This window comes from Pollachius pollachius (assembly GCF_949987615.1).
Source record: "Pollachius pollachius genome assembly, chromosome: 6".
In the NCBI taxonomy this organism is placed as follows: Eukaryota; Metazoa; Chordata; class Actinopteri; order Gadiformes; family Gadidae; genus Pollachius; species Pollachius pollachius.
Window position 1 is genome coordinate 9,745,266 of NC_136939.1, and position 141,022 is coordinate 9,886,287.

General features: G+C 44.7%; 12 protein-coding genes across 14 annotated transcripts in view; 4 read left to right on the forward strand and 8 right to left on the reverse strand.

Moving 5' to 3' along the window:
* Positions 1-2,471: 2,471 nt before the first annotated feature.
* On the reverse strand, positions 2,472-11,344 carry wnt11 (wingless-type MMTV integration site family, member 11). The gene is made up of 6 exons (XM_079738744.1): positions 11,162-11,344; positions 9,703-9,976; positions 7,559-7,803; positions 5,587-5,864; positions 5,090-5,382; positions 2,472-2,691 (listed from the first exon to the last, which is right to left on the reverse strand). Exons 2-6 carry the CDS (start codon positions 9,783-9,785, stop codon positions 2,517-2,519), a joined length of 1,074 nt encoding a protein of 357 aa, XP_079594870.1. The 5' UTR covers positions 9,786-9,976; positions 11,162-11,344; the 3' UTR covers positions 2,472-2,516.
* A 6,120-nt stretch (positions 11,345-17,464) lies between these two features.
* On the reverse strand, positions 17,465-30,311 carry LOC307076825 (uncharacterized protein). Its single transcript, XM_079737999.1, has 11 exons — positions 29,978-30,311; positions 28,786-28,906; positions 27,245-27,352; positions 27,108-27,144; positions 25,190-27,015; positions 25,080-25,110; positions 23,074-24,848; positions 22,786-22,834; positions 20,572-22,364; positions 19,961-19,997; positions 17,465-19,735 (listed from the first exon to the last, which is right to left on the reverse strand). Exons 1-11 carry the CDS (start codon positions 30,082-30,084, stop codon positions 18,180-18,182), a joined length of 7,440 nt encoding a protein of 2,479 aa, XP_079594125.1. The 5' UTR covers positions 30,085-30,311; the 3' UTR covers positions 17,465-18,179.
* A 990-nt stretch (positions 30,312-31,301) lies between these two features.
* thap12a (THAP domain containing 12a) lies at positions 31,302-34,680 on the reverse strand. The gene is made up of 5 exons (XM_079737804.1): positions 34,514-34,680; positions 34,272-34,398; positions 33,886-33,984; positions 33,748-33,784; positions 31,302-33,579 (listed from the first exon to the last, which is right to left on the reverse strand). Exons 1-5 carry the CDS (start codon positions 34,597-34,599, stop codon positions 31,721-31,723), a joined length of 2,208 nt encoding a protein of 735 aa, XP_079593930.1. The 5' UTR covers positions 34,600-34,680; the 3' UTR covers positions 31,302-31,720.
* A 1,362-nt stretch (positions 34,681-36,042) lies between these two features.
* Positions 36,043-39,662, forward strand: LOC307076666 (uncharacterized protein). The gene is made up of 7 exons (XM_079737747.1): positions 36,043-36,112; positions 36,279-36,330; positions 36,423-37,189; positions 37,286-37,586; positions 37,702-37,753; positions 37,914-38,211; positions 38,489-39,662. The coding sequence occupies exons 1-7, from the start codon at positions 36,093-36,095 to the stop codon at positions 38,787-38,789; spliced, it is 1,791 nt and encodes a 596-aa protein (XP_079593873.1). The 5' UTR covers positions 36,043-36,092; the 3' UTR covers positions 38,790-39,662.
* Positions 39,663-40,238: 576 nt separating this feature from the next.
* On the reverse strand, positions 40,239-48,489 carry stt3a (STT3 oligosaccharyltransferase complex catalytic subunit A). The gene is made up of 18 exons (XM_079738559.1): positions 48,451-48,489; positions 47,574-47,695; positions 47,409-47,469; positions 47,176-47,297; positions 46,930-47,075; positions 46,678-46,768; positions 46,458-46,564; positions 46,115-46,279; positions 45,637-45,817; positions 45,108-45,263; positions 44,567-44,658; positions 43,893-44,048; positions 42,936-43,124; positions 42,190-42,306; positions 41,990-42,092; positions 41,126-41,314; positions 40,732-40,847; positions 40,239-40,611 (listed from the first exon to the last, which is right to left on the reverse strand). Exons 2-18 carry the CDS (start codon positions 47,659-47,661, stop codon positions 40,573-40,575), a joined length of 2,118 nt encoding a protein of 705 aa, XP_079594685.1. The 5' UTR covers positions 47,662-47,695; positions 48,451-48,489; the 3' UTR covers positions 40,239-40,572.
* Positions 48,490-48,986: 497 nt separating this feature from the next.
* ei24 (EI24 autophagy associated transmembrane protein) lies at positions 48,987-54,927 on the reverse strand. The gene is made up of 11 exons (XM_079738679.1): positions 54,808-54,927; positions 53,536-53,672; positions 52,896-53,041; positions 52,699-52,759; positions 52,381-52,447; positions 52,043-52,167; positions 51,596-51,715; positions 51,019-51,130; positions 50,815-50,926; positions 50,594-50,668; positions 48,987-50,421 (listed from the first exon to the last, which is right to left on the reverse strand). The coding sequence occupies exons 2-11, from the start codon at positions 53,575-53,577 to the stop codon at positions 50,256-50,258; spliced, it is 1,026 nt and encodes a 341-aa protein (XP_079594805.1). The 5' UTR covers positions 53,578-53,672; positions 54,808-54,927; the 3' UTR covers positions 48,987-50,255.
* A 590-nt stretch (positions 54,928-55,517) lies between these two features.
* LOC307076604 (beta-galactosidase-1-like protein 2) lies at positions 55,518-61,677 on the forward strand (the record flags this gene model as incomplete). The annotated part of the gene is made up of 19 exons (XM_079737656.1): positions 55,518-55,609; positions 56,024-56,209; positions 56,358-56,426; positions 57,181-57,276; positions 57,624-57,732; positions 57,819-57,911; positions 57,988-58,069; positions 58,742-58,806; positions 58,906-58,990; positions 59,227-59,364; positions 59,548-59,628; positions 59,790-59,899; positions 60,193-60,339; positions 60,532-60,603; positions 60,735-60,813; positions 60,918-61,005; positions 61,110-61,221; positions 61,349-61,465; positions 61,591-61,677. The coding sequence occupies 19 exons, from the start codon at positions 55,518-55,520 to the stop codon at positions 61,675-61,677; spliced, it is 1,908 nt and encodes a 635-aa protein (XP_079593782.1).
* A 2,484-nt stretch (positions 61,678-64,161) lies between these two features.
* b3gat1b (beta-1,3-glucuronyltransferase 1 (glucuronosyltransferase P) b) lies at positions 64,162-66,892 on the reverse strand (the record flags this gene model as incomplete). Its single annotated transcript, XM_079738111.1, has 4 exons — positions 64,162-64,248; positions 64,660-64,956; positions 65,342-65,853; positions 66,778-66,892. 4 exons carry the CDS (start codon positions 66,890-66,892, stop codon positions 64,162-64,164), a joined length of 1,011 nt encoding a protein of 336 aa, XP_079594237.1.
* A 13,693-nt stretch (positions 66,893-80,585) lies between these two features.
* Positions 80,586-88,017, forward strand: slc37a4b (solute carrier family 37 member 4b). The gene is made up of 10 exons (XM_079737911.1): positions 80,586-80,640; positions 81,330-81,593; positions 81,796-82,028; positions 84,767-85,013; positions 85,287-85,439; positions 85,784-85,869; positions 86,312-86,425; positions 86,520-86,585; positions 86,703-86,841; positions 87,092-88,017. Exons 2-10 carry the CDS (start codon positions 81,446-81,448, stop codon positions 87,256-87,258), a joined length of 1,353 nt encoding a protein of 450 aa, XP_079594037.1. The 5' UTR covers positions 80,586-80,640; positions 81,330-81,445; the 3' UTR covers positions 87,259-88,017.
* A 143-nt stretch (positions 88,018-88,160) lies between these two features.
* Positions 88,161-91,122, reverse strand: hmgn1b (high mobility group nucleosome binding domain 1b). The gene is made up of 6 exons (XM_079737912.1): positions 90,928-91,122; positions 89,755-89,781; positions 89,597-89,626; positions 89,458-89,508; positions 89,235-89,333; positions 88,161-89,061 (listed from the first exon to the last, which is right to left on the reverse strand). Exons 1-6 carry the CDS (start codon positions 90,946-90,948, stop codon positions 89,017-89,019), a joined length of 273 nt encoding a protein of 90 aa, XP_079594038.1. The 5' UTR covers positions 90,949-91,122; the 3' UTR covers positions 88,161-89,016.
* A 5,319-nt stretch (positions 91,123-96,441) lies between these two features.
* Positions 96,442-104,441, forward strand: igsf5a (immunoglobulin superfamily, member 5a). Of its 2 annotated transcripts, none has more exons than XM_079738603.1 (9): positions 96,442-96,478; positions 97,493-97,573; positions 99,065-99,379; positions 101,090-101,374; positions 102,277-102,396; positions 102,667-102,679; positions 102,769-102,887; positions 103,115-103,173; positions 103,702-104,441. In XM_079738603.1, the coding sequence occupies exons 2-9, from the start codon at positions 97,519-97,521 to the stop codon at positions 103,801-103,803; spliced, it is 1,068 nt and encodes a 355-aa protein (XP_079594729.1). In that variant the 5' UTR covers positions 96,442-96,478; positions 97,493-97,518; the 3' UTR covers positions 103,804-104,441. The 2 variants fall into 2 exon arrangements, with proteins under 2 accessions (XP_079594729.1, XP_079594730.1); XM_079738604.1 differs by having other exon boundaries at positions 102,769-102,854.
* Positions 104,442-124,586: 20,145 nt separating this feature from the next.
* dscama (Down syndrome cell adhesion molecule a) overlaps positions 124,587-141,022 on the reverse strand; it is a gene marked incomplete at its 3' end in the record, with an annotated part of 85,955 nt that continues 69,519 nt past the window's right edge. The window contains exons 12-33 of one of the 2 annotated variants that reach the window (XM_079738616.1): positions 140,394-140,590; positions 139,636-139,732; positions 139,210-139,338; positions 138,454-138,621; positions 137,235-137,305; positions 136,556-136,799; positions 135,634-135,780; positions 134,362-134,517; positions 133,709-133,842; positions 132,987-133,140; positions 131,598-131,715; positions 131,205-131,368; positions 131,003-131,101; positions 130,586-130,774; positions 129,871-130,161; positions 129,335-129,511; positions 129,000-129,030; positions 128,729-128,844; positions 127,559-127,708; positions 126,673-126,870; positions 125,789-126,091; positions 124,587-124,978 (exon numbers count right to left, since the gene is read on the reverse strand). In XM_079738616.1, coding sequence (XP_079594742.1) covers positions 124,587-124,978; positions 125,789-126,091; positions 126,673-126,870; positions 127,559-127,708; positions 128,729-128,844; positions 129,000-129,030; positions 129,335-129,511; positions 129,871-130,161; positions 130,586-130,774; positions 131,003-131,101; positions 131,205-131,368; positions 131,598-131,715; positions 132,987-133,140; positions 133,709-133,842; positions 134,362-134,517; positions 135,634-135,780; positions 136,556-136,799; positions 137,235-137,305; positions 138,454-138,621; positions 139,210-139,338; positions 139,636-139,732; positions 140,394-140,590 — 3,725 coding nt within the window. Of the gene's footprint in view, positions 124,979-125,788; positions 126,092-126,672; positions 126,871-127,549; positions 127,709-128,728; positions 128,845-128,999; positions 129,031-129,334; positions 129,512-129,870; positions 130,162-130,585; positions 130,775-131,002; positions 131,102-131,204; positions 131,369-131,597; positions 131,716-132,986; positions 133,141-133,708; positions 133,843-134,361; positions 134,518-135,633; positions 135,781-136,555; positions 136,800-137,234; positions 137,306-138,453; positions 138,622-139,209; positions 139,339-139,635; positions 139,733-140,393; positions 140,591-141,022 lie in introns of both variants that reach the window. The other variant, XM_079738615.1, reaches the window with a different exon arrangement.

The following is a 141,022-nucleotide window of genomic DNA, read 5'->3' on the forward strand; positions in this document are numbered from 1 at the left end:
AGTGGCCGACGGTTCTTGAGCTTGTCGACGGACAGATGACTGTGTGGAGACACTGCTGCCACCCACCCTACCAACACACACACATTCACACACACACACACACACACACACACACACACACACACATACCCTACCAACACACACACACACACACATACACAGACACATAAACACCCTACCAACACAAACACACACATGCACACACAACCTTCTATTCACACCAGCTCTTCCCAACCTTTATTTACCCACAAACGAAAAAAGGAAAGACAATAGCGTTCTCTCAACGGCGGTAGAAGCTTCCCCATCCTGGGCCACTGGCAGACAGAAGATACACAAGAGCTTCTTTGATACGAGTCCTATATAAAGACTCATCCTCTTCTATCTCCGCTACGCGGACTGATTTCATTATGGCAACAGGTCATCGGCTCTGCTCGGAAATGTTGTTTCGTTGACTTAACAAAGAGTTATTTATATTTTGGAATCACATTGTTGTCGGAGGATATATCTATTCCGGTTGACTTAATGCTTTTTCAGTTGTATTTCAATTTCTTTTTTGAATGAGTAGGGTTAAACACACTGGGCCGTAGAAAGCATGGTAAACCAAACAGGTTGTCGGCGTCGGATACTGCTGGAGAGGACCGTGTTGTGTTGGCAGTGTCCCCGCGGCTCGCAGACTGCGGTCAATGGGTGCTGCTGGCCAAGAGCAGACAGCATTGGCCACGGCTGCAATGTGTCATGTGAACGTGTGAAGTGTGTGAGCCATGCTTTAACTTAGGCTATTTCTGTTCATGAAGAATCATGAGAAGCCCTTGAGCCCAGCACGAGGTGTAGGTCAGGTATGGGGCTGGGGGGGCCGCTATATGTCTGCCTGTTAACCCTGCCTGTTAGGTTGATTCCCTCCAATAGGTGTCTGGCTGTGTGTGTGTGTGTGTGTGTGTGCGTGTGTGTGTGTGTGTGTGTGTGTGTGTGTGTGTGTGTGTGTGTGATCCCGATCCCGCTGAATTTTCTCCAGAGCTTTCTTTGAGACTTGATGTATGGCCAGTGGAGGTCTCTGGCCGCTAACTTGAGACGAGTGTTTGAGTGTGTTTAAAGCCACGAAAAGAACTGATGAAAAGCCATTTACAATGGCTTTTGTGAGAAGGAGGAATGTCCAAACAAACCCTTTCCCAGGGTTGGAGGATCTGAAGCTCTCTTGGCTCTGCCCTACAACTCATTACCAAGCGGGTTGCTTTGATTTATCATTACCAGTGTGCTACAGCCTATGGTAAATAGGTATTTTATAACAATCAGAGTGTTATATTACACTTAACTTTGGTTTAGGTCAGCAACACTTAGCCTCTGGGTTTATGGATTAGTCCGTGCCGTTCTGGGCTGTGTTGGCTATTATCCAATGGGGATATAATGTAAGTACCGGAAAAAGAAAAAAAAGTCTGCATCCATCCGATTGAGCTTGGAGAAGATTATTTAATTAGCTTATAAATATTTCTTTCTTTATTTCAGTATACAAAAAGACAGTATGTACATCCACACGACAGTGGTATCAAAATGGCATCGAACGTGAACCCAGAGCAGAGTTTCACATCCCCAGAAGAGAATAGACGATTTTGTGGGTTTCTGACAATACATCAAATAATGCCGTATCTCAATATGATTTATACTTTTCTTCCTTTCTCGTCTCCCCGGATCCACAGAGGTGCAGACAAAATAATAAAATAAAAAAATAAAAGACCACCGTGGTCGAAATAAGAAGTTAATTGGTAAGAGTCCCAGGTGTCAACCAAGAAGAAAATGGTCCATATTCTTAAAATAGACGTACCGGAGGGTTCCCTTTCATCCATTGTCCCAGGGAGGGGAAAAAAGAGCAGAACGTACCAACTCGTACCAAGAATAGTGAGGGCCGCTTGAGCCTCGACGGTCCATCAGAAGCCTTTATGAATTCCACAGAACTTTGGCATCCTGCACACATCAGTCTCAGCCTGGCGCCCAGACAGCACCTGGAGGGAGATCCCCTCGTCTCCGGAGCTATTTCTTTTAATAACGATATATAATAATAAAAATTGACTTTTGGAATCCTTGCAGAGAGAAAAAAAACAAAACCAAAACACCAGAAGGACGGTGGTTTTTTGACATGAACGAAACCCCCTTCCCGAAAGTTTTTTTTCAGAAATCGGCGGTCTGGAGACGCAGTAAAAATGTAAAACAAATAATGACATGCTGAAGCCTGAGGCCAAACTAAGCCTGGTCGGTATGGTAGTGCTTTGGTTATCTGTAGCCCTCAAGACGCTGGTGGGAGGGGTTGGAGGGAGAGGAGTGAGAGGGTTCTTTCGAGGCTGGACTAGGGCTTTCAAGCTTGGGGTTGGGATAGTGGGGCATAGAGGTGGGGATGTGTAGGTGGTGGTGGTATGGAGATTGGGATACGTAGCTAGTCTAGGGCTTCTGAGCTTGGGGGGGGGGGGGGGGGGGGGGGGGGTCGTAGCTTGGCTCGCAGGGGGTCAGTCGACCCCCGTCCGGAGGGCTTATTTGCAGATGTATCTCTCGACTATCCTTTCGCACTTCTTGCAGGTGACGTAGCAGCACCAGTGGTACTTGCAGTGGCAGCGCTCCACCAATTTCTCGGTGTAGGGGTTGTAGCCTCGCCCACAGCACATCAGCTCACAGCTGTCGCTGCCCATCGACGTCTTGTTGCACTGCCTGGGAGCCACGGAGAGAGAGGGAGATCGGGGTTAGGAACAATGGCCGCGGGGATACTGAAAACACGACTGATGTTATCATGTTATCACTGGTATCATTCGTGTTTTAATAGTTGTTCTAATGCAATAAAGGTAGAAGCAGTAATGCATTTTGTGTACATTTTTCTTCCGTTGAAAACAAGTGTTTTTTTTTTTGGACGATTAGGATCAAGTTGGAAACAAAATTCCTTTCTTATTCCTTGCTCGGGGCAATTTAGCATACATCACATTCCAATAAACAAAGTCTAGCTGCCCTTAACGAAAATCTATGACAGCTTAACATTAGCCTCGTTTAATAGTGCTTGTGCTTTTGTGCTTTTCGTTCACTTTAAACATTTTCCCCGCCGCCTTCTTTTTTTTTTCCTTCCCTCTTCGAGCCGGTGGACTTTGCCTTGCGGGAGTCTTTCATTTGAGATGCCCAGGGCCTTATTTTTTTTTTAGGGAGCTGAGAATGGCCCCCGCCATAAATCACATTGAATACACAGAGGAGCCCTCCCACTGTTTAGCTTGCCCTCTCCACCTAATTGCACTGTTATATAATAGCCCAGTGTTAATGAGCACTGTGCTGAGAGAGGCACTTGGAAGTGGTCCGCTGGTTTAGGAGTACAGGGAGGAGAAGGTGGAGGAGGAGGAGGAGGAGGAGGAGGAGGAGGAGGAGGAGGAGGAGAGGGAGGAGGAGGAGGAGGCGTAGTAAGAGGAGGGGCGCGGGGGGGGGGGTTGGGTAGTAGTCACGAGGGAATAGACATTAAGTACTAGAGTTTGTCGGACATTAGAATCTATCCTGTTTCACAGCTTGATGCTGTAAGCATAATATGCAGGCAGACCAGTGTGTTCTCTGGTGCAAAGCTGTGGGTTTACTGGGGAGGCGGGAAATGGAATTTGATACCAAAAATGCTGTGCAGGAAATTCATTGTTTTACTGTGCTAGCACTTTAAACAAGGTATTAAATGGTCAAAATAGAAATGTTGGTAAGAAGTTGTTTACCTTCGTCTCAATTCAACAATTTGCCAAAATAATTGTAGCTGAAGTGTGATTTTGTTTTTGGCCTCTGTCAACTAACCGTGTTTATAGTTCTCGTCATGGGCACAGGGCTATCAATGTTGATGAGTGAGTCAGATTAGGAGTCAGTCAGGGGCTAAGGCTAGACAGCACCATACTGATGTGGCCATCAATGAGCCGGTCCCAGCTGCTTCTGATGGGCCGCTGGAGGATTGTGGGTAGGCACGAGATGACAGGCATTTTGCTATCAGATGGTGGGTGGGATGTATATATGTGTGTGTCAACACACACACACACACATACACACACATTTAATTTCTGTGACATGCCTAGGCAACATACACAGACATTGGCTCCCTTGTGACCTGACATGAAGGGATAGTTATGCTGTAGAAGAGAAAAATGTGATTGTGTGTTATCTAACTGGGAAACAGACGTTGCATGTTCACATATGGTGAACTTGACCTGAAGCATCTCTTTTTGGTTAGCCTGAGAGGCGCCGAGGGCTGGTAAACTATGGCATGACTCAATCATCAGACGTTGACCTTTAGTCTAGCAGACAACAAATCCAGCAAGCAATTAGATTACCTGATTAGAGGGCTAGTTACAACCCTTTAACTGAAACAACCTGGGACAGAAATAACCTGACAGAAATAACCTGACAGAAAAAACGATTTCTGATGCCTCGGATAATGCATGATTGGATGCATGATTTACTAGAAACATCACACAAAATGTAGGGACAATCTTGACGGTGTAGGTAAAGGTAAGCAGACTTCCATCCTATTTGTATAGACAGTGGTTGCATCAGAGCTCTTTGTGTTTGTGGACCCTCAGACAAAAGGCTCCCTGCTCCCCACAACTCCATCGAGAGCAGCGCGCTACAGGACCAAACAGGTCCCAAATCAAACATGGGCCCTCTGAATGGAGCGACTCTTTCTATTATCTCCAGAAAAAAAAACATTGCCAATTTCCCTCTATGTGTGGTGGTCTCCAAAGGATATGGGCTGAGTGCACTCTGGTCCTAAGAATAACTGCATTAGTCACCGGTTCTGATAGTGGCACAGGGGCCCTAGTCACAATGGCCTCGTCAGTGACACGTGCTTAGACATGCCACAGGCTAGCCAGTCTCAGGGACCTCTGGTCCTTATCAGCCGCTCCACAAACTAAACGGTGCCACCAGGCAGGCCAGCAGTTCAGTTAAGTCAACAAATCCCCAGCACCGCAGTCAAAACGAATAAGCCACTAACAGGCTGATCGGGCTTCTCGACTAAAAAATTTCCATTTCCAGAGAAAGAATTCCAGGAGCGAGAGGCAGAGGAGAGGTTAGACTGTTCCATGTGTCCCGCGGTTCCCCTCACCTGTCCTGTGTGCCGGCGGAGCCCATTTTGTCGTTCTTGGCGCAGAAGTCGGGGGAGCTCTGCAGGTACACCAGCTCGTTCTCCCTGACCGGCCGGATGTCGATGTCTTTGGGCACCAGCTGCTTGCGCGTGCCCATGGGTCGGTGGACCACCTTGGTGGCGGACAGGTACTTGGTCTTCAGGTCCATGGCGATGTCCCTCAGGTCCTGCAGGCCCCTCCAGCAGGTCCTGATGGAGCAGGAGCCCGACACGCCGTGGCACTTGCACTTCATCACCACCGCGTCTCGCAGGGCCTTTAGGAGGGGAAGAGGGAAGGTTAGGTTGGATACGGCGCTTAATACATTGCAACACATTGCGACATATAATTGCACAGGTTATATCAACAAAATCGACGGTAAAGATCTGTATATTTTTTTAAGAATTTTAGGAACAAAACAATATAATTCATAACAACAGGAGGCATTTACGATGTGCGACGAAGACCCCGGCGTTCTCACCTGTCTGCCGACCTCGCTGTTGTGGAGGTGCATCAGTTTATTAGCGTGGGAGCCCGCCTTCTTCATCTTCATGGACGCGTCGGAGAACTTGGAGCCCATGATCAGACCGTAGTGCAGGTTGTCCGCGCAGCCCCCCCAGCGGTAGCCTGGCTCGGGGATCTCCCCGGGAATGGGGCCGCAGGAGCACAGCCGCAGGTCGCCCAAGGTGCACGCCCGCGCGATGGTGTGGCTGATGGCCGCGGCCGACAGGGCGTAGACAAACGCCGACTCCCTCGTTCCTGGTGGTGACAATGGACAGAATGACTCAATGTGATGAGCACTATGGACGTCTACGACTGCACGGCCGATGTTGTCGGCGGGTTTTCCCTTTAACAATTCACAACAGCTCGTTTAGCAGCGGAAGAGTTCAGAACCAAGCATTTACTAGAAAACAGTTTGAAACCAATCGGTTCGCAGCGTAACGGTTTGAAACTGTTCATTTAGTAGCGAAACAGTTTTGAACAACCTTCTTAAGAAGCAAACAACATTATTTTGTAGATAAAATAGTTTCGAAAAACTCGTTTTGGTAGCTAAACTGTTCTAAACTGTACTAAACTCGGTTAGTAGCGAGTGGTTCTAGCTTCACAGTTTAGAACCACTCGTTTATTAGTTAGACAGTGTAGAACCGAGGCGAAGTGGATTTCCAGCGATTGTCACGATGTGTTAAGTCCCTTCAGGGCCTTTAGAGCCCCCTGGAACCTCTCACGCCTGTCCATCTCTGTACTCTGCCATGTCACGACGCAGCCCCCGTGGAGACAAGAAATACTGCCGGGCCAGTCGGCACATACACAAAGCAAAAGGCTCTAACGGAAAACAGTCTGGCCGACCGTACACGAGAAGAGACGGCCTCTCCGGTGCAATTGGTGCAGACGTGCGCACATATGGGGGCACAGATGTTTAGGGCTGAGAAGCGCATGGAGATAAAGAAGAAATCATGTCTGAGCAAAGAGCAGCTAGATCAAAGAGGAACATGAAGAGATAAACTGTCTCCTGTCTTTAGCAGCCTTGGAGGAATCTATTCGCCGAGGGGCAACTACTCTTGTCTTCCTCAGGGCTACATCGTAGAAATAACTTCCCTTTTTTATCAATAGTACTAAATAGTTATTTCCAAGCTTTGGCTCACGACACGGTGGACGTCTCTCTCTCTGTGAAAGACCCGATAATATTTTGTTGATGAAAAACAATTGCAACGGAGACATCATTGCAGCACATTACAAAGTAGAATTGGAAAATAATGAGACAATTACGAAGTTAATTCCACAACATGCACATGTTCAACGGAGAAGTATTCTCCAATTAAAATGTTATCCGAGATGCATATTGCGGGCTCGAAAAAAATACAGTTGATGACTCTTTGTGTTGGTTGGCCTCTCCGAATGTGAAACAGGACACAACGTAGCTAATTAAAAACACAGTCTTTCCCCCAATGGTTTTGCTTTCAAATGCTTGAGTAAAATTGGCTGAGACGAGCAAGCAATAGAAATCATTAAGATGATGCGAGTCATTATTGTAAATAGTGAAACACTGAACTGGAAACATCTGTAGCACGCGGAAGAGAGCAATAACCTTGGCTTGGGGTATTGGTTCAGAGTTATGAACACCAAGGACACCGAAAATAAACCACACAGACGGGCTCTTGAAACAGAGCCATAACTATTGCAATGTGCTCCACATTATTTCCTCCCAAAAACCCGACTTCCATTCTGGACACCGAATCCATTGTTTTAAACTCCTACTAAACAAAGAAACAAAACACTTGCTCACATCTTTACATCCAACCACGTCCAAAGAGTTTTTGAGAACTATTTACCATCTAGCGGGCTCACAGTGAACACAGACAAATCCCAGGACAATTCGCTTGGAATAAGAACCCCCCCAGCCTAACCCTAACCGCTCTGGGCCTACTCTGACCACACTCAGCGGGGCCACGTACCTCGGTCCAGGTCGGGGCTGTACTTGGTCGAGTCGGCGGGGATGTCGATGGAGGAGCAGTTCCAGCGCATGTCGGCGAATGTCTTCTGGCAGGTCTTCTTGACCTCGCGGGCCGCCTGGATGATGGTCTGCATGAGCTCCAGGTTGCTGCGGCACAGCTGGGCCTGTGACGACACCATGCCCGCCAGCTGCTTACAGTGCAGGGTCTGGTTGATGTGCAGCGAGGCTGGAGTGTGGGACAGCGCTCTGATGGAGGAGACACAGTGAGGAAAATGAACGGGGGGGTTGGGAAAAGTCAACTGGCCTGCCTCTACGTCTGCCTGTCTCTCTGGGATAGAGTCTGATCCATTCCGGTTTTTGACCGTTTCGTTCCGGTTGCATGCTGGACTTTTTTTTTTTTTTTTTTTAATCGTTTGACCAACTCTTTTTATCAGCTACTGGCAAACAAAATAAAACAATAAACCGGATACAACTGCCAATGGGGAAGAATGTTGGCCGGCATCACACAGAAAGAAAAAAGCCCATCTTATTCTAGAGCCCATGCCAAAGGAAATTCACTGTGTGGCTTTGATCAGATACAAACCTTCTTGGCTCCAGGATTCTGATGGAGAATCAGGGAGGGGGGGGGGGGGGGGGGGGGGGGGGGGGGGGGGGGGGGGGGGGGGGGTAGTTTCAAACTAAACAACTGCTCCTATACAAGACCCCGGATGACCTATACAGCGCTCTGTGTCCTGAAGTTGACATGGCTCATCTGTGGACGTGGCTCGTCTGTTTACAAGCGTTTATAAGGTGGGGGGTGGGGGGTCACACTCATTTCGGGGGGACATTTCATCTGAAGCCATTTAAAAGCATGGGGGATTTACATTATAGAAACATGACCGGGGGGGGGGGCAGGGGGTGGTGGGCGGGACCGGAGCCCTGATCTCCAGTCTCCATGGCCGGCTCTCTGCTGGGAGCTCATGTGAAGCACACAGCACTGGCCCTGCGTCTTGCCCTGTTTCACATTAGGGGCCTAGCAGGAGAGGGTGGTGTTGGTGGTGGGGTTAGGGGCCGGTGGTGGGGATGGTCAGAGGGTGCCCGATGATAAACTGCCCCCCACCCCCCACCCCCTTGTGTCTGTGGTAACCCAGCACTCACAGGTGTTTACGGCCCCATCTGTTTTGCATCGCAACGCTGCGCTTTATCGAGGATTATAGCTGGAGATCGACCTACGATTTAGTACATGCCAAACACTCAGTCTGTGCTCCACAGACCACATCTGCTCCAATGGCATGGGGTCTGTGGGAGTCTGCAGGCTGATAGGTCAATGTAGTTCTATGTTTACTTTAGTTTACTTTTGAAGAACACAAAAAATACTGGAAACATAAAGTTCTTCACAATCAAAATACCATTGCAATTAAAACCCATCACACACCTTGTTCAACGATAACACAAAAAAAGGCAATCCTTGATCCTTCAACAAAATACTGAGGCTTAAAGATACGCCATTTCAAAAAAAGAAAACTGTAACGGAAGACGATGCATAACAAAACACCTCACAAGGCTAAACAAAATGCATAATGCATAACGTCAGCAGCGAGAACTGGCCAATCATTGATTCCCCCCACCCCTCCATGTATTGTCATACAGTGTCAGAATATAGAGAAATACAGGTCAGTGCTTAGGAATAGTGTTTTTTTACACCGTTTTTTTCTTCTTCTTTTTTTTTATTTCATCCTTAAACAATTAAAGGCTATTCTCCCATTCTTATCCATTCGGATTTGCCAGACACTCCACACTCACATAACATCAACATGTAAATGCGGACTTGTGACACGTTGTGACATTAGTACCCGTCAAAGACTTTAAGAAAGTGTCGTAATCCCCCTTTCAGCGCTTCAAACAGTATATTAAGCCTTCCTGATTGTCCTATCTGGGTTCCCGCTCAACACGGCGCGTTTGCATCACAATGCGTGAAGAAGCTCATGCGACCCCTTTTTGACGACAATTGTCCTTCAGGCCTACTCTACCGGCGCTTGATATTACATGCTCAACAAAGAATCACCAGGTACTAATTAGGCTACGCACATTTTAAAACCCTTATTTTTTAGTTTTTTTGCGAAGTGTATTTATTTTTATTGTAGAGCTGATAATAGGTGTACTTACAGCCATTTGATGCCAGAGCAGACCTGGGAAAGCAGCAACACGGTGAGGACTCCGAGAGGCAGGGTGCGGGAGGTCTTCCTCATGATCACAATGGAGGACCCTGGGAAGATCCAGGGAAGGTGCACGAAGAGTACAGCAGACCGTCTCGCTTCTCTGCTCAGCTTCAGAGGGTTGAACTCAAAAGGCAGCGGCCGTGGTACGCATCTCTTTCTCGCCCTCTCTCTCTGTGTGTCGCTCCCCCTGTGTGTGTCTCTCTTTCTCCGGTGATGAGCACCTATCACGGGTGAAGTCACAGCATTCAGCATGTTATTAGATGCCCTGGTCAGTGAGTAAGAGGCCTATCTCATAACTTATTGGTTTGTCACTACGGTAAAAACTGAATAGAGCAGGCCTATCCGGTTATGTGCGCCGGGGTTAATAGTAAGAAAACGTTATAGCCTACTAAACGAGAAACTATCCGTGGCCTAAAAAATATCCACTTGTTATATTGAGTTTATAGCAGTATTATAGCAGTTAACAATGTGATACGATATATATGCACGTTTCAAGGGTCGAATACATTCTTCGGTTTATGCTTAAAAACATATATATATGACTGCACTTTGATGCATACTTTTTTTTAAGTAACCATAATAAATATAGGAAGGATTAATATCTACTTTGAGGGCTAATTTCCTTTTTTATATACAGTATTTAACTTAAACAACCAAGGAGCGAGATTTGAAGGCTGAACGTGTTCAGCGAGTCGTACCGACACACTACCCTCCAGTGGACAGTAGCAGAGCATCTCAGGTGCAGTATCTGATGGGGCTTTTGTTGTGTGTTGATAAGAGATCTCTTTGAACAGCGTTAAAAATGTGTGCGTTAAAACGCCCCGATCGACAATAACGTGCCCACGGATAGCCCACTTGGCTCTCAGAATGCAGATCTGTTTCCCACCAGAAGATAGTACTGACACACTGACAGCTTATCCGCGATCTCTCGCTGGAGATCTACCGAGTTACTGATTAACATATCACGTAAACTGCGCCTATTTATAACTTTCCCATTCCTAGCGATATGCAATGCCTGGATATGTGAAACTTCTGAAAAGTTGAAGCAAGCGTAACTTTACATTCGTTATTGTTTTTTTTTTGTTTTTTGCAACACGGTCTCCAGTAGCCAATAGAAATCAAATGCATAATTTTGCCAAAATGTTACTTTAATCTTTCTTGAAATAAAACTAAATATTCAGCCTAGGCAATAAAGCCAGAATGTATTTTTCCTTACACATTGGATATAGATTGGCCTTTTATGTCGGAAAATTTTACCGGACAATAGCCTACTAATATCATCTGTACAGAATAAATAAGTCTGTTGCAAATCCGTTAAAATGTACAATTATAATAATAAATGGATTTAATAAGCCACACATTACACCACTATCATTTCATCATTATGCTATAAAACAGGCACTCACCTTTTATAGGAGTGCTCAAACTTTGGGGTGAATAAAAAAAAGACAAGCGAAATATCCTTTTCCTGAGGTATCAGCCAGAGATATATGTAAATCCACAAACGCAACAGAATAACTCCAAGCAGGGAAGCATCATTTAGTTGTCACCAGCAGCGTTGTGTCTCGTAGGTCCTGCAAAGAGCGGAGTGTGTGTGGGACTGTGGGACGGAGGGGCAGCCTCCACTAATATGTACTCCTGCGGGGCTTTGAACTCATTGGTGACGTCAGCTGCGATTAGCATAAGAAAGCGGATAGCGTGGAGACTTGCCAGAGGAACCCGAAATACTAGCAGTACCGTTTCATTAATATTGAGTTCAAGACTTCCCATCTCCGTTCCAATTTTTTCTTTCTTCAAATTTGAGGCTTTCCAGGAACCTCCATTTTTTGGGGGTAAAAGTGACCTACTGCTGGTTACATTAACTTGTGATGCAAGAGCTGAGCCTATCTATACCATTGCACAGCTGAAATAACACAAAAACTGAACGTAAAAATGTCACATTACCACGGCTTCTTGAGTATAAAACCAGTTAAATCATAGAGGCAAAAATATAAATCATTCACAATGATAAGAAATGTGTATGTCTTTTATTCATTCCTTTAAAACAATTACACACTTTTATGAAGTAATAATAATTTCCACAAAATACATGGAACAAGGTCTTTATCCTATTTCCAAATGATACAGTATTTCAAACCACGTCATTTAACAATTGTCATAACCCTATAAAAGCAATGCCATGACTGCTTTTATTGTTATAATGCAGTGTTATGCATAATCAACAAATACACATAAATACTTCACAATATATCTCATATATGCATGACAATATAAAAAATATTATTCTATATTACAATGTGATACTACGGGTACAGCATCCCCTATAACTATTCTATTCCAAATAAATTACATTCACAGACCTTTTACCTGACATGCTGACTAAATGGCACCCATTAAAACATAACATCGGAGCAAGTGTCTCTCTCTGTTGGCTTATCTAGCCCGATGGCAGTGATCCTTGATCCAGGGGGACTCTCCGTGCTGCATGTCGGTCCACTGTGAATGGCACAGTTCTGTGGTGCGTGGGCGTCACTGACAGTGGAGACAACATCTGAGAGCCAGGCTCTCTCCCCTCTCTCCATTCCCCGCTCACCCAGGGCCGACACACGTTTCGAAGACGAAGCCTTGTTTACTCAGACAAGAGATGGTTGCGGTGATTAATGTCCTAGTTCGACTTTTATTTTCTTTCATCAGAACTGTGCTGCAGCAGAATCAGTTGGCCGTGGACCAAGGTTTTCTGTGGAGGAAATCAAAGCAGTCATTATATGGTAACGATTACCTGAAGGCGATCTTCAGAAATGTTTATAGGGAAATGTTAAGATTGGAACTTTTGGAATGTAATTATCCTTCAAAGTTCGCCAGTTGACAATATATAGGTACATGTTATTGAAATCAAATACTTTTTGTTCATAAAATAACAACTGTATTCACCCCCACACAATGACTGGTGTGTGCGGTTACGCCTGCTCTCATTATTTTATTTCATAATATTTGTATAAATCTGTAGTTAATTTATTGCAGATGACACATCGCATACTCATGTGGAAATTGCAACCACAATGAAAACCATAAACCATATAACCGTATTTTGGTAGGTATTACAATCTTTTAAGGGGGCTTGAAATGAATTGAATCTAAGATAAATTCAAATAAATAAGGGATTTTCCACACGTACAATCTGCAGGGGTAAGAGCTTGGTGGCCCGACTCAAAGAGGAGAGTGTGAATGGCAGGCAGTCAGGCTAGGAATTCAGCAGCGATGGTGTGGGGGGAAAGGCCCCTATGGCACACAATGTTTTGCCATTGTCCCTCTATCGGAAGAGGATCAGGGTTATAGCAAGAGTCCAGAGGCCTTACACCGGGAGATAGTGGCGTTCAACTTTCACCCAGGAGATTTGAACCTGAATGGTCTAGAAGCCACAATAGTCCCCCTTGAGATGGAAAATTCTGGAGTATGTTCCCGACACCAAAATGGAGGGCCAGCAGACCGCCACCAGGGCTGGCATGGAGAGTGGGGAAGAACATCGGAGAATTAGAAAACTCAGACATTGAATGAATCCATTTTCTTTTAACTTTTATAAAAATTCTTAAGAAATGAATAAATAAACTTAATTTGTAATAATAGTAAACTCACCAAAAAATCGGAGGATATTTCAATAATATGCTATTCATTAGAATTTTTATATTCCTATATTCAAAAAAATGACTTTAATAAACTATTATTTCAAACTATAGACAGATCATGGATTTTAAATTGGTTTGGACAGGTTTAGGATAACTTTAGTCAGTCCTACACCAAACTTGACAAGTACCTGGGCGATCTTCTCTGAACAAAGAAGAGCGCTCTTCATCCCTTGAGAATACACCCCCAACCCGACAAAGTGCTTTGGAGCAGGGGTGTGTGTGTATGTGTGTGTGTAGGGGGGGGGGGGACCATGTGAAAATTCAATCATGCACTCAGCAGCATTCTCCGGCGGTGCCCCCTCTTCTGAGGAGCTTCCGGGGCTCACAGTGGGGATTTGCTGCAGAAACAACAATCTCTATCCAGCGGGACGAGATTGGACCCAAGTGTCTTTTGTGCACCATTTGTTTACTGCCTTTCTCTCTATTGTGCTTTGAGGACTGCCCTTCTTTCAAGTGACAGATGGGGGGCACTTTTGAACATGTCATGTGGTCTTCCAGACTTCAGAGCGGCCCCGTCCACATGTACCTCCGTAGCCTACCATGTGGGCCTGTTTGTTTACTATCTGTTCACCAGGCCAGCGAGGGATGACGCCACTAAAGACCCCAGTTTATTAATACAGTCAAAACTGAGTAGGATTTCCACTGAGTCAAACACAGTCTCTTGATATTATCATTGTCTCGGGTAATAAATAAGTACGCAAAAAACAGAGGACAGCCTCAAAATGTTGACCTTTAACCTCTACAAAGACCATTCCCCACCCTTGTCTCAGGTATGATCTTCTGCACAACGTTCAACCAAATTATATATATGCTTTTATTTAAACTTAACACATTGTAAAAACGTTAAAAAAATAATATACTTGAACCTCCATGTCTGTAAGCTCCCCAAAAAAACGATGAAAGTAAAGAGAAGGCTACTCCAACTCATCCACCACTTCATTCTGGGCACTAGCGTGGAGGAGCCCCCGCGCCGGACAGGCGTTTAAAAAGAGGAAGAGAGCATACCATTAACACTCAGTCCTTACCGCAGCGACCGGCGTTCAATTCCTGCCCGTGGTCCTTTGCTGCATGTCTTCCCCTCTCTCTCCCACACCTGTCTTGCTCTACAATAAAAAGGATAAAACCTTCAAGAATAAATCTTTAAAAATAGGAAACCCATTCACTTCCACCCATGAAGAACTCCCACCAGTCCTCCCATCATGACACCCGCTGGTGCTGGTGCTGGTGGGGGTTGTGGGGGTGGTGGTCACATCACTGGGCCCATCCTAGGGCCCAGTGATGAGGTGTTGGGGAAAGACGAGCTGGATCTGCAGCCAGGTGATGGGTTGGATGGAGGGTGGGTGGTGGAGGAGATCTGGGTCTTACTGTGTGGCTGATGAATGATGACTTGAGCAGAGACTGGGCTCACGCTTCCCCTTCCCCCACCTACGCTCTACACACGCACGCTCGCACACACACACACCCACACAGACATGCAGACATGTGTGTCTGTATGTCAAAAAACACACACAGACACACAGACATGTGACACACAGACACACACACAGACACACAGACATGTGTTTACAGCGAGGTGCCCTCGCTGTAAACACAACAGATACATAGTTTGTTTTTTTCTTCTTTTTAAGTAGTTAGTTCCTGCCTTTGGGATGTGACAGAAAATCAAACTGCCTCACAGGTTGTGGTAAACAGTTTAGAGGTGTTAATCTTTGAGGTTCAAGATTTTAAAATTTTTATTCAGGAAACGACTCATGGAATCATCAATCAAGAGAATTTAAATTTTAACATATTTTTTATTTTATTATATTTTACTACAGATTAAATACATTTCGCCTGCTCATTTTGTGCTATTCTTTAGAGAAAACGGGTCGGCAAAAGCACTGAAAGCTAACGAACAAATAAAATGGGGAAAAGATTAGCTGCAATTTAATGGTTAAACTCTACTGTGTAAACACATTCTGAGTACATAATATATGCCCTGAATGCCAAGGTGAAAAAAACGAACAAACCAAAAACACACTATCAAACTAAAAATGGTATCTTGTCTATAGTCCAATAAACATAATGGTTTATATGTAGAAAGTTTAGATGAGCAGAACACCAAAAAAATGGTGTTTAGAGTCAAATCAGCAACACCCCAAAACAAACCAAATGGTGTGTTTACAGCAGCCTTTGAAATCTTCCCCTAAATGCCAACGCATTTTTTCTGTTCCTTTTGAAGGGGAACATTGAACTGAACCCCACTTAAAACCTCCTGTCGTCCCCCATGTTGGAGCTAAATCCAGGCTGGCGGATCCATAGCCACAACCTTAGCCCCCCCAAAAAACTTGGACTTCCAGCAGCATTCCAGCACATGCGTCACTGATGAAAATAAAGCTTGTTTTCTGTACAAGCACGATGAATGTGTTTACAGATTGTCTCCACCGTAGCACCGTCTGTGTCATGTATCCCCGGCCAAACCACCCTTCCATCCATCAAGACGTTAAGACCTTCATGACCGCCCCCTCCATTAAATGGAGATCAGAGCACAGCAGCTACTGAGTGGAGAGTCAGTAAGGCCTACTTGTTTTATTAAAAGGTGACGGTGGGTGTTATAAAGTGGAGGATTTTCCTGCGGTAAACCCTGTCGTGGGGCTCAAAGACCGGCCCCATGCAGCCAGCATAGGGACCACGGACTATTGGTGGTCCACAGCAGCTGAGACTGATCCGTTTGAAGAGACAACGAGAGACACAGAGAGGGAGAGAGAGGTGTTGATCTCCATTTCACACTGAGCTAGACACACGCGATCTGGCTTTGTCTGTTGTCACAACTCGCAGGAGGAATACATGTCTGCTCCTAACAAGTAGCTGGGTGAGGGTAATGGTGCCCAACTTGATGTATAGCGCTGGTAAATACAAACACAAGGTAGGCCTACCTGACCACTAAGACCTGGGATGAGGGGGCCTCTACAGAGAGCCCCCACACACATCTCTCTAAGATAGGCAGGTCGAGGGATGCTCACAAGTTAAACTAACCATAATCCCGCTGAGAAACTCATGCCAAGAGAAAACTTGAGTTCATCATTGTGCAATGCTATTTTAATGTTAGGTTATTATTAATAACTAAAAAATTCTAACAGTTTGGATAGGCTGGTGATGTAGTAAAACGAGTAAGGGTGTTATGACTATTATAGCCAAGCCGTCCCTAAAGCATTTCCCGCCCCTCCTATTTTAAACATGAGAATAATGGGAATATTTGACTTCAGACCTCAGGGTTTCTATCAACATGAACTATGATTCTCTGTGAGTTGGAGGTCTGGTGCAAAGGCCCACCATTGTCACTGGCAAATGATTGACAGCTAAGAGACACTGGTGCAGTGGCTAATTTGTCTGGGGGGATTAATTGTTAACCATAATTCTACAATGGCCGGAACAGTCAGTAAAGAATAGAAAAACTCAAAACGACATTAAATCACCAGTTGAGGTTGTTAGACATTTCTGACAGAAACAACTCTGGACTCTGGCTACTAAAGGATGATTTGAGTTGATCCGAGAGCAAACATTTTTTGGAATTATTTAAGAACATTTACATGGATAGTGTTAGTTCCGGAATTTAGGCTCTTAAGTCTAATTAAACAAAGATTGACTTCATTTTTGAAGGATGACTAACTTAAGTGCAAGAAACTGGTTTCGCTTACCTCAATTTAACCATTCAGCAACTGATTAAATCTAACCATGAGCACATATTCAAGATAAACTGGGTTAACAAATTACAATATTAAAAAAAATAATTTCAAATATATATCATATACCTAGTTTGAAGAAGTCTGTCAAGTCTACACATTATTTTATTTACTCTGTAAAATATAAATAAAATAAGCCTTATTTCTTTGGAGATATATATATATATAAAAAGAAGCTCACTTTTGGGACTGAATGCATTGATCGGGAGTAGACTTATAGAGAAGGTCACCTGGCGCCCCCTTGTGGTAACGTAGTCTAACACAGTACAGACTAAAACGAACGTAAAGATGATCTGAGAAGGACATCTTTTAGAAGCATTTTATTACTTTTTTTGACAAATATATATATGAGGGATTTCCTATCATGGAAACATTCTTTCAAAGATACAGTTACAGCAAATAGACCCCTGTATATGGACATGATAGGGGTAATCAAAAAAACATTAAATGATTAATCTAATCTAACCTATGTGTGCCTAAAAAGGAAAACAATGGTGCAATTTAACAATTTGAAATGACTTTGTAACAATTTCATAATGTGATCTTTACAGTCTAGTCATTTTTGGTAATGCTAAAAACAAATGCCTAATGGGATTGTGTCACTTCCTGCATCTGTAGGGTGCAGCCGATGGTTGGGTAGAATTGCATAAAGGCACACAAGCTTCGATAACCCTCCGTTGAGCATTACTCTTTTTTTTGGCAAGACATTGGTCCCAAGGGGCAGTACAACCGTTCAAACTACAGGAGAAAAATAAAATTACAAAGGTCTTCCCTCTGCACACAGGAAAACAAAAGAGTTCAAAAGTATCTTGATTAATATTGTACCCACTCAATTATCTGGTCAAGTTCAAAAGTTAGAGGGGGTTGGGGAGGGGGGATAGGGATGGGGGCGGGGCTAAGGAACATTGAATCAGAGGTGTGGCGCTGTCAACAACCTCTCAAGAGCTTTGCTAGTTTACATGAACTTGGGTTGGGCGGGGCGGAGCTGGGGCGGGGGCGGTTCAACACCTTCAACATTTTCACAGAGGATGAAGCTCAGCCAGCGATCTCTTCTGCTGCTGCATGAACGCCTGCAGGCTCCTCTTGCCCACCCTGAAGGAGCTCTCCTTGCGGGAGAAGGGCAGCACCACCTGCAGTCTGAGCAGCGTCTCGATGTTGCTGAAGCTGCGGATCTGCGACGTCTTCAGCGTGTCCAGGACGGTGGTGGGCAGGTACCCCGCCAAAGGGTCCAGCCACTTCTCCTTCCACGACTTGATCTCCTGAAACAGAGACACTTTGTCCGGCAGGTCCTCGCTGTACAGGCGGAACAGAAGGCCGCCGAGGGTGGGCGTCTCCACCCGGGACATGGCGTAAGGCACTATCTCCAGCGCCCGCAGGGTGTCCAGGACCTTCTCGGCGAAGAGGTCGGCCACCTCGGCGACGGAGTGCTCGATCACCCTGCCGCTGACCGACTCGGCGTAAAAGTCGCTCAGGGGCTCCAGCAGCACGGGGTGCAGCGTGGGCACCTGGAGCCGGGCGGCCAGGGCCACGGCCTCCTGGAACCAGGCCTTGTGGAGGGCGTCCACGTCGCAGCGCAGCTTGCCCAGGGCCTCGGTGAGGTCGGGCAGCGTGTCCACGGCGAGCAGCATGTCCAGGGGCTTGCCCTGCAGCGACGCGCTCAGCTTGCCCGTGGCGGCCAGCACGTGCTTCCCCACCACCGTGGCGAAGAGGAACTCGAAGCGGCGCACGGCGTCGAAGAACTCGCCGGCCTGCCGCCGCTCGGCAGCGCCGCCGCCCTCGTCCTTGAGGTCGTTCAGGCAGAGCATCAGGGGCTCCAGGAGGTCCGCCGTCAGCTCCTGCATGTCGTGGCTCCGCTCCCAGCTCTTCACCAGCTTGTCCCGCAGCTCGTGGCCCCGCGCCTCGTCGCGGGGGAAGGCGCCGAGGATGGCGTCCTCCAGCTTGTTCTGCCGGCGCGCGTCCGCCGTGAACCACGTCAGCAGGCTCTCCGTCAGCGCGGCGGCGTCTGCCGCCTCCGCCGCCGGCGAGGAGCGCGCCAGCCACGCGTTGAGCGACACGGCCGAGCTGACGGCGCGCACCGCCTGCGGGTACTTGGCGGCGAGGGATGCACACACCGCCCGCATCTGGGCGCCCGCCTGGCCCACGCTGAGCAGGGCCAGGCCGCGGCAGTATGCCATGTTGAGCCCCCACTTCTCCGAGAGCGCCGTCTCCACGGCGTCCGCCAGGGCGCCGGCGTCGGCGCGGCAGGGGATGAAGGCCAGCGTCTCCTCGCACTGGATGTCCTCCTTGTTGAGGTAACGCAGGCAGAGCGGCACGTAGAGCTCGCCGTCCACCTCCGCCGCCTGCTCCATGATGATGGTGAAGAACTGCGAGTCCCACAGCTCCTTCAGCATCTCCTCGCGCAGCTGCGGCCCGTAGAAGGACACGGGCCCGCGGGGCCCCGGGAGGGCCTCCTGCGGCAGCACGCCGTTGCCCTCCTGGGGGGCCGCAGCGTCGGCGGGAGGGCCCGCTACGGCGGGAGGGCCCGCTACAGCGGGGCCGCTCGTTTCCTCTTCCATGGATTCAACGACGGCAGCGCCTGATTTTAGAAAGGAAAGGTAAGTCATGATGACTTAAGTCATAAATAATAATAATGCATTATTCCGTTAAAGATAACAAATATTACAGGATTATGGGTTAAATTCCATTATGTATTTTCAGGGCATTCATTTTATTTTACTTTACAAAAAAAGCTTGGAGGGACTAACATATTAACATATATAAGACTCTAGTGTTCTAGTGACTGCTTTTTAAATGTACTTGCCTTTGATCAGCTTTAGTCCTTGAAAGGTTTCCAGGACCTACATTACATTGAGCATAAATACATTTGCATTAAATATAAACATTGTGTCAATACGTTGGTAAATCAATGGCAAGTAATTATAATACATTTAATTTGAAGGCGCCTTTCTCAGCACTCAAGGACACCGTACAAGGATACACAAAAGTCAATAAAAAAGAAACAATAAGGTAAAGAAAAAATAAAACTGGTGGAGAGAAGGCTTTGGTGGCTATTTGAATGGCAGTTGAATAAAATTGGGAGAGGAAATGAGTTTGTAGTTGGAAGGGGTAATCTGAAGTTAAAGTGATGTGTTAATGTTTACATTTCATCCTAGTCGTTATCCCCACCACTGCCATCTTTCTCAGCCCAGCTTCGAGTATAGCCTACCCCCTGGTGGCCCGTGCTGTGTACTACACTACATCGCCTCTAAACAGTAGCCCCGCATCACTTTAATAGAAAGCGGAGGAGCGTCTTTAATGTTACTGGTTTTGAAAGTCGTACCTTGGGGATTTCTCAACACCCTGGTACACTATAATACCTTCATACCACCCAAGCCAGCAGTCTTTAGAAAAAATAAGTAAATAAAAGATTACCTGGGCCAGACACGGCCTGCTCTCGGGATCCACCTCCATGCACCTCTGGATGAGCTCGGGCAGCCTCCGCAGCGTCTGCTGGTGCATGAGCAGCATCACGCGCTCCGTGCAGCTGCCCCTGCACACGGTGGCCTCCAGCAGGTCCCTCACGGCGTCCAGGCTGGCCCTCATCAGGTCGCACTCGATGCTGACGCTGGGCAGCACCGCCACCTGCCGCAGCAGGGAGGTCACGGTGGGGTGGCTCCGGGCCTCCGGGTGGAGCAGCGTCTCTGAGATGGAGGCCGGCGGCGCCGCCTCCTGGTACTTCTCCCGCCAGGCCACGGCCCAGGCGTTGATCTCCATCTCCGCCGTGCCGGGGTCCGTGAGGTCGGTCAGGTACGCACCGAAGGGCTTGTCCGTGGACTCCAGGCTGGACTGGGGGTTGCATGAGGGCAGCAGGGAGAGCACCGAGAGGGCCTGTAGGTGGCTCTCCGAGAAGCTGTGCTTCATCCCCTCGATGAGGCACTCGAGCACGGGGATGCTCAGGGTCTCCCGGTAGTAGACCTCCACCGACTCATAGTTGCTGGCCTCCTCGGGGAAGCACACCTGCTCGGGCCCCACCTTGGAGGCCAGCTGGAAGGCGTGCTCGAACCAGGGCCCGTGCACGGCGCCGATGTTCTCCAGCATCTTGCTCAGCGCCTCGATGATCTGGGGGACCTTCTCCGCCTCGCCGATGATATCCGCAGGGTTGCCACAGCGGAAGACGGTGCTGCAGTTGCGGAGCGGGGCGCAGGCGTTCCTGAGGATCACCAGGGCCACGATGAAGTCCATGCTGCGCACCGCCGTCGCCAGCACCTGGGCGTAGAGCGGCGTGGTGCCGACGGAGGTGGCGGAGCTGACCGCGTCGAGGCAGCTGAGGACACCCTCCAGTGTGTCGGCGAGGGCGTCGAAGAAGTCGTCCCGCCTCTTCCAGCGCGAGCAGCAGGTCTCGGGGCTCTCCTCCAGTGCCTCCATGGGGGCGTTCAGCAGCCCGTCGACCGCCTGCGCCAGCTGCGCCTCCAGCCCCGGGGACCTGTCGAAGAAGCGCAGTAGGTCCTCCGCCACGTCGAGCATCCTGGTCACCGGGGGGCAAGGCACGCATCCGGCCAGCCAGTAGGCCAGGCCGCAGGACTCGCTCGGTGTGACGACCGACAGCGGGTAGCTCTTCAGGAAATCCAGAGACATGATCTTCAGACTCTGGCAGCCGGAGCCCGACTGCATATAGGCCTGCCCGCGGCACTGGGACATCGGCAGCCCCCAGTCCTCGGTCAGAATCTTAGCGAGGGCCTTCGCTTGTCCATCGTCGTCGACGGAGGACTCGTCGAAAGGCAGGAAGCCGAGCAGCTCCACTTTCGGGGCCGATCCGCCGACGTACCGGACGAAAACGGGCAAATGGCTGCCGTCGGCGACTCTGACGGGCCGGTCGGTGATGAGGGAGAAGAAGGGGGACTCCTGTATCTCCTGAAGGATAACGTCGCGGATCCCTTTTGTCAACAGCATGGCTATTTCCGTCTCCCCGATGTTGAGTTTGCCTCGGCCGTCGGCCCCGAGCCAGCGACACAGGCCCAGCTCCTGGACGATGCTCTCCGTTTCGTCTGTGGCGATCTCGGCCAGGGCGCCGTTCTTCTTTGCCAGCAGCGCGGCCAGGCGGAACACCGTCTCCAGACTCTGCTGGTTGTCTCCGGTGTGGCCGTTCTCTTCGGCTGGTTGCTCCTCCGTGGCGTCAACAGGTGGCTGGACCACAACCTCCTCTGCCTCATCTTTTAGATGGTCAACTGAACACAGAAAAGGAAAACCATGCAAAGACAGAAACAAGAGAGGCATAATGAATGGCCTTGCATGCATGATGCAACAGCATTGGTTTTTCCACTGGTGCTATTTTAGGCTAGTGGTTAGTCATACAAAATCGACTACAGAAATTGCAGAGTCATGTCTTCTGTTTATTTTATTTCTTGCTTCATGGAATTTATGTACATATTTGTAGTTCTATACTTTTTGCATGCGTCAACATGCACGTAAATGTCTTTGTATGAGCCCTTTCTTTCACAATCCAAATCAGGCTGACCGTGGCAAATAATTGTTTGTCTTTTCTATCTGATAAAGAACAAGCTACAACAGGCTTTGTGATTACATTTGGTTGGTAATTATATTTTAATTTACAATTTTGTGTTAGTACATCTGATGTGAGTACAATACCTTCCATGTTATTTTCAGAGTTCTTCATTAACGTTTTGGATTCCTTATCCTGCAAAGAAATAATATAATACACAATATTAAACACACATGAAACCTTATCTCCATGAATTTACTGTAATTATGCCATGACAATAGTCCCGGTACGTCTAAATACTAGTGTTGAAGTAGAAAGGCAGGTGACCATTGTGAACACTAGATGTTAGATACATAAGTCATGTTCTCCATTTGTGAAAATGTATGAAAAAAATACAAATAAAAAAAATATATAATTCTACATTCAAAACGTACCAGACAGATGCCCTCTAGAGTCTGAGGGGTGACCTTCAGGCACTGGTTGACCATGCGCTCCAGGTCCCGGTTGAAGTCGGTGCCCACCTGGAGCATGGCCAGACACGGGGTGCGGTCCTTGGGCTCCGTGTTCTTCAGGAACTCCTGGAACAGCTTGTGCCGCATCTTGGCGCCGCAGTCCTCCAGCGCCGTGCTGGGCAGCACCGACATGATCCTCAGCAGGGTGTTGATGTTCCCAAAGTACTGCATGACGGGCAGCCGCAGCGTGTGGAAGATGGTGTCAGGGATGGTGAGGGTCACCTTGGTCTTCCACTTCACCCGCCAGCAGCACAGCTCCGTGAAGAAGTTGTCGGCGTCGGGCAGGTCCGTGCTGTACAGCGGCGGCTTCGACTTCAGGCTCTCGAACATGTAGCTGACGGTGACCGAGCAGGGCACCAGCGACAGGAAGTTGAGCGCCTCCTTGTGGTCCTCTGAGAAGTGGTCCTTCACGGCCGTCATGAGGTTGTCCATGAGGGGCACGCTCAGGGCGTCCTTGAAGTAGCCCAGGGGCTTCCTGGCGGCGTCCCGGGGCTGGCCGGGGCTCTCGGGCTCCTCCACCTGAACCCGGAGGCTCTGGGCCACGGCGCAGGCCTCGTCGAACCAGTTCTGGTGGAACACCTTCATGTTGGTCTTCACCCGGCTCAGGGTGGCCAGGATGCCGCTGATCTGACACAGCTGGGAGGCGGCGCTGAAGTGGTCCTTCTGCAGGCCCGCGCTGAGCTCCTTGGTGAAGGACGATGTGTTCTTCAGGATCACCATGGCGATGATGAAATCAAAGTCCATTATCTTCCGAAGCAGCGACCCCGCTTGTTCGGACAATGATTCCTTCCATCGCTGCGGGTTGTTTTTGATCTTCTCCAGACACTCAACCAGAGGCTCCATTATTTGGACAAAGACTTCATAAGAGTCGTGCTTCTCTTGCCACAGGGAGCAGAACTTCCCTTGCAACTCTTGGACCTTCTCGTAGCTTTCCCTGAGGCCGTAGGCGATGACGTGGTCGACCTGCTTCTCAAGCAGAGAGCTGCTACCGAAAAACATGAGCACCTCCTCAAACACCTCGAGGGCTTTGGTGATGGCCGGCACCGGGATCGTCTTGGACCACCACGTGTTGAAGGAGTAGCAGGAGCTGTGTGTGCTTATCGCCAGCGGGGACTTCTCTTGGACCTTGCACGCAAAGGCCTTCAGCTTGTAGGATATGTCCCCAGAGCCCAGGTAGGCCTGGCCCCGGCAGTACATCAGATCCAGGCGCCACTCCACGGTGAGGATCTCCATCAGGCGCTCGACCATGGCGTCGCACTCGAGGTCGGCCTCGGCGAACCCCATCAGCTCCAAGCGCATGACGTCGAAGCTGTCCACGAACCTCAGGAAGAGCGGGAGGTAGTCCTTCTCCCCGAGCATCACCACGCGGTCGATGAACAGGGAGAAGAAGGAGCTCCCCACCTCCAGCAGGATGCCGTCCCGGACCGTGTTCTCGCAGACGTTCAGGACCTCCTTCATCTCCGACTTGGACACGTACTTGGACACCTCGCTTTCTTGTTCGGCGGAGACTTCTGTGTTTTGCCGGCTCTGGCTGTTGTATGCGGCAGTCACTGCTGCCTGCAGGGCAGACTTGAGCGCCTCTCGGTCGGTCTCGGCACACTTCAGCTCGACCAGTTTTTCACCCTCCATCTCTATGGTCATCGGTTTCGGCTCGTCTTCGTTGTCCTTTTCCACGTGGTTTCCATCGTTTGCAACTGCTAAAATAATTATACAGGTAAGGTCGTTTAATTCATTCAAACAATACAAAATTATTTACATAATGGTATATTTTTTGTGCACATTTAGCATTATTATAATTAATGAGAAAAACAGTGTACTTAATAAGTTGCAGTAACCAAACATAAAATACATTTCAATACTAAAAAACACAATTCTTATTATATTATTGATCAAAAATTACAATGAAATGTAAAAATAGCTTTTCTTACCTTTGGGTTGCTTTGCTTTAACTGCATTTTCCTGTGACAAAGGAACAAACAGAGATCAGACATCTAAAATAAATGAGGCAACTGGCAGGCATCTGAAGAATCACACTTACCGTTTGTAACAACTGCATGATTTCCGGATGGGTTTTCGCATAGGTCTCGACCATCTGCTCCACGTTGAAGTGCACGTCTTGGTTCACAAACACGTATGCCAAATGGCATCGTCTCAGCTCCGGCGGTGTGCCTTTGAGGTAGAAATGACATCTCTCCAGGACCATGTTGTACTGGCCGTAAACGTCGGCCTCTGCGTTCACGCAGGGGACGGTGCCCAAGACCCTCAGCAGACTCTGCACGTTGGGGTAGAAGCCGATGTCTTGGATCTTCAGAGTGGCAAACACGGTGGTGGGCAGGATCCGACGCTTGCTGGCGTGTCTCCACTTGAGCTCCCAGCAGCCCAGCTCCTCGTAGAAGGTGTCCGGCCGGGCGAGGTTGTTCAGGTTGGCGTCCGCCACCTTGTCCCGGCGGATGCTGAAGTTGTGGTCCGCCATGTACGACGGCACCAGAGACAGCCACCGGAGGATGCGCACCATCTCCACGCTGAACACCCGCTTGACCTCCGCCACCAGATACTGCAGGATGGGCCGGCTCAGGTTCTCGCGGAACATGTCCTCCAGCGGGGTGTCGGTGGTGGTCCCGGTATCCGCCGCCAGCGCGGCCAGCGAGGGCTCGGGCACCGTGACCTCCACGCCGAGCTTCTTGGCCCGGCCCATCGCGTCGCCAAACCACTTCCTGTGGAAAATGGCAATCTCCTGCTGGTACTTGGTGACCAGCTTTAAGGCGTTGGAGATGGTGTACTGCAATGTGCTGCTGATGCTGATGATGCCCCTGAGACTTGAATTCAGTATGCTCACACAACAAAGGGTGTTCTTCAGGACCACCAGAGTGACAATGAAGTTGAAGTTCTTCAGCGTGGGCCGGAGCTTGGCCAGCTGCTCGGCGGTGTCCTCGTCCACCTTGGAGATCACTTCGTTGATGACGTTGAGGAACGGCTCCAGGATGTCCAGCATGGTCTGGAAGGCGTCCGTGCGGTACTCCCAGTTCCCCCGGCAGGCCTCCTTGATACCGTCCACCCGGCCCTTCACGTGCCCGTACGTCATCTGGATCTTGCCCTCGAGCCTCTGGCTGAGCTCCGGCGTTGTCCTGATGAGCCCGGCCACCTCCTCGACGGCGTCCGCGACACTCTGGATGAAGGGGACCGGCATGCAGCGGATGATCCAGATGTTGAAGACGTAGGGGTCGCTGGGAGAGAGCACCACCTGTGGGAACTCCTGGAGGATCCTGCAGGTGAGGTCCCTGATCTTCTGGCACATGCCGCCGGTCACCAGGTAGGAGAGTCCGCGGCAATGCTCCATCCTCAGGCCCCACTTGTTCCGCAGCTCCGTGAGAAGAGTGTAAAACAGGTTCTCTGTGTCCAACTCGCAGGGGAGGAAGCCGATGAGGTGCTTCTGGGGGAAGCCCTCGACCGTGACGGAGCGTACGAACACCGGGATCTGCTCCTTGCCCTCCATGTTGGTGGCGTCCTGCAGCAGGATGGAGAAGAAGCGCGCCATTTGCAGGCTGTTCTGGATCTCGTCACGCATGAGGTCCTCGCTGAACTGGAGGATCTCTTTCTGGTCGATTTTCTCCACACAGATGGGATTGAGTTCCGGCCTGCCCCGGGATTCTCCCAGCTGCATCATCGGTTCATCTATATTCGTACCATTGATGCTGAACCCGGTTAGAGCGAGGACTTCCTTAAAATAGACTTTGAGAGACTCTCGGGCTTTGGAGCCCGCCGTGTCCTCTTGCATCGGATCATCTCGTGGTAGGGATACACACGTTGTGCTGTTTTGTCCAGATACCTCAGACTCTTCATGGACCTCATGGGATTCAGTATTTTCTGACAAACAAAAATAATGTTGAAAAAATATTACAAAAATACATATAGATTTTTTTTCATACATTGATATTTAGGTAAACTGGTCGGTCTACCTTTTGATTTCTTGACAGAAGCAGGTTCCTCCTCAAGCTAAGGTCATGATAAGAGGAGATTAGGTTTGTTGACATGCATTTATTGTACAATATTACTAGAATATAAAAATCCTACTGAAGTTCTATGAAACACTTACAGGATCACCAGCTCGTTTTCTATTGGTGGTTGGTGGATTGGTTGATGGTTCTGTGTCTTCAAACACTGTCGGAACTGCATCTTCCTTCAACACAAAATTGGAAGTCCCCTAAAATAGAAAACACAAGAGATTGGTACAAACAACATGACAAAATACATATAGAGAAGTAACTTCAGAGAGAAAGGATAATTAAAAATACAATCCAATCATCAGAGTCACTGTCAGATATCAATGGGACCAGCAATACTAATGTTAGAGGAAAGGTATTATAGATGAAATGTGAAATATTGAGCACCCACAGTAAGTAGGCGGGAGGCTTTAAGGATTCAGAAACCTGAATCACTGTTTTCAGTTACACTTTAGCGCTTGTGCAACTGTTTGAAGCTAACTAACATAGCTTGTGTCGGTAGATTAGATAATTGTAAATAAATCCCGTTATAGGATGTGCTTTTATTATTTAAATCACCATGGATCAGCATTGACTACAGATATATCAAGGTAATTTTCCGCTAAATTCTAGCTGAAATGTGATATATTGCATCAACACAATAAATGCTAATTGAAAGTATTGGCTAGTTAAAGATTTAACTAGATCGGTTACTATCTTTTGCAAAATGAGGTATCACAATGTTGATTGAGCCTATGGCCCACTGATGAAAGCCCTTTAATTTCTAGTAGTACGAATGTTTCAAACTGTGCTAGAGTGCTAGTGGCGACATTCTGGGCATGCATTCAAATCACAAGCTGCAATTTCCATCACCCAGCAGTGGTGGTCCAGAGAGGGCTTGAAGGAGCTAGGGCAACAGCCTTGCTCTTAAACTCCCTTGAGTGTGTAGCGGCGTACCATTTATTTTCCTCATAGGTGCCGCCAAAGACAACGAAACTGAGATCTTCGAGATCACAACTTTAAACTCGCGATGTCCATTTCCACTAGCTTTTGCTTAAAATAATCTGGACATATCTGTAGTCAATAATGATCGATGGTGATTTAATTAATTGTATCAACAAAAATCACATTCTTTAACGGATATATTCTATCAATTAAAAAATGCTGGCCGGCCCTTTACCCGCTTTGTTTATAAGAATCTTACTAACGACACTCCCAAAACCCCTCCGACATATGCCATCCCGAAAGCCAAGCAACGCTACATCGTGTCACACAGCTGCACAGAGAGTTATAGTGGACAGAATGCCGTTATTGAGTCTTTCGAATTCTGAAGGATATATGGCAACTGGGAGGGGCTCAATCTTACACATTGTGACTTTAAAGTCTTTATAGTATAAAAGTCTTTATAGTACAGTTTACCCTTTGGCAGCCAATTAAGTAAGTAATTAACTTAAAATTATTTACAAAACAAATTTATTTAGGTTGATCAATAAAATCAACTATTTAAATGGGGATTCATCAGTTGGCCTGATAAGAAATAACATGGAATTATTGTGTGCTTGTATTGTAGTGTTGTATTAGCATTGGGATTACATTAGATGTATAAATAAAAAAATACCAACCAATTACCAAAATGATCAATTCGGGCTCTTACCTCATGGGAAATTAAGGAGGGCTCAAAGTGTTTGGCACAAAGTTTGTAGAGTTTATGCAACTCTTCAGGACCTTTAGATGCCAAGTCTGGACGATGGCAGTTGTCCAGCCATTGTTTACAGCTGCAAAGAGGAGAATATATAAAAATGTAGTACGGGTCTCCAATTATAGGGTTGTTATTTTAGCATAATGGTAAACTAGCTACAGTAAGCTTATTCTTACATATTGGTAGGACTTTAAACAATTTCACTCAATTGGTAGATTTGAAGAATTTCTCTTCCTGTGCATTAATTTATCAATTAATTTCCTACAATGAAAATATAAATGTATAAAGCTCCAACGTATCAAAAAGGGGTCTACAATAATACATTACGATTATATATGACAGGTATCATCAACTAATAAGGGTAGCCAAATTTGTATGATTTAAAATAGTTAATAATTGTATATGACTAACTAAATGGCTATCAACGCCAGTGCCAGTTCAAAATGATAAATAGTATGCTTGTTGATTTTTCAATTTTATTTTTCTTTTCGTCCATGTATAAGAATATAGGTTGGATAAATGTGGTCTCAAAATAAAAGCAAGCTGATTTGAAAAGCGCAGCTTGTGGAGGCGCCAGATTGCAGATAGTGACTTTTAGTAAATCCTACACTCAGTATTGTGGCCGTGGATAGCCGTATGCACTTGGATTAATATAGTATAGTAGTAATAGTATATCCCCATTCAAATTACTATTATCTGCAATTTACTGAGATGTGATAGCCGTTGTCAGTCCGATTTAATCCTGCTTGCAAATCTATCATTGAATAGGACATTATAGAGTTATTGAGAAATGATCTTTGCTAGCTGACCTAACCTAACACAACCACCCCTGTACACACTCTCTCAAACGGCTATTTACATAACTGAAGTTTACGGGCTGTTTATTTGTCATGGTTAGACAGATCGGCCAAGAGGGCATTGATAGCAGGTCATAGAAATGAGTTTAGATCATAAGTAGTAAAAAAAAAAAAAATAGAACCCATTTTATGTGGGACTTTTCTTTCAACACTAGTCTGCGCCATTTTCAATGGAGTTGGTGTTTCTATTAGCTAACATCATGTTCCGGCTAATGGTGGATGGCTACAGTACTCACTCTCCAGGATTTTATTTTTTAACTCGCATCCAAATTAAATAGGAAAGAACTTACCGGTCGGGGTCTGAAGGAAAACTGAAAAGGGTTATATCTGAATCCGTTTTCCCCTGGTCAGACCCACAGTTCGTCGCAGCACAGCAGTCAGTCATCTTGGACTGCATGTATATGGCTAGCAAGTTAGCTCGCTGGCGGTTGCAAGCTGACAAGCCTACTCTGGAGAAAAGCCTGCAGAGTAGCCTACAAAGTCATGCCTGGTGCGGTATTTGCGACCAACACGTCGAGTTTATTGCAACGCTCACGGGACGTATCTACGCGGAATAGAGAATGGACTTATTCCATTCTTTTAAAAAGTTGATGGTGCGCGGTGTGCCGAGAGCATGTACCTACACATAAACCAGGAACTAAGATGTACAATACATTATTTCGCCACTAGAGCGCGGAATGGAGTCGCGTTCTTCGGCTTTGTACCTTGTGTATTCCTCCAACGGATTCACTGCTGTGATTGGTGTGCTGTGCTGAGTCGTCAATCCGTCCACATGCTTGTATTCCCATATTTAGATTTATTTATTCAACCGTAATTAAACCGTTCATTTTAGAGCCATTTCCAAACACCCACCTTTTATCCAGAATAATGCATAGATGCAAGGCCGTAAGAGAGCACCGTTTCTGCATATGTTGGAACTATAAAGTTGGTGTAAGAACGCGAGTTGCGTTAGTAATTATTAGGTATTGGGTTTACCAAGACCAAAGAAAGCAACATTTGGAATGGGGTGCGTCGAGTGGCTGGTGAAAATAACAAAAATAAAAAAAAATATATAACATGTTATGCCTCCAGGAAACGTTGAGATTAGATCGGTCGGGCAACAGTCTATTAAATGTCAAGTTACAGGGGTTTCCCCAGTCCAAGACAATTAGTAGGCCATCACTGAACAAAGAAAGCCTGATCACTAGTGTTGCCGGAAATTGAATTACACTGAATCTATCAATGAATGAATCTCAGAAGACCGTAGTAATCATATTGATGCAGCAGCTTCAGCATATTATACGTTGGCTGAGGGGGAACCAGATACATGCTGACGCTTGCATAGCGTCAGCTAAGAAAAATAATATATCCATTCATAAGATAAATTAAGTCATTAAACCATAGCCGGTTTGTTCCACCCTGTGGGGTCCAGATTTGTGTGCGGTTGTGTGTTTTACCATACTTTCCATGGGAAGTATGGTCTTGATCTAAACAGTCAAATATAGCCTTGATCTAAACAGTCAAATATATTGTTGAATGTGTATGAGAAGATTATTTTTTTCTGCTTCACTCACTGTGGTAACTCAATCATAACAATAATCAGAAATATTTATTTTTTATTGAACTCGACAGCTTAACAAACAAGTCAAACATCACAGCTGTACACACTACTTTTCAAATAGTCACTGCTATATAAAGGATCTCTGGGAACAATTATTCTGAAACCTTGTATAAAAGCACTACAGCATATTAATCGTAGATCTTCTGAACAATTAGTGGTATTTTTTTTTCAAATGTTAATTTCCAATGGTTATTTGCATAATGTTCAAGTTTGGTGACCTCCTGGTGGGGTATTTGTATTAGGGATGGGTTGGCCTACAAAAGAGTTCGAAGGAATAGCAACTGGTCAGTAGGAACAAAACAAACTACCCTCATTATGTATGACCTCTAGAGTAGGAAAAAATATGTACAGATTTAAAAGCCAGCTTCAATATACTTTTGCACCATTAGAACGGAATCCAGTATCAATATTTAGCAACACCAGACCATCCGGCCTAAAGCTTCTCAGTCTCTGGTTCCGTGCTCTTCTCTGGTTCTTTGTCCTTCTCCTTTTCCGGGTACGCCTTCATGTAAGCCTGGACCATGGCGTCCAAGTCATGATTAACGTCAATGTTGACATTTAGGAGAGCGAGGCTTTTGGACCTGCAGTGGTCCGGTGTGTTCTTGATGTATCTCCGGTAGCGCCTGTAGGCCAGACCGCAGTCTCCCTTGAGAGGGAGTGTGGGCAGTATCCCGAGCAACCTCAGCACGGACAGCACGTTCGGGAAGAACTTCAAGTCGGCCAGGCCCAGCGTCTCCCCGAGACTCTCTGGGAGGGCCTCGCCCTTGCCCCTCGGGCCCTTCCACTTGACCCACCAGCAGTGCAGCTCGGCCGAGAGGGTTCCAGCGTTTGGGATGTCATCCTTGTACATCTGCAGGTTCACCTCTTCGGTTTCCTCCCCGGCCTTCTTGCTGCGAAGGCCGGGGATGAGCGACTGGCTGCCCAGCGCCTTCAGGTGCTCGTCGCCGAAGAGCTCCTTCAGCTCGTCCACAACGTGCCACACCAGAGGGGCCGAGACGTGCTCCTTGTAGTAGTGGTCGGGCAGGACGGTCACGCCGGGCGCCAAACCCTGCCTCTTGGTGAAACAACGCGGCGCCCTGACGTGGACCTCCATGGCGTTGGCCAGGTTGACCGCCTCGTCGTACCAGAACTCGTGGTACACGTCGATGTTGGCGGCCACCTCGAGGACCGACTGCAGCACCGATTCAAAGTTGTCTGCTGCGAAATGAGCTTCCTCCGCCGACCCCTGCAGGTTGGCACCGAAGGCGCGTGTGAGCGAGAGGGTGCTTTTCAGCACCACCAAGCTCATGATGAACTCAAAGTCAGCTAGCGCTTTGGAGATCTCCAGAGCATCCTGGATCACCTGATCGTTCCATCGCATGTCTTCGTTGTCATGCACGCTGTCCACACAGAGTAGGAGAGACTCTATGATGTCGACTGCCACCTCAAATGCCTCACCGCTTGTGGTCCAAGAGGTGTGACAGAGCTCTTTGAGTTCATTGGCTTTCTCTTCCTTGTCCGGATAGAAAATAGCAATGGCGTTCTCCAACTCTAATTGCAGAGCTGTTGAATTGGTGAAAAATGAATGAATTTTCTTGAAGGTAGACATGACAAGCTGAACTCCTGTCAAACCCAAAGTGTTGGCCAGTGAGATGTTTAAGGGGCAGGTTGATCTTGGTGTGATGACTGCCTTTGGGTACTGCTCCTTTAGCTTGGCAACAACATCTTTAACTTGGCTAAAATGAGTAGCGGAACAGGAATGGGCCTGAGCTCTGCATTGTTCCATTTTCACACCCCATTTTTCAGTCAGCTCAGAGAGCAGTTTCCCTGCCACGCTGTCTCCCTCACCCTCAAAATTCAGAAATCCCAAAAAGGTTTCCTGCTGGCTGTTTGTTTTGTCCACATAACGCAGGAAGACGGGCAAGTGCCACTCCTCTGAGATAATCACCACCTCGTCCGTGATTAATGAGAAGAAGCCATTTTGCCCAACTTCTTCCAGAAGCTCACTTCGAACGCATTTCTCACACACGTCGATCAGCTCAGTCAATCTAGAAGGGAGATCACCATCTTTATCCTCTGCCCATCTCTTCTTCAAGGCTTCCTCTCCTGCATTCATGCGGTAGTCGAGCAACTCCACAAAGTTGCTCGAAGTCAGGCTCTCCTCTTTAGTATCTAGAGATCCTCTGACAGGAATGTTTTGCTCCCCCAACAGAACGAGTAATTCAAACAAGGATTTGAGGTACTCTTTGTACTCCTCCTCAGAGGGCTCCGGAGGGTCATCTGTGGTCGTCTCTGTTTGGGACTTTTTGACTTCTGTAGAGGAAATCCACACAAACAAACTCATGATGCATACCTTGTTGTTGATGTAGTTTCCATTATCACACTAACACTGAGATATTCAAGAGTTTAGTAAGTGATTAATTAATTGAATCAAGGCAAAATAACATAAAACGTAGAGAATAAAGATTGAATAATACCCACTTTTCCTCATTTGTATGTCCCTTTCAGCAACTTCAGCCTATACAATAAGAGAATAAAGAGGTCACACGTTAGATTCAAATGTTTATTTACGTACAGTTAAGATGCTTACTTAAAACAATGGCAGTCCGATATATTTACCATTGCTTTATTGCGCTTCAGCTGTGTAGAATTAGGTTGGCTTGGCACATCAAAAATAGATGGTATGGCATCGTCCTTCAGTACTGTACTGAGATACTCCTGAAATAGGAAAAAAAAGAAAAGAATAACACTACATACAAAGGTTAAAGCGCTAGGCAGTAAAGGTTTAGACAAGGACATTTAGATTACTGCTTATCATCTATCAATCAAAGGATCATGCTTCTCATCTCTGCATGATTAATAGACGTAAGTGATCAGAGATTAGGTTAGGGATCTCGGACGGCATCCTTTTGAGAATAGTTCTTCCACATAGGGTATAGGGTATGTGGAATAGTATGACTATACACGCATATTCAAGTGTAATGCAACATGTTCGTGTTACTTACAGTAGCGTTACTCTCATAAGAGGAAGGATCGAAGTGTTTGACACAAAGTCTGTAGTATCTGTACAACTGTTCTGGCGATTTGTCTTTGAGGTTCTCGTGATTGCATTTGTCAACCCACTGTTTGCATCTGAACAGAAAAAAAAGCAAAGCAATCATTATTTTATATTTACATGAAAAGATTTGTTTGTGTTAGCCAATTTTATCTTACAACGTAAACCCACGCGCTATTTTGCTATCCTTACCTTTCAGCGTCCTTTGGAAATCTGAAGAGGGGATGCTGGTTCGATTTCCCGGTCGCACAGTTAGGAGCAGCGCAGAAATACTGCATGATCCCCTGTTACGATTCAAGAAAAGTAATTTAATAACGGACGTGGACGCTCAATCCCATAACTCGATCAAAACACCACAGGCGTGCTACGGAAACTAGGGTGCGCGCCGTGAATGACGCGCGAATCTTTTTTACCCATAATGCTTAGAAATGAATGGACGAATGAATGGATTTCCGCTTTCTTTCAAAACATTATGCGATACTGTTACCTTTTTTTTTGTATTACTAAAATACATTTATTATACCACTATATGAATATATTTTATATCACATCCACAATTTTAATTGATAATGTGTGGAAATTGAACTGCATATAAAATACATCAAAATGTATCCTGGGATTTACAAGCCCTATATGTAAGCCATAATACAATACATCTTCGGCAATATGTAAATTATGAATAATTTGAGAGAAAAATGAAATTATAAAATTGCTAATTCCCCTGCAGTAATCCATACAGTTCTCACTACAGTTCTTCATCACATTACAGGCATGTGATGAATATTTTGCTTATTAAAATCTTTAGACGTAAATAGTGGGTTATTTCATTTGTATTTAGGGCTACAAAACGTATTAGTTATGTTATTGGCTGGCCTGCTTTAAATCACATATTGGCTCTGCTCTCAATGTTGATATTATTGTAACCCTTATTTTTGGTATCCTCTGATAACTTCTTGATCGTGGGAACATTCGAGTTACAATAAATAAGTACATACAGTGGTTCTCTGCGTTTATATCTTCTTTATTTATAACCAACACGGCAAAACAGTACACCTGCATCGGTCACTCTTCAACTGATCCGCCCACTTACCTGTTCCCCCTAAAACAAAAGGTGGGTAGGAACAATTATCTTCAACAAAAGGACGTAACATTATTTATTTAAATGTTACCCGAAAATGTAAATATTAATTAATGATAAATAATTAATGTCAACCGTATAATTTAAATGAAAATGAAATAATGCAAACAATGTGAATTATAAGGTTACATTATTATTAATAAAATAATGCCGTTTAGCCCCAGTAAGGACATGTTTCAACATGTTTGAACATGTTTCTTAACATCTCCCATCGCAGTGAGTCTTTTTTTTCCTTTACCATGTGAGCATAATTACGCTTTGGGCGTTTTGTGTTGCTGTAGACCAGTAACATTGGAATTCTATTTAGTTTCAAACATTCAAAAAGGAGACCACTAAGGACCGCCTCCTCCTGCCTGAAGCACAGTTTGAATTGGTTGGATGTCCATTCTCGCGATATTACATTGACCAATGCCAACGCATAACCGCCAAAGTCAAAAGACAAGTTGTTTTTTTCCTGCAGACAGTCGTACTGTGTGTCCCAGAAAGGTCAGAGGCAGGAGAAGGGTAAGTTAACGATAGATTTTGTTTTGCATGTCTGATATTGATTGTACAAATTCATAATAGTGAGTTTCTATTTTCTAACGCATGTTTACTTCAGTGTATTGGCAGTTCAGTTCGTGACTAGTCTACTGCATGCCACCACCCATGAACGAGTACGTGGCTAGGCTAACGTTTTAATGAACGTTGATTAATATTCGACTATTTCTGATCTTTTTAATGTTACTCATTACATGGGATTAACGTTATGTGTTTTGAAAAGATGTGTTGTGAGGATCCAATCTCATTTGAACGATTTTCTTTTTCGTATTTTCTCTGTAGCTGTTTGACTGCAAACAACATGGATGTGTCACGACGAAATCCAACCAAAAAAGTAAGAAACTTGCTAATTTAATATTTGTTTCGATCTCAATGGCCCTAATTAAAGGAAAATGGATATATGAAAATGTCTCGTTTTTGCATTAGGGAAATAAGGAAAATGCGGAACCAGCGCATGAGACCAAGCCTTCCAAAACAAAAACGGATCCGGTGGCCCCTCAACCCTTCAAAAGGGTTGAAATGCAACCGAACCAAGGTGGTGATTCCACGCAGGTTGACATGCAGTTAATAAAAACTGTCATCAATACCGTGCAGAAAAATGCCAAAGCAATGCCCGCTGGAAACGCCAATAAAAGACAGACTCTCAGTAAGGCTTTTCTCACAGAACAGGCAGTCAAACAGAAGAAAATCATTGAGGCTGCCAAGCCACCTCAGCCCCACACCAAACCAGCCCCGGGACTGTATAAAGGCAGAGTGGTCCAGTCCAAAATTGGATCTATTTGGAAGACAAGTGTTGTAGCCAATGAGGGGGATAAGAAACCTACTGCCAGGCCTTCAACCGCAAAAGTAGAAAGCCGAAGGGTTGACAACTTATCGAAGAGGTTGACCATGTCTGTCGCAGACTTGCCATGCCGAGCTGACCACAAGCCCAAATCTACAAGATCTAAGTCTGTGTCGGACGGGCCACTGCCAGTCCCCAAGCGGCCGGTCACTGGCCGGCCCCCAACTGCATTGCGCACTGCTCCCCCTCCCCACCGTAGCACAAGGCCAGCGCCCCCCAGCTCTGCTAAGACCAGTGTGATGACCAAAGAAACGGAGACTAGGAATGTGAGAGACAAGAAGGTCTACCAGCCTTCGGTTTCTTGCAGCCTCAGTCAGTATAGGGTGCCCATGGAGTCTGCCGCAGAAAGAAGGTTAATAGTTACTTAAAATCTTTCAATTTCATTATTTGGGTTATACATATGGTATTCGCAATAACATGCATTTTCCATTTCACCCCCCCCCAAAAGGGCAAAACTGGCCGACTGGCTTGCGTCCAAGGGCAAGGTTCCGAAGAGACCAGTAATGTCTGCAACATCAACAGCCAAAACACTGCCAGCCAAAACAAGTCATGTCGAGCCTGAACCCAGCCAGGTCCCCACTGCTACTGCTGTGGTTCCTGTTCCCAGTGCTAGCCAGCCTGGAGATGCCGCGAGGGGTGGAGACCCAGCCAGAGATGCATCGTCGCCCCTCACCATGAACACCACCCTGGACCTGCTGGATAACTCTGATTTGGATCTACCCATTTACCCGGAAGCCGGAGTGAATGACGTAAGGGGATAGTTTGAACTGCTATTTTCTAATTAATAATAGTTATTTGTAATTTTAGTTTTTATCCTGATTTGAGAGCTGTCCTTGACTGCCCTTTCTGTTGTGCTCAACGCAGATTGTGGTGAACCTGTGCGAGGCCCTGTCAGCCCTGGCAACAGATGAAGATGGTAAGTGTCTCGGGTTAAATCAGGCATTTGTGAGAATGTGCAGCATGTACGACTCATACTCTCCAGACCTCCCTGGAATATTATAACTATTTATTTACATTGTTAAGGGTAAAATGGGTCACACTTTATAGTCTGATCTAACTTGTGTATTCCTTTTTAGAACTTCAACAGAAGGATCAGTCTGACAATTGTGAAATGGCCGACGGCACGGCAAACCAAGACGAAAAAGAAATGTCTGAGAATGTCACTGATTGCAAGGGGGTGAAGGAGGATGTAGAGACAGAGGTGGAGGTTAAGGAGGATGAAGAGACAGCAAGTGATTCAGAGGAGGAAGATGACTGCAAGGAATATAAAATTGATGAAGAGGAGGGTGAAATGAAGAAGACTGAGGCAACAACGACGATGGAGGATGCATCGTCTGTGAAGTACAACGTTAAAACCACCCCCTACCTGCAAAGGTGAGTTCAGAGGTCCGGAGAAGTTCAATATCGAGGACCATGACACACCCGTCTTCCTAAATTTTGAATGGGTGCAAACATTGTGGGTGACAGTGAGGTGGGAGTGAATTACATTACTTATGAAATTTCCATAAACGCAGACAGAAAGCGGAGTTCAGTGTTTCATCCTTTTTACCAAATCTAAAACCTTGAATGGATCTGAATAACGGGAAGCCATCATGTGTGTGCAATGCATATAATTAATACATTATTGAGACCTTTTTTGTCTGTGCTTTAGTGTGAAGAAGGGCCTGCAGGGCGAGGTCCGCAGCGCGTGCGCCGGCTCCAGGAAGAGGCCGGGCATCAAGGACCTCAAGTTCCTCACCCCGGTGCGTCGCTCCAGCCGCATCCACCACAACTCCTGCCGCCTGCCTCCCCTGGTGCTGGACCACGACCCCTGTGTGACCTCACTGGCTGAGCTTGTCCAGCTGGACGGCGACGACGACTCCAACGCCTACATTTACAGGAAAAACCCTGCCTTGCTCAAGGACTCGCCAGATCCCGAGAAAGAACTTTTAAATGATTCAGAGTACTTTTAAATGAGGTGACTGTATTGGGGTGGGGGGTTTCAGTTACTAGAACTACTCAGCACCTTATGTGGAGTTTTTGAAGCGATGCTTATAACAATGTTATCCACTAAAATAACCAAGCTACAGATAAATTCTTTATGTAAAAATACAAATGACATTAATATTAATAGGGTTAGGTTTGGTTTGCCTTAAAGTGAAATCCAGCGAGAATTGAGCCCTGAGTCTTTTTCGGCATGAAAACCAATAAAATAAGCCCTCCAGACTTTTTTTCGTTTAAAATAGGAGTATAGAGCTTGCCCAGAGTTGCCCGGAGTAATTTGACCGCCCAAATGGCTTCCATGTTATTGGCTAGGGGCACAGCGAACGCTTCAAAATCAGCATTTTTTAACCACTAATCTTGCTCAAAATAGAACCAAACCTCTGCAGTAGCATGACAAAAAACGTGACATGACAAAGTACACATAAAATGAAGCAAGTTTTCCAAGTCTTATAAACTCCCGGTAAGCTAACCAAGTTGTTGATGCTTCGTTTAATGTGTGCTACTGCAGAGGTTTGGTGCTATTTTGAGCAATATTAGTGGTTAAAAAATGCAGATTTGGAAGCGTTCGCTGTGCCCCTAGCCAATAACATGGAAGCCATTTGGGCTGTTACATTGCTCCGGGCAATTTTCGGCAAGCTCTATACCCAATTATCAATGAAAAAAAAAGTGTTTATTAAAAGGGCTTATTTTATGGGTTCATGCCGAAAAAGACCCTGGGTTCAATTCTCGTCTGAATGACATTTTAAAATGTTCAAAGTGATGCATACCACCGAGTTGTGATGTATAAAACAGACCTGTGTAACAGGATACACTACATTCAATAAAACCTCTTTTATATTTAATTATGGTTGCAAGCCTTCTACTTTCACACCATGACTATTTGCATGACCATTGATTAGAAATCCCAGTCCACAATCAGATTTGTTTCAATTCAACAAATTGCCCAGATCCTTCCTTCAGCTGTTCCCAATTTCTAAATCAAAACTAATCAACTTTTCGACCAAGTCTTGAAATGCAAAAGGACGAATCAGTGCAATTTTGGTAAGATTGCTTCTGACCAGTACCGACACTTAGGTCAGTGAAACAACCCTGTACTCTACTTTCGGGAGCAAACTCATTAAAAAAAATTTACCGTACCAGGTTGCTTTCATAGACTAGAGTTGAGTAAGCAGTCAGAGTATGCCATTAAAAAAAATATTGGGCTGAGTGATAATTCAAATTCTTGAATGTTTAACTGAGTTGGTTAGGTCTTTAGCCGGATCATATGTTTAAGTCAAAGCTGTATTTGGACCATAACCTGAATCCAACAAAATCAGAACTAATACAATTTGGGGGGGGGGGGGGGAAACCACCAAAAGGAAGGAACATAAAGAAAGTGTCAAATATGGGCTCCATTTAATGAAAAAAAGGACAAAAGGTCACATTTATTCCAAATTTTAATCCAAAACCCTCTCAAACACTTTATTTTGGCCACATGATGGCAGACTTCACTGCTCCATATTTCTTGAATTGTTTCATACTTTTAAACACAAGCTCTCTCTGAGACCAGATGACATAACAAAATAAACCACCCCCCTCCCAAAAAAAAAAAAGGCTCAACCACAAAACCAAAATCTCTTTACTGCATCTTGCCCTCCCCAACCAAAGTATAAAAAGTTCTTGTTTTCCCCCCTATTCGTCTGGCCACAGGGGAAGGCTGTTCAGTGCTTTTCGCTAGAAGGGGCTGAGTGATTGAGGACGGAACTGAAGGCATTATGTCCTGGAGAGACCTCGGTTGTCCAGGTCTTTCACCTGGCAAAAATAAACAGATAGCATATAGCCATTATATTTTCAAGCAAAAAGTAAAGTAGTGTGCGTGCGTGCATGCAGGTCAACAATAGGGATGACCAGATGGGAAAGCAAAGTGTTTACCTTGTATATCCTAACTAGCCAGTGTTCTGTCGTGTAGGCCTCCTCCAGCACGTCCAGCTCAAAGTCTTTGTTCCCGATCTCTGCGTTCCTCACCCTGTCGTAACCGGGTGGGCGCTCTGCAGATACAAGGCGTTACACTGGGGTCAAACTTAACATCTTAGCATTAGCCAGAATACCCATAAATAGAACAGCGTTCAATTAAGGAGAGACAGTAAATATCGAGGTCATATCGCATACGTTCATAAGCGCATATGTTCCTAGCACTAGCAACGAGAATAGGGAGCGAGAAATACGTCACCCCTGCATCCCAACTACAGCATTTAAACAGAAGGGAGCCGTGAGAGAACGTAAGGGTAGGAGCCTGGATCCTTGAGTTTGGCTTTTTGTGACTCACTGGCTTCGGTGTAGACCTGTCCGAAGCGGTAGTAGCACATCTTGTACATGAGGCAGTTGAGCAGCACGGGGGAGCCCTCGCGGTCCACCCGGAACTCCCCGGTGGGCGTGTAGTAGTCGTGCTCTTTGATGTGCTTTCCCGTGTCCGTGCTGCCTCCAATTCGCACCATCCACAGGAACTTGTTGATGTCTGGAGGGGGGGGCCGACATGGTAAATGGACTGCATTTATATAGCGCTTTTTTGTAACCAGGCCAACCAAAGCGCCTCACAATATTGCCTCACATTCACTCATTCACACACTGTGAATGACGCCACCGTCATGGCTGACGGTGGCGTCAGCCATGCAAGGCGACAGCCAGCTCGTCGGGAGCAGTAAGGGTTAGGTGCCTTGCTCAGGGACACCTCAACACTAAGGGAGGAGGAGCCAGGGATCGAACTAGCAAACTTTAGCGGTTACCAGCCAACCCGCTCTACCTCCTGAGCTACTGCCGCCCTGGTTGGAGAAAAGAGGTTTTACAGAATGATGTATTTACAGGTAATAAAACTGGTCTTTTTTCAGCTCCACTTAAGGAGAGAGGGGCAGAGGAATAGAGAAAGACAAGGCAGCAGTTGGAACAAGGCTGTGTCGTTTTCTAGTCATGTGATAGAAAACAGGTTTTGGCAGGTGTGTAGCTGCCTGCGATGGCATTTTCACTGATGTGAAAACGCCTCATTGACTTGACATGTCAGTAGAATGTGCAAGTGAGACTCCAGACACCAGCTGTGATGTCACATCAAAAACAATTCAAATCCAACCACTCACGCTTAACACCGAAATTCCAACCAGCCAATCAACCAGGCAGTGGCTGCTTCATCCTGACCTACCGTCTGAGGAGTAGCCTGTGAGTCCACCGAAGATGACCAGGACGTAGCTGACGTCCAGCTCCCTCATGATATCATAGGCCTTCTCCTCCGTCGACGCCATGGCCTTAACGTGGACAAGAAGTGGGCAAGGTGAGGCATACTTCCTTGAGAGCGGATGCGGTTAACGGTTTGGGATTGAGACCCAGAGCAGGGCAGCTCACCTGTCCCACGCGGGAGATGTGAGTGTTGTTCCACGTGTTGTTGTCTACTAAAATCGTTCGATTAGCCATGGCCGTAATCTGATAGCCGTAATCCCACCAGGACATGACCTTGGCATCCTGGAGACAGAGGAGGGAACAGCAAAGTTCAGTAAAATATCCTCTTTATCATCAATGTCCAATAAGACTAAATACAACAATATTTGCCCAATTTGTGAAATACATCAATATTCCATTTCATTCCTTAACCATTAGGACACCAGAGAGAGTTGCTGAATGGTAAACTATTCACCTGTCAAGATGCTAGGCCTCTATTGTATTGGATTATTGCTAAAACCCTGGTGCTTGGCTTACTTTTTTCTGAACAAAGGCCCAGACAACACTAGAAGGAACATACAGACGATATTTACCCAGTCCCATTAAAAAGTTATAATAGTATTCTGTTACGCCATCGAGCGATAACCATCAATGGCAACCATTACAACTCTGCCCTTGATAAACGCCAATTCATTCGCTGAACTTGGAACATGTTAGCTGCATAAGCACTCTGCCTGCCCGGGGCTGCCTGCACTCTGCACGGGACTGCCTGCCCGGGGCTGCCTGCACTCTGCACGGGGCTGCCTGCACTCTGCACGGGGCTGCCTGCACGGGGGACTGCCTGCACAGGGGACTGCCTGCACGGGGCTGCCTGCACGGGACTGCCTGCACGGGGGACTGCCTGCAGGGGGACTGCCTGCCCGGGGGCTCACCTCGGGGGTGTTGTGGCGCAGCCAGTAGTAGGCCTCTCTGAAGTCGTCGAAGATGATGCGGCTGCCGTCGCCACCACGGGCCGACAGCACGATGGAGGGGGAGGAGTAGGCCTCGCTGGTCACCCAGGTGGAGTGGAAGGTGTAGGTGATCAGGAAGAAGGCCATGACCAGGATCATCCCACTGGCCACCTAGTGGAGAGGGAGGGAGGGGCGGGGACATGAAGAAGTGGTTAACAAAATGACCTTTAGCGGACGTGATGTGACACCATCTGTTGGAGCAGGGGCACAATATGAAAGATCTCACTTGATGGATTTGTATTCATATTATTTTTTATTTTAACCCTGTAAGTTTAATTGTCCTTTCGTTGAGTTATGGCAATTAAATAAAGTGGGGTTTATTACCAGTTTTTTGTTGTTTTATTATTATTTCAATAACTTATTAGCATTACACTACTACAATAAAATCCTTATTATAATGAGGGTTTTTGATCATTTTCAAAAGAGGGTCCTAAATCATTCCTAAAAACATAAAACGTGTCGTTAAATGTCCACACAGCAGGCATGTAAATGCATGTTAGGTTCCATGAGGATTTCTGCTACCACACCTTCCACATCTACACCCTGCTGGTGGTTCAACTCCGAGCCGCTCAAATATTGACATGTGCTGATAACACGCAATGCGACTATGCACCTAGCGAGAGGTTTGCTACTGTAAGGCTTCTCCCTTAGGCGAACAATGTTGGCAAATTGTTCTCTGACGATATGTCAAGTGAGAATCTGGTAAAGCCGATTAAAACAAACTTTGAATTATTAAAAAAAGCACAATGTGCACAAACTGTGTCAACAACTCTTCGGTTGTGTGCTTTAGGGTCCAGAATTTTATCATTCTGCAAATAAACCAAAAGCCATGCAGAAGTGAACGCTGGTGCCCTCTGGTGGCTGCCGGGCTATGTCTACCTCGTTCTTGATGGGGTAGGTGGCGTCCTGCTGCTTCTTGCTCTTCTTGTCTGGCCGGCTCACGTCCAGGTTCTTCATGTAGGTGGTCAACACCTGCGACACGCCGATGCCCGACAGGATGCACATGACCGGGGCCAGAACCAGCATCAGACGCACCTGGAAAGGATGGCGAACGTGGGGCGTCAAGGACTACAAACATGGCTTCCACCCTTTTTTAGAAGCATGACTGATGTTAGAGGCTGGAATTTTCCCCTGCCTCCACTGCAAAAGGGGAAGAATGGTGGGGTGGCTGGTTCCAAGGCAAGCCATGTTGTCATTTATTCAACAAGCCATAATTATTTAACGGTAGTAAGAGCTATGTGCAAAACGTGCACTGTACTGATATATCATGTGTTATGATCCACTACTCTGAGTATCCCCGAGACAACTTTCTCCAATATTTTTGAATACAGGCTGTAACAATTTTAAACGCTCTGTGTCAATGTTACACATTGTACCTTTAATTATTAATTAATTATTATAAATCTAAATTAATATACATTTGAGTATTTATACAATGCTAAAAATTGACATCAACCTAAAAAGGGGTTATGAGTTGGGATCCAAAACCACTAAGGACTGGAGGTAAGCAGTGTTAGGTTCGAGGAGCGTGAGTATACACGTTAAGGCCTTACCATGACAGCGGAGAAGTACATGCTGGTGACTCCATACATGATGATGAAGATGCGGGCATCAGAAAGGTTGTTGAAGCAGTAGTATAGACCCACTGGAAGTTCAGGGAAATAAGAGAGGGTCATTTATACAGCAATGCAAGTACTTAAGCCTTTAAGATGTTGAACTAGTCAATTCAAAGTCCATTTTGAGGAATCCACATGTACACTACAGTATATCTTACACAATACTAAACTATTATTCTTCATGAATTTGCAAGCACACCTTCTAGGAATGGCCCGACTACAACTTTTAACTATTTAACCATTTAGCAAATTTTGACCCAAGTGACTTGCAGTGAATTCAGATCTACGTCATTGAGGAGCAGGTAGGGGCCCGGGTCGCTTGCTCAAGGATGCGTACAGGTATAACATGGACCTTGGGGATCGAACACAGAGCTGGGGTCAAGCTGCCCTAACCACTCGATTTCCCAGGCCCTTAATAATCGTGGTGATCCACATGTGGGGTGTGTGTGTGTGTGTGCACGCGTGTCTCTCTATGTACCAGGGAACATGAAGACCAGCAGCTGCAGGTCAAAGTAGTAGGAGGACCAGGTGGTGGGCTGGTGCTCAGAGACGGAGGCGATGATGGGGATGTTGTTCTTGGCGTAGGAGGGGTCCAGCAGCGAGTAGAAGCGACCCGTCCAGGGAGAGATCTTACCTGATGACAACAAGCCACACGCATACAGTAAGACACCCGGACCCACAACTCGGATACTCCCCCTTAAAGGCCTCTCATCATGTCAAAGTTTAAAAATGCAAAGCAGGAATTGCATTAAATAAATAATCAATTATGTACCAAGATTAAATAACGACTAGTTGTGGGGAATCTTAACGTTTTGATCATAGGCAATATTAAAACAAGTCAGACACGGAATTATGACGTGGTTTGTGGCGTTTTGCCAGACATTCTAGAATGATATACATCACAGATCCTTAACCTCAGGCAGGCACACACACACACACACACACACACACACACACACACACACACACACACACACACACACACACACACACACACCGCCCCTTACCAGTCAGCATGAGGACGGTTCCGGCGGAGAGCATGACAAAGCCCACCAGGGAGATGACGCTCTTGAAGAGCACCTCAAACTGCTGGGTGTTGAGCTTGCTGCGCAGGTAGTCCACAAAGGCGTGGATCTGGCACAGGCCGAACACGCCGAAGGCCGCCATGTGTTCCGAGGACTGCACGGGCTGGTTTGCACGGACCCGGGGAGAAGTGGGTTAGCAACATGAAGGAAAAGGCTCTGCAGAACATATATCATGCAGCTTGCTGTGACCAATTCTGTAGCCGTAACATGCAATCGTGTGTGCTTAAAAAAACCTAAACATAAGATGGTACGGGAAATTCACACCGCAATTAGACCTGGGTTATTATGATCAGCCCCGTAACAAAATCGGCACATGACATCCAATATATATATGCAGCAATAATTAATTGCAACCTCTCCCAGGTCAAGGAGGGGGAGTGGACGGCGGAAGAAGGGTTACCTGGAAGCCGACGAAGGAGATCTGCATGGAGAGGATGGTGCCCAGGCAGTACACGGTGCAGTAGGCCACGTAGATGCGGTGAGAGAAGCGGCCCGTGAGCATCAAGACCAGCACGTGGAGGGGGATCAGGTTGATAAGGAACACGTAGCCACCCCAGGAGGACACCTGTGTGTAGAGAAAACCCCCAACACACACATCATCTTTAAATCTGCATCTAATAAACAGGTACACTTTTGGATACTCTTAACAAAACCATTGAATGACTAAGAGAGCTGAATGGCACCGCCGTCTCGGGAGCTGGCGAGCGCTGTTTGTTCGCTGGCCGCCTGTAGCTGCCGCTTACCATGTAGAAGTAAGCCAAGGCACAGATGGACGACCAGTACACCGAGCCGGTGTTGACAGCCTTGATCCACATGTAGTAGGTCAACAGCATGCAGAAGATGGCGATGCCTGGGTTGGAGACAGCAGTGGCGTTAGATTCAATTCAATGTGAGCAGAACCTCCCCATATTCCCGGAGGAAGAACCGTGCTTTTTACGGCATATCCCGTCTGAGCAGCCCTACCTTCGTTATCATAGGAGCCGGCTACAGAGCGGGAGATGTAGCCGGGCACGATCGCAATCATGGCTGCAGCCAGAAGCCCAGCACCCGCATCCTGTGGAGGGAGCAAGCATCAGAGAAAAGTGCGGAGAATCATTCACTGTGCTCATTTTTTACTGGGCCATTCGCCTTCACTTTTGTCAATGGTTTAGAATTGGGTTTTGGATCCAAAACGACAGAATGTGTAGGCTTATAGGCATTCATTGGAGTCTGTACCTTGAGCTCCTTGGTGAAGTGGTAGGTGACGATGGTGGTGAAGGAAGAGAAGAGGGGGGCCAGGAAGACGCACACGTTGCGGATGTCAATCGTGATGTGGAAAAAGTGGAGGACATGATACAGGGCTGCAGATGTGACCATCAACCCTTGAGGAAGAAAAGAAGAGACGTTGCCAAATTGAAAATTGAAATTGAAAAGAAGTATTTCGCATCTTACGTTGCACTTTACACTAGTCCCAATTCCTACCTGGGTAAATGGTTCCTCCAATGATTCTGCCCAGGGGATACCATGCCCGGTCATCAAACCAGTTGTGGAACTTGTAGAATCCTTCCTCTGTCAGGAAACGGGTTGTGCGGTAGTTGAAGTACCTTGGGAGGACAAGCAACGGGTATAATGACTGATGGGAGATGAAGTCATGAATGCTGGCATATGACAAAAGTTGAGGAAATATCCAAACAACTAAACAAACAGGGACTTACGGATCAAACTCATGGATGACACTTTCAAACCGCAACACAGAAAACAGTCTGGTAGAAAATGCTGTACAGAAGAAAAGACAAAAAACGTCATAACCACAAACTAGGTATGAAAACTGCAACTGCAAATGTCAATAAATGTGTCGTTTTTAGTTACTTTTTACTTACAAAGAATAGCTGCCATAGACAGAATGAGCAACTTGAGCAGCGTGTCCTGTTTCTCATAAGAGAGGCGCAGGAAGCCCAACTTAGTCATTTTGGATGAGGTTGGGGACAGCTTACCGTATTACCTGGGGAACACAGGTAATGCACATTATATTTAAACCAGGGTTGAAACGCTTATCCCGGTCCAGGAGTGTGAGAATATTATAACGTTTACAGCATAGAAAAGGGTCTAGACGCTCTTTCCAATACACCACTTTTTAAAAGTTTTGATATATTAAATAAATCAATGCGAGCATATTTTTCCCAACGCTTTATGTACAGCCCAACCAGATAAGGCCACGCATAGGTTGATGTGGCGTCTGGAACCAGGAAGCGGCCAAGCTCATATTGACTCTTCTGCAGGAATTCCACATCTGCATCGCACACACAATACGATAATAGAATCCAAAATAGCGAAAGATATTCCCAAAAATATCAGATGAGCTCACTATTTAAAGTTTCGTCTCACTAACCCCTAAAAATATTTCACCATCAAAGAAACCAACAAAGATCCGTTGTATCTGTAGTTACAACATTATATATGTGCACATTACGAGTATTTAGCGTATGCTTATATTTTAGATTAATAGTCTGTGTCTTCTACCAAACCGATGGGTTCATATCAATGATAATTTCAATCAATAAATGAATGCATGCTATAACTATACGACTAGCAAGGCAAGCTAGCTAGCTGATGTGCACTGAAAAGGAAAACGATGCTCTTTTCCGCTTTTAGTGCTATCAAAACAGCAAGTCCGTCTACAGAAATAGGATACCAAGAAATATTTGTAGAATATTGATTCCATTCAATAAGGTGGTTTGAAATTGTATGTTCACTCACCCACTCCTCTCCACTCCAGTATCTCATTCACGTTTCACACACAACCTCTGTGTACAATAATCCCGCCTCCACCAACTACATGAGTGTGTTTATTGGCTGAGGCTCCTTAAAGTGCAAACTCGCACGTCTGTGATTCGTTTATCCGCGGGCCTTCCTGTGCTGTAGAAACGGAACCCGGGCGGAAAACTTGATGCTATAGTCTAGTGACGTGTCCTTAGCATTTTGACTCCAGCCGGTCCTTTTCTTTAAAGCAGTCTTCAGGAGAAGGTTGTTGTCCTCTAGACGGCGAACACGATCACACATTGAATTAGTTCAAGTATCCGATTTTGACCTTTTTGGACTAACTGTAATAATGTAAAAAGGCCACCGCTACTAGATAAAAATAAACCACTCTGAATTGTTAAAGTGGCTATTTTATAGATGTTTTTTTTATTAAAGCATACATTGATCCTCTAAATATTATATTCCAAGAGTTTAAAAAAAAGACGTGGAATAAGGGAAACAGCAAATGTAGAATACTGACCAATTTTATTGAAATTAGACATGTTACTTTTACAAAACCTCACTGACAAATATCAGTCTCCACAAACGCCACCCATCACTTGTATGACACCTCTTCCAAAAGACGGCCACTTCCAAATCCCTTACAAATAAAGTCAGTTATTGTGATTGACTTCTTGTGGAATTCAAGTTACACCTTCATAACACACGGTCATCATCGGCAGCACTACCAAGCAGAGGCCCATGCTCTGCATGGACTAGTAAAGTCTCCTTCTGATCCTTGAATAGAAGCTAACTCCACTACTCCCCCTCAGTTGTTTTGCCAACTTCGATAAATGAAAACAAAATAAACATGAATAAAAAGTTTGGCAGTGTCGTCTGACTCCAGTAGAGTCGTTTAACTTAAACTACCTAGGAAAGACGGAAACATCATTATCATCTCACACAGGTCATATCATCCCTGAATTGCGGTGCCCAGAGGGGAGTGAAATGGTACTTTGGGATGAAGAATGAGATACAAATCAGCACAATCTACTTTATGCAATTAACAAATCAAGATTCCTTTTCCGGGGCATACAATGTTTTTTTTACTGAAATTTTGCCAGCATCCTTGCGGTTTTAAAAGAAATTCAGCTAAAAACAAAGCACTTAATAATAAAAAATACCATAGAAAGGTGCTCCACTGGACCCCAAAGCATTGCTACTCTGAAGGAATCATAGACACTGTTCTCCTGCTACTTTGCATTTGACCTTTGTTGAAGTTCTTCAAATCTCTACTAAAGAAGCTCAACTACAAGTGTGCTTACTTTCTTTTTAGGCAAACATGTCCCTTAAAAGAGTACACAAAGACTCCCTCTGTCAGGGTACATCGCTCCATTTCTTTAACCTGTTCTGAACACCATGGATAAAATCTTGTGCTGTAGGTAATTAAAAGAGGGACATTCAAAATGGCACATAACCGGAAAAAAAGAATAAATAATTCAAATTGGATTTAAGTGAGAGGCACAGGCAAGTCAGTTCGATTATCCAGTCTTGTTAAAAAAAAAAAAATGTGATGGGCATGCCAAATCCACATTAAAAAGGGCCGCAGATTAGTAAAAAAAAAATTACAAAAATGAAATCGTAGACCCATTGTCCTTAATCAAATGTCAGCATTCTCACCACCATCCTCAACCCAAATACAAATCCTTCTCCCAGAATCCTTTTCCTTTCCCTCTTGTCCCCACTCCTCCTCTGCCGAGCCTCGTCTGGGGCCCGTCCTCTGGGGCCCGTCCTCCGGGGCCCATCCTCCGAGTGACCATCCTTCAGTGGCTGGTGGGCGGCAGTTTGTGGCGCACGGGCGATGTGTGGGGCGATGGCAGCCTCTCGGCGGAGGGGGAGGGCGTGAGCGAGGTCTGCAGGTGGACGGTCTTGTGGAAGAGCTTGTTGCTGATCATCACCACCAGGGAGAAGAGGCGCAGCTGGAAGTGGCTGTGGGAGACGCAGGAGGAGACGCGGTCGCGTGGGTTAGTGACGGGACGATGCTGGGCAAGCTACGTGGGCTCTTTTTGAATGATTCATCATCATAGCTGATATACACACACACACACACACACACACACACACACACACACACACACACAATATATATATCTATACTCACTATAGCTTTGTGGGCGTCTGTGCCTCATTGGCGCTGATGATGAACAGAGGGAAGAGGATAGAGAACAGGCAGCCGCTGCAATCCAAAACACGAAAGCCAAGATTTAAAACCCTTTAGAACACTGGAGCGACTGATTGGAGACCATATGGAAATATATGTGTGATTAAAGGACTGCAGATATTGTTCTTCCCAGAGACATCTGGGACAAGAGTGTGGAATACCTGATTATATAGGAAGAGGGCAGAGCGGTCAGAAGAGCCATGGGCAACCCGAAGCCAAAGTAGTAGGGCCAGTTCCTCTCGATGTTGGACAGCCGCTGATGCATCTCAACGCCTGACGACAGTACAAATTACAAACCGTAGAAATGTTAGAAAGAGTAAATCGTTGGTGATGTACGCATGTAGGAATGGACAGGGGTGTCCCACCGTGGTTGAACCAGCGGTACTCGAAGCAGTAGAGGGAGTAGAGCAGGGACATGTGCAGCAGGCTGACCATCTGTCCGATGGCGTCGATGGGGAAGAGGCTGACCACCATACCCTGGTGCGGCACGCCATCAAGCACACAGAGTCACACCGAGTTACACAGAGCACCTTCAATCCCCATTACACTGATGGGGAAACGCTCATGTTAGGTAGCATAGTGCAAGGTTATACCAACGTTGAATGGCCAGAGGTGGTTTTGCCATTTCCACAATTGCATGTGCTACATATGCTGAAGACATACTGTCAACCCAATAAAAACAAATCAGACTTGTCAAGTTTATCAGAAACGTATATTGACTTACTTTTAGTTTAGCTAACAGAAAATACATTGAAGGTTAGCCAACACCAGGAAAGTGTCAAGTCATGATATTTCTTTCAATTTCAACCTTCAGTGTCACATAAACACCAAGTGTCACTAGTTCACTAATTCAGCTTACATATTGCCCATTTAATGCAGTTCCTGGCAAATACATGAGCATCCTTGAAGCGACTTTGACCCTTTAAAAGAGATTTGGTGTACCTGGATGAGGAATAGAGCCTGAAGCAGGAGGTTAAACAGCATGTCTGCGATGATCTTGCTGACGCTTGGAAACGACTGGGCCTTTCTGCCGGACACCTCAAACGCCAGATCAGCTATGTCCTAAAAAACAAAACAGGACAGCGATTGACCAAAATCCCCCTCAAAAGGGTCAAAGAATTGACAGTTGTTTGCACATAAGTCTCTTATTTTGACCACTATGTGATCCAGTAATCCGACACCTAATCAATATCCAAGATACTTTCATGGGTTGTGAACCAGCCAACCTAGCTTTAGACTAAACAGGGATTCTTAAGACTAAGGGAAACCCTACCCAAGCATATACTCGAGGGAGATACTTGAGTAGATCCATCGTCCATACTTCATCGATAAACTACCGAGATGACAACAAGCACTGTGATTTACGGCCTAGTCCTTGTGAGGCCTCACCTGGAACCAGATGGCGTTGACGATCTTGCTGAGCACAAACAGGGGGAGCACCCAGAGGGCACTGAAGACGGAGGTGAGGATAAACTCTAACCAGGACCACACACTGCCGTGGAGGGACGGGTCACCTGAGGGGGACACATGGTCCAATGTAAACATAAGCTCTGGATGTCAGGTAGTAGTTTTAACCACTGGTGTGTAGGAAGATAAAGTCAATGGGATGATTATCAAAAGGTGTGGCGTAAGCCATATGGTAACTCTGTTTGTACATACTGTAGTACAAAACCACACCTAGTCGTGTATAGGCTGTGTTTGGAGTTGCTAGCGTTAGGGGTACATACCGATGATTCGGGCTGTAATCATCTGCAGGAGCGGGATGAACAGCCGATAGAAGAGAAACAGACTGAGCTGAGGAGGATAGGTTTAAAGACTATTAGAATTGTATTGGAGACAAAGACTGCTTAGTATTATTCTTGGAGCTAAAGCAATTGTGTATCATACTTTTTTTTATTTTAAGAACTATGATTATGATTCAATCAAGGGGGATTTGATTGGTTCAGTCAGAAATGTAGATGAGGTCATTATTTTCAAAAATATCTTTTTTTTGCTTAAAGAAAAAAGAGACACGCGATCGGTATTAGGTATACACTCGTAATTACCCAGAATACACCTCCATTCCAGGCACAGCATTGAAAAATCCTACTGGCTAACTTGGGTTCACTGGAAGCAGAGAAGTGGAAAGGGGAATAACAGTTAACAATCCTTCACCATCAGTCAAGACCATCACCTTTTATGGAGGGTCAACCCAAGAGAAGAAGGGTGGGGTGTGTGATTTCACTTGGAGGCTGGGACCTACTTGTCAGGTTTGCGCTCCTCGCTCTGTGCCCGTCTCTGTGCCAGGGCCCCGCTGGCCCTCCTCCTCCTCTGCTCCTCCCTCTTCTGCTGGATGCGAGCGTCCAGCTTTGAGATGGTTCCAATCCCCAAAATGGAGTCTTTGATTCCCTAGGGGAAAAGAAGCGTATGTGTATGCAGGTTATTATACAATTAATGTTGTGCAGATATGGAAATAAAAGCCGTATGAGAATGCATATCATTATTTTATTTCTGAAATGGGATCTTTAGGAAGGGAGACAACAGAAAGGCCTTCTGCAATATATAATGCTGATGTTAAATTGAACAAATTATCATTACCACTAGGGAGAGAAAATATTTGCCAAATGACTTGCAATAATGCAAATAATTATTAATTGATAGATATGTTTGTCTTCACACCATAATGTGGAATATGACAAGATTATTCATATAGTGTTTATAATCTGTCAACTGTTCAAACTGTTAAGGGGAACCGAGTAGTATTTTACTTTAACTTTGGTTGAATTAAGAATGCGTATAAACATTTCACAATAGTTCAGGAGGAACATGTGAAGCGTATGTGTTTAGCATGATGGTAATGATGATGATCGTGATGATGAGGAGGAGTATGTTGACAAGCATACCGTCGCAACATTGCGGAGGAAGGCCCGGGCGCTGTCTGTCATCTCTGGACCAGCTGCAGATCCATCAACTGCTAAAGGAGGGGGGGTTTGCGACCTGGTGGTCAGTTCTCATGGCAGGGAGGAGCTTTCCCAGTAACCTGGGACAACAGAGGAAAATTGGGGCGAGGCCACACATCAAAAGGTTTTAATGTTTAATAGTATCAGTAATCACAAGTTATCATTAAATAGAATTTCCCCTTATTTATGATATGCCTGTCAGCTGTCAATATGGTCTCTGTAGTGTCTGTGAGAGACTGTTTATTTATAATCCTGTTTATAAACCCATATTCAGTGTTTTTGTAGTAGTGGTAGTTTTGTACCATAGCCTATACCAAATACATTTTACTGAACAAAAATATTACTGAATAATTACTAGTATCCCCCCGATAGTCGGATGTAAGACAGAACAATGTAGACTGCCTTCTTCCTGTCTCTGGGAATTCTTTGTGCAAATACATGTCGAGTAAACAGTCCATGTCAAAACAATAATAATTTTACTAACGTTACTATCTGGGTTTGCGTCGTGGACCAGACCTGGCCTATGTTGTTTATTCGCGTTTTATTTTGATGACATAGGGCTATATATTTATAATACGGAATGCTGTAAGAGCTTATGGATCGTTACGTCAGATCACTTTGTGCTGCGTAATGATCCATAACTACACTGTCCAATAGACTAGATTACAGTAAAGCAGAAATACAATCTAACACACAATTTGAGATTTATTTCAGACCACATTTAGCAGACGACCATTTGTTTTACAAAAAGGTGGTTGCATGAAGTCAGACTACATGTTTGACTTAATTAACCACACATGATGTACATAATCAGAAGCATATTCGACCCAGATCTTCTTAGAATCGTCCATACGCGTTAGGCAATGGCTCCTTAAATCTGTAACATTAGCTGGCTGGTGCTTGGTTAGTGAGCTCAACCACATAGCTTAGATGGTAGCTCAAATGTAACGTTAGACGGCTCCTTTCGGCCTACAAAGACGCATAAGCATATTTTGTTGTTGTTTCCTGCACCATAATGCCAGAGATCGTGTTATCTGGGCTCTCACGATGTTAAGACTGCATGACTCCATATGTTTTGTTCACTGTCAGCTACGCCTTACGTTATGTGTGCATTATGCTTCGCGACTGATTTTATGTTTTTTCGTAAAGACAACACTCTTAACACGCGAGTGATGTCAAAGAACACGAGTACGTGTAATGAAGATCTGAACTTACCTCATACGACAAGCTCAACGTATATGAACTTCACCAATTCGTGTTTTTCAACCCAGTAAGTGACAAAAACAAAACCAAACAAACGCTGGGTGCCAGGCCCGTGGGTATTGCGCAAGCTCCGACCTCAAAGGACCATGGGAAGTGTAGTAAATGTAGGTTTTTCAGACCCATATGGATGGACAGTAAATACTATCATATTGAGTTAACATTTAATTGGTTAAGTCGATCTGGTTGGAGTTCATATATAACCTTAGCTACCCCGTTCATTTATTACAAGGAAGCTAAGGTTATGAAATAATATAATATATAAATCATATTTGATTGTATTAATATACAAAAACATTCATCTATAGTTGTATTAATATAACAATATAATACTATAAAAGAAACTATATTGAGGGTATGTTACAATGTTTATGAGGCCCTAAACACATTGAAAAGCCCGCAACATAGATATAGCTCCCTCCCCCCACCCCCACCTCTCTCTCTCTCTCTCTCTCTCTCTCTCTCTCTCTCTCTCTCTCTCTCTCTCTCTCTCTCTCTCTCTTCACAACTTGTACTCTCCTCTCTTTTCCCTCTCTCTCTCTTACCCACACACATACCTCACACAGACAACACAATCTCTCTCCATCTCTGTTCCTGGGTCTGTTGCTTTCCCAACTAAATTTATTTCAGCAGACGTTTATTGGAAAGCATCTTAAAGTTTATCAATGGTTGTTTTGAGAATAAGAAATTCCCACAAAAGGAAATATGCTTTTATCTGTTTGAGCATCTTTGGATTCATCATGTACCGATATTTAGGGTGAGTACATATTACACAAACAATGAGGGTTGTATCTTATTTGCTACATTACTACAACATTATACTGTTAAACTTTTTCATGAGACTTGTTTTGCTGTTTTCTATGGTCATCTCTTTGCATAGGAAAAATTGTAGGCATTCCAAATAAAAAAAGCATAAAGAAAATAAATCAAGTTGATTGTTAAGACTTGAATTTTTTTTTTACACACTAATTAGCATTTCTTGAAATCTTTTTGCATATGCCTTGTCCTTTTAACACGCATAATGCCCATTTACTTGTTTGGACAAGATTCTTGTCCTTTTACTTGTGCCATGCAAATTCCTTTCGCTCATGTCATGAGTGCCCTATTCAAAACACAAAAGCATAATAGGCGGATAACGTAACGAGACACAAATGCCCCAATTCTTCTCCAGGACACCAGTTGGGGGGAGGAGGTTGAGCAGGAAACTGGGCCTGCACGCCAACAACTCTCAGTTCACCCTAGCCGGGGAGCCCTTCCGCATCCTAGGGGGGTCCGTGCACTACTTCCGGGTCCCCAGCGCGTACTGGAGGGACCGTCTGATGAAGGCCAAGGCCTGTGGCATCAACACCATCACCACGTAAGGCAGACATCTGTAAACAACCTCTTTGTGTGGCTGTCATATTCACAGGGGGATCTGGGGTCGCTTGAGGGAATGAGTACTAACATACTAACATAGAGCGGGGGGGGGGTGGGATTCTGGGCTGTGTTGGTTTGAATCCCTGCAGGTATGTGCCGTGGAGTCTGCATCAGCCGGAGAGAGACGTCTTCAACTTTCAGACACAGCTGGACTTAGAGTGAGTGCTGAAATCTGTTCCTTGTTTGTCTGTCTTCCCACACAATCAACCCTCGCACAAGCTCCAAGATGCATGGAATCTGTGAGCCATCCAGCCATCCAACTCACCTCAGACTTACCTCACAGCCAGTAGGGCGTTGAGTTATCAATTGCTCTGGTGTGTTTGGGGAATGCCCCACATTGTGTCTGGTGTCACGTTCATATCATCATCGTCCTCACCATTACCGCCGTAAGCCGCCGGGCCCAGGGGAGACCAGGTAGGGGACGAAGCCACCTGACAACCGCTGCAGTATTTCCACAACAACAGCAACGCGCAGCAAGGCAATTAGCGCTATTGGAGAGTAAGGAGCAGCCAAGGGATGCTGTATCAGCTAGTGTTGTGGCCGCAAACTCAGTGCGTGGCTTTCAGACTTCCAACCAAGGAGATATGCGGCTGTGTGGCCAAAGCCATATATGCATCTTAAAGATGAATATAAAAACTATTATTAGTGCTGATGTAGGTGTTTGTATGGCAAGTGACATCACATGACACAATTTCAGCCAATTAGACAAGGGGTCTTTGGATAACTTGTTTTTGTTCCACCCTAGATGGTCCCAGATGACTGGGATAAAGTGTTTGGTTACTTGTGTTTGGGATGTCACAATCAATACATTTCTGGAGTGGGAATGTGTGCCCTCTCTCTTTCTATCGCTCTCTTTGGTATTGATTGAGTTTGAACTCTTTCTCTGATAGTGTTCTGTGGTCTTGATGGCAGGTCTTACATCAGTCTAGCAGCTGAGCTGGGTCTCTGGGTAATCCTGCGACCAGGGCCTTATATCTCTGCTGAGCTGGATCTGGGCGGGCTTCCAAGGTTAGTCTAATGGTTTCATATACAATCTCTATAGTTTCTATAGCTTCTGTAGCTTCTAATATCTATTGTGATACATGCTGCGCTTCATCTTTCAGCAAGTGTGGTGAAAACATGTGGTGCTATCTAGTCTGTGTACACGATAATCAACTGGTGAACTGTAAAAACTAAATAAATCGGTTAACGAATCAGCAATTTCCTAAAAAATGTTGCCCAAAAAAATATTAATAAAGCTATCAACTTTATAAACTTTAGAAATTTGCACACACAGAAGCCAATTGACCCAGCCGCACAAAGTGCACATTGTTCTGCGTTAGAGATTGATTGCCTTACACTAAATTTGTGTGCAGCTGGCTTCTTCAAGATGAGAACATGCGGCTGAGGACAACATATCCGGGCTTCACGGACGCCGTCAACGTCTTCTTTGATAAGCTCATCCCAAAAATAGTTCCACTTCAGGTCATTGCAGGAGACAAGCGTCACAGAAATATGTGGTTGTTGTGGATTTTCTTTTGCATAATCCCCTGTTACGGTTTTGTTTTCAGTTCAAGAAGGGAGGCCCGATTATTGCAGTACAGTTGGATGACAGCTATGGGTCCTATGCCAAGGACAACCGCTATATGGCTTTCATCAAGGAGGTAGCGTGCCATGTGACCTCACACATAGGTACAGGCAATGCGGGTGTGCTGTTGTGACTGTATTGCTTTCTCAAAGGCCTTGACGTCCAGGGGAGTCGGTGAAATGCTGCTCACATCAGACCTTTCCAATGGACTGAAGGCAGGCGGTGTTAATGGAGGTATACTTCACTGAGACATTCATTATACACATATTACACATGGGTAAAGTTCAAGCAAACGTACACATGCACAGAGTCATGTAGTCACGCAGGCACACATGGAGGCACTAACGCAGGCACACACACACACAAAAAATTACAGCTAATTTTAAGTTACACACTCAAGGACACACAGGCATATACATAGATGCAAGCACACACACACACAGACCCATTCTCTTGCACACATACACATAAATGGTATCATCCACTTTCGCACAAAATGACATTAAACAATTAGATGTAATTTAAATTACACACTCAAGGACACAGGCATACACATCAATTCAAGCAAACACACAAATACACACACACAGACGCATACTCAAGCACACATACACATACATGGAATCATGCACCTTCGCACACAATTACATCAAACAATTACACATAAATAACACAAACAAGCAGACACACACAAACACACAGCAGGATGCACACACATACACACGCACGCACGCACACACACACACACACACACACACACACACACACACACACACACACACACTAGGACGCACAAACACACACACACACACACACACACTCACACATACACACACACTAGGACGCACAAACACACAAACAGACGCACAAACATACAGACTATAATGTATAACACTTCTCTGGCAGCCATCAGAACGATGAAGCTTTGGAAGCTCCGTACGAAGGACATGCAGGAGCTGAACTCTGTCCAGGTATCAGTACTGATTGTCCGACGCCTGGAGTGCTGACATAGTGTGGGGATCCCTGTAGAAGTGATCACTGTATAGCTCCTCCGTTGTGCTGTGTGTTAGCCCAACAGCCCCGCCATGGTAACGGACATCTGGAGCGGCATGGCCGATGCCTGGGGTGATCTTCACCATGTGCTTGCTCCCGAAGGTAAGAAGGACCTTTGTGACAGACATCTTTGAAAGATGCTACTAATTTGATTCAGAAAAGGCAACACTGTTGGGCTAAGGTTATGTTTACTATGAAATGGAATATCATAGTAAACACATTTAAACTGATGTTTTTTTTACATTAATAAAAACATTAACTGCCACCAGCCCTCGCGGCTGTTGGCAGCGAGGGCCAAAGATGAGTTGCATCATAATGTGACCTTTGTTTTGTTATAGACATGGTGTCCACGGTGAGGGAGATTCTGAGAAGAGGCATGTCCATCAATCTCTACATGTTCCACGGAGGCACGAGTTTTGGCTTTATGAGTGGTGCACTTGGAATCCCTTCATACAAAGCAATAGTTCCGAGCTATGGTTGGTTGCTATGTGGTATTTTGCCTTAGCCTTAAACAATTTATATAATGTCTGCTTCTGTCTGTCTTATGTCCAATTAGAAAGCATATTTGCCTTTATTTCAAAGCCGCACTACTCATCGTGTGAACTAGATGGCAGTGCAGGGCAATTGTTTGACCACTACTTTATTTTGGTGTCTTTCAGATTATGACGCTCCCTTGTCTGAGGCAGGGGAGTACACACCGAAGTACCTTCTTCTTAGAGATCTTTTCAGTCGATACAACAGTGAGTCAGAACAAAGCTACAAATATACACTTCATATTCACACAATGGCTCTTATTTTGTGTCTCGTTTCTTTGTCTTATAATTGTTTTACAACCTGATTACTACACAGAAACAGTTGAAGACGTCGTTGCCTGATTACCTGTTTGTATCTTTATTTATGGGTGATGAGTCTGTGCCTGATATGCCTGCACTGCGTTATAGAGAGGCCTATGAGCCAGCTATCATGTATAACCACCTGTCCCTGTGGGATGCTCTGAGCTTCACTGAAGAAGTAAGTGCAAAGTTATTGTGTGTGTGTGTGTGTGTGTGTGTGTGTGTTTGTCAGTGTGTGTGCGTGTGTGTGTGTGTGCGTGTGTGTGTGTGTGTGTGTGTGTGTGTGTGTGTGTGTGTGTGTGTGTGTGTGTGTGTGTGTGTGTGTGTGTGTGAGTGTGTGTGTGTCTGTCTGTGTATGTAGACCTTTGTATTTACGTATGTGTCTGTAGATTTGCTGGCATCTATTTTTTAAGACAAATCATATTTGGAGCAAACTTAAAATCTGACTAAAATATAATTTCCCTATCTTAGCCGTTTAAATCCGCAACACCGGTCAATATGGAGAACCTGCCAGTGAATAATAAAAACGGCCAGTCACAAGGATACACACTGTATGAGACAACCATCACTAGCGGGGGCTTACTGAAGTCTGGGGACAATGTTCGCGACCGTGCCCTGGTGAGTGACCTTTCAACAGCCACCATGGAATGCTATAGTCTGGTTACCATGGAATCCCTTTACAAGACACGTTTTTTATACTCATGCATACACACGCACCATCATACTCACACGCATGTGCACAAACCCTAACACACATGCACATGCACACACTTGTGCACACTCACACACACACCATTTTTTCTTCTTCAGGTCTTTGTGGACAGACGGTATATTGGGTTTTTTAAGCGCAACACTCTAGAGATGGCAGTCCCTGATGGCGAGGTAGGCTATCTATCTATCAACACTCTGCCATTCTTGATTAACATTGCCTGCCTGGATGGGCTGATGTATCGTGACTGGTGAGGTGACTCACTGACATAAAACCAAACAAAAAATCATTTCACCCCCAAAAGGGAAAGCGAACTTTGAGCCTCTTGGTGGAGAACTGTGGCCGGGTACACCGAGGCAAAGACCTTGACAAGCAACGCAAAGGTTGTAGTTCCACTCCACCGCATTTCCTCCAATCAAACCACTCACGCGTTGAACGCGCGTCCGCCGCCTGCACGCTCGTGTTCATTTATTATGCTTTGTTGCAGGCTTGGTGGGAGATGTTTTATTAAACAGAATGCCTCTGCGAGATTTCACCATCTACAGCCTTGATATGAAACCCAGCTTCATCGATAGGTTTGTTGAGATAAGACTTCCTATCTACGAACGGCATAAAATGTGAAAATACTGCGTCAAAGGATTTTTGTGTGCGTAAAACAGTGACGGATGCTTTGTCCCAGTCTTTACCGGGCGCCGTGGAAAGCTCGGCCCGAGGTCCCCCTCTACCCTGCGTTTCTCATGGGAGCGCTGTTTGCCTACGGCTACCCCAGCGACACATTTGTGAAGCTTCCTGTAAGTGAGTGCCAAAGTGATGATACAAAGGCTTCTGTTCATGTTGTTTTCCCCAGAAACGTTGGCAACGTAATTATGTGTTTTGTTGAGTCCATTTTTCATGCCTTTTTCTTTTATGAAACCGCAGGGATGGGGCAGAGGAGTTGTGTTTATTAACGGGCTGAACCTTGGGCGCTACTGGTCCAGTGGGCCCCAGCAGGCCCTCTATCTGCCGGGGCCCTTTCTCAACAGTGGAATGAATCAGGTCTGAAATATAAATCAGTCGCTATCATTTTGTCCACTTGGTCTTGTTTTTGTTTTCTCTCTCTCTCTCTCTCTCTCTCACTCTCTCTCTCTCCCTCTCTGAGGTGTTGTTTACTGTGTTTGTAGATCATCGCATTCGAGGAGCAAGAAGCAGACTACAAGATCCAGCTGGAAGAGACGCATGACCTGGGCATGACTGCCGACATCAAGTGAATGTGTTGCCACATTATTTATTTGTATGTTTGAACGTTTTTGGTTTTCTCCCTGCCTACCATTACTGGACGATGAAATGACCATACAGACTAGGGTATTTGCTTAGACATTCACATATATGGGTAATCAAATGCCCATTTAATATAAAATAAAAGACCCAGACACAGGTTTACATTGAGAGGGATTTTTATAACATGTATAACCATACCTCTTTGTTATGCCAGCCCTTTTAAACATGGACCACAAATAACCAAACAAATACTTCACCATCGGTCTGTGGAATGCCTCCTGGAATGCTAAAACATGATCATCATGAGACACATCCATTGGGTACATTAATAACATATGTTCATTTAATAAACATAAGATAATGCAGTTATAAGAATTAACTAACAATAAAGTAATGGTCTAGTAATCAACTAATGGGGTCATCGTTTACTGATGGTGTCAATTGATACATTATTTAATATGGCTAGGGCTAACCCTAGCCCCCTACCAATAATCACTTGTAAACCCTAACCCCTATGTTAATGCTATTCAATAAGGCGTATTACTGCATTAACAAATGTTAATTAATGGTTAATTAATGTATGTAAAGTGTTACCATCATCATTTGTGAATATACTGCACAGTACTGCACATAACAACTCTGAAGTCTGTAAAAGAAAGGCAAAGTTGGCACATTTCTCTAAAAAAATTATAATACCCTGACTTATGTTGACCCAAGTGCTGTCAGAACAACAGCAGTAGATAGAAAAGTTTGGAATAGTATTTAGTAACCTCAATGACCTTCATGACTGATGGAGGAAACCCTTAGGCAGACGATCAAATAAATAGTGGAAGGAAAAAAAATACAAAACGAATCAGCACCACATCCAAATCCAATCCATACTGGAGACAAAGTCCCATTCATACTTTGGAAGGACACAGCAGGTAAGGTAGGTTTCTTTGTGAGGAACCTTTGAAACACACCTCTCTCTAAACTGTGCTGGAACATGTAAAGACAATAAGAATTGATTTCCCTCTGCTCGCAAGATATTGCAACATGTCAATCAAACCCAATCAACTGTCCAAATATGGATACCTATACTCCATCTCCCGACATTACCAAACCACTATTGTGTGTGTGATTGGATTAGCCTTTATAATCTCCCTTAGGAAGCGTTCAAGAGAACGCAGATGACAAAGCAGCACAAAGTCTGCATATAGACACAATATATCCATCTCCATGTACTATCAAACTACAGTTAACATTCAGTAACACACACAAATCCATTTACCCCATAACATAAAAAACAGGAATATTGCAGAAATGCCCTCCATCATGTCTCTGATTGTCATTTGCTGCTGCCTTGTCACAAGACAAGGGCCCAATTATTTCCCTGCATGGCCGCCCTGTGCCCCAAACAACTAGTTAGGAGCCGCAACAACAAAAAGGGCCCCTATGTTCTGCAGAGCAGGGGCCCGGGCTGGTGCTGTAGGTCGCTGAGAGAGCTCTTTATGGCGTGGCTGAACCCTCTCTTCACGCCGTCCAGACTGATGGTGTGGTGTCCCTTTTTCTCAATGCTTAAAATTAAATAAAATATAACAAATGATGAAAGGTAGTTATCATTAAATAATTATTATTTTTTAAACTTTTCAACGTACGTAAAATCCTTTTACATTAACATTTAGGGCGCTGAGCAGACGCTGTTATCCGAAGCGACTTACTATAAGTACATTTGTCAGAAGAAAGAGAAACAATATATCACTGTCGGTACAGTAAAGATGTTCATAGAACCAAGTGCCAAGCACTTATAATCGCTAGGTTTACCCCATTCACTGTATTCAACAAAGCTAGCTAGGATAAGAATCAGGACAAGAATAAGACTATCATGGGGCATTTCCACTGGAGGGTGCGGTTTGGTTCATTATGCAAAGGTGTGGCATGGTTCGCGTTTCCACGGCCAAAAGTGGGCGTGATCCGGACTGAGCCATCTTGAGCCGTACTTGTCTCGCAGTAATCCTCCGTTGGGGTACTGAGACACCTGAAAGGATGCCGGCAAGTTCAAGCTACACACGCCGTCCGTTGATTAGTCGACAGAATCGTCTCTATTGTGCGGCGGGGATAATAACAAACAAACACAATACCCGCGAGGTATTTCTGGACAACAGCGAAAGCTTCGTTTATTGAAGAAAATGTCGTGCAAAAGTTTGATGTCCTTGTTGCTCTTTGTTCATTGTGTCGCGTTCTTCTTTTTCCTTGGATTTATTAGCAGGCTAAACTGTGTTGGGATGCTATGAGGTCACGATGCTTACGTAGCTGCCGCGGCTATCGACATACGGCTTAATCGCAGGGTACTGTCGGCGGTGGAAACGCGAGCTTTAACTGAGTTGTTCTATACCGCACCTTCACTACTGAGCTGAGGCATACTGGGCCAAAGCGTACCACCTGTGGAAATGCACCATATCAGTGTGGTTACCTGGGTTGCCCGGAACATGTCATCATACTTCAACATTGGGATTTGAGAAACCTCGCTGGCCCTCATTCACCAGTGTGGGCTTCTCTGTCCTGGTATGCCACACCAGCACCTGGTTGTAACACAGGGAGGAGAGCACATGCGATGGATGAAGACAATGAAAAAGAAAATAACCAATTGTCGTTATATATTTTCTTTAAAAGTCTTGAAAGATGTCTCATGCACACACATGGGCTATGCACTCGCACACCCGAGCAGAGAGAGGATGTCTTCACACAATCGATAAACCACGACAATGTTGAAACATGGCCCCATTCAAGAAACATGGGGGCATTTGAAAAGAGTCTAGAAGGCTAAGCCTGCGAGTGACAGACAATTCGACTAAACACACAATTTCAACAGCTTCTAATCTCCGGTGGATGACACCAATTGGTGACGCATAAATCATTGACATTCTTCACTCCAATGTCCTTGTTTCAAACCCAGCCCCCCAGAGAAGGGGGGGACCCTGCCCTGGGCTTACCTTGGTGCAGTTATCCGCCTTGGGCTCCAGGTCACTGAGGGATACCAGCGCACTGAGCAGGTTGGTCTCCTGGTAACCCGACTTGACGTCGCGCAGCTTGAAGACGACTTCAGACTTTCGGATGAGGAGCTTCAGGTTAATGGCGAAGCCAGCCATGTCGATGGCGAACGGCCGATTCGGTGCGAACCCCGTCACCCAGCCGCACACCTTGCCCTGGGCGTTGATCTTTGGCGACTCGTATTTCCGGCCTGCGATGAAGCCCACGGGCCACACGGACACCATCGTGGTGGAGCGCATCTGGGCGGTGTGGGGATAGAGGAAGAACCATCATGTGCCTGGGGTCACCCGTACACGCAATACCAAATTGAGCGGAATGGTAGCAATTAACGATTTTAAAGTCCATGTTTGTTCTACGTGCATTTCAAATACGTTAACCTTAACCGTAGCTATTAAACCAGGGCCATGTTTCCACCCCTATCCATGAAAATCAGACTTTTTGTTGGAACAAAAAGGCAGATTTAGAATAAATTGGAGATAAAAAGAGAATTGATACAGCCTCAGTGTACCATTTCAATTCTCTAGGTTATCGACTCAAAGATCCTTCCCCCCCCCCTGTTCCACACACGTCATCCTATTTGCATCATGCAAACCCCTCGGGGAAAAAAAGCATGACTGTCGTCACCTCCTCAAACAGCTGCAGGCTGTACACGTTGCCATCGTCCGCAAAGTACACCACCCCGGGGGGCGCCTCGCCCATGGTCAGGCGCAGCCAGCGCAGCCCCAAGTTCTTCTGGATGCTCCCCCGCGGGTAGGACCCCGTCATCCTCAAGACCCTGGGCGTCTCCAAGTGGAGGTGGGTGTAGTTGAGGCCTGTGGCCTTCAGCAGGCGGCGCACCAGGGCGGTTTTGTTGCGGGCGTCCTCGATCACGACCCAGTGCAGGTTGGCCACGTGGAGGAAGGTGTTCGCCATCCGCGTCAGCTCCGCCTTCTGCACTGCCCGCCGGAAGGTGGCGGTGATCACGTAGAGGGGCGCCAGCGTGGCAGACCAGGGCGGGGGGCGGCTGTAGACGTACTTGGTGCGCACCGCCTCCACGATGCCGCCGCCCGCCCCCGCCACGGCCCTTCCCAACGGAGCACAGCCCCCCCTGGGGGAGGAGTGGTCCCCCGAGGCAGAGCGGCTGTCGTTCCTTCTGTCTGTGGGGAAGGGGGGGAGGGCATTCAGGACACCGAGGGGGCAGTCATGTTTTGGCCAAAGTGTTATATCTTACCCTACTCTACTCTCCTAAGGCTGCTGATTCACTGTGCCGCATTGGCTATATCCTAAGCCAATCAGAATGCTTTCTACATTCCACAATCACTATCTGCCTAAGTCATCTAGCATTATTTACGCTAAATACAAGATGAACCTTAAAATTTGATTTTGGTAATCATGCTATGAGGCTTTACAAAACCATATTTCCAATGCCAAACAAATGTGTTGAAGGAGCTAAACCTTGTTAGGGTGAAAACGTGCATACCTGATTAATTTGAAGCCTATCTATTGCTTGGCTAGAAGTGCGGGAGTTTTCCTTTCAAATTGCATGCTAGAGCCATTGCATTGTAGATATTAACTATTGATCAATCAAATAAAGCAAGAGAAGTTGAAGCTGCAAGATGCATCATATATTGTGTAACATATAAAATAGAATATAAAGCAATGGACCATCCACCGTTTGGTAGACTATCTTGCAGACTCCGCAAATCAAAAGTAGGGCAGTAGTAGCAGCCAACACTAAATTATGCCGATCTGACTCATATTCGTGTTTTGGTATTTGCTCCAGATACGTTTTTTTAGCTTCAGGCTAAAATTTATAGATTTAGGCTCCATACCAATGTTATGCATTTCTTAGTTATGAAAGAAACTTGCTCATTGGGGATCTGTTTACAACATGCTCCTTTATAACTTGATAACTTTCAAAACTAGAGTCATGGCTAGGGTTGTCCCACTCCCAGCCTCAAGGCACCGGGGTTTCATCCCCCAAGGGCCACAATCGACCTATTCTTTAAAGGGTCTCCGTTTATGGTAAGAAGCTTTGGGTAAAAGCAGCTGGCTCAAGGATAAAGAGGGGTGATATATACCCGGCGTTCCTTTCCAGTAGAGGTCCGTATGGTTGCTGTTGCTTAGGTGCCAGATGAGGAGCGACCAGGGCAGGGCGATCAGCAGCAGAGTCACAAAGTCTCGATTGGTCACCATCTCACGGCTGGCTTAAGAAGGTTGGTTTGGTTTGGACAGTGGTTACTGTTAGAATGGCCAAGAGATAAAGGCTAGAGTCAGTCCTCCACACTCAAAATAGGGGGCAGTATAGTATAGTATCGTTTCTCTCATGGCCAAGGAAGGGAAAGGTCTGGTTCCCTGGTCTAATGGGCCATCACTGAGACACCTTGTGATTTGTATTTTAATGTACCGCAGGCTATAAGCACTCCATTAAGACATCAGCCACAGGTACCTTCAGTCGTGTGTGAGGAACGTAGTTTAGGGCCACTTCAGCTTAATGCACACTATAAATAGGGGCCAGAATATGCTTGATCCTTTCCCTAGTCTCTCATATGAAAAACTTTTTTCTACAGAAAGTCTTATGAAAGGTGTTTGATATTGCAGAATGATTATGGTATTGTTGTGTTCTATCATTATCCTTATTTTGTTTAGTGTTTGTTCTCCCCTTGATTACAAATACCAGCTGCATGAATCAATAATATATGCTATATCGGATCTGAGTTTCCTGAGAAATATTTCAAGTGTCAAATCAATTTTAATGTTGTCTGCATTAACACAATTTAAACAAATGGACTTCGGGGTTCGGGGAACACACATGCATGGAACGCAATCCGATGTTGCCTTGTATTTGACTGATAACACCTTTGGGGGACCATTATGTACGGTGTGCCATCAGGTAAAAGTATTTTTTTGTTTTTGTAGCCATCTTTAATTACTGTGTGTCTTTCATCAACACTTTCACATCAACACTACATAACTGTTGATAACATTGGGCAATCAGTCAGTTTTCACATGTTCAATGTCTCACCTTTTCAATTTCAGGCCAAGTCACAAAACATCACAATTCCACGTTGGTGTGTTATTATGCTCCAAACACTGTTGTATACTTCAGTGCCCTCAGGTTTTTTGTTCAAATAAACAAAACTACCCGAGACCTTGACAACTTGAAGCCTTAGGTGTGGAGTTAAGTTTCCTTCTCGATACTCACTTCCTAAAGGTTATGTCTACCTTTTTAACTGACTCACTTATGTTGGAATTGTAACAATTAAAATACTTCTGAGACCCAATTATTGAGTGCTTCTCTGGCTGAAGGTATTTTGAAGTTGTTTATAGTTAGGGTTAGGGTTAATTTTCTTCCTTGACAGCTGCAGGAATTCCCATGAATTGCATGGAGTGAGAAAAATCATTCAAAAAACATTCAAAACACTCAATATAAGGATGATAAGGATTTGCTGTCCAACGGATGACCTCCAACAAACAACAGAAGCAACACATCCAAGAAGTCATACTCACTGATTCACATATACAAAGATGCACTTTTGCCACTGAGTAGGATCCCAAATGTGGCAAGCCGGGTGGTTCCCCGGTTATCGCTATGCACCTAAAACGGTTGTTTCTTGCCCTCAGATCAGCGCCGGAGCACGCGGGTGACAAACTGTTTGGTCCCAGTGTCTAGCGGCCATATCCGCTAACCAATCCCGTGGGTCGGGTCGCGTCCTCACTGCCGGCCCTGTGGAGAGAGACGCACACAGGAGGTCAACCCCTCGGAAGAATGTGGCTTCTCATTGGCAAAACAAAGGCTGGGATTGTCACAGCTGACGGGGTAAGATGGGAGCGGGACGGAGCACCATAGCTGGGGGATTCCGGACAATTTAATAAATTGCATAATCTTTTTTTTGTTTTGTTAATGTCGCAACACAGACATAACATATTTGCGGAATCCCTTCAAGCGGGTTGTGGTGAAATTGATCGGCCAAAAGATCGGCCAGTGTGGCTGCGTTTCCCTGGCTGTATTCTATTATACACAGAGAGAAATTACCCAATCTAGCAAGAGGGCTGCCCCAGTGGAGCATGGAGGCTGCTCTGCTGAGCGGCCAGCGTGGCACATGGGCCCAGAGCAGGTGGCTGACATGAGGGAGTCTCCTCGACAGGGCCGTGCCACAGGCTCAAGCAAAAGGTAGATCTTCAAACCTCTAATCCGCAAACATGCATGCATGCACACACTCGGTTATGAATAGGACTTGGTTTCATGGGAGCTAAAAGTTTGGACGCAAGGAGGAATTACATTGAACATATGGATGGGGAATTATCTGAAGGGGATTATCACAAGTAAAGTGTGCAGATCATTTTCTGGATTATGCTTTATTCTTGCATACCGATAAAAAGTGACCACATGATGTGCTGGACATGCATCTCAAAGAAAAGCCTCTCATTGTTTTCTCATTTCTCATTCACCATGAGAAAGACTTTATGAATTAGAAAGAGTTTTACGACATGACAATGATAGCAGGATCGAGGATGACATCTGAATTATTTCATACCACTCAATAACAGTCAGCAAACAAGAACAGCATGTTTCTCCTTTGTGGATAGTGTTTGTGAGCCTGGCAACGGTATACAAGCTTAATGCCTACACCTTTCCATTCAGCAAACTCACAGCTACATTGTTTGAGCGATAGTGCGTGTCTTTGTAACTCAACTGCCTCCATAACATACTCATGCAATTGTTCTTCATCATATTTCAAAGTGTGTGTGTGTGTGTGTGTGTGTGCGTGCGTGCGTGTGTGTGCGCATGCGTGTGTGCATTTGCATGTTTTCATGTGTGCATGTGTTTGCATGTGTGTGTTTGTATGCGTGTATGAATGTGTGTGTGTGTGTCTGTGTGTGTGCATGCAAGTTTGCGTCTGTGTTTTTTAAATGATGACATAAATGTTTAATTCGCAGTGGTGTATTGGAGCCTAAACGGAGGCACGTGGAGGTGAATATCAGCCAACCGCTATGCATACTCGCTGTGATGGAACATCCCCTACAGGGACACCTCTCGGGCAGTATAAGTGTTTCCACTGAGCCAAATAGACGCATACAGGAAATTTACGACACGTTTTCTATTGAAAAACATCCTCAAGTAAAGGGGGTGGTAGGTTTGGAGAGGCGTTACAAGGTAGCTACTGTGTTTATGTGTTGCTTGGCAACAGTTCAGTCCCAGTCCAGTTGCGGATCTATTTTTGTTGGCGGAGCCAAATACATCATGAAATTAACAAACAAATCATTATCTGTTGTTGCTTATTACTGTGCTTGTAGAACTTTTTATAAAAGCAATATCCCACTCGAAGTCTTGCTGTTGTACTGAATATCAGCACGGTACACCATGCACTCCCTCTCGTGTGATATTGCTTAATTGTTACACTCATCCAGAGCTATATCTGTCACACAAACTAGCCTAAGTAGGCTTACACAACACTCTCCAGCCTCTTCATTCATTCAGTGACTGCAATCATAGTATTTTAAGAGTAATCTGATTATTTCAATCGTCAACCAATGTGTATGGGTATAATTCAATTACTGATTCTTGATTGCAAGCTACAGATCTTTACTGTCCATATTCTTACCATTCTGTCTTCCCTTTTTCTGACTACATTTATTATCCCTTGTCTAATTAGCGATCACCGACAGCCACATTTAACATGCAATGTCTCCCAAACTTTACATGAAATATGGCCAATATCCTTATTGTGGTCAATTGTGTTCATTCATGTACATTTTTATTTAATGCATAGTCCTCCAATTTTTTTCTTTTCTTTCAACTTTATTTATATTTTACATGTTTTGTTTCATTGTCTTTCTATTCCCACTTTTGCTTCCTCTACTGACTTCAAAAGAGAGTTGTCAGTAGAGGAAGGTGTGACTTTGCCTCCAACAGTGTGAATTCCAAGAACTGTGAGTTGGGAGTATTCATCACATTCTACCAGGAAGAAAGGCTCATTCTTGTCAAACTGACAACATTTTTGAAAAAATGCCCCATCCAAATATTTAACAGATTCATAAGCTAAGGACATGATTATTATTATTATAATTAGCTGTTGTGATTGTAACAGTATCAGTCGTAGTTCTATAAACATCATTAAAAATTGATTTGATTTACTAAAAAAATACATGAAATTCAAAACACCGAAGCTCAAAATATGCTGTGTAATAGTGCAGAATATTGATAAATATATCGAAATGTATCAAAAGGCTTGGTGGAAAACTTTCTCTTTCAATGAGAAACATAATTTTTTAAACATTCACTAAGTTGATCAGATGTTAAAACTGATTGTCAAATCATTTGAAAACGACGACAACATTATCCACTGTGTGTCTTGGATACAAGCAGTATCTGTCGTGCATCTTATGCTTTTGGATATGTTACTCTTCTCAAGATTTTTAAGGAGAATTTTTAAAAGTGAATGAGCCAGCCATGTGTTCTAGATTAGCCTACAAAAACTACTATTTCCACAAATTAAAGAATGATGATGAATCTATCGAATGTAGCAGACGTTTAGAGAGCGAGAGAGAGCGAGAGAAAGCGAGAGAGAGCGAGAGAAAGCGAGAGAGCGAGAGAGAAAGAGAGTTGGAGAGAGCCTAGGCCCTAGGTCAATTATGAACCATTTGAAATTCTACCTTGCTACCTAGTGATCCAGTGTTTGAAGGCATACACAGACTCAATACGCAAAATACAAGATTTATAGTTCAGAAACTTTTATATCGATTTCCCCTGCTTGGTTTCAGGACTCCGAAAAGCGTCGCAGACATGAAGAACACCTAGTTTAGTTTCTAAGCCCATGACGGATCGATAGCAAATTTGATCACCAAACAACAATCTAACAAAGTGAACCGTAGCCTACCTGATCACGCAGTGAAATGGGAAAATCACGAAACTCAATGAGGAAATTAAAATTTTCGGCGAAACACTCACCACCCCACACAAATGAGGAACTAAATTTATTGTTAACAATAAGTCTCACATGTCCTGCGACAGAAACAACATCTTTCTCTTCCCCCCTCTCTCAGGACACGCACACGCACGGATACACGCACGCTCGTTTTGCTGAATAACTTTTCACCTTATGCACAGCAGCTCTATCGCCATTCAGTCACAGCAAACATAGGCTACCGATCGAGGGGTCTCAGACACCCCCAATTTCACACGCATTCCATTATCCAAGAAATAGGGAATAGCGGAATGAAGAAAAAAGCAGAGATTAGGCTACATACCTGGATTTGCGTCGTAGCATCCCTCGCCCTCCTATAAATCCCCCCACTCAATTGTAAATAAACCCCGTAAGAGAAGAGAGACAAACAGGTCCATCACTTTCTTCACAACATGTCACCAAATGCCCACCGACGCTGCGTCCCGCATACACACCAGTCCGTCTTGCCTACAAGCGTGTGGTCGGTGTGAATTCGTCAGTTAGACTCCGAGCAGTGTCTGAAAGGTTGAAGCTCCGTGGTGAACTGCGCGCTCAAAATATGAGAATGTGACTGGAGGATTTCAGCTGCCGTATCGCATGCTGTTTCTACTTCTACTATATTCTTCTGCTGCTGTTGTTTTGGTTTATTAGAGATGGGTTAGCCTGCACAAATAAGTTGAGGGCCCCTCCGCAAAGGGGCACAAAAAGTGATTCAGCATACAAATGAAGTTCTGCCACCAAAAATAGTAATCAATGTAGAAGCATCACACACCTAGAACCCATGGGCTGTTACCATGGGAAACCTGAGAGAACTATCAGGGTACACATGTGGTCGCCATTAAGGTGAACATGAACGGCAGACGGGAGAGAGAACAAGACAACAGGAAGTGGAAATGAAGTGGTGAAAGAACAAAGAATAGCTTGGCCTGGGTAAATCTATCAAATATCACCAAAACATATATACTCAATAGAGTTTTTTACCCAAGCAAATAAATAGAGTGGGCTTCTCCATCAGTAGTCTGCTGAATGTGGAAATACATATACAATACAATACTTACTTAAATTAGCATGATAACATGATTTCAAGCACATTCACACAAACACATGAAAAGTAAAAAGGGTAGGCCTACACAAAAACCTGCATATATCTGACCAAGATATTCTGACATGCACTCCACCCGAACAGGTTCACCTGGGCTCAACCCAAAATGCTGCAGAGGAAAGACAATTCAAGGTTTGACAGTTCAACAAATGCAAACGGCTGCCCAGTAGATGAGAAAATGTTATCATTTTCTCAACGGAATGACGTTCCCCTTTGTTTATCATCGATCCATGTTGGGTTCTAAAATCCCGTGTGTCATTGCAGGCCGCTCCCCTTCAACTCTAAACCAATCAGGAACTCATGTATTAACAAGTTTACAATTGTATCTAAGTATATATAAACGTATATAAACGTCTCTAAATCGTGTTCGTCGCTTGTCTGTTGGTTTCAGTGACTCGTTGCAGCCCTCCTTCATCCCCTTCACCTCCGGAATTAAGCTCCGCCTGTCTACGGCAAAAGAGATAACATCCCCCAGGGCCGAAGCACTCCATCCATAGTCCGCCGCCACCTCCAGCGCGTAGGCACCATCAGGGGGAACTCATACCCGACATACTTCATGGATCCATCCAAGGCGTAGGAACCGGGGGGGACGGAGGGGACGTGTCCCCTCCAATATTGGAGACAGGCGCATTTGTCCAACCTAAAAATTATACCGGGGGGAAAAAAATATTTTATTTTATTTTGAAAGCGCAACACAGCGTCTTGTCACCGCTTCTTATTCTAGAAAACTGGATGATTGAGTGTGCAATTAAATAATTGATTTGATATTTATCAGTTCATTACTGCCATTCAAAATGTGTTTTCCTTTACATTTACAAATGTATCTTTTTAGTAGAATAAAATGTATTTGTGAATTTTTTCAGTGTTGTTAATTTATGACATATTTCTGTTCAAACCATTAACGGATCTGTCAGGTTTCCGATATGTGTCCCCCCCAATGTTAAACTCATTCCTACGCCCCTGGATCCATCTCCCCCCATAAAGAATAATTTTATCTAATCTCTTGTCTGATCGCCAGCCTAGCATTTATTGTTAATTTTAAATACTTGTCTCTCCTGATTAAAACTAAAAGCATTTAGCCTATGAGCTGAAAGTACTCATAATTTCACATTAAACCTCCCACCTACAATGATTGGATTCCAACGGAATACATGTGAATGTGCAGGATTCAAGCACCTACTGGAGTAAAATAAGTATATGCTTTGCAAGAAAAAACAGTTGTTTGATTGTGAAAATAGTTGCATCGGGCCTCTTATCGGTATCCATGCATGTGATTATGGCTTAGAACTACACCTTCAAGTATTGCTTTCTGTCTTTAAAAAATTGCTTTAGTTCGTAATTGCGCCCTTATCTATTGTATTTTTCGGCCAAGGGCCGATGTAATGGTATGTCACGGCCTAAATTATTCACCGACCAAATGGCCAATGGTTTATTATTCATGATCAGCCATGTTGGTGTTGGGTGGGGTGCGTTGGGTTGGTGGGTGAGGGTTGATGAGGATGTGAGGGTTTTAATAAAAAATCTCATTCCTGTAGGATACCAGAGTGAGAGAATTGAAAATTTGCTCATTACACATGGTCTGTAATGGGTATCAAGGGCCGTAATTTGTGCCGAAAAACCTCCGCCCTACACATCGTTGTTACCACCAGATCCTCTACTGTTGAGCAAAACAGGGACAATATGGGGCGCTTGTGTCAAACAGTATGTGGGAAAGGAACAAGGGGTTCAGCCTTTCTGGGAACACCCCCCACCCCCAGTCCTCAATGGTCCACCATTTAAACTTCTGTTTCGACTGGAGTACTCCCTGTTCTTCTGTGTAGTAATCAGCTGTTGTAGGCAAAAAGGTCATTCACAAATTCAAGAGGATCTTCAATCTTCAGGCCTTGGCTATTACACTTTCAATGAAATATTCTGCCAAAACATCTATGTTTGCAGAGTTCCTAGAGATCAGGCATCAGCATTTTATATGTGTGTGTGTGTGTTTGATGTACAATAATCAGGGACCATCTGACATGAGGATGTATAGAGGTCCAACACCACATTGGTCGAACATGTTTCCTCAACTAATCGTCCATACCCCCACACACCACAATAACACACCACAACGACACTGTGGCTTTAATAAAGAGACACGACCCATGGAGTCTTTCTTCAATGTTCTAATACTACATCCATGGTAGACAGGGTGGGTTGGAGGTGACAGTCATTAACCAAGCATTACTCCCATGTACTCAGGTCTCCCCTCCCCACACAATCCACACACACCCAACACACTGCTAGGCAGAGATGACTGATGCTTGGGTTGCGGAGACACAGGAGGGAGGGGACGAATGAGTGACTTGTGGAGCCCGTGCTCCTCATGTGCTCGTCAGTTGGTGTGATGTCAAAGAGTAGAGTGCAAGCATGTGTTCCAAAGGGGAGATACATTCATTACTTTACTGTACCGCCGGGTGAGAGAGGGGGATGGTAAGGGAGAGAGAGAGAGAGAGAGAGAGTGAGAGAAAGTGAGAGAGAGAGAGAGAGAGAGAGAGTGAGAGAGAGCGAGAGAGAGAGAGAGAGAGAGAGAGAGAGAGAGAGAGAGACTCTTATAAATCATGATGGCTGGGTAATTGAATAGCATTATGAATAATGCTAATAACGTTCCGACAGTTTACACAGGGAACATCTGTGTATTAGATGAGTCAGGTTAACAGGCCCATCTAGGCCTCCCTCCCTTCTGTTGCTACAAGCCACCAAACTTGGCCTAGGGCCCCGCCCATATAATCGTTTCCCTGGTAGTTTCCATAAGATCCACAGAGATATGACGCTCTTTGCTCCCGCAGTAGGTTATAAAGCAACCATTGTTTTTGTTTTTATTAGGGGTTTATGGTGAAATAATGATGCAAACCTGCCTTTTTTTAATCCACATTGACGTTAGTTACACAATCGAATCGCAAGCATTCTCTGGCCATATCAGCGTGTGATACGTTACCACCTTGGGTAAGGAAGCCGAACAGCTGAGATTACAACCATCCCACAGATTATTGACCGATTATTATTGACTGAAGGGAATCTGGGAACTTTTAATTAGAAATCACGTTTTTTCCACTCTTAATTTAGCATGTCTCATTTTAGGAGAACACTTATATATTCAGTGTGTCCTACACCTACAATGACACACACACACACACACACACACACACACACACACACACACACACACACACACACACACACACACACACACACACACACACACACACACACACACACACACACACACACACACATACACACTGTGCCCTCACTCTATGCCCTGTTTGGGGAGAAAAGGGGATGGTAAATACAGTGGGGCAAAAAAGTATTTAGTCAGCCACCAATTGTGCAAGTTCTCCCACTTAAAAAGACGAGAGAGGCCTGTAATTTTCATCATAGGTAAACCTCAGCTATGAGAGACAAAATGAAAAAAAAAATCCAGAAAATCACATTGTCTGATTTTTTTAAGAATTTATTTGCAAATTATGGTGGAAAATAAGTATTTGGTCACCTACAAACCAGCAAGATTTCTGGCTGTCACAGACCTGTAACTTCTTCTTCTTTAAGAGGCTGTTTACCTGTATTAATGGCACCTGTTTGAACTCCTTATCAGTATAAAAGACACCTGTCCACAACCTCAAACAGTCACACTCCAAACTCCACTATGGCCAAGACCAAAGAGCTGTCAAAGGACACCAGAAACACAATTGTAGACCTGCACCCGGCTGGGAAGTCTGAAACTGCAATAGGTAAGCAGCTTGGTGTGAAGAAATCAACTGTGGGAGGAATTATTAGGAAATGGAATACATACAAGACCACTGATAATCTCCCCCTCGATCTGGGGCTCCACGCAAGATCTTACCCTGTGGGGTCAAAATGATCACAAGAACGGTGAACAAAAATCCCAGAACCACACGGGGGGACCTAGTGAATGACCTCCAGAGAGCTGGGAGCAAAGTAACAAAGGCTACCATCACTAACACACTACGCCGCCAGGGACTCAAATCCTGCAGTGCCAGACGTGTGCCCCTGCTAAAGCCAGTGCATGTCCTGGCCCGTTTGAAGTTTGCTAGAGAGCATTTGGATGATCCAGAACAGGATTGGGAGAATGTCATATGGTCAGATGAAACCAAAATAGAACTTTTTGGTAAAAACTCAACTCGTTGTGTTTGGAGGAGAAAGAATGCTGAGCTGCATCCAAAGAACACCATATCTACAGTGAAGCATGGGGGTGGAAACATCATGCTTTGGGGCTGTTTTTCTGCCAAGGGACCAGGACGTCTGATCCGTGTGACGGAAAGAATGAATGGGGCCATGTATCGTGAGATTTTGAGTGAAAACCTACTTCCATCAGCAAGGGCACTGAAGATGAAACGTGGCTGGGTCTTTCAGCATGACAATGACCCCAAACACACCGCCCGGGCAACGAAGGAGTGGCTTCGTAAGAAGCATTTCAAGGTCCTGGAGTGGCCTAGCCAGTCTCCAGATCTCAACCCCATAGAAAATCTTTGGAGGGGGTTGAAAGTCTGTGTTGCCCAGCAAAGGCCCAAAAACACCACTGCTGTAGAGGAGATCTGCATGGAGGAATGGGCCAAAATACCAGCAGCAGTGTGTGAAAACCTTGTAAAGACTTACAGAAAACGTTTGACCTCTGTCATTGCCAACAAAGGGCATGTAACAAAGTATTGAGATGACCTTTTGTTATTGACCAAATACTTATTTTCCACCATAATTTGCAAAGAAATTCTTTAAAAATCAGACAATGTGATTTTCTGTGTTTTTTCTTTTCATTTTGTCTGTCATAGCTGAGGTATACCTATGATGAAAATTACAGGTCTCTCTCATCTTTTTAAGTGGGAGAACTTGCACAATTGGTGGCTGACTAAATACTTTTTTGCCCCACTGTATGTATTTTCTGGCATTGTGATCATAGTGCTGCATGCCCACAGGTGAAGTTGGTTCCCACAGGAAATATATGTCCCACCCCAGAGGGCAGTCTGCTCCATTCAAAAGAGGAAATGTAGAAATATAGATACATAGAGCAAGGTTGAATGAGAAGTAACTATAATCATCTGCTATGTCTCCGGACCGGAGGCAAGGTTAACCATACATAAATAAATATATATATATATATACATACTCTGATGCTTTTCCGATGCATTTACTGGATACAGAGTTAATTCTATTCTGCCTCACTCTGCCACCACCGCCACTGGGGTGTGAGAGTAAAGAAAATAAATAAACTTTCATTAATATTAATCAGTGTGGTCATGGCTGCCACACCCTTTTGTCTGTTGTATTATTTGGGGGTGCAGGGTTATGCAGGGGATAGAGGGGTTGAATAGAGAAGATTGAGATAAGAATGAGATACAACTAGGACATATAGATATAATAATGGCATGCACACACACACAAACACACACACACACACACACACACACACACACACACACACACACACACACACACACACACACACACACATTTTGCTTAAGCACAGCCCCCATTCAACTGCCCATTTATCTGCTAGTTACTATAGGCAGCCCAGCTATATTTTATATTGTAGAATAAGAGGTTCATGTATTATTCCATTTAACATTAATTTTTTGGAGATTTCTCTGCACATATAATAGAAAAATAAAGCATCATCATTTTGACTATGTTTTTTTACATCACAAAAAAATAAGCTTTTATCATTATCAGTACAATATCAATGAAGAAAAAATCATCCATCCAAATTTAATTTGCTATATTTTATGGAACAGGGAGTTTTTAGCCAATGGTGCATAATGCAAATAAAGGTACATGAGTTAAAAGTCTCTGCAATAATGATAAAACACTGCTCTCTGGCCACAATGAGTGCACTGCCTGTTCATTTGATAAGTAATGCAATGTTAAAGTTGCCTACTGGCCATAAACAAGTTTTAAAAACCTATACCTTTGGGGGAAAAGCATATCCCTGTTTTAACCAAGTGGTTTTAACCCTTGGTCATCGTTGTAAGTTATCAGAGTTGGTATTAATGTCCCTCCTTGTGATTGACTGGCTAGTTGGTAGCTGGTTTAAATATCAGAAGTAAACCAAACCACACCTATTTTGCCTCTCCCTACTCAGCAACAATCGTTCAGTTCCAGTTTGGTTCAGTTCAGTCATATAAATGACTTCTTCGTCCTCTGCGTTCAACATCCATTTGGATATCTGTATTTGTGGGAGGCTGATAAGGGAAGGGACATTATCCTTGTTGCTGACCAGCTCCCCTAGGCCGACTATAACATAATGGCGGCTTGTCGGTCTTCTAGCCCGATATCTTCAAGGCCAGATCGGCCTCCCATCATCAACTTCAGGTCTACTCTTAATTCACCCCCTACCCTTCTCTGCCTTAGTGGCCCTCTAGACTGTTCCCTGTGAGACCTTGGTGGGCCACTAGACCCTTCCCTGCGAGAACTTGGTAGCCCACTATACCCTTCCCAGTGAGACCTTTGTGGGCCACTAGACCATTCCCTGTGAGACCTTGTTGGCCCAGTAGACCCTTCCCTGTCAGGCCTTGGTGGCACACTACACCCTTCCCTGTCAGGCTTTGGTTTCACACTACACCCTTCCTTATATAAGTATCCCCTCCCCGTTGTATTGTGGTGTTTCTGAGGGAGTCCTGAACAGGAATTGAAATTAGGCTCTCTATTCAGATGTCAGATGCTTTTATCCAAAGTGAATAGAGTAGAGATGCAGTGCACATTGCCCAGGGATGGCTACTGGTAGATTGCAGACACTGGAGACACATGAATTCAATTATTTTAATCAAATCTTTAATTAAATAGTGCCAGTGGTTTGGAAAACATGTTGGAAAGTACAGTATGCATTTTGTCTAAAGGGCTTATACATAAGAATGCATCATATAATTGTTTTACTGCATGCATCGACAGAGTTGTAGTAATGTAAAATCCCAATCAAACGATAATTGACCGTGACTTAGGCAAATGAAAACGTTATTTTGCCAAGTCTGCCATGAGAAACGCTATGGCAGTTTCAAACACGACAATGTATAATGTACAAATAATTTCACGATTAAATGCTAAACATTGACAAAAACTCTATTGGTAGCAATAACATTCCTATGCTTCCGAAATGGATGAGGAGATTTTTGAAGATTTGGACGAAATCCCAATAGTTTGAGGGATTCAGAAATATGTGCGTGCGCAATAGATGATTTTCCATCGGATGGCGCTGTAGTCTTCCTTAAGCTTGAGGTAGAGATAAAGATTGCGTTCCTTTAGTGCCATCTATTGGCGATATTAGGACTTAATACTTTTACACATCAAAACAAATCAGAATAAACACACAAACTGTCAACTTTATAAACCACTTGGTTATTGAAACATTAAAAAAAATCCTTAATGTGTAAGGCTATTAACAAAATAATCGATCTAGGCCAACTGCTTCAAAAAATCCGATGAATAGGACGCACATGTAAGTGCAACACCCGTTAACGTTTAAAGCCAACCGAGTTCCTTCGAAATAAACCCTGAATTGAGATGGATAATACAAACAGATACCAACATGTGTATGCCTACATAACCCTGTAAAGCTACCACCACATTATCGGGCAACAATAAAACAATCGACTTTATATACAGACGCAGTCCAGAAATGTTGACAAATTGCACGCTGAGCACGTTTATTAGCCTACCCATGTGTTTTCGAATGTACTTAAAGTACCAGAAAGAAACAATAAAATATGTGAGCCCTTAGGTTTAAAGCGCTTAACGACGTGCTGAGGTCACAATGGTGTAGGCCTACGGCGTGACGATCACACGCAAAGCCGCGTCGCCACAGACGAATGGGAAATAGCGCCACAGAACTGCAGCAGTAAAGATTTGAATGAAAGGTACGAGCTAAGGCTACTGGTCTTGTAACGATTCATAACAGTGGTAGTTATAGAAAGGTATGTTGCAAATGTATGTATCGGTGTAGGCCTAGTTTAGGGGTCGGATATACCTCCGATCTGTAGGTGTTATTGGTGTACTAAACTGTATCCTTGAAAAGTCGCAAACTGGCGCAGCGCCCACAAATCACTTCGTCATACGTGGAACACATGAGTTACTGTATGCAGTGAATGGAGATGTTAACATAGATGTGCATCTAAGAAACTGTGTTATTTTCTCTATAGACGTATGTAGTCTGTACCTTTAGTGGTTCATTTAAGATGTTTAACTGCCACATTATTCAGTTGATCAGACACCCAGATCAATTACAAGCCAAACAAAGAGGCTTGGGTAACACACATTTAGTTAAAGCAAGTAAAGCTAACCCTAACCCTAACCCTTAACCAGATAAAATTAAATTAAATCTTTCTAACTTGTGATGTTTCACTAGTGTGATAATTAAACCCCACACTGTCGACCAATCTTCACCTGTTCTAGTACTACTACTAAACGCAGTTTGTCACACTGTTGATAAAGTCAAGGACTGCTACACTTGACAAAGTCAAGAACAGTGTGTTGCACTCATTTCTCTCTCTCACTCACTCTCTCCCTTTCTCTCCCTCTCCCTTTCTCTCCCTACCTCCCATTGCAGATGCCAAAGGACTTGAGTCCCACACTGAACTGAGGCAGGGATTTTGATAATTGTTCTGGTACACAGTGGCAGTACCAGTTTTTCTCTAAACCTAAACAAGCAATACAACTGGAATCATGGGTGCCACTGGATATGGCTACTACAGAGTCACCATCTTTATCTGCATGTTTATTGGATACTCGCTATACTTCTTCAACAGGAAGACCTTTTCCTTTGTCATGCCTTCTGTGATGGAGGAAATCGAACTTGACAAGGATGACCTGGGTATGACGTTGTTGTTGTTTTTCTTCTTCTTCTTAAAACAACATAAAAATATTTTGTGGTGTGTTAAGGTTCGTCAGGGCTTATTTCCTTATTGTTTTTCAATATGTTTTTAGTTGATATCTGAGATCAAACATCAAATTGGCTATAGTGTTACATGGTTTTACATGTTTCATGTTTTCTTTGTGTGTCTGTGCGTGTACAGGCCTGATCACTAGCAGCCAGACAATGGCCTACGCCATCAGTAAGTTCATCAGTGGCGTCCTCTCGGACCGGATCAGCGCCCGCTGGCTTTTCTCCATTGGCCTCTTTGTGGTGGGGGCCATCAATGTGGTGTTCTCCTGGTCCTCCACTGTGGCCATGTTTGCCCTGCTGTGGTTCATCAATGGCCTGGGACAGGGCTGTGGCTGGCCCCCCTGTGGGAAGGTCCTCCGCAAGGTAGGCCTCAGAAAACTCTGGTTATATTTGAGAACGCGCAAGATGAGCAAAATCACCTGGCTAAAGATAAGTGCCCCTCTAGCGCCATTAGCACTTCTTTCTATTGCTATTATTATGTGTTAAGTCCTTTCCAAAGTCACACTTTGAATTCAGATGCATGTGCAGAGAGGGGTTAGCATTATGCACAAGGATAATTGCAGGTATGCAGATATGGGGAATCGAACCCAGTAACCTTGGGCTGGGAGTCAAACACCTTAACCACTACGCTATCTTCCCCCGAGTTCGTGGAGCAACTCGGGGGAACCAACTGTCTCTCTGTAGACACTTCCAGTGTGAGGACAGGCCATGCCTGGCCTGGTTCAGCCCCATAGGACAAGGAGTAAATGGAAAAGACTGAGAGATCTCTAACCGCCTGCAGCCGTCATCAGTCAGAGGAAATGTGCTACACACATGCGTATGTTGTTTATGATACTCCCCTACTATGTGATGGCATTGCCTTAGGTGTCGGAGGAAGAGTACACATTCCATCAGTTGGTTTTGGATACGGTTAAAAAATGGGAGGGGAGAATCCTACCCCCTGCTCTCAGGTAGGTGGTAGGACTGACCTGAGATAGGTTTTTGGCCTGGAGGAGGTCCAGAGCAGATGATGGGCATGGATGGCAAAACAAAACCCTAACGGTGTAATGTTATGGTCCCAATGGATTAACAAACACTGATTATAATAGTGGCTGAATGTTTGAGTGTATAGGTGGACATTTTGTAGTGTAACATTTTATTCGCTTTTGGAATTATTTTGAAGTCAATTATCTTTATACTTTACATAATATACTTAAACAAAAATGGTGGCTCTATGTGGTGTAAAAATAAATATTAAGCTAGCATATGTCATTGTGCAGGGGGCCCCTAGAGAGGCTGTCAAAGCGTTAAAGTTTAAGTTTGGGGGGAACAAAAATAGGCCTTGGCATGTGACCTGTGGGCCAGAGTGTAGCCTACAAGCAATGAAGATCAGATTACAGGAGGACACTTCTGGTTATAGCATCTTCAGCCAAAACAACTTAAATCAAAAGTTTCCCTCTCTGTGGCAGATGGTAGCAATCGCAGGCCTGATAGAGTTCAGGCCTGGTGCCTGAATTCAGGCTTGATCTCGGCCATGTATGTGTTCAAGAGAAGTGAAAATAGGCGTAGTCTATATAAGGAAGTCTTTTACCTTTGTATGTTTACACTGAGGATGGTCTGAATGGGACTGAAAACGTTTTGCACACCACTTTGGGTAGCACTTTACACTTTTATGCAATAAAAACTTATTGTTGCATCGGCTTAATGGTGTGCGAGTTCTGCTCCTTTTATTGTTGTCAAGAAAGGCAATTCTCTATGGTGTCTTTGAATGTATTTGTTCATTTCAGGCACAGATAATTTCACTTCCTATGAGCCCTGCAATCGTTAAGTCTATCTAGCCACCGTGGCCCCCATCATTTGAGGTCAAGCTTGCCTGGTTCCAGCACCTGAATCCCTAACCCCTTTGACTAAAATGTCAGCAATTCAGAGTATGGTGTCATTTGCTTGAGTGATCTTCAGGTCATCAGCTCGGGTAACCAGCATCTTGTAGATGGGACTTGAAAACAGTTTGCTGATGGAATCCGTGTCACCATAATGACGGCACGGCTAGTCTAGAAGCGAAGGGTTCGGATTTTGCTGTTGAGGATGTTTTTTAAAAAAAAACCCTGAAATATTGGTTCCCAAATCAAAAACGGAGAACAATGTTACTTGCGCAATCGTTATCTTCTTAGTGTTCAGTTGGTTTGAAGCGACTCCGGGCCCAGTCTCAGATGAAAAAAAACTCAGATGAAAGAAACTTCAGACTGCATTATGCAATGAAACGCAATAGATCTTCAGGATGATAATCAGGCCAGGGTCAGCCACCCATAGCAGGTGAATCAACCAGTGTATGGTCAGCAGCCTGAATGCCAAGCTCAGAGTAGAGTCTCACGTTACTGGTGCCAGAGGGTTGTCAAAGGCCAGAATTATATCGACACTATTTTCAGGCATGCAACCAACTCAGCATAAAGTCACCACCATAAACCTGACCACTAGCACACACAGTCCCTCATAAACATTTCCTAATGACCTAATGTGTTGCAATTCTCCTAATGGTGACCTGAACACAGACAAGATGTACCACCTTTTTTCCTCTTGAGTTTGGAGTCAATATTAATCTACTGACTTTGTTATTCTTAAAGGGGACATATCATACCACCAGGTGTGAGTGTGATTAGCCATTACAAGCCGTTTTCAGATGGACACGCCAACCTGTGATGTCACAATGCTGCACATTGTCCAACCTGCTTGTAATGGCTAATCACACTCACACCTGGTGGTATGATATGTCCCCTTTAAGGGTTAAACTATTATAAACATTTTATTGAGTGAATTACAATTCAATATGAATATTTAAAAAGATCATAAGATTGCTTTAAAAAGGGTTGCTAGGATGTCCTAACCCCTACCCTGTGTCTGAATTCATTCCAAGTCGCTTTGGATAAACGCACATGCCAAATGAAAAAAGAATAATGTCTGATTCTTATAGCCTTACTGCTATCTATCTTTATTTTTGTACTTTCTTTTCGGAAACTTGGTTGTAAACCAATTTTTTTATAACAAAGGGTTGCCACAACAAAATTGCCACGACAAAAAAATTGCCATAACAACTAACCCCTCTCCATGTGTGGTTTGCTGTCCAGTGGTTTGAGCCGTCCCAGTTCGGTACGTATTGGGCGGTGCTGTCCTGCAGCATGAACCTGGCTGGCAGCCTGGGCCCGCTCATGGCCACCGTGCTGCTGCAATACTATGACTGGAGGACCATACTCTCCGCCTCCGGCATCGTCTGCGCCGCCTTCTCGGTCGTGTGCATCGTGTTCGTCAAGAACGAGCCCACAGATGTTGGCCTGCCCGCTGTCGAAGCGGCGAAGAAGAAGGGAGCGAAGGGAGGTAGGGATACGAGGAAGGCCATTGCGCTCGTTTTACTATGCAATCTCTAACTTCATAACGTGGAGACAGTTGCTGTGTCATTGTTCATTTGGAAAAACGTATGAATTGGGTAACAGTTGACCTATCTTTAGCTTACTATGGCTTACACAATCTATTTCTTCAGATTATTGCATTTCACTGTTTAATATATAATATATATAACAACGTATAAGTGGGTAATGACATGCGTTGCCGTTCGTCACCATAATTCTTTCTATTCACCATTTTGAAAAGGAAACAACGAAAGCACACTGCGGGAGTTCCTGACGTCCCCGTTCCTGTGGGTGCTGTCCCTGGGCTATATGGTGGTGTTTGGGGTGAAGACGGCTGCCACAGACTGGGGACAGCTGTTCCTTATCCAGGAGAAGGGCCAGTCAGTGCTCATGGGTCAGTTATTTTAGCTCATATCTTATTGGTAATGCCGTTATTTCTATTTTAATCAGTGAGCTTGTTCTACTTTCGTTCTTATCGTATCATTTTTCTATATTATATATTGACAATTATCTTTTCGAGCTACTCAAAGAAATGAAACATAGTCTCTATAAAATAGCTATACAGCGATTCATTTCGAAATATCATTATTGTTACAGTAAGAATATGTGCCGGTTAAAACATTAAAATAGGAAAAGAGCACAAAAAAACAGATTATTACCCTTCTTACTGGTGTTTGTGTAGCCTGGCAGGGTGTTGGTTCTCTATGTCTCTGAGGCTGTTGACTGGTTTGCCAACAGGCAGTTCCTACATGAGTGCCCTGGAGGTTGGGGGCTTCGTTGGCAGCCTGGCTTCGGGGCTCCTCTCTGACCGAGCCGTGGCCCGAGTGAGTGACCGTACAGGGCTTGGCCGACCGTTCACATAGACGGCTGTTAGCCTCTGTATCGCACACAGCACTAGATCCTCAAGGGTTCTAACAACGAATCAACTGGACCTCCTCCTCATCCCTACAAATTGGCCTTCAAACTTTTAAATGGCTTACACATTTTCGGGTAATTGATTCAAAGCGTGGCATCCGGTGGGATATCTTGCATCACTATAAATGTTTAAATTAACTTCAAACATATTTGATTGACATCATGAACGTTGTTATGTCATGGCAGTATTTCCCCATCCGGGGAGGCTGCTTAGTACCTGTCTCTTATCTTCACTCGCACTCGGTATTAACTGTGTCTCGAGTGCAAATAGGAACTGCGATAATGGAAAAATGTCTTCTGCACAATCTCAACGTTCCTCCAATTCTAATTCCATCTCGCCCTGCCTGACAGCAAGGTCTGGGCACCCACGGAAACCCTCGCCATGGCCTGCTCCTCTGCATGATGTCTGGCATGTTCGTGTCCATGTACCTCTTTAGAGTCACCATCACAGCCGAGGTCCCTGAGGTAATTGGAGCACTCCAATTCATACCATCAGATTTGCGTTAAAATCCCCATCACCATTATTTGTGGGTTTTAAGTGTTTGGTGTTGTTTTTCAGGAGGCCCCTCTTTGGCTCCAAGCCCTTCACCCCATCTCAGTTTTGATTGGCCTGTCGGAGAAGGAGGTATGCTTGTGAACTCCCCTGGTTTAAAGTACAGTACAGTTAACCACCAGTATACTTATCTTGGAAATTATGAGCGACAATTGACCCCTTTGTTGTAATTGATTGAATCCCTAACAGATCTGGATCCTGTTCCTGGGTGCTTTGTTTGGATTCTCTTCTTATGGACCAATTGCTCTCTTCGGCGTAATAGCCAGTGAGAGTGCTCCGTCAAACTTTTGCGGAACGTCCCATGCTGTTGTAGCTCTAATGGCTAACGGTAAGCCTTCCTATTTCACCAATCATTCCGGGGAGCCTTTAACTAAAGGTGAATTACAGTATATGGCATGCTGATGACGGTCATTCACGACGAGCAAGTAGGGACTGGGCTTGTTGCTCAAGGATGCTCAACGGTAGTTTGGGGACATTGGGGTGGTTTTCAGCCAGGGGTGGAACACTTAGTTTATCCCAAAGACTTCCCATTTAGAGTGAATTCTACTAATATATTCTACATTTGCTTTGTTCCACAGTTGGTGCTTTTGTGGCCGGACTCCCGTTCAGTACCATTGCCAAAAATCACAGCTGGGACATGGCCTTTTGGGTAGCTGAGGTGGCGATGGCCGCTGCCACTGTCTGTTTCTTCCTTATGCGCAACATGCGTACCAAAATGGGACGGATTGCAGATAAAATGGACTGATATTTTTCCTGGGTACAATGTTTTCAAAAGTCCCCACTCTGAAAGCAGAAGCTTGGGCTGCTGACTGCAAAACTAATCCGAAAGAACCAACCACTGTATCTTTGGACGACTCATCCCAAGAAACCACTTCAGATCTTATCTTTACAGACCTTGTATTCATTGTTAACAAACTATTCACAGTTCTAGATGTTAAATAACAGTTGCAATAGCCACGTGAAACAACTTACAATTTATAACCAGTATAGTGACTGCAGGTTCCACTGTTGTACCAGTTGCTGGTTGTTTGATCACTTTATTAAGAAAAAGTCAACAGGAGCTAATTTGGTGGACTTAATTCACTGAATGTATGCCATTCATTGCTTAGTACACTTTCAGTGATACATTTGCTTGAAGTTGCAGAATGTTTACTGAAGACTTTTTATTTATAAAATCTACATATATGGGTTGATGTTTGAGTATAAGACACTCAATACATATACATCTCATTCATTCTTTAAAGAAAAATAAAAAAAGTTATTTTTGTACAGCACCGTATTGTATTAAAAACAGAATCGTCAACAGAATCAATGTTTTGCCCCTTCCTTTGTAACAATTTAGTAGATGGATGATTTGGAATATCTGCAAGCTGCGGTTAAGAAGCGCTATATATTCACGTCAGCCATGCAAAAACATTGTGCTCTTAAGCAATTTCAAAATGATCTTGCTACCATGGTCTATCACAACCAATCTTCCTTTGTAATGCATTAATTTCACTCACTACAATTAAATATATATAAAAATGGGACAGGTATAAAATGCAATGTAAAATAAATTAAACAAACAATTGCACACCTTTATATAGTCCATTTACTCTAGTTTGCATTTAGTTTTCCGCAATGGATTGCAAAAAAGCATAGACTGACCACATTTTTTTTGTTTATTTATAACAATCACACAGAAGATACATCTATAAACAAGAAATTAAAGAAAACGTTCGCATATCCTTGATACAGATACCTAAAAAACCACATTAATTGCTAGTGCTGGAATGCATCAAACCGCTCAAGGGTGTACTTTTGTTTCTCGGCATTAATGAAGCCATTATCGGCCATGAGCATGTATTTTATTAGCTTAACTACTCTGAGAAGTCCTCGGTAAAAGTAAGGGTTTTATTGGGGTGGAGGGGTGGGTCCGTTGTACGGATGGGTTAAGAAAACTGCACGTGAACAAGAGATAAGGAATAAAAGCTTAAAAACGCCCTAAAACACTGTATTTTCTCCTCATAAAACAATATGACACGAAGCGTGTTGCCCTGCTGGGAGTATCAGCGCTACTGCCCTTGATACATACAGTATACTGACCAGTAAAAAAAGCATCTAATGGAATGTTATCCACTCAGGTGAGCGCTTCCGAGTTGACAATTAAGCTCTTCCTGGAAATTATAAACGTTTTCAGACGGTAACTTGCCCCAAACAACTAACCCCCCAACCCATCCCATCCAAAGGAAACCAATGGTGTCAAATTTATTGTACAAGTCATCCCACGGCATCCAATTTGTGGATGTTGATCTTGAAACTTGTATTCTTATCTAAAAAAAACAACTGAAAACTTGTGTCTCTCCCCTCCCCCCCTTCCCACCCGTCTCTACAAATCACACTACTAAAAAAAAACAGTATTTAGAAAATAGTTGGTAAAAATATTCCCCTGAATTGTACAAGAAAAGAAATAAAAGGAGGAACAGGGAGCGCTGGGTCAAACAAGTCCGGTGACGGCGAACCGCTACTCTGCATCTTCCTTCTTTTTGTCCTCGTCTGTAGATGGGGCCTGGAACGAAAAGTGAAAAGGATAAATATCAGCGTCAACGCCCGAGATGGCAGAATGGTCGCATTGTCACTATTACATTTATAGTGAAATTGTCTCTAATTTTAGATTTCCATTGTTGTCGTTTGGTGAGCTCCTAGCGTTAGCGCCACAGCTACGTGACCTCTGGGCCTCACCTCATCCTTGGCCTCGCCATTCTCCGCGGGGGCCTCAGCTTCCTCCTCTGGCTTGGGCTTCTCCACCTCCTTGGCCTTTTTGGGCTTTGCGGGGGCCTTCTGCAGGTAGTTAAAACCACATGGTGACGATATGGAACCGGTTGGTTCAGGGAAACTCATAGCAAATGCAGTTTGGTCGTTGATATAAAATAGAATGAATTGAGATGTCCAGTGAAGATCTTACCTTTATCTTTTGCTTGGGCTCTGCTGTTACAACGGGTGCTGGAGCAGCTCTCTAAAATAAATAAATACAAGGTTATCTTTCAATTCAAGACGAATAGAGCAGCATATATAAATAATTGGGTACAGAGATTTGTACGCACATCCTTTAGTCTTGACGACGTCCTCCTGGCCTACAGAGAAACAAATAGATTTGAAATAAATAAATGGTAAGTATAGCTCCCCCTGGAGGGAATACACAAAAATATGTGAAATTTGACAAAAATAAAACAACGAACTAACACAACGAAATTAAACTTACCGAATCACCGGCTTCAGCTTCATCATTCTGTAAAGAGAAGAAGAGTATTAGCAATGGGAGTAAACACATTTGGGTTAACCCCAATATGCATCGAAGTCATTTAATCGAATTAAATTATGCATTAATGAAATAATGTGTCCGTGGTTATTTAGAAGAGCGTTGTAACATTGAATGAGGCGTGGCAAGCGTCTACCACGCCTCCTTGCGGCCCATTCGCTGGCATTACGAGGATCTCCAAACATCCACAGTCCGCCCCCACCCCCACCGAGTCAGCTAGAATAATACATGTTCCCGCCATCCATTTGAAATTGTAAACTCCGAGATGCCCCCGAATGGATAGCAGAAAACACGACAACCCCCAGCAACAAGAGTGGCGCTGTGATGTTGAACGATCGCCATTGCATAACCTGCAACTGGCAGGCATGAGCCAAGAATAAATCGAGAAGACGATAAGAAAGACGGCGTATGCTATAATAAACACATTCCGCTAATGCTACGAGAAACGTGCATTTAATCACGATTGCGAAACAATTGCGCCTCATTGTTTCTTTTTTTAAGTGTGGCATTACGGAAGTAGGAATATCGTCCGAGGGCGTCTCTTTCTAAGCGGGAAGACATAAAGAGACACGGCCAGTTCGAATAAGCCATGGCAATCTTCCGAAATGCCATGGTTCATAGCCCGACGTTACCATATTTCAGTACGATCTTAATCACGCCTTCGATAAAATTCTCACCAGTTAACTTCCAAATGGCGGAAACAACAGATAAAAATGCAACGGTCGATACGTCTAACTTTCTCTGCACATTTACGACCAAACGACAAAGAAAAAAACTCTGGCATTGGGGGGGGAATGTTTTTCCCCCATTGAAATATGCTCGTTGCAATCGTGATGTTGAACCCAAATAAATACAGCTGAACCTTAAGAAACATTTCAACAGATTTAATCACTGCACGGAAATATAAAACTCGATCCTGCCACTTTAAAAACCAAACCAGTGGATACGTTCAAAACTACTTGCTGCAAGCGCGAAGACGTTGCCATTCTCGCAGTAGAAAACAATGCACACGAATGGATTCATGCAAAACACCAGGCAGACAGTTCAACGCAATTTGAGAAACAGTTTATAAATGTTATTCAGTGCATGCATGAAAGAAAATATAATTTTACTCACTTTCATCCTCCTTTTCGGCATGGTTGATTTGGTGTGGTTTGTAGCGGGAAAAAGCGCCGAAATGTATTAAGATACAGCCGAAGATACTGTAGGAAATTCTGTTTAAGATTCTAACTAAGGTCTATTACAGCGAAGCGAGACGATAATGTTCCATTGGAACAGAAACTAGCTCAAACCGGATTGGATTCTCCCCCTCCCTCCCTATTCAAATCATTACAGAGCCGACCTGATGGACAGGACACTCCCCGCCCCTGGTGGCAATTGATTGGCTTAAACGGTCGTCAACAACACGATTTCAAATCTTAGCCATCACCTGTGTGGGCAAATTTCAATGCCAATCACAAATATGTAGGTTATTTGTCTTTCCTCCCTCATATGCCGCCAAGTCAAAATGGGTGGCTGTTAGAAATTAGAAAACAGACTTTGGCGCTTCGACTTTAGGAATCTAAAATACCGAGCGTTTTCCCTCCAAAAATAAATGTAATAAAAGGCTTCAGTCTTTCATCATTTTAATATAATCATCATTTTACAAAGGATTACCTTAGCATTACGTATATTGGCATCAGCCCTTAAGAGGGGCGTGTGCTCGTCAAGTCAGAGCTTTAAAGCCTACACAAGCTGGGGGAAATGGCGACATATTATCCGTTTATTAGGTCTTGGACCCGCTCTTCTTCTTTGCACATAGTGTTTACATCAATTACTTGCTCTTAAAGGATCATTCAATCATTTCGACAAAAATGAAACAGTCTTTCCGTCGATGTATTTAATACGAATCGTGGCAGAGAGCTCCTGATGGAGTATGGCGACGTTAGTTCCCCGATGGCAAGGGGCATGTCCTTGAGCAGACGGGAACACGCCTACCGAATCCCGAGTCATTTCTCGTGTCGCAGGCATTCTTTCTAAAACCCCTCTTAATATGAAAAGCTCCCGGTTAAATTTGCTCCCGTCTAATGCATAATGTATCTCGCCTAATGTTACCATATATACTATTTCGAAAAAATAAGGGGGGGGGGGGGGGGGGGGGGGAGGTTACATTTCACAGGTCCGCTAAATACTATCCGCGATCTTCGATGACTTCTGTATTCTACCATATAGTAATCGCCGTGTTTGCAGAAGGGTTATGGTGGCAGGATCTCCTTTTTTTTTGCTACGGCTACGCCAAACGTAACAGAACAATTAAACTAAATATCTTCTATAAAACCAGCCTCCTTGTGGGATCTCTGAATGGCCGCATCATGAAAGTTGGCCAATAATAGTAACCGATACTTGCAACCTCGTTTACAAAGTTCGCCTAATCACTAAGCAAAGACGTGGCATTACAGATTCTGATCAAAGGGAAAGGTGGTTATTGTTGTTTTGGTGGGTCCATATTTGATCCTGTCTTCATCAGGTATGGAAAGGAGGTTAAGGAGAAAAGATAGGAAGAGAAAATGGCAGACCTGTCATATCGACATGCCGCCATATGAGGGGAAGCCAACCCCTCTCCCGCTTCCTTTCTCACTATCTTAAAGGACGTCTAAACGTGTAAGGATATCCTAATGGTAAATTCTTTCCCAACAAGTTGCATAAAGTGCATATGTAGGCCTTGCCATATCTTTTTGGAAGCACAAAAGATTTATATTTGCAATGAAATTAACCATTTGATCGGTGGGTAGGCCTACTGAAATAGAGACCTCCTAATCCTTAGAGGAGGACCAGAAGGATGAAAGTAAAGGTGACCTTAGACAAATCCTCCATTGATCAAATCTCTCTCTCTCTCTCTCTCTCTCTCTCTCTCTCTCTCTCTCTCTCTCTCTCTCTCTCTCTCTCTCTCTCTCTCACACGTGTCACTGTGTGTTGCTTGGTCTTGCTGACCAACAACAGGTGGGAGGTGTGTGCACAGCTGTGATGAGTATTAGCCATGAACAAAGCCACTTGGACGTTAATGCTAATTCCCCTACAGCAAGTGACCCTGCGGTACTCGTTGGACAGGTTGAGCTGCCTACAAAACAAATGTTTGCCTCTCCAATTTATGAGTGAGTTATAAGCACTACAGGCGCACACACGGAAGCCGATGGATGGGAAGGGTGGGACTGGGGCCGACAGGAATGTCTGACAAGGTTGGAGGGAGAACAGTCTCAGCCTCTTCCATGCATTCTGACAGTACAGGCTGGCTCTGGGAGGCTAGAGGGAGAGTCCACCTCTATGCAGTGCACCTCCTCTCGCGCTCTGCAACTTATTAGTCCCTTCTCTCTTCAGGAGAGAAAAGTGGGGTAGATGAAACGATGTGCAAACCCGATGTGGAACCACTGACCAGGTCATGGCACTCGGCACAGTTAAGTGGATTTTTTACTCAGGAGTGAACGGTGGCCTTCCCATCTGGGGTGGCAAGTAAGCCAGATTACCCTATAGCTGGGTGAAGGAGAGGGGGCGGGGGCAGTAGCAGGACACTTCCTATGATTCATAGGATGCACAACGCACCAACGCATTAAGAATGGTCTTAGAAAGGTTTAGACCCTCCATTATGAATGGTTAAGGCGGTTAGGGTTGTTTTTAATGTTAAGTCTCTTTTTCTTTTAATGTTAGACTTGTGAGAATTGGAAAGTAGTTTTGGTCAACATGAAATGTAGAACGTGATTCAGAGTCCCCAGTTTGTGGATGCTTCTTAAGCATTATAATAACTAATGACCAACTGTTTTGGAACATGATGTAAGTGTTTTGCCTCAGCATGAGCTAACAGGAAGAAACATGTTGCAACAGCACGTACACTTGAAATCAGTGATATTAACACAGAGCGTACGGAAACATCTGCTACGTCATGTCAAATCTCAAATAATGTCTAAGAACAAAGGGACAATGTTACAATCTGAAAAGAGTGATGTTCAAGCTTGCGTCTTGAACATCACTTTCTTAACAACAAATGTTTTCCTCAAGGTCTCAACATCGGTCCGTGGAGGTGGAAACACTCACTGTCTCTGCTATGAATGGAGAGCCAATATTGTGAAACCTAGCTGCAGTGAGAAACAACCGGATGGTTTCGGCTACCAAGTCAGGAAAATGTAATAAGCCATAAACATTAGGCCTTATGATCTCCAGGATCATACGTCAGACGCCCCACTGCTCTAGGACAGACTTTAGGGAGTTCCATGGCTGGCCCAATCACCCCTGATATGTTTCCTGTGTTTCATGGAAGCCTACTTTGCGCTCCCTGCATAATACCAGCTGTGTCTGGACTGGGTTAAAACATCCAGGCCACAATTGTCTGCCCTGCTCTCATAAAAAATAGAGAGATTTGGCCAGTACTCCTTAGTGTTGCCTGTCCATCTGTAGTCATACGTCCAGATGTTTGGGAACACTTCAAAATTTTGGTACATTCATTAACCAATAACTACCATTTGTTAATGCCGTAATGAGCATTATCAACAGTTAATTAACAGTTAACTAATGATGTAGTCGAGCAACATCACAAGGGAGTGAGATCTGTACAGAATATTAGCATGGCTGTTATTTGGGCTTAGGCCGAATGCCATGCTTACAACATAAGCACACCCTAACCCCTATGCTCATGGTATATAATAATGCTTTTTACTGAATTAACTAATGGAAATTCATGGTTAATGAATGTACTCTTCTTGTGAAGGGTTACCAGATGTTTAAAATACTGTACTTTCTATGTAAAGCGTCATCGCTTTACATAGAAACATGTACGTATCTTCGTACTCCTATGTACATATAAAGGCATTGAGCAACATGATCTCTTTATTATGTATTTCCCGTCCAAGGTGAAAGCACCGTGGATGAGGACACGTATGGCGCTTTACCATTTTTGTGTACGGTAATCCTCTAGAGTCCTCTAGTGGTAAAAATGCCTAACTACACTCCTCAACGATAATAGTTGACAGAGATCTGCTCGAGGTTGTGAACTAGTGTTCAACAACCGTTATCTCTACACCGCTAGTCACCGGTCAAACGGTTTTTATCACAGGCTTATCAGTGTGCTGTTTGACTTTGACGCAGAGGTGATTCATTCAGTAGCCGCCTCCCCTACCAAAAAGTCATAGTCTGTCATAGCTCCTGACCAAATGCCTTTTGAAGCCGGGAGCATGAGTCTGATACGAGGCTGAGAGAGGGTCCTGAAATGTAGCGTTACCCCGGTCTACTGCAACATAACTTCCGGAATCTTAAATTCTGAGCTTTACACGCAAATGAACACTCTGGGATGAAGTAATGTCCGAAACATATCACGGAAACAGATATCCCTCTCTCTCGATGCTAAACCAATGTCACGGAAAGTCCCGTGACATTGGTACATAACGTACATTTGGAGCAAATGGGACAACATTGCCTTCAGGGCGTTCTGGCTCACCCTAACCTAAAAATAACACGGGATAACACTGGTCCCCAGGGTGAAAGTCTCTTATTTGACCTATTCATCTACCACGACCTCATCAATGTATGTAATTTGTTGTCACCTGACTCCCCAACACCTTTCTGGCCAACGGGTAGCAAATGTCCCTCTATCAAAAGTCCCTCCCCCTCTCTCACTGCTAAAACAATAGAACGGGATGTCCCGCCCTCTCTCTCGCCTACAACGCACATTTGGAGCATCCCGTTCCTGCGTTCCAACGTGAAATGTGAACGCCTCGGTAAGAGATTACACAGTGATATAATCAGAAACGTGACGTAAACGATGAGAAAAAAAATGTCGATTACTTGAAGATACATCTATTGTCTGTTTGTTTGAAACGTTTTCTTTGTCTAAAGTTTTTGATTTTCATCAAAGGATTATTCCGGTTTAAACGACGTAAATGAAAGGCAGTATGATCTTTTGAGTACCAACAACACCCCCTGTCGGTCGATTTATCTTCCTTCAAATACATTTTTTTTGTATGTAGGTGTGGTCGAGGCTAAGGTATTTAAACTAACCAAAATATATGAGTAATCAGGGAGGGATACAGTAAGTTTACAATACAAATCATCCGGTTTTTCATTTGTCAGTTAAAATATATGTAAGCTACATGTGTTATAACACATATCATCTGCTTACTAGCAAAGCAATGACATATATTGATATACATTTGAAAGTTACAGTCTACAACCGTTTCCATCTAATAATCATAATAAAATATATATATATTTTGAAAGAAATAAAATAACATTCTCAAAGGGCTGAACAGGCCAACTATTTATGAACCCCCCCTGAAGATGGGTAAGCCCTCCTTCCACACACACACACACACACACACACACACACACACACACACACACACACACACACACACACACACACACACACACACACACACACACACACACACACACACACACACACACACACACACACACACACACACCCTGAAATGTTAGTCAGCCAACCACTGCGGTGCTACGGCCACCAGGTGACACCCAGGTATGCAAAGCAGATACAAGTCATAATGGAGCTGCAGGGATGGACTTTGTTGCCTGCGTGCGTATGTGAGGGCAGGGTTTAGGCCCTTCAGCCCAGCAAGTGCTGTTTCAGGAAGCGAAGTCATGATCCATGTCGCAGTCCCACCGAGCGGTCTGTCATGAGGTGAGTGAAAGTGGGTACTAGGGGGGTGATTTTCTGTGCTTGTGCGTGTGGTATAGAGTATTTTATGTCCTTATTTTCTTTAAATAAAATAAGTGGTTTGAGGAGAACCGTTAACTTAATAAGAGGCTGTCATTGAAACAGAATGGGATGAATGATGTGTTGAAGCTCGGGATCAAGGAATCCAAGACAGCCTGTTGGAAATGAGCCCCGTGCTCAATCGAAACTGACTTGGACTGAGAAAGCTTAATTATACAGCTGATGACAGTTACAGTTAGTTTTTCCCGCTTTGAACTTGCTGCCGTTTTCACTGTTAATCATCAAAATCTAACCAGGGGAACACACAGTAACTGACGGCAGAACTGGTTTCAAAATATTTACCTGGGGTGGGGATGGCAGACAATAAGGTTTAAAAGGTGTGCTTAGTAGTGTTTGTTTCATGACAGGTTTGTTTCATAAAGGACTTTTAAGGTAGGTCTGGTTAGGACTCATGAGGCATTGAGAAAAAAAAATGGTAGTTACAATAGAAAATAACGATGGTAGTTATAAGATGCATTATGTCATAGTTACTTCCATCCATTAGATAAAACCTGAATCTCTGTGTAAGCATTTTGTATTGATATCATGTTTCCTTATTCTTTTGCTTCATAGTTTTGCTTCATATTGACATCCGACATCTGAAAAAGGCCCCATTCTTGTTGCATCACAGAGTTGATGTAATGGGAATCAGTATAGTATTAATGCTAAGTGAATCTTTCATTAAATGTGAGTTTCCTTCACAACGCATAACCAGGGCCGTAGCCAGGTTTGAAAAATAGGGGTGTCATGAATTATTAAGCGATAAATTAATCATTTACTAATCTCTGAGAAGTTCTCAACCGCTGATTTTGTATACAGTTGTATTTCGTTTTTTTGGTTTTATCTCTAGAAAATGACCTCATAGCTGGCTATGGGCATGCGCATAACTCTTTTTTATCATGGTCTGTATAAAATAGTGTTTTTGCTTTTGTCTTTCAGAATCTGAAGAAGAGCATGACTCATAAATGGACGCTATGTACAAATACCTGCTCGCCTTTCTCCTGCTGTTTGGATCTGGAGGTCAGCATACATATGCATTAAGTGCTTTTAATGCAGCTGATAAGTTGAAGAGAATAATTGAAAGGGAGATTAATAAATATCGATTGTTTGTGTGTGTGTGTGTGTGTGTGTGTGTGTGTGTGTGTGTGTGTGTGTGTGTGTGCGTGTGTGTGTATGTGTGTTAACATTCTAACCTTTTACACTGACACCATTTCTACCAGTTTTTTCACTCTTTTATATTTGAACACCATTTGTACAATACAATGTTTACCATGGCAGAAGAGATGAAAACTGTACTAATGCATATAGAATAAATATGTATTTTAATATACATTTGAATTAGTTCAAGGCATGTTTGCTTCTGGACTAGTTGTAATGAAAAGGGGGCCTTTAGCAAAGGTTCGCCGAACTGAAAGAAAAGTAAAGAACATTCTATTCATGTTCAGGCCAAGCCTGAAACCAGATTGATGATGGTTCGTCCAGAAGTAACAACGGCCAATTCACCCTTTTCAAACTAAAAGATTTACCACCGAAACAGACAATTGAGGTGAACTATGTATGCCATCAGTAATAATTACTTACTACAGTGTGTCTCTGTACTGTCTATGATTTCCAATGATAGATGTTACATAACACAGTACATATTTGAAATATCTTTAACCAAACAGGTAAGCCTCATATGGGTACAAAAGGTATCATTGTTGAGCTATTTATAGCTGGTGCTGTCAACTGTTTATGAGATGCTTTAATCCAGAGTGTCAGTCAATTCAGATAAGAAGGAAGGTGGGTTTGGGTATATTTGTCACGGAAACCTGCAAGTAGGCTGTTGACATTTGGGATCAAACCCATTACCATTCGACTGGGGGTCAGCCTACATCCTAGCCTCTACCGGCCCCCATGCCCAATATATTTATCCTGTGCAACCTAATGTCAACTTTAAAGGGGTTGTTTATAAGCAAATATTAATTGGAGTAGGATTTGATTTAGGCAGACCAATTACGCAGAAAATGTTGACAGATTAAATTCCTTTTGACAGACATTGTCAGACTTTGCCGCAGGTAATACGGGAGGTCTAAGAAAAGGAAATGTCTGTACATTGCCAAGATCCTCCTCTCATACTTTCAAAGAACACTACAACAACAACAAAGGACTCTCATCTGGAAGAGCTAGACCAGAGATACAATAGAGAAGTTAGAAACCCAAATAAAATAAACAACCGGTAATCATAAATTGCCTGAAGACATTATTCATTATACATAATACATTTGTCGGGATACTTTAGACACAGTTGGGGGGTTCGAGCCAAGCTGGAGGGTTCTGGCTTCAAACATTTATGTGTGCAGCCTACCTATGGGCCTCCTTGAGCAAGATGAGCCTAGCCATATTTTCTCATTAATGTATGAGAAAACATTCTCTCGTTCAGAGCAATAACGTTCAGACGCTTTGCATGAGAAGGAATGACTGAATATTGAATAGTAATGCAATGGCTTGGTTGCTGTTTTTTTCTCCCAGTGGGGGCGCAGCTTTCCCTGGACCCTCTGAGCGCGGCCGTACTGCGGGGCTCCAATGTGAGCTTTAAAGCCAACGTGACCGCGGAATGGAAGGTCATGACCTGGGACGTCAGCAACCTGCTGGTGTTGACCATTCTCAGCACCACCGGCGTCATACAGTCCTTGCCGCGTTACGTAGCGCGCAACATCTCCACCGGCAGCACAGAGGGCGCCTGGGAGTTTAGCATTGTCAACGTTCAGAAGAACGACAGCGGCCCGGTGGTCTGCACCATCCAGGGCCCCATTGGGTTCAAGACAGCCACGCTCCAGGTGCAAGGTACCACCACCACCAACAACGACAACAACAGCAACAACAACAACAACAACAACATATCAATATTTTTATTAAATTATAATAAGAACACAAATAGTTTTGCTTGATCATACTATTTTTAATTTTGCATTATTATTATTATTATTATTATTATTATTATTTATTATTTATTTTGTATTATTTATTATAAACTCTTTTCTTGGTTGCATTAGTACCAGCCAGGTTATTTTGCATTTAACGGTTCATGCTGATGTCATGCAGATGACACTTTGACTGTGAGGGACTGTGAGTTGAGTTGATGTTGACATTGATTGACTTTCAGTGTAGTGTGTTTAGTGGTAAACGGCTGACTAGTATTCTATCTGAATCATCTCTGTTGAAGGAAGAGCTCGAGAACGCGCTGAGATATCAACCTTTCAGGGGGTACTTAAATCAGACATGGGTCGCTCCCAAAGGATGGATCGAGAAACATCCATCCCTTGCTCTGCAGGGATGGATGTTACATCTGTGCTACATTTCCTATTTCAGTGGCAACAAAACATGTCAGCGAGGAGTGACAGGGGATCTGTACGGATGTGTAGTATGAGGCTCCATGATAGCATAGAGGAGAGTAAGCGATGCCTGTAGGACACAAATTCATGTGCTGCAGTGCTTGATCATGTATGCACCTGCTTCTTCGACATGGGGAGTGTGTGAAGCCTTTTTCTTGAAGCCGCTTTCAAAATGTTGCATATTCTACATGAGGGACGTTATGTCTCAAATTAAAACAATGCCATTTTCTTTGTTGATGGCTGACATATCCTTCTTGCTAAGTCTGAATTAAGTGACAGAGATTTTGATAAAGATGTTCGCTCTGTCAGAGTTTTGCAGGTCTTTACTCTTTTTATTGGTCGGTGAGGTTATCCTGGCTCATCCAAGTCTGGCATGCCTGTGGTGCTTTTAAACCTTCTGGGATGTGTTATTATGGTTATTATTATTAGTTGGATCTTGGTTTGATGACACTAAACCTTGAGTGTAGCACTTCCATTAAAACGCCCGTCTCTGATTGGCTGTTTTGCTAACGATGTTCCCGAAACATATAATGACACCAGCCACCTAAAGTCAGCAGTGCAGCAATGCATTGAAGGAAACATAAATAATGCATTGGATATATGTTATGTATGATGAATATATTGTATATATATCTATCAATGTTGTATTAAATATATGCAGCAATAGGACAGGTTTTTACCCTTTAGCTTGGGTGGTGTTCAGATAATGGTGATTGCTTAACTTGTGAAAGGAGGTCAGAGCCTTGGAGCTGATGGATGTGGAGGATGATTGGTTGATTTAGCCAATCAATCATGTATCATTCTTTGAACAGTTCTAAGTTTGTGGACCCCAGAGTATTGTATACCAATGACCTGACCCCTCTCGATGACAATTACCTTGAAGACGACTGACTGTCTGTCTGTCTCTCTGTCTTTCCCTCTCCCTCTCTCTCTCTGTCTTTCTCTCCCCCTCTTTGACTCTCTCTCTCTCTCTCTCTCTATATATATCTTTGTTATCGGCCACTCTCTCTCTCTCTCTCTCTCTCTCTCTCTCTCTCTCTCTCTCTCTCTCTCTCTCTCTCTCTCTCTATATATATATCTTTGTTATCGGCCTCTCTCTCTCTCTCTCTCTCTCTCTCTCTCTCTCTCTCTCTCTCTCTCTCTCTCTCTCTCTCTCTCTCAGAGCGAGGCACAATGAAAATCTTGTCCGGGAACCAGACAGTGAACCAGGACCAACAGGCGGAGTTCCGGTGCGAGCTGGCCGGCTGGTTTCCCGCCCCTGAGGTGAGCTGGCTGCTGGACGGTCAGCCGGCCAGCGCCAGCCTCTACAACACCACCTTGCAGGACCAGGGGACAACCTTCAACGGCACCAGCGTACTCACAATGAAGGCGGTCCGGGACGCAACGGTACAGTGCCGGGCCTTCCTCTCGGCAGCCACCGCCCTCCAAACCGTCTACCTGTTGGTTGGTGAGTTACTTTAATTTTCCTTCTTTTAATAATAATAATAATAATAATAATAATAATAATAATAAAAAAATTGTATTGCACTTTATATTTCAGGAATCTCAAAGCGCTACATACAAAAAAGTTCAAAAAATAATCGATGAGAATAAATGCAATTAAAAGAATTGCATTATTTGCATCTGTTTTAATTGCATTGTCCACGGGTTTTTGACACTGAACAACAGAAATGACAGGAAATGGGATTTATGGCTTCTCTGTCTTATCAGTGTTTAGAATCTATTGTGATAAAGTGGGGGAACCGGGGGATGATAGAAGGTCAGGATGGTGCGGTGACTAGGGTACTCCACTCCCAGCCGAAAGGCTCTGGGTTTGATCCCCCAAATGTACACACAGTTTGCCTATAGGCATGGTGCCAACGCACCTGCTCTTCAATGACATGTAACTGAACTCTGAAATGGACACATTTCATACAAGTGTCATAGACACACACTAGTGGCCCTGTAGTAGTTATTTTACACTCCCCCTCATCAGTAGCATGAGCCAAACCATCCCATTTGAGTATTACATTGTGGGCTAGGGTTACCTAGAAGCTGACTCTTTCCATCTAATAGGGACACATTTGAAGAGCTTGCATTTCTTCACTTGCACTAAGCATACTACACGCACAAATACACACACACACACACACGCAAGCATGCACACACGCAAACACACATGCAAACACACACTGCAGCCATCACTTCAGTTTGAACCCAATCAAGCACCCAGGGCTATATCCAACCATATATCAAATGTTGATTGAAGTACGCTACATATTACAGATTGTAGTATTATAACAAATTAAGCTCAAAGGTGTGCGTGTGTGTGTGTGCGTGTGCGTGTCTTTGTGTAACCTTTGTTGACAGTCCCTACGCCAACCGACTGGACCGTCCTGATTGCTGTGGTTTTGTCCTTTTCAATCGCTGCACTACTGGTGCTGCTCATCATACTGATTTTCTTCTGCATCCGACGGAAGAAGGAAAAAGGTAATCAATGACTACAGATCTAGTGGGACTACAACTATGGCATCTGCAAAAATATGCTTCATATTCTTGTTGTTTCTTGTTGTTTCTAAATTAGTACAAATATTATTTTTACTAATTATAGAATATATGTTAGGAGGAAAATTTCATAACTCATCAAATAATCCAGCGCCAAACAAGCCCCTTACCATTAATAATAATATTTGAATTGATTACATTTGATTTTATATATCTATCTAATTCTTGTTCTATATCTATTTATGCTTTTTTCAGAAAAGGAATTAAGGTAAGGTGAAGCTACTGGCAATTCTTTTTAGTTTAAATGCCATCTCTATGATAGACATCTACGTGATCATTGACTATGCGTGTTCCCAGGGAAGGAAGGTTGCAGGGTCGAGCTGTTGCACCACGCCCCCGACAGGGAACCATTAACCTGGGATTTGCAATGGATGATCGAACAAGTACGGACCAGGGGCCTGCTCGCACGCACGCACGTACGCATGCATGCACACAAACACATCAAATATTGAACGTTTATACCTGAAAAAAATAACAGTTCCTGTGTCTGTGTGTACTAAACCATGTGTCCGATCCATGGAGAGCACCACTCACACACACACACACACACACACACACACACACACACACACACACACACACACACACACATATACACACACACATTCTGTAACACTCTGCTCTCCTCTCCCCTCTTTTGCAGGCATGACTCCAAATGTTGAAAGTGATCTAAGTCAGAACAACGACCCCCGCATTTATCAGGTAACAAAATCAACAAAGTTATTTCCAAGAAAACATAAGTAGTACTGTTGACACCATGTTAGCAACAGATGTTTGCATAGCACTGAGACTATTCCATTTGCAAATCTGTGTTGTTGTGATTGTACGTTGATATATATGTTAATTATGTGTCCCTACTTGCAACATATTATTCAAACATTAAATTAAACACTAAGTATACACTTGCTATGCCATTGGCCAATGGAGGGGGGAAAAAACAATGAATTATTTACACATTGTTATTGCTGATAACAAATTGTCATGAGGTTTATTTTGTCCTTGCCTCGGTTATAAAACTGTACTATACACAATATTCACAATAGGGAATGAGTATGAGTAGTACGTATCCGCCCTATTTTAAAGAACATCATTTGCATTTAATCCTTATCATCCACTCTCATTGGTTGGTTCCAAAACAGACTCTGTCTGCTAAAAATGTACAACATGGAATGTAATATGGGAAAAGAGATCCATCCACATTAACCCTTTTTATTTTACTTTTACTTATAGATTCCTCCGGTTGATAACCCAGCCCGGAACAGAGCCAATGACTTCCCCAGCGGCGAAAATGTCATGGAGTATAGAAAACACAGACACCTCACCCACGTGTGAAGATGTTCAACTTAAGCGTTTTATATTAATGCTATCTCTACACGTGCCACCATGTTTCTCTCCAAAAGTAAAGAAAGACAGTCAGAGTTGTGATAAAGGACCATCACTGTGATGTAAAACACAAATGAGATCAAGGTGCTAGAGAAAAAACACAGTTTACCTCCATACACGTAAATTATATATTGTTTTTTGTATTTTCTGGTAGATAAGGATACATTTGTGAATCTCAATGCCTGGAGATCGACATATTTTAAGCTTTAATATATATATTTATGGGTTGCTCTGCTGAAATTATGTTTATACTGCTCAACGGTAAGCCTCATAAAATGTGCCTGCCATGTGTCGAGACACAACCACAACCGTTTTAATTAAGATGCAATTAATGATTCTGTCTCCAGTCTTGTCCCATTTTGAGCTTTGTATGACGTTAGCCATGCATCGTGTGACAAAATCAAGCACGTTACACATTATGGTGCCTTTGTATGCTGCTTCCAGTTTATATAGCCAATCTTTGGTGGGTTAATGATCCCTGTTTTAATAGACAGATTCAGATGAGGTTAATTTATGAACTTAATCGATGAATACATTAGTAAATGTTAATGGTAAAGCATTAACATATTTGCCATTTAACACATTCTGTCTTGAAACACTCCCATCAAACAGTGTTGAATTAATGACACTTCTAATACAGAAGTTGAGCCACACTTAGTGTTTCATATCTAGATGATTAATAAATGAGTGAATTCTTTTTTCCCTTCTCCTACATTACTTAATAACTCATGACAGTAGGCAATTCATGAGAGGCAAGAATGTAAGACTCTACTAGTTATATAGTCTTATAGTAGTTAACTATAGTAGTTAGTGATTCAGCAGACACTTTCATCAAAGCCAAATGCAAGCTGAGATCACAAAGAACAACCAAAAACAGAAGAACTCAAAATATATAAAACAATACACAGAAGTGGACACGAGGCGGTTTATGAGATTCAAGATTTTGAGTATTCCTTTAACTTCTGGTTAAAACGAAAAAGATGGACTTATGACTAACAATGAGTCTATAGGAACATGTACACTGTGTCTGGTGGGCTGACCCCTTCAGAGGCTACAGGCCATAAAGTAGCTCCACTGCAATACGAACAAACAGCCAGGACCTTCTGGAAGCTACAGTGTTCATGGAGGGAGGAAAAAGGCGAGGCGTGAGAGTTAACTTGAATTGTGTGATAGAACATTGAATGACTCAATAATTAACTGGTTAGCACAAGATGTCTCCTGACTTTGATGTGTTTAGGTCAGCATAGCCTCAGGCCAACTCTTCATTCATTGTGTCAAGTATGCATGCATGATGCAAAGGTGGTTGGTGGTATGCTTGGTGCAAGGCACATTTTGGAAGAGAGACCAAACAAATCTGTTGAAAGAACAGTAGGCTGTCGGCATCCATTGTATGAAGAACAGCTTAATTTAATAACAAACACACACACAAACACACGCACATAGACACACACACACACACACACACACACACACACATCAGAGACAAACACATCGCTGTATATATGATATATCGTCTATATATAGCACCATATGTGGCATGAGTTCAGCGAGCCTGGTGAAAAAAGACACATTCTACATTCATCCGTCTTGCTGACATATCTAATGGACAGCAACATACATTACCTACTTGACAAAGATGGATACGTTAAACATCCATACATAGTAAAATGCATCCCGCTACCCATGTTGACAATGTCAAAGCCTGAAAAGACTGATAGCCGGACCATTGGCGGTGAATTTCACGGCATTTTCTCATCCCCAGCAAAGCTCAAAGCGTAATTTGCTATTACAGGCTACATCTATTGTTATTCTTCTTATTATTATTATTATTACTAACTACAATTGAATGGCACAACAGTCTTTACATACGTACCTCAGTGTGACCAATCAGAGTGGATGTACTGCACTGAGCCACCTTGAATGACCTCTGTAGCTGGAACTGCTGCGAGGCTCAACCTAACTGAGCTGACCTTCAGTGTAGGATGAACAATCTCCCCTTTCCACTCTCAACATGCTAGATTCACAGCTGCGATGTAAAAACAATATTGTGTGGCAACCACGCATGTGTTATGCTCCCTCCTCACTAACAAGGCTTTAACTCCATCTGAAATGACGTTTGATTTAAAAGGAAAGATGAAGTAGCTAATTAAGTTGCCCATATACATTTTTTAATAGCTTTCCTGGCTCTGGGCACCATTGAGGCCGCGAGCTTTCAGTAATAATTCAGGACATTTCTCGCAGTACTGCAAAGTTACACACAAAATAAGTAAGTTGAGTCTGTGGACACTGGCAGCAGATGTGGCAGAGCTGATACACGCAACCTCACGTTCGATTATTAACGAGGGGGAGAGCTACCAGGATCTCTCTAGATGGTTCCTTGGCGACATCTCAAGCGGTACCGCTTGAGATACCCGTGCGTGCCATTGTTCTCATCATGAAAGTAACGAATGGCAGAGCTCTGCTGCATCAGCTTGACATGAAGGAAGGGAAGGGGGTGGGGGGGCATTGCATCTGAATCATTCAATCTTCAGCTCTTAGCCATTCGTTCATATGATTGTTTTCTACTCTAGGGGAAAATCGGGCAGGCCCGTTTCAGCCACCCTCTTTTTGCACCACGGTCAGCTTTCAGAAAGTGCAATTTTTTCAAGTATAGGCAAACTAACTAGAATTTATTTCTCATTTGGGCCGCATGCAAATCCCTGCTCAAGGTTTCTGTTTCGCTTTCAGCTCTCAGGGCGTATTTCATCCATCTCCTTTTAGATAGCTCTGCAAAACATGCAAGGGAACAAGGAGTGGATTTAGACAAGGGCTGTAATGCCCTCCTCCCTGGCCCTGTGAGATATAGGTAATTAACTAAAGCAGTGAACGGCTGAAAGAGTTAATGAAAGAAAGCAATAAAAATAATAAACTGCGCTGCAGGGGATGGCTATTGATAAGTCATAATATAATGCAATTGTAATGCGGCCCCCTCTCACCTTATCCTGCCTCTCAGGTTGACCGTGTAAGCACTTTCACCGTGACATAATGGATGCCCACCAAATTAATCCCATCAAAGCAGCCTTTAATCATCAAATTGACTTGGGTGCTGAAGGGATTGGGGATGGTTCGTCTGGCTGGTGGTTGGCAAGGCGCTTGGGGGGGGGATAGTAGGTAGGGGCACGAGCAGAATCCCAATGCCTATGAGAGCCCCATAGAGTCTGTGCACCTCTCTTATGGGCTGTAGGTGTGTACACAACATTAAGATCCCAGGATGCATCGTTACTGAGAGGCACTGTTGTGTGCCCGCTGACAGTCCTTTTCATAATGGGGAGTGTACTGTTTTTCTGTCAGGTCATTTTCAAAAATAGCAAACCGAAATGCGCTGCTTTAAATAGATTGACAACACACATCTTGAGATGGTGCACAGAAAAACTGCTACACACTTGTTGTACTAGTATAGGCAAATACAAATGTGTGACGAAGATTATGACCATTTAACAAATCAAAGGAATGGGCTATAAAATGGTTATTGCCATTATCAATCAGCAGAAAACAAAACATTTTGTTTACATTTACAATCAATCCTGTGAATTGGTAATTAATTCATCAGAAAAAATGTAGAATAAAAGCCTTTCATATCTTCTCATTAAAATGGCCGTAGTGGAATATTTTGATGAATGCAATTTTAATGTGCCATCTGTGTTTATCAAGCTCTTAAAATAACATTATCCCATACATTATAAATATGATTTATTTTTAGAATGAATGTATTTTGTCCATGTTCCACTTCACATACTGCAGTGTGAGCAACAAATACACGGCCAATGTAGGGGAAAAGAGAATGTGTGCAGGAAAAAACATATATGAAATGAACAATAATTATCCTGTTGGGTTTTCAGCACCTTTAGTCAATGATTGGGAGGCCATTGGATGAGTGCATTTGTTGAAAAGAGTCAGGCACTCGTTTTGACTCATCTCTAGTGCAATCTTCCCAGGCCACACATCCTGCTCTTTACATCAAGGTCCCAAGTTGGATGAGCCCAGCCTGGACTCATCCAGTAATTTATGTCTCAATTTAAAGAGGGGCTAGAACTGCAAGAGCCATTACTGTTGAGTTTTAGGTTAAAGTCCGTAATGTGTCCCTATAGTGCATTCGGCTTCTGCAGTACAGATGCAGAAGAACAGAGCAGCATCATCCTATCCAATATTGATTTGTACAGGAGAAAACTGTTAACAGTTATGATTGAATAAAAATTAAATCTCACTCATCGGGCTAGGTTGATGTCCTGCCAAAACTTAAGCGATTTCAATATTGCAATAGGGGAGATGGATTTCACCACTATTTCCACAAAGCTTTAAAGATATATTTAGGAATAAATCGGAATAAATCCTGAACAAACAAGCCTTGGGTCGCTTAAAAAGTCACAGAAGGTAAAAACACATTAAGTATTTACACCATTGGCAGGTGTGGAGTTTTAAAGCTGCGTACCACCAACCAATGGGTAATGTCTTGCTTGTGATTCTGCTCAGGCGCCTGAGGAGCGGGTAGAATACAGATTCAACATGGCAGTGCCCAGGCAGCGCTCGTAAATCACCGAGCCATCGCACAGCGCAAACGATGACATTTATTCATCTCACATCGCGCGGACATCATCCCTTCTGCGAGTTTAAACGGACTAATGAGTCATTAAGAGCTCTTTATGCAAATGCATCTCCAATTAAAATGTGTGAGCAAAATGGCAATGAGGACACCAATACTACTGAAGGGTGAATGAGTGATGTGGATCAAGTTTGGAAAATAAACACATGAAACACACATTTTTATATATATAGCACTGAGATAGAGATCGAACAACTTAAAACCTAAAATAGACAGAGGCCCTATAACGTTTCAACCATTTAGAGGACGCTATTAATAAATGATGCACATTGCATGCAGCTTGTTTCCTCAGCAGTGATTACAGAAGGATACTCATGCTGGTATTCAAAGGGCCCTGGACGTAATGTATTCTGTGGCAGTACACCGTCCAATAGAATCCATGCTGGAAGCCAGTGGTGATCAATGATAGATAAGGGTTCTGGCCCTTGGAGTGGACTCCCTGAGTGGCATCGGGCCCTGTAGCGGGGTGGGGTCCTCTGATTAAACCGTGATTGATAGAGAATACGTTGAGGTAGTCGGTGATGAATGTTTTCACACACACACACACACACACACACACACACACTGTACACACACAGATACATACACACATACACACTGCACACACACATACAGATACACACAGATACACACACACACACACACACTGCACACACACACAGATACACACAGATACACACACACGCACGCATGCACGCACAAGCGCACCCACACACACACACACACACACACACACACACACACACACACACACACACACACACACACACACACACACACACACAGTTACTTTGAGACTGTGAGCCTGTTTTTCATTTATATTACCAAAAATGATTGTTTGTGCAATTCATAGTATTCTGACATCCCCATCGAACATGTCATTAAATGAAGAAACCTGGTACACCTATTTCTGGAATTAGAAACAAAACTACCACACTATAAGACCAGGCTCCTAAATACATTTTGATAATAGCTGATCTGCATTATATTGAAGTACAGATGATATTGCCTCTAAGACCCATCTAAGATAGAAGATAAAATAGAGGTTTGAATCACATTTGGGTAAACATCCCCCATTGGTTTATTGCAAATGCTGACAAGAAGCTTTGCCTCTGCTCAACCCGCCTATAAAACCTCCAGCACAGTACACCAGCCACGAGCCCCCAGGACTACTTTCACTCGACTGCCTCACGCGCAAAGATACTGGAAACGCCGTACGCGCTCCACAAAATTACCGATCCCTAACCATGAGTGAGGTAGGTGCTATTTCGTGTTGTTTGAATACAAACCTTTTCTTTGTATGTCATATGAGATGCGCATAGACGTGATAAGTCTCAACTCGAGTGTTATCCATTCCTTTAAAATTAAGCGCGTAAAATAAACGACACGGATGGGTCTTAGAGTATGCACGCGGTAGTTTAGTGGTAGCTTACACGTTTAATTGACGTGAAGATGATGATTCAAATAAAACGTTATTGCAGATATAAAGGGGTTTCTTTCCCTACCAAACTATAAACGGTAACACACTTATAGTCTATGCGACAAATTAAACGTGATAGAAAAGTGTTAAGGTTTAACGACAGTAATTGTCCTGCACATTGCTCATTCCATGCAACAAATCTGAAGCAAGAAGTGAATGACAGTAAATGTTGTATTATTCGTTGTTTAATTATTTTTGCAATTAGTTGCAACTCTGAATAGCCAAGTAGATATTTATTATGCACGTTTGTCTATTATGTATTTTAAAGCTTGTTTTCATAATGATTATGCAACTAGCATGAAGTATATATTATGATATCAAAATAATTCCTAGCTTCACATCATTTTAACTATTTCTCAATGCATGAGGAGGCACACAATACAGACTTCCACTGGCCCTCTTAATCACAGAAGATAAGATGTATTTGCAAAAACAAACTTCAACCCAACAAATCACAGAGAAGTATCCGTATTTTAACTCGCATCCTGTTGTTTAGAGCGTCTCCCATCCTCCCAGTGGCCGTACTAGAGCCATCCTCCTATCTGTGATCAAGCCTGCACTCGTGAAACAGCAAATCCTACAGTTACTGAATTATTTAAGGGTAGCCGCTGACCTAGAGAATGGAACATTTTCACAGTGGGCTTTAAAAACGGGTGAGCCTCAAACCTTATGATCCTATCGTCTTCGTAATAATGGAAACAATTAGAGCATTTGAAGACCCGCGATAAGACCCCAAGCAGGGCTTCTTAAGACAGGTACAAAAGGACAGGTTTGGGCTATATTTGATTATTTGATAATTTTTTGGTGTGGTTGAAGTATATTTAGGGTACAATTAGACACTATAAACTCAATAACAATGCTCTGAATTACAATAACAAACCCTTTGGCACATAAATACTATGATAAATACTATGATATAGATATAGATATAGATGTATATATATATATATATATATATATATATATATATATATATATATATATATATATATATATATATATATATATATATATATAAGTAGATAGAATAAGAGTTAGATTGAAGCAGGATGATTAAGAATAAGAGTGTAAGATAAAGGGAGGAAGAGAGTGAGTGACAGAATGGGGGAGGTAGGGGGAGTGACAAAAGGATAGAGGGAGAGATTGAGTGACAGAGAGGTAGACAGTGGGAGACAGAGAGAGAGAGAGAGAGAGAGAGAGAGAGACACATAGAGAGGGAGAGAGAGGGAGACAGGTAGAGAGAGAGACAGATAGAGAGGGAGAGAGATAGGAATAGAGGAAGATATAGAAAGGGAGACAGAGAGAAAGTGAGACAGAGAGGGAGAGAGACAGACAGGGAGAGGAAGGTAGATGGAGAGTTAGAGAGGCAGACAGCATGCATTGCCAGATGGAGAAGCTTTGGTAGTCCCATCACTACACTTTTTCACAGCTGCACTGGCTGAGCCACACCAGGGGCGCATCCCAAAAATGTGTTAAAGCGAAACACACGTCAACGCTGTTCATCGACCAGAAAACGTTAAGCATCCGGCCCGCTTTAGCTCGGCGTTCTGTCATCTGGTAAAGACTAAAGTTGTGCCTGCAGTTGTCGTAAATCTGCAGCACAGGCTTGCTTAATACGCGCTGAAGCGCTCCTCCCAGCCGCGTTATAAATAAGACATTACGCCAAGGAAAACCCCCTGCCTCCGGAGATCCAGCAGCACTCCTGGTGCCAGTGATGGATTTATATGCCCATAAAGAAGCAGCACTGAGAGGGGAGGATGGGACCAGCAATGAATAATTAAATGAGAATCAATGCAAAACAACTCTTCACCTCCATCCCCGTTCCCTCGCTTTTCCTCTCACCTCCCATCTTCCTCCACTCAACCCTATCCCTGTACTACATGCCCCTGGCTAAATCCTCTCCTTGCCTCGATTCTGGCCCAAAGTGCCCAATGCTGCAGACATAGCTGGTCTCCGCCGAGGCCATCTGTAGTGGGGACTGCGCTTGTACCCACAATGGATGGATTTGACGCAAGTGGTAAAGCAGATAGAGCTTTGGGATTATGAATCATTTTGTCGGTCGATACATCTCATAAAGAATTAACTTTGACGACCAAATGAATATTTCCTGTCAAAAAGCACAAATGTGTTTTAAATGAGTGTTTTTACATTGCAACATCCTTACGAATATGATCTACAATTTTTAATGTTTAAGTTGTTGTTGTGAGCTGTGGTCACTGACCCTAATCGCCTTCACATAGAGCAGAGATTACACAGAAATAATCTGTAATCCATCTAAACTCTGTGTAACCTGGCTAAATCCCAACTTCGGCAGTCTGTGATTGGAAAAGGCAAACATTAATGTGTAGAATATCTAAAGTCTTAATGAGAGGATCTGAACTCCAAAGTAAAAGCAGCCTTTTTACTGAAAATTAGGATGAAAAACCTGACATAACATTTACATAATGATACCATAAGGCTTACATGATTTATTATGATGTTTTCCACACTGACTTGTTTGAAGGGTAATTATTACTTATTAGACATGGCTCGGAGTAATAGAAAGAAACCCCACTTTACCCAAATACACAGTCTATATTGGATTTCATTTTTTAATGCACTCAAACCTAACTAATGGGATGGCCGTCAAACAACGGTGTGATAAGCATAAACTTCAACTGACAAATATATATTTTTTGCAAAAAGCCTCTTTTTACTAAGCCTGTTCTTAATGTAATAAAATTTGATGAATCATCAAGACAGATTTTGTATTTAATTGAGAGGACTGAATGTTTTAAGACAAATAACATCTCATACTTGAAATTCACTTCAGGCTTTTCATGTATAAAACACCACCTCATCATCACCACCACCAACACTAGCACCTCTCCTCATCGTTCCTTCATTGCTAGCACGAATGACTTGCTGAAAGAGATGAAAGCGCAGCTGAAAGAGGGAACTTTGTCCTGAAAATCTCAGAAGACAAAGGCAAGACATACAAGACAAATAAACGAACAAAACCAAAAAAAGAACAGCCTTTAGACTTTGGTTGGGCAGGCTGTACAAAACAACATTATTGCGACGGTGTTAGATTGATTATACTTTGAACCGCAGCAGCATTGCTTTTAGTGCGAGAGAGAGCGAGTAAATCCATGCCATCCATTATAGCGCATACTGTATATATATGCTGCTGCGACAGCCAGTCTTCTCAGAAAAGGTTAAAGATCTGTGAGAATGCCATGCTGCTTTATCATTAGTGCTGCTTCAACAGTTACAGCAGGATATCCAAACACTCAACATCCATGTATTGCTGTCTAACATGACAATACTAAAGAAACTTAGAGTGTATTAAAGGGGAAGATAACCAACAATTGTTACCAGGAGGCTTTGGAGAAATATATATGCATTTACATTTTATTTGTTATCATTTGTAAAATTATACTATGTATAATCGGGAGCCTTATATCATTTTTAGGATGTTTTGAAATGGTCAGAGGCCCTATAAATTTCAAATGTAAGGTTTAATATTGCTTAGATTTCATTTAAAAATTAGGAACTTTCTCCTATTGATTGATTTGTACGAACAAACACCGTTCAGGGATAATAAGCTGATTAGGCATTCTAGTTGCATGTTGTCTTTCAATCTAGCTGGTTATGGCAGATAGCGTGTTCCATGTTTCTGCTGTAGTACTGATGTATGACGGCCTCCAAGGGCTTGCCACATGCTGGGACGAGCCTCATCTGACCTACTTTATCTCTCCTCTTGGTAAATTCTTAATAGTAAGTGAGAGAGTATATATCCATCCCAACCCCGCCAAAATAACCATAGCTGCTAGACTCACCCTGGGATGATTATTTATTTATTTTACATTTCTCCTCCATTGGAAACAAGAGTATTTGCAAACTCTGTTAGACAAACATTAATAGTTTTTACATATTAATCATGCAGTCACCAACACGTCTATTTCTGTATTTAAACAACCTAGGACAGCTTATAAAAAGAGTAAACAAATATGTTTGCTGTTCATCAAACCTAAGTTTTGGGTTTTAATGTCATGTCCTTCAGACCAACATCATTACTCTGTGGTAGAGCATAATAATCATACAGCATAATTACCAACATCATTTGCATGAGGTGGAGGATTATACACATCTACAGGATTGGGAATTTGGGACTAAGCAAACATTATGCTGCCTGTTTGGAAATGTGGGGATGCAATTAACGCAGAATTTGGCAAAAACAAACTGGATGCTACGACGCCATCCTCCTCCTCATAGCAGCTTATTTGGTGCACCTCCACTGGTCTGAACCCTGTCATCCCTGACAAACAAGATTTACTATTTTTCTACCCATTACTACTGGACGTAAACAAGTCATGACAGACATGCCCAATGGAGGCAGCCGTGTCTTTTGGAGGCAGCCATGTCTATGGGAGATAGCCTCGGTTGTACAGGGGTGGGGGCAGACCAGAGCCAGTCAAAAATACATGGGTATTAGGGAGTTTGGCATTAATGTGGATAGGAACGTTCAACCCAATTGCATATTTGTTAGATAGATAAATAGATAGATATTGTGCACACAGTTGGTTAGACTTGGTCAACTAAACTTTTGGATATCCTGCTGCCACACAAGTAAGGGGCTGTTGTGTTGCAATGCATCAGTGACTTAGAGGCAACATACAAATAAAGGTAAAATAAAAAAGCTTTATAAAACTTGCAATGTGTTGCTAAGTTTAAGATATGGCCCAATCCTACACAAAACACAAATACGAGGCTAGAAACTAAAAAGGATGAATAGTCCATTTGCCAAAAATGAAAACGCATGCAGCAAGTTTGTACACAGCTCAGTCGGGGGTATACTTGCCAGCATGCAGGATCGATACTTTCGCTGCATTGAAGCATTTCTTTAATGTATCCCTGACTATGAGTTCCCTCATTCTTTATGGGCCATGCTGAGTTGGCGCTCCTGGCCCCCAGCCCACGGCCGCTGACTCTCCACATGCTGATGCAGAAACAATCTGCAAATTAGATCCAGAGAAAAAAAAAAAAGAACCCGCTTGAATTAGTTTTCTAAAGATCATTCATAGTAGTTGTGTTGCTTTGCTTCCACATGCATTTTCAGAACAGATGCTCAATAACTATTCGGGATATAGAGTTATGGCAGCCAACTACAGAAACAACAGAAATGAAAGGAAATATAATAACAATAAGATAATAATGTGTATAATATACCTCTTTTAACCTTTGTGAGTATATAGCCGGCATTTGGATTGAGAGACTTATGTAATTCAAACCTGAAAAACGTCAGATGAATAAATCAGTGTGAATTAAGTATTGTTTGAACCAATATATGATGGAAGCAATAAATCACACATTTGTTATTTCTTTTACAACAATAATTGGCAGCATTGCCAGAGGAAATATCGCTCCCTATAGAATAGTAAATAATTCCAGTATATTGTGAAGATGCTCTGTATACAACACATTCTGATGATCGACGACATTACAGCCACTGGGCGTGAGATACGGGAAGGTCCTAAAAGCCTGGTGACACTCCTAAAGTGATCCAGAGATCGTGAGGGTTGAAACTTGTCAAGGAGCCAAACGGGGAGAGACGGACGGATGGTCAGGCAGACGGAGGCAGTACTACAACTACAACGCACTACAGGATGTCGGACCACGTACAGATTCACTTCAGGCAAATCAGGAATTATCTTCACTGTCACTGTCAATACCTTAGGTCTGGATAACAGGGAACATGGCTGCCTCTCCGCACCTTCTCTTGTTCTTTAAAGGTGACATATTGCACCACCAGGTGTGAGAGTGATTACAATCTCCCTCTTCTGAAATCACAAGTGGGCGTGTCCACCTATATGTATGACAGATAGATGAGCAACGTTTGCTACAGTCCACTCGGTAGGCTCGTAGACTGATCTATCAGCACACATCAAGGTGGACACGCCCACATGTGATGTCAGAAGAGGCAGATTCAGAAAAAACTGAGCCGTTGCTTGTAACGGCTAATCATACACACACCTGGTGGTATAATATGTCACCTTTAACTGCTGCATTATGAGGCCCAGCACAGGAGGGGCACACCTGGGGCTTCATTGGTAATCAACCTATTTTGCAATTTGTCTAAACTAATTAACCTCAATGTCAGAAGGAAAAGATAATGGAAGCAAACATCATAATTGGTGAATCTCCATTTAAGAATAAATATTAACAAATTCTGCAGAAAATAAACATTTATAATCTATTCCCTTTTTGATAAAACTGTTGGGCTTGCATTGGTTTCATTTACTAGATGTTGTTTATAGTTGATAGTGTTTATTTTGTCCGGTATACCGCAGATCCAAATCTAATGTTATAACCTCAAAGAGAAAAATATGAGGCTATTAAATACTTTGAGATTGATAGTTTGCAGTATTGTCGAAGAATGTAAGTGGCTGGAAATAACAGCTAGCAGCCATAAGCCCATCACAGCAGGCTGTGTGAGTCGTGACTAACATCTCACACTTGAAATTCACTTACGGCTTTCCATAAAACACCACCGCATCATCACCACCATCACTGCTACTACCTCCACTGATTGTTCCTTCATTGATAGTACAAATTACTTGGTGAAAGAGATGAAGGCGCAGCTGAAAGGGGGAATTAGGGCTTGTAAAATAGACGGCCTCAATGTATTTAATTATAGTTATGTAAGATCCCCAGGCTGTATCCAGGCAGAATTCAAACCAGACAAGCCAACCGACAGAGAGACAGACAGGCATACAGATGTTCCACCCAACAGCCAGACACACACGCCAACAGATAGAGAGAAAGACAGAGACACAGACAGAAAGACCTCCAGACAGACAGACAGACAGACGGGAGAAAGAGGGAAAAAGGGAAGGAAATTGCCTGTAGACTGCCATCATAACTGCTTGCAATAATGTAGATTGTAGGATTGTCAGTTCAACAATATATTATTCAGTTGTAGCGAAACATAACGTAGCTCCCACACTTGAACGTGCAAATGGGATGTTTTTATCATTATTATTAACCGCACTGGTATGCACGGGTAAATTAAACTTTCCAAATCTTTATACCTCAAATGTGTGATAATATGAAGGAGCGTTCCTATCTCTTTGAAGTTGGATTAGCTTGCGTGTATCTCTCCCTGTGGGTCTTAATGCTTTGACCCAGCTGCACGGTGTATCATACATTCTGCTGGAAGACGGAGGGATGAGAGAGGGGGGGGAGAGCAGAGAGGGGAACTCAAAGATTTAGAGGCACTGGGAACTGAAATAAAGGCAAAGAAATAAATGCACACAGCATTGCAGTGTGGGTCAGCCTCAATGAAAGCACCCAAAGAATGAGCAAATACAGCCAGCTTTAGAAGTGGTGTTTGTTTTAGTTTTTCATCAACCACACACATGTTGGCATTATTTTCTCTCCGTGCAAAAGGGCACCTGGCTGATACCATGGCAATCACAGGGGATTCTCACTGCTGTGTTGACAGTTGGTGGAGGTGTCTGTTGTGTGTAGCAGTCCCCCCCCCCCCCCTGGTCAACTGACAGCTACAGGGACACTGCAAGCAGATGAGAGCCAGCATGGTGTTTTGTGAACCCCAGTTGCAGCTTCCCCTGTTGCTTTCCCCATGCAAACAGAGAAACAGATGGCTCCACTGCACATGCTTTTTTCAAGTTCTGTTTAATCCTATTCATTGGACCTCTCTACGTTGCTGCGGAAATAACAAGTAATATAAAGTAAGGGTTTATGTATTTTTTTGTTCCGATTGCCCTGACATTTGGGAATGTCAACAACAGCCTGTGATTAATAATTCATGTTAGACTACAGATAAAGACGGAAGGGCTATTCTCTGCAGAAGATATAAACTTGGTTAACAAAGCAAATACAAAAAATACGCACTGCATGTCTATGAATAACGTTATTTTTATATTTCCCTTCTACCGTATCGATTAAGGAATACCTAAAGTGAAATAAAAAATGAATGCGTCTGTCGTGTGTCAGTGCAGCATCATAAATAGTAATTGCTTTTCAAATGTTCAATTTCTGCAGTGAATATATAATGTTTGAAGGGAATAACACATCATTTCAATTTTGTAAACGAGACCCACGTAGAGTTCACTGTTTTCCGAAGCATCGAGGTAGCACACAAGTATTTAGGAGGGCTTCCTTTGACGGGTAACGTTGACAGCAGATCAGCAGTGTGGTGCAGTGGAAAAACAAACACATTTGAGAAAATATTAGGGTTTTCGTTTCAAGACCACAAAATCAGAGACAGAACTTGGCTGTCCTGGCTTCTATATTCTTTCTCTTTAGATATACTGAATTATGTATATTAGGACTGCGCATCAATTAACTGGGGCTCTTCATTTGTAAAAAAAAAAAAAGAACATAAAATGTGCTGTGTCTCAGTGGGATGCTGATTCGGTACATTTGCATTCAGTCAGACGCCTTTATCCAAGGCGACGTTCAGGAGATCTGAGAAAATCCAAGGCGTACGACTACGAAATTGGAGTCACTACAAAGAAAGCGCAGCAAGAGCAAGTTTTCTTGCTATCTTTTCAGAAAGACACGGTTCAAGTCTTTATATCCAATTTTGATGTCAGAGGAAGTCACGTGAAGGGGTTGTGATAGACATCTTGACACATCAGCCATAAATTAGATCTAGCATAGTTGTTTTTTGGAAAAACTGGTAAATACATGCTTATTTTTCATACAATTTCTTAAAATATTCTACCCATCTTCTGCACCCTTTGCAGAGACAAGGATCTGCGCCAATGTCTGGCAACAGCAAGCCAGCATCTGGACAAGGTATGGTATACCTAACTGACACTAACATTCAGGTTCAACCGAAATATCACCACATCCTAACCATAACCTGCATCTCATCCTCCGCTGCAAATGGCTGATAGATTGATGGATAATGGCCAGCAGCACTATATATTTTTTAGAGTGCAAATGTGCATCCTTTGCAAAAATAACAATTCTCACTAACACATTTCTGTCAATGGAAAACATTGACCATGGAACTGTGTTTGATTACCTTGTGTATAGAGGGGTGTTTGTGTAACGTCTTTAGATGGGGCACTTAGTCAGATTAAAGTTTGTGATGAGGACCACCTTTTAAATTATCTATGATACACACACTCTCTCTCAGATACACACACGCACACACGCGCACACACACGCACACACACACACACACACACACACACACACACACACACACACACACACACACACACACAGGACAAAATTAGACTTTAAACCAAATTGAAGGACTTTTGTGTTGATGTTGTCTGCTTCTCGCATTATAAGTAAAAGCAAAGCGTGGCATTTTGTAATGATTAAAGTTACATCTCGCCTTATCACTCATCTTTCTCCCAAGGCCCTCCGAAGAAGGTTCAGGCTAAATGTAAGTGGTTTGTTTGGGGCCTTTCTGCTTCCTGCTTTAACTAAAGCACATCTGCACACGGAGAAGCACACACTTTTGGTTGAATCCATGTATTTTGACACAGCCTTCCTTCCAAACGTTTCCCCTTGGGGTTTCTGCACCAAAAATAATGAATTTTGCAATGTCACCAACTGTTCACTTCACTGTGTTTAACAAAAGCTTGCACGGCTTCACATCAGGGAAATAGCATGACATGATGCATATTGAAGGACAGAGGGGGTATTACATTTTTCAGCTTTTTGCATGATATGAACATCATTTTAAATGCTACATTGTTTGCCACATACTTTGTGATGCGCAATGTGGATCACAAAGTACGAACTTGCTCATAACAGCACTATTTGGAGTGGTCCCAACCGACACTATAGGCTGAATTGTTTATGTTCCTGAAGTTCCTTTCATGGATTAACAAAGGTTTTTTAATCGTAATTCAACCCTCCACTTACATATTTTAAAAATCCATTTCTACTCCCAGACAGACGTACAGCGCTTCAATCCAACAAAGCTGAAGAAGTGCGTGAGGCTTACAACATAAAAAAAAAGTATTTGAAGGCAAAAATACGGAGTGCTGTTCTCAGCACTCCATTTACAGATAAATTGGCACACATTCACTGATATAGCGTTTCCTTGTTTCGACTTGAGAACACTGGCTCGGCTCCCTGTATTAAAACTCAAGCGTAGGATACATGGAGCCTGGACAGGAGGCGGTGGTCCTCCCTCCCTCAGTGTCCCCTCTCACCTCTCCCGTTCAGGTGAGCAGAAGGAAGTGCCGGCGGAGGACTTTGACATCGATATGCGCGATCCGGAGACAGAGAAGGCCGCCGTGGCCATCCAGTCGCAGTTCAGGAAGTTCCAGAAGAAGAAGCAGGACGTGAAGTCGTAAAGGGCCTGTCCGCAGGCCGTGACCTGGCCCCGCCCCCCGGTACCACCTGATGGGCGTGGCTCTACAGCAGCTCCACCTGTAGTCCTCATCTTGCATGTCAATCAAACTTGCAACGTCATAAACTGGGCAGGGGGAGGGGGGGGGTGGCGTTGGGGAAGGGGGGGTTGGTTGGGTGACGTCTTTGGCCTCCGCATGTCTGTGAAATTATATTTGTAGTTACATTAAATGGATTGCTGTGTACAGTGACGATAGATTATTCATTATATGCACCTAGAGATAGATATGTTTATTCCCTTTGTAAATTGTGCCATTTCTTTTTTTTAATTCAAATTCTTTGATAAAACCCAGTGGTAGCATTAATTAAAATTCAAATATATATATTATTTATGTCAAATTGAGTGTTTATTAAGCCATGCGGAAGAAATTCCTGAGTATTAGCAAGAAAAGCCGATGATGTCCATCACGCTCGGGATGAATATATAGCCACACGTAATACCAAACACCGTGCTCTCCAGTTAGCTTCAAGTTAGCATCATGTCAGGATTGCATTGGGGATTGATGGTGACATTTTCCACTGAGTGGGGTCAAAACAATCCTGTTGAGTACAAGCTGTGTTTGACCCCAGTTCACCACCAACTAAACAATCTCCCGGGAAATCTCACTGTGGACGAACCAATGCATCGGCATATTCTGTAATGACATCAGCCGTTTATGACTGTGTTGCCTTTTTCATTTTGGTTTTTTTGCTCATGAATGTTATAATTGTAATCAAAATTTACCTTTGTTCAGTTCACGTTCATATAATAACAATCTCCCAGTCTGCAGATTACGGTGTGGCTGTAAACAAAATAACTAATAAATTATTTTAAAAAACACATTAAGAATTGATGACCAAAAATCAAGAATTGAATAAGTAATCCGATTTCAATGGCATTCTACCTATTACCTTTGTGATGATATTGCACAGCTGTATGACATTATAGAAGGAGGATCTTTGGAGAAATATAAGTGACAGCCATTCTCAAGCATAGAAAAATGCAAATGTATTCAAAAAAAGTCATTGAATGATTGCTAATGAAAAATCCCGAGTTGAGATAGATTCAGATAAATTCTATATATTGACATACAGCAAACTGCATCCTGCCCTGTGTGGACCGCTAGCGGAAGCGAGGCGAACTGCATCTCTTGGTTAGGATAAATGCAGCATTCCGGACAGCATAACTCGATCTGTATGTAAATCAGACCCCCACCAACCACGACGTGAGGAAACACTGTCTTCGGTGATATGTTTCACTATCCAGCGATTGGCTAGATTCCACCCCCCGGAGACTAAAGCACCGTCTACATCACGCCGCACATAGAACTACATTTGTGTTATGTTTGTTAAGATGCTTCAGGATTTGCTATAGTCGGCAGATGTAGATATACAGGCATAAATTAATCTATAAGCGATTTTCAGGGCAATATAACCTATTTGAAGCAGCGTTTGTCAAACAATGCATGCACCAAAGAGCTGTGTGATGTTAGGTTACAGATGTTTGTTTTACTTTTTAACCCACATGTCTATGCACTCATGGATTTAAAGAAATGTGGCCAGAATTGAATTGGGCTGTTTCGTAAACGCAGTGCAACGGAAAATGAAATCAGTAGGCCTATAACAAAACATCACTTTTTCAGTTGCTCATCTTGAATTGTGTATGTGTTGGGTCGTGTGTACTTAATGAAAACAACAATCACCACGGGCAAAATTCAAGTTCGTGACCTTCTATGAGTACCCCGGTCGCAGAAGGCAACCTCACACTGAATAAATACCGTGACTTCTGTAAAACAAATCTTTATTTGGCAAGATGCTTGTTTCTTTCTCCATTTTCTTTTTCTATTTTTTAAGTTTTTATATATATATATATATATATATATATATATATATATATATATATATATATATATATATATAATTTTAATTATGACTTATTATGGGACCTGAAGCAGAAATTGAATTCAAGATAAGATTCAGGAAGAATTTCGTTCCAAATAATTTTGTCCAACAGCAACACTGCCCTCTTGTGGACAGAATAAATATCGGTGTTAAAGATGACTTCTGAAAGGACAGTCAGTAAGCCTGAATCACCAATCCCTGATAACCCTTTCTTAAATTGACTACAAATTACATTTAACCGATCCTTATAGAAATATGAAGTAAATAAAGCCAGGTGTTTTTATGTTTGATATTTACAATTATTGATCAATGTCTAACTCACCAGTAACCTCTAAATTTCCATACAAGGTCAGAACATGGCTGTCGACAACAGACCACCAACATTCATTCACATTCACGTCAAACTGTGGAGGACATTTTTTTTTGGGGAACAGCCATTTTATTAATCAAATTTTCGAACCGTGTGTTAGTTTCTCTTTATTCCAGTGCCACCATAGTGAACACTCATGTTAAAAATAAAAAGTGACATTTTTTTTGTTAAAATGTAGAATCATAATGAAGACAGTTAATCTTAGAAGAAGTAATCATAGAAACTGACAGAAGTGACCTCACAGCATTTTAGATTAAAGTCTCCCATCAGGACTAACTCCAAACAGAAACAGAAAACACAAAGAACAAAAAATAAAAAGGCCAGGGTATAGACAAAACAAAATAAGAGAAAATCAAAACGAAAACAGCTTTTTTTAATATCCACTTTTTTTTTCGGTATCTCCCATTAGACTTTAGGTTTGGTTTGAACGGTGGCGGGAGGGGGAGGGGCTTCTGTTGGATTGTCTCACGTTTTATTTATTTCCCTGTAGAGGAGCATTGCCGCTCACAGCAACAGTAGATCTACTAAGAAGGAATGAGAGCCACGTGGACTCTACATAGTGCACTGAGGGAACGGGGAGCTGGGGGAGAGAGCTAGGGAGGGTGGGGGAGCAGAGGGCGAGTCGGGGGGAGTAGGGGGGCTCTATCTGGACACGCTCTAGATTTTGGGGGGGGGGGGGGGGGGGGGGGGGGGGGGGGGGGTCTCGGGGAATGCAGGCTCTTTCGGCTCCGAACCCTCCCTTGTTGTAAGCCCTCAGCGTCATCATCGCTCACTGCCCCTGCCCATGAGCAACAAACTCAACGCACGACACCTGAAGACAGAGCCCGGAGGGCATCCCGCCCCGTGTGTGTCCACGCACAACATATCTCTTCATCAATACAGTACAGCATAGAGCAAATAATTTTTCCATATAACCTTTTTCCATATTTCCATATTTTTTTTCCTTTTCTTCATATTGCACCATCGGAGAATGGGACACAAAGAGAGAGAGAGAGAGAGAGACAGAGAGATCAACAGAGACTCCATTTCCTAATCAAAACGAGATATGTGCAAACATGACTAAGGACTTTATTAACCAAATCAATTATTCCCTGTAATATCCACAAATAAAAGTGATTTCTCTTTTTATATATATATATTTATATTTATAGTAATAAGAATAATAAATCTTCACATTGGATCATTTCATAGTGTGACAAAATGCTCGACTGGGATTGGCCCAGCCGTGGTCGTAATCCTCTTTGTCTTTTAATTGGTCAGTCCCCATGCATCCATAGGAAATAGATTTTTTTTTTCTTCAAAAAAAGTAACAATTTGAGAGCAGCTTGGACTGGTGTCAATTGCTTTCATTCCAAGAGTTCTCTCAACTTTCATTCAGTGTTTCAAAAAGGTATTCCATAGGAAAAAAATTACTCCCAAATCGTCATCTTCCACTCCAGAAAAATAATAAGAATAAAAAAAATCGACCACGTCCGTTGCTTTTTATGAAAACATCGAAGCAATGGTCATAATAACCAATCATTTGGTAATCAATAATTGATAATCATTACTAGCCGACAACTAACAATGACTAATCACTGATTAATTATTAAGAATTAACAGTTAGAATAAATAACGCTCCCTCGTTTACTCAATTAGTTTGGCAGGGCTCCCCTTGGGAGTCAGTTTTCCCGTGAGTGAATTCCCTCAAGTGAAAAAGAAAACAAACGAAAGACGAAAAACGAAAGCTCTAAAAAATAAATAAAAAGGAGATTAGTAAAAGTGATCCCTCCTCCTCCTGGAAGAGGAAGAGGGCCATATATATATACAGGACCTGCGTGGTGAAAAGTCACTTTACTGCACTTGAGTGTAAAGTCCAGTGTTTTCAGGAGTAGAGTGCAGAGCCACGCCCCCACCCCACCCTTGGCTCCGCCCTTCACCCCCTAACCCCGCCCTCCCAACCTCCCGACCTCCCGACCCACCCCCGGCCCCTCCTGTTATACCAGCGTGTAGGACTTTGCGTAGGGGTTGTTGCTCTGTTTGAGGTGTCCCCGCGAATCCAGCAGGGACTCCTGCGAGGTGCTGAGCTTGGCGGCCTGGGCCAGCTCCGAGCCCTCCCTGTGGGGGAGCGTGACGGCCGCGCCGGGCTGCCACTGGGCCACTGGGTCCCTGCTGCTAGCCCGCGGCGGCGGCGGCGGCTCCGATGGCGTGGGAGGAGCCATGCGGGAGGGCCTCTTCAGCGAGCGGCTCTTCTGGGGCTCCAGGCACGCCTGGCCCATGGCCGAGCCCTCGCCGCTCGACGTGGCCCTGGACGACCCCGAGCAGGTCATGCCGCGGTTTAGCAAGAAGTCCATGCGCAGATACGGCGGCAAGTGCACCAGCTCGCCACCTAGTGGGCAGGGGAGGGAATGGAGGTTAGTGGACAGGGAATGAACTAATAACCAACGCAAGTTAGCTTACTTTACTTTCCGACTGGAAAATTGTGTGTGTTTTGGGATAACTACATTTAAAGTTATAACCGAATATAAAGATATATAAAAGTTTGTTTTTTTTATTTATTAAATAGACATGTACTGTACACTACACTGCACAAACACGCTTACACGCGTAGTCGCGTACACACAAAAATAAACACACACACAAGGCTCTCCCGGATATGTCAGACTTAATATGATTACAAACATATGATCCTAGGGCGTACCGTCTTCTGCTGTTTCCAGAATGCTGTTTTCAGTTGCTCACACACGTACACTGAATGTTCTACGTTCTATTGCAATCTCCCAGCTGTTTGAGGTGAACCATGTGAATTAACATGTTAAACCCATCTCTAATCCAACCCTTAAAAGTGCAAGTGTCTGGACCCCAAGTCTAACATAAATCCCCACAAAATAAATGGATTATTTCCCTGAAAACAATCAACCCCCCCCCGGCCCTTGTGAATGTCAAACATGAGATTGCTCAGGGTTAGCGCCTCAGACTAAGGTCGCGGTTTTAGTGTCGGCGTCATCGCTGGTGGTCTGCGAATAGCAACGAGCCATGAATTCATTGGGACTCCATCATTAACAGCAGCACTAGGTGAGGGTTGGTGTACGGCGGCCTTTAAAGGACCAGGGAACAGGGTGGGCTCTGGGTGGGGTTGGGAGACGGGGTAGTGGGGGGCCGGGGACGGGGACGGGGACGGGGGGGGTGTCAGCCTCACCCGGTCTGTGGGCCTTGGGCGCCGCCATGTTCATGACGCGGCTGACGTCCTGGGGCTTGGGCGGCGAGGCGGTGAAGCGGCAGATGCCCGACTCGGACGGCGTGCTGGAGGCCAGGCTGTCGGTGTAGTCGTTGGTGCCCGCCGCCATCTGCTCCGACGACGTGTCCGAGATGAAGCACTCGGTGATGGTGAACTTGGCGTGCCGCAGCTGCTCCTCCATCTTGGCGTGCTCGTAGGCGCGCGCCAGCTCCTCGTAGGTGGAGGACGCGCTCTCCGTGGACACCATGCTGCTGCGGGCGCGGTCTGGGGGGGCGGGGAGAGAGGGTGAGGGGGGGGAGGGTTAGTGGGAGTGAGTCGAGTGGGTCATGTGTGTCAGTAAAGAAGCAGAAGTGGTTAGACTCGTGGTTAGACTCGTGGTTAGACTCGTGGTTAGACTCGTGGTTAGACTCGTGGTTAGACTCGTGGTTAGACTCGTGGTTAGACTCGTGGTTAGACTAGTGGTTAGAGTAGTGGTTAGACTAGTGGTTAGAGTAGTAAACTGTTTGTTTAGTTTTAGGACGGGGGGAGGATGGAACTTAGTTTCCTGCTGTCTGTTTCATGCTCCTACGTAAGACAGGGTTAAATCAAATGGAATATGATCAAATATGATCTAATCGTAGCTAATCTAATGTAATATGTTCAGAAAGAATACACTTTTATCCAATCTAATGAAATGTAATTAAATAGAATACAATCGAACACAATCTAACAGAATACAATGTAATTTAATCTAATAAAGTAGAATCAAATCAATTCAATATAATTTAATTGTATCTAATATAATAACCCTAACGCTAATATAATATAATACAATATAACGTCCAGCCTCCAGCCCCCACCCTTACCCGTGTCCTGGGAGGGGCTGACGCTGTAGCTGTCGCTCTCCTTGTCCACGGAGCCGGCCACCCTGGGCGTGGGCAGCCTCCAGTCTGTGCTGAGAGTGTGGGCGGAGACGGGCGGGTGGGGCCGGTTCAGCGTCCACTGGCTGGCGTAGCGGTTGCGGGCGGCGGGCCCGGGCTTGGCGGTGCGCCGGGCGGTGGGGTCTAAATGGTGGGGGGGGGGGGGAGTGAGAGGTGTGTCCAGAGTTTCACTTTAACACTTGTTGTGGTTTCACCCGCCAGAGTGGACCGATTTCAGCGGCCACGCAAATTGTTTTGACATGTAACCCTGAATTTTTGTTTACCTGCCAAATGGTCAAATCTATCTGCCATTGGCTGGTGGCAGGTGTTAATTTTGGACCCTGGATGTGCAACAGAAAACATATATATATAGTCATATTCATTCATATCATGTTGCTGTGACATGTGCGTGTTTGTGTCTGTGTATGTGTGATCGTCAAGGTTTTTTATCATCGGCGGACTCATCTGCTTGCTGAAACAAAGCTGACCCGTGAACCATGACCCTTGAACCCTTGTTGGTGCAGCGTTAGCATTAAGCATCTCATGTGCTATTTAATGTAGTTGTTTTAGGCTTTGTTGTGCTTGGTATGTCGTACATTAACAGAGAGTACAAATGTTCTTAATTGTAAGTCGCTTTGGATAAAAGCGTCTGCCCTAAATGTAAATGTAAGAGAGATACGGATTAAAATACCGTTGGTTGGTGTAAACTACCAGGAGATATAGGTTACGTTGTAAATAAAGGTTCTGAAAAGGGTCAGTAAGTTCTAAAAACTGCCAGGGGTGGTGTTTAAAAAAATAAGGGGTAAAGTAGAAACGTCCGTACTGGACTTACTGGTGCCTGGTCTGGCATCAGACACATCCACCAGCGGCCCTGTGGCCTGGGACAGGGACTGGTAGTGGACCGTGTGGGTGACGGTGGACGACTTCTGCTTCTGGGTCTCCCCGAAGTCGTTGTCTGTGAGCAGCACCGTGGAGCGGTCGTCTGTGGGGGGAGACAGCAGGGACAGAGGGGAGGGACAGAGGGGAGGGAGCGAGAGGAGGGACAGAGGGGAGGGACAGAGGGGAGGGACAGAGGGGAGGGACAGAAAGGAGGGACAGAGAGGAGGGACAGAGGGGAGGGACAGAGGGGAGGGACAGAGGGGAGGGAGAGAGGGGAGGGACAGAGGAGGGACAGAGGGGAGGGACAGAGGGGAGGGACAGAGGGGAGGGACAGAAAGGAGGGACAGAGAGGGACAGAGAGAGGAGGGAGAGAGAGGAGGGACAGAGGGGAGGGACAGAGGGGAGGGAGAGAGGGGAGGGACAGAGGAGGGAGAGAGGGGAGGGAGAGAGGGGAGGGACAGAGGGGAGGGACAGAGGAGGGAGAGAGGGGAGGGACAGAGGGGAGGGACAGAGAGGAGGGACAGAGGGGAGGGAGAGAGGGGAGGGACAGAGGGGAGGGACAGAGGGGAGGGACAGAGGAGGGAGAGAGGGGAGGGACAGAGGGGAGGGAGAGAGGGGAGGGACAGAGGAGGGACAGAGGGGAGGGACAGAGGGGAGGGACAGAGGGGAGGGACAGAAAGGAGGGACAGAGAGGGACAGAGAGAGGAGGGAGAGAGAGGAGGGACAGAGGGGAGGGACAGAGGGGAGGGAGAGAGGGGAGGGACAGAGGAGGGAGAGAGGGGAGGGAGAGAGGGGAGGGACAGAGGGGAGGGACAGAGGAGGGAGAGAGGGGAGGGACAGAGGGGAGGGACAGAGAGGAGGGACAGAGGGGAGGGAGAGAGGGGAGGGACAGAGGGGAGGGACAGAGGGGAGGGACAGAGGAGGGAGAGAGGGGAGGGACAGAGAGGAGGGATAGAGGGGAGGGAGAGAGAGGAGGGATAGAGGGGAGGGATAGAGGGGAGGGAGAGAGAGGAGGGAGAGAGGGGAGGGAGAGAGAGAAAGGCGTGAGCAGGTACAGCCAACAGAGTGTTCTCAAGTGATCCATTGATTCAGTTTGAATAAAGGAAGCGAGGCGGACACTGACCGACGGTCTCCATGGTGTCTCTCTCCTCGATGAGGAGCTGGGCTCTGGGGATGTCGATGTGCATTCGCAGGGTCTGCTGCTGCTTGTTGATTGGCTCGGCGGGACGTGTGTTTTTACTGGGGGAGCACGGAGGAGGGGGGGGCGGGGGTGTTTAAGATACAGGACGCCGTCGAGGCAGAACCATGTACGTGCATGGCTGCAGATGTATAGATATGGTTGCAGTAGAGTTTATTTCAACATTGTCTGAATTGACTTTGCACAGGGATCTTACCTCATCAGCATTTCGGCCAGACTTTTTGCATCTAGAATGAAAAAGCAAACAAGCAGAACACGTGACTTCACAAAGCGATGTGCATCTAAACAAAAGTCCCTAGGATAAACGTGACAGCCATGATTACCATGACGACCATCTTAACAACCGTGGCCACCGTGTCAACCACAATCACCATGACAGCCGTGACCACCACCATCACACCGGACAACCTTCACAATGTCAATCACCATGACTACCGGGATCCCCACGATGACAGCCGCGGCCGTGACCACCACAATCACCATGACGACCACGGTCACCCTCGACAACCACCGGGGCCGTCGGGTTCTCACCTCGCAGTCTCTTGAGCCTCTGCTCTCTCCTCCGCCGCCGGAGCACCAGCAGGCCGATGAAGATGAAGACGATGCCCACCAGCACGCAGGAGATGGTCACCATCATCTTCAGCCCGTCGCCGCTGCTGGCCACGCCCGCGCTCACGTTGGGCGCCTTCACCAGCGGAGCGATGGTACCTGGGTAGAGGGAACCGCGTCACGGGGGTCCTACGCTTTTACACACTGAACAATGCATTAGAGGACGGCGTTATGCATATATACTAAAGAACATTAAAGCTTTCTTTAATAGAAACTGAAATGTCCCCGAGGGACTTTACTCTTCTGTATGTCCTTTACCATAACCGTAATTCCCCGTCTGGGATTATTAAAGTACACCTTATCACAGATGGTCCGCAGGCGAAACCAGTCCAACGCAAGTAGCGCTTTGTAGTACAAATCTATCGGAGAGCCTGCAGGGTTCAGCGATTCTCTTCTCCCTGACATCGCCATCGAGAGTCTGACTTCAACATCCCAGAGAATGGGCGAGGGGGACTCACTGCCGTCGTAGCTCAGCGTGGCGAACTTGACCCTCTTCTCGGCGTAGCCGGCGCTGTTGTGCACCTTCATCTGCAGCTCGTACCACGTGGCCTCCTGCAAGTCGTACAGGATGTAGCTCTTGGTGAGCGAGGTGCGCTGCGCCGTGGTCCAGGTGGGCGAGTCCACCGCGCGGTACTCCAGCGTGAAGGAGCTGATGGGGCAGCCGCCGTTGTTCCAGCCGTTCAGGTTGAGGCGCACGCGCGTGGCGTTGATGCTGGTGAACAGCTCCTGCTCCTTGGAGTACTGGGGCTCTGGGGGGGGGGGAGAGAGAGAGAGAGAGAGAAAGAGAGAGAGAGAGAGAGAGAGAGAGAGAGCGGGGAGAGAGAGAGAGAGCGGAGAGAGAGAGAGAGAGGGGGGGGAGATAGAGAGCGAGAGCGCGTGAGAGAGGGTTAATGGCTGCTTTTCTTGACCATGTATTAGCAAGTTAGGAGATGTCCAACTTAGTAAGCGTGTGTGACAAGAGTCCCAGAGAAAGCAGAATAATGAAGAACAAATATTATAAGGTAGGACTGTTAAGAAGGAAATGAAATGATGAAAGAAATTATATGAAGGCTGTTTTCCAGCCTGGAATACCTCTGTAATGACCGCAGCCCAGGTCAGTACATCCAACAACACAACAGATCAACAACAAAAGTGATCAAGCGTATCCAAAATGGCCGAGATGCTCATGGCTACCTTTCCCGTGGGTCTTGGCCTCGATGATCTCACTGATGCGCCCGGGCCCCACTGCATTCTGGGCGGTGAGGGTGAACTTGTACCAGGTGCCACACTTGAGGGTCTCCAGGCGGTAGGCCCGCTCGCTGGGGCTGATGGCGTAGTTCCCCCACTGCTCACTGTTGTCCTCCGAGTACTGGAGGATGTAGCCTGTGACCACGGGGGGAAACCACACACACACACACACACACGGTGAGGGTTCTGCCATCCTTCAAGCTGTGATGCCCATGGTCACATCGGCAATCAAGCCCAGGTGTCATTTTAGATTTTTTGAGGTCTAAATTTTTAACATGTAATATTTTGTGATAAATGTTTGGAATGTGGTGACCTCAAAAAAACGATCAAAACAACACATCGGCTGTGGTCTTTGTGCCTGACCTCTGATGGAGCTGCCCCCGTTGTCCCCTGGGATCCAGGAGAGGGTGATGGACGTGGTGGTGGTCTTGGTCACGGTGAGGCGAGGCTGGTCAGGTGGAACTGGAGGCGGGGGATAAGCAAGCAAAAACAGACCCAACTGTCACACGCCACCTCAACGTGGTCATCAGAGAGCCCCAACAGAGACCCGGTTCCTCCGACGTACCTTGGACCTGCAGGTTCAGGATGATCTTGTCCGGCCCAAAGCTGTTACTGGCCACGCAGGTGTAGTTCCCGGAATCCTCGGCTTTCACCGTGCGGATGACCAGGCTGCCGTTGCCGTGGACGCTGCGTCGGCTGTCAATCACAACAGGCGCTGGGGTTCCATTGCTGGAACATAAAACACGATTCGTCGGAAATTGAAAACACGGGGACGTACTCAAAAGGACACGCCTTGGATGGACGGATCTATTTATAGCAGTTTCTCAGCAATAGAAGAATATCAAACAATAAATCAACATAAATTGAAGTTAAAACAGTGAAATGGCGTCTGCCCGTCCGCCCTCCGTCTGATCTGAGGCTCTGAGGGTCTGGACTCTCTTGGGGGTCCGGTACTCACTTGTCCTTCAGCCACTTGATGGTGGGGGCGGGGTCTCCCACGGCCTTGCAGGGCAGCACGATGTCCCTCATCCAGGGGGTGGTCACCGTGCGGTTGAAGGTCAGGATCCTGGCCGGCGCTGCACCCAACAGACAACGGTCTACGTGGTTAGAGCCGGCGCCCGAGTGATGATAAATTGCAGCTGTTTCAATGTGACTACATCTCTGCTACCTTTATAGGTTCCACCAATACAATCACGCTGGGTAAATTAAGTGCAATGAATGATTGTATCCTGAATGAATAAATACTACATCTCAATAAAAGGATCTTAAAGAAATAGCAAAAAATAGAACATTTACTATGAATATCTTCTGTCTTGCTGCAATAATAGCAAGGTTAGGGGTAAGATAGGGGTCATCTATGTGGGTCGGTGAGGGGGTGTGTGAGGAGTCATCCTCGTGGCTCTCCTCTTCTGAGCAGAGCGGGGAACTGGGAGTGTAATGTGGGGGGGGGGGGGGGGGGGGCTGGAGGGGATCGAGGATCGGGGGGGGAGAGGTCGTTCATCACCCACACTACAAGACAGGAAGCCAAAGACGTCCAGATAGCGACTCCGGGTCGCAGCTCTGGGTGCCAGGTGAGCGGGGTGGGGGTGGTGGAGGAGGTGGAGATGGTGGTGAAGGGGGCGCTATCATCGCTAACCATCAGCTTATCTGCTCCTAGCGAGTGTGTGAAGAGCCGACAGGGTCAAAATGGCGGCTTAATAACAATTTGTCTGACGTTCCCGTGACCTGTTTGGTTTTCATTCCCTGTAGGAGACACCTATGGGATCTCCTCTCTGTGTAGCTGGGGATTATGGGAGATCTAGTAGGAATTTGTGAAACCTATCCCACAATTATTACCGATGCCGTCGGTAAGCTTACAACATACAGGGGCTGTAAATAATTCACCATTTTCACATGATGGACCGAAAACCCACATGTCAAAAAAAAGTGTTGCTCTGAAACGACATGTGTTGGATTGAGATAAGACGTGAAGCGAGATGAGTTCCAAGCAGGTCTTATCTAATTACCATCTCTCTATTTTCAGCTCTCTGCCTCAGTTTACAGATAGATGGCATAGACACATTTATTCCCCAGTTTAGCAATACCGGTTCACTTTTGACGATAACGGCTAGGTCTGCGGTGAAACCAGTTTGACAACACCTGCATGATCGGTTCCAAGCCATTTGGGAGACACTTAAACCCAAAGCGACCTACTCAAAACATGGCTTTAAAAAAACAGCTAGGGGAGGCCGGCAACAAGATAGCCTGCATAAATCCGTAATCGAACCCGGTACCTTTCCCAGGTACTTCGCCACTACACAATCCTGCCTGATCTCGGGTTAACTGGCTTCCGGGACACTCCACCTACCCTCTGCCATTGGCTTGACGGTGATGATGTTGCTGGCGTTCCCGCGGCCCGCGGCCGTCACCGCCACCACCCAGATGCTGTACTGCCGGTTCCTGGACAGGTTGGGGATGCGGTAGAAGAAGATGTCTGGCGCGGCCTCGAACTCACTGCTCACCTGCGAGGAGGGAGGAGGGGGGAGGACTTTGTTACGTGATCCCCAAACTGAGGTCAACCAAATGATGAAAACAGAGAAAGAATCTGATGGAGATCATGAGCTGGATGTTAATAGATTTTAAGAGAAAAAAATTGTGAAGTGCAATTTATTCTGAGGATAAAATGAAACAGATTGATTGTAATCCTAAAACAATCTGCTAAGTGTAATTAGGAAAAATATGGAAAAAAAAAAGTATGACACTGCACTCGTTTTGATCACATTCAAGTGTGCGTAGTAAAATAAAATACGTTATTCTGTGTTTACTTTCAAATGCCACCACAAGGGGGATTTACTGCCTTCATTGAGTGGAAACAGCTGAAACTGTCTCCTTTGTATTTCTAGATTTAAATACAGTAGAAGCTAGGCTCCTTTTGTAGTTATAGATAATAATACAGTTGAAGCTAGGCTCCATTTGTGGTTCTAGATGTAAATACAGTTGAAGCTAGGCTTCATTTGTGGTTCTAGATTTAAATACAGTTGAAGCTAGGCTCCATTTGTAGTTCTAGAGGTCTTGTTCAGTGGTCCCTACCGTGGGATGTGGGTTGGAGCAGAAGACGGTGTACTTCCTGATGATGCCGTTGACCTTCAGGGGAGGCAGCCAGGACACGAAGACCACCGAGTTAGACGCTGCAGCGGCCTTCACGCCGGCCGGGGGTCCAGGAACTGGGAGGAGCCGGGAGATTGAACCACAGTTTAGAACCTGGGACCGAGAACCTCTGGGACTATTAGCAGCAGGGATTGAGGGTCAGGTGTTTTCTGCCTCGTAAATTAAGTGAAAAAAGAAAACAGCCAAGCATGTATTCTCAACTAGAAGAGATTCCAGATTTCAGATTTTATGTGTCTTTTATGTGCATATGTTGTTAGTTATCTTGTAATAATTTCTGACACGGGATATGAGCCAGTTCCAAAAACAATAGCAGCTACTATGAGCTATATTATACCACAATATAGTCATTTTGAATGCTTTTAAAAGTGACTTACATTGAATTCAGATAAATGTATTTCAGTGGCAGTCGGCGAGTACAGAGTGAGCATCTTGCTCAGAAACGCCCAGAGGTAAGCTGTCGTTTCGGGGATTGGGTCTCGGACCGTTTGGCGCCCACTAAACAACGCTGTCTCTTTTATTTCGACCTCGCCATACTGGCTCGACTTGACTGTCGGATGGACTAGACTTGGACCTACCATCCTCCTTGGTGCGTGTGTAGATCTGCTCGCTGCGCACGCCGTCGCCCGCCCTGGTGAAGGCCAGCACCTGGATGCTGTAGTTGGTGTACTTCTCCAGCCCGTCCAGCTCCAGGGAGGGATTGGCCGTGGTCACGTTGCGGATCTCACCCAGCTCTGTGTGGGACAGTGCAACAGAGGGGAGGTTCATACACACCAACTCAGTCTTATGCGCTGTTTGTGTGGATAGTTTGTTTTTTTGAGAATTTAGAAGCGAGTAGGGGCTAGGCATCTTACCCAAGGATGCCCTTTATAGGTTAGCTGTGGATGTTGTGATTCAAACCCAGAACCTTCAGGCTGGGGGTCAAACACCCCAGCCCCTGCTAGACTATGCTGTGTGTGAATAAACACAGCCCTATGATAAGCCGCGGTCCCTATGACAAGCTGCTGTACCTCGAAAAGATATGAGTAATGTACCATTATAGAATGGATTACATATATATATATACACATATCACAACACAGACTTGTACATAATGCTGTATTCAATCACAGAGTTGTTGTTCAATGACCCCCCCAGTCAAGGCCTGCTGCAGCAGTCCTTGACAACATGCTCCTCACAGCGGCTGGAGGGCTGGATGATTTATGATGATCTGGCGTGCTGACTACCAGCATGTCTTTACTTTTGACATTCGCAATTTGTTTTTTTTATATTCCAAGACTTAATTTCCATAGTTTGATAGAAAAAAATAGAAAAAATATCAAACAAATATTAATTTAGTTTTGGTAATAACATTTGAATTACTCCTGATACCCCTGGACATAGTGTGTTCCCCCCGCGGACATAGCGTGGTTCCTCGTGTTGAACTGTTGCCATGCAGACTAACCCCCCCCCTTCACCCCTCGCTGTCAAGTCAGGAGCCGTCACGCCTGGTGGGCGGGGAGGATGTGATGTGACAGTCGGAGGGGGTCAAAGGTAACAGCGCTGTCACAACCCATCACACTGTGGAGAACCCTGGCATGTGACACTAGCATGCCACGCTGTCTGGTGGTCCTCTGTGGGGCGACCAAGCTTCACTGTAACTAGCTCTCTCTCCCTCTGCAGTGTTTTAAATGGGGTTAAATGGGCCCTATTCACCTAGCGGCCATCTTGGTTCTAAATGTTGTGCATTTGTGTGTGTGCGTGTGTGTCTATGTGCGCGTGTCTGTGTGCGTTTGTCTGTGTGCGTTTGTGTGTGTGTGGGGTGTAGTGTGTCTGTGTGTGTGTGTGTGTGTGTGTGTGTGTGTGTCTACCTCCATCGGGTAGGTTGGCCCAGTAGATGACCCTGAAGCCCATGAGGTTCCCGTTCAGGGCCTCTTTGGGCGGGGTCAGCCAGGAGAGAGAGATGACCTCTGGGGAGGAGGCCGCCGCCTGCACGTTCTCCGGCGGCCGGCTGGGAACTGGAAAGGACCAGAGGAAAACATTCACATCACAGTGGAAAGACGTGTTTGACAACAACATGGTTTGGACTGGACGCCCCCGCAGTACTCTGAGGTCTCCACCAGGTGTCACTACGCCATCACACTGTTTCTCAGACAGGCGGCTCATTGCTCATTTAAATGCTCTACAACAATACATATGTATAATAAATGATGCGTATAAACTGGGATGTGGACGTTTTAAATGGACGTTTAAGTAGAGACGATTATGCTGCATCTGTTAACTCGGCAAGAGAGGCATTCACCAGCAGCAAATTCTAGACCGGAAGCACTTAACAAATGTCCAAGATGACTGAAACTGTCAAGTGCTTGCCAAATTCTCGATATTCCTTTCTATCCATACTGTAGTGTGACCCCTCAGAAGGCTTGTCTACTGAAAAACATGGAGACCCAATTATTGCCTTCTCACATGTTTGTGCTGATGATTGTGGCATCGTATTGTTCCTGAGATTATCCTCTGCTATAAACGCCCTTCATCTTACTACCTGTTACTAACAAGACTGAATCCCACACTCTGGTCACCTCTGGTCATTTTGTATTCATCCTGTTTCTATATTGTAGCACTTACAGCAGTTAGCTTATTTGATAAATTGAATGATCATCACAGTCCATGGGTTGTATCTTCATCGTTTCAGTCAGGCGCTACCGTGGGCAGCGTCCACTTAATAAAGACCACATGATGTCACTTCCTGTCGTGTACCGGTCCCCCCACGACTCCTCCCCGTGCCGTGCTCACCGTCCTCCAGCGTGGTGGAGGCCACCTCGGTGGACGAGGGCCCTGTCCCGGCGCTGTTGCTGGCCTGCACCACCACCCCGTACTGGGTGAACTTCTTGAGGTTGTCCAGGACCAGGCTCTCGGCGTTGTCCCCCGTGGACTCCATGCTGATGACGCTGAACTGGTAGTTGCCCCCGGAGCTGTACTCCCGGTAGCCCACCTGGTAGCCCTTGATGGCCCCGTTCTGCAGGTGCTTCTTGGGGGCCTTGAGTGGGAGGGGAGGGTGGGGACGGATAAGGTTAATGGTCAGTGAGTTGGGATCTTGTTGCTCTACTGGATGGATAAATAGGTAGGTGGATAGAATTATGGCTATTTATTTATCAATTAATCAATCAATCACGCTGTCTGTCTGTCTGTCTGTCTATATCTATCGACCAGTATTTTAAGTCTGTGGTCAATGTGTGGCTACTCTTGACCACTACACTCTGAAAGACGAGAAAGGGGACACACACACACACACTCGTATTCATATTAAAGAGAAGCAAACATAAGTCTCTCAAATTAACACACACACAAACACGTATGCGTGCACCAACACACACAGACACATAGACACACACACACACACACACACACACACACACACACACACAGAGAGACGCACAGACCTCCTCGCAGCCTACAGCATGCTGTAGCTTACCCTCCATGAGACGCGGATGCTCTGGGAGGAGAAGGCCTCCAGCTGCACCTCCTGAGGGGGTCCGTCCGGAGCTGGGGGGGGGGGATGAAACATGATCAGCCCTGTCCTCATGCACCGTGCTCTGTATGGGTCCTGAACGCCACCCTGAATCCCCCCTCTGTCTGGCCCTCAGCCAACTCTCTGTCAGTCACCCGTCCACACACGTCTCCACGCACAGATTCATATTCACGGCGAGATCGAGAGCGCCGTTACAAAACCTAGCGTCAGCTGTTGTGTGTGATGAGCGCACACCGAGAAGTCATCTGTGTGTGTGTGTGTGTTTGTGTGTGTTTGTGTGTGTTTCTGAGGGGTGGGTCTGTCTGTGTTAGTGTGTTTGTAGGTGGGTGTATGTGTGTGTTTCTGAGGGGGTGGCTCTGTGTGTGTTAGTGTGTTTGTATGTGTGTGTGTTTCTGAGGGGTGGCTCTGTGTGTGTTAGTGTGTTTGTATGTGTGTGTGTTTCTGAGGGGTGGGTCTGTGTGTTAGTGTGTTTGTATGTGTGTGTGTTTCTGAGGGGTGGGTCCGGGCTGGGTGGAGTCGGTGGTGGGGGGTGAGGATGGGGGTGGGAGGGTGTGTTATCGGCGGGAGGGGTCCGGCTTCAGTCTATTGACCGCAGTGTGACATTTACTGCTAGGGGCCGCTAATTGAAAAGTTGTGCTTTTAGTGCAGGGTCAGCGTGCGTTCAATAATGCAACAGAACGATGGGGGCCAGTGTCGCTGGGCGGCTAATGATTCGACCGGCCCTTGTCCCCCATTCAGCACCCCTCGCTCAGGGTTCTCTCTCTCTCTCTCTCTCTCTCTCTCTCTCTCTCTCTCTCTCTCTCTCTCTCTCTCTCTCTCTCTCTCTCTCTCTCTCTCTCTCTCTCTCTCTCTCTCTCTCTCTCTGCCTCTCTCTCTGCCTCTCTCTCTGCCTCTCTCTCTGCCTCTCCCTCCCCCTCCTCACACACAAGGCCAACCACCCGACAGTAGGATCGGTGAAGGGATTGGAGGACAGCAGTTATACTGGGACAGCTCTGCCTTTTATCTCCGAGCCCCACGGGCAAGGTGCCTCCCTCCCGCCTCGCAGCCTAATATTTGCATACTCAGAGAAGCTTGCGGCTCCGCTGAAGACGTATTTACGAACGGGCACCTCGTCCGTGAACCACAAGGCACTCTGTAACGAGCGGTAAAAAGCCCCGCTCACCGGCCTCGTCCGTGGTGATGGTCAGCTCGTTGCTGGCCTCGCTCTTGCCTATGAGGTTCTTGGCGAACATGCGGATGTTGTAGGTGGAGGAGGGGTGCAGGTCGATGATGGTGGCCTGGTTGAGCTGGGGCGACACGTCTTTGGTCTTCTGCGCCGTGTCCCACGAGGCTGGGGAGGGGGGGAGAGGGGGGAAGGGGCAGGACAAAAAGGGGTTAATGGGTAGGACGTTAATAGGGGGAGGTCATAGTGGCATTAGGACCAGCCTTATCTCGGATACAGCAGGCCTTCTGGGTTATAGTCCAACTTCTGGAAAGGGGGAGGGAGGGGGGGAGGCAAGTCTACATGGGTTTGATTTGAAAGCTTTACAGACACTTTGTTACAGTTAACTGGTGCTGGCCGAGTTTGTGGTTTTTATTGTGCAAATTCTTTGTCTACAGAGCCGCACCGCCAGCCACATGATTGGTCGTTAGCCCAGATTTGATTTTGTCTGCCATCAGACCTTAGACTATCCATCTAAAGACTCATCTTTTCGAGATTAGGACCAGCCTGTTCTACTGAATGACAATGCTGGGTCAACATCAACGGCCAAAAGAGATCACCGCCCTCACAAGTAGAGGCACGATCAGAGAATACAAATTCCCATGTAGTTTCACATCAATAGCTAGTTAAGAAGACCCACATGGCCACTAACATATTCCCGGGGCAAACATCCAAGTGTCACCAAGTCCAAGGCCCTCACCCCAGAGGGTCACCTACCCGACTTGTTCTTGCTCTCGATGTCGAAGCCCGTGATGGGGCTGTTGCCGTCGAAGCCCATGGTCCAACGCAGGGCGATGGTCCGGTCCTTCACCTCCCGGATCTCCACTTCAGGGGGGTCCGGGGGCTCTGGGGGGAACCAGGATTTGGGTCAGGGGGGGTCTGTTCAACTCTGATTGGGCTCAGTACTTATGAGTCTATGTAAATATATGCTTGGATTTAGTTTGTTTAATTACACTTATCCTTTGACATTGATGTTTATATTGCAAAACTGTTGCTGTGGCATCTTGATTTCCCTCCCGCAATGAATAAAGTGTCCTTTTGTCTTATACCGACCACCAGTGTGAGGCGTGTGTGTGTGTGTGTGTGTGTGTGTGTGTGTGTGTGTGTGTGTGTGTGTGTGTGTGTGGTTGCGGGGCTGCATACCTTGCACTGTGAGCTGGATGATCCCTCGGTCTTCCCCGAAGGAGTTGATGGCGTGGCAGGAGAAGAAGCCAGAGTCCTCCCTTACCGTGGGCATGATCTGGGGCACAGGGACACACGCTTCACTGGGCATTGATTACAAAATAAAAGTCCCCCCCCCAGTGTATGATGTTTCTTAAAATCAAGATTTGTTCCACAAACACAACCCCAGGCTATCTATTAGATAAATAACGGCACACCTGTCACGTCTTTATTTAAACAATGTAATCAGATTCACATATTCCACAAGGGAGCACTTTTATTAAGACCCCAGCCTACGCAGGGAGCTGGGGTCACAGGTCATGCTGACTGATAAGTTATTACGTTTATGACGATAAATGTAACAATTCGAAACTAAATAAATACATCGATATCACCGCCGTGGACGGGGGTCCACACAACGTGCAGTAATGACGCAGGAAAGCATAACAAGTGATAACAATAATAATAATTGATAGGAATTATATAGCGCTTTTTTGGAGGTAACCCAAAGACACTTTACATCATAGAGAATACATAGAGAAAAGAAAAACAAGAAAACATAATACAGAAAAATTCTAAGTAAGGTTTGGAGTAAGGTAAGGTGTGGTATAGGTGGGGTCAGGTGTCATATGCTTTCTGTAAGAGGTGAGTTTTGAAGTGCTTTGAGAATCTCCCCAACAAAACAAGGGGGTGTAGGGCCAAAAAAACAACCAAAAAGACAGCAGCAGCAAAGCGTTTACCTGCAGGGTGGAGATGACCTCGTCGGCCACCTCCTTGACGGTGACCACGTAGCGGCTGGTCTCCGGGTTGATGATGCGCTCCTCCTTCTCCCAGCGGACCATGATGGGCTTCTCGCCGTGCGCCGTGCAGCTCATCTTCTTCTCCTCGCCCTGCGTCGCCAGCGTGGTGTTGGGGTAGGACGTGATCATGGCCGGGACTGGGGGGGAGACCACAGAGGGGAGGAGGGGGGAGGAGGGGGGAGGAGGAGGCGACCTCGTTAAGATGGTGGATGATTGTGCTGATTCAAATCAGCTGTGGGTCGTTAAACTTTAATTAAACACCGAAAGTCATAAAAAATGTTGGCAACAGCAGCGGACGTAATTCGCCGCAAGGTGACGTTGGTTTGCCATTGTTTTGATGGAAATCAAACGTGGTCACTTGGTACAATTGCCGGCCAATCATGGAGAGCGACTGCAATGGCACGTGTTTCCGCAATCATGGAGGTGTCCCTTTAGATTAAGACTGTTGGTTTGTTTACCCTTTATATATTTTGTTGTTGCATGTGTTATGCTTTATGATAGAATGTGATAGACAGGAAGGTATGGGAGATAAAGGGGAGGACGTACAGGGGCAGGAAAGGACCAGGGGC

Bases quoted from the DNA above. Each gene is read 5' to 3' on its own strand.
- wnt11 (XM_079738744.1), bottom strand. From the start codon at position 9,785: ATGAGGAAGACCTCCCGCACCCTGCCTCTCGGAGTCCTCACCGTGTTG. The intron at 7,804-9,702 runs GTAAGTACACCT...CTCCTCCATCAG, and splicing joins TGCTCTGGCATCAAATGGCT to AGCGCTGTCCCACACTCCAG. The intron at 2,692-5,089 runs GTGAGGGGAACC...CGTGGCTCCCAG, and splicing joins TCCGCCGGCACACAGGACAG to GCAGTGCAACAAGACGTCGA.
- LOC307076666 (XM_079737747.1), top strand. From the start codon at position 36,093: ATGCCACCACCCATGAACGA. The intron at 36,113-36,278 runs GTACGTGGCTAG...TTTTCTCTGTAG, and splicing joins ATGCCACCACCCATGAACGA to CTGTTTGACTGCAAACAACA. The intron at 37,190-37,285 runs GTTAATAGTTAC...CCCCCCCAAAAG, and splicing joins GAGTCTGCCGCAGAAAGAAG to GGCAAAACTGGCCGACTGGC.
- LOC307076825 (XM_079737999.1), bottom strand. From the start codon at position 30,084: ATGCAGTCCAAGATGACTGACTGCTGTGCTGCGACGAACTGTGGGTCT. The intron at 28,907-29,977 runs GTAAGTTCTTTC...TCCTCTTTGCAG, and splicing joins TTTCCTTCAGACCCCGACCG to CTGTAAACAATGGCTGGACA. The intron at 27,016-27,107 runs GTAGACCGACCA...TTTGTTTGTCAG, and splicing joins TTCTGTCAAGAAATCAAAAG to AAAATACTGAATCCCATGAG.
- thap12a (XM_079737804.1), bottom strand. From the start codon at position 34,599: ATGCAGTATTTCTGCGCTGCTCCTAACTGTGCGACCGGGAAATCGAAC. The intron at 34,399-34,513 runs GTAAGGATAGCA...TTTTCTGTTCAG, and splicing joins TTTCCAAAGGACGCTGAAAG to ATGCAAACAGTGGGTTGACA. The intron at 33,580-33,747 runs GTGGGTATTATT...TTTCCTCTACAG, and splicing joins GGACATACAAATGAGGAAAA to AAGTCAAAAAGTCCCAAACA.
- stt3a (XM_079738559.1), bottom strand. From the start codon at position 47,661: ATGACTAAGTTGGGCTTCCTGCGCCTCTCTTATGAGAAACAGGACACG. The intron at 46,565-46,677 runs GTAGGGCTGCTC...TCTCCAACCCAG, and splicing joins CGGCTCCTATGATAACGAAG to GCATCGCCATCTTCTGCATG. The intron at 43,125-43,892 runs GTAGACATAGCC...CCTCTCCACTAG, and splicing joins CCTACCCCATCAAGAACGAG to GTGGCCAGTGGGATGATCCT.
- igsf5a (XM_079738603.1), top strand. From the start codon at position 97,519: ATGGACGCTATGTACAAATACCTGCTCGCCTTTCTCCTGCTGTTTGGA. The intron at 99,380-101,089 runs GTACCACCACCA...TCTCTCTCTCAG, and splicing joins AGCCACGCTCCAGGTGCAAG to AGCGAGGCACAATGAAAATC. The intron at 102,888-103,114 runs GTACGCATGCAT...CCTCTTTTGCAG, and splicing joins GCCTGCTCGCACGCACGCAC to GCATGACTCCAAATGTTGAA.
- hmgn1b (XM_079737912.1), bottom strand. From the start codon at position 90,948: ATGCCGAAAAGGAGGATGAAA. The intron at 89,334-89,457 runs GTAAGATCTTCA...AACTACCTGCAG, and splicing joins AGCCCAAGCAAAAGATAAAG to AAGGCCCCCGCAAAGCCCAA. The intron at 89,062-89,234 runs GTGAGGCCCAGA...TTTTCGTTCCAG, and splicing joins ATGGCGAGGCCAAGGATGAG to GCCCCATCTACAGACGAGGA.
- ei24 (XM_079738679.1), bottom strand. From the start codon at position 53,577: ATGACAGACAGCGCCCGGGCCTTCCTCCGCAATGTTGCGACG. The intron at 51,716-52,042 runs GTGAGGCCTCAC...TTTGTTTTTTAG, and splicing joins TCAACGCCATCTGGTTCCAG to GACATAGCTGATCTGGCGTT. The intron at 51,131-51,595 runs GTACACCAAATC...GTGCCGCACCAG, and splicing joins AGGCTCTATTCCTCATCCAG to GGTATGGTGGTCAGCCTCTT.
- slc37a4b (XM_079737911.1), top strand. From the start codon at position 81,446: ATGGGTGCCACTGGATATGGCTACTACAGAGTCACCATCTTTATCTGC. The intron at 85,870-86,311 runs GTGAGTGACCGT...CCTGCCTGACAG, and splicing joins CTGACCGAGCCGTGGCCCGA to CAAGGTCTGGGCACCCACGG. The intron at 86,586-86,702 runs GTATGCTTGTGA...AATCCCTAACAG, and splicing joins TTGGCCTGTCGGAGAAGGAG to ATCTGGATCCTGTTCCTGGG.